The 144,179-nt window shown below is 51.3% G+C and overlaps 2 protein-coding genes across 5 annotated transcripts; one reads left to right on the top strand and one right to left on the bottom strand.

Annotated features, from left to right (window-relative positions):
- Nucleotides 1-3,826: 3,826 nt before the first annotated feature.
- TMUB1 (transmembrane and ubiquitin like domain containing 1) lies at nucleotides 3,827-4,373 on the top strand (the record flags this gene model as incomplete). Its single annotated transcript, XM_040355458.1, is given in 1 exon segment — nucleotides 3,827-4,373. A coding segment is annotated over 1 exon segment (336 nt), but the record flags the coding sequence as incomplete, so codon positions are not given.
- Nucleotides 4,374-23,703: 19,330 nt separating this feature from the next.
- LOC120941772 (anion exchange protein 2-like) lies at nucleotides 23,704-140,921 on the bottom strand. 4 transcript variants are annotated; one of them, XM_040355449.1, is made up of 23 exons: nucleotides 140,826-140,921; nucleotides 112,641-112,827; nucleotides 60,890-61,049; nucleotides 58,444-58,664; nucleotides 58,271-58,365; nucleotides 52,336-52,547; nucleotides 48,909-49,042; nucleotides 48,640-48,820; nucleotides 45,935-46,070; nucleotides 45,583-45,760; nucleotides 45,386-45,494; nucleotides 43,691-43,875; nucleotides 42,276-42,489; nucleotides 39,653-39,868; nucleotides 39,311-39,459; nucleotides 38,395-38,589; nucleotides 37,961-38,182; nucleotides 31,062-31,151; nucleotides 30,799-30,965; nucleotides 30,386-30,639; nucleotides 27,339-27,508; nucleotides 26,906-27,079; nucleotides 23,704-24,185 (listed from the first exon to the last, which is right to left on the bottom strand). In XM_040355449.1, exons 2-23 carry the CDS (start codon nucleotides 112,698-112,700, stop codon nucleotides 24,105-24,107), a joined length of 3,603 nt encoding a protein of 1,200 aa, XP_040211383.1. In that variant the 5' UTR covers nucleotides 112,701-112,827; nucleotides 140,826-140,921; the 3' UTR covers nucleotides 23,704-24,104. The 4 variants fall into 4 exon arrangements, with proteins under 4 accessions (XP_040211383.1, XP_040211382.1, XP_040211384.1 ...); XM_040355448.1 differs by lacking the exon at nucleotides 140,826-140,921 and adding an exon at nucleotides 117,375-117,474; XM_040355450.1 differs by lacking the exons at nucleotides 112,641-112,827; nucleotides 140,826-140,921 and adding an exon at nucleotides 109,004-109,097.
- Nucleotides 140,922-144,179: the final 3,258 nt, after the last annotated feature.

Here is a 144,179-nt window from a genome sequence, read left to right as displayed (position 1 = left end):
GGTCCACGTTGGGTATTGGAGGGGTGTATTATGTGGTGTACCCGGGAATCATTGGGGTGATAGTCCACGTTGGGTATTGGAGGGGTGTATTGCGTGGTGTACCCGGGAATCATTGGGGTGATAGTCCACGTTGGGTATTGGAGGGGTGTATTGCGTGGTGTACCCGGGAATCATTGGGGTAATTAATGGTCCACGTTGGGTATTAGAGGGGTGTATTACGTGGTGTACCCGGGAATCATTGGGGTGATAGTCCACGTTGGGTATTGGAGGGGTGTATTGCGTGGTGTACCCGGGAATCATTGGGGTGATAGTCCACGTTGGGTATTGGAGGGGTGTATTGCGTGGTGTACCCGGGAATCAATGGGGTGATAGTCCACGTTGGGTATTGGAGGGGTGTATTGCGTGGTGTACCCGGGAATCATTGGGGTGATAGTCCATGTTGGGTATTGGAGGGGTGTATTGCGTGGTGTACCCGGGAATCAATGGGGTGATAGTCCACGTTGGGTATTGGAGGGGTGTATTGCGTGCTGTACCCGGGAATCATTGGGGTGATAGTCCACGTTGGGTATTGGAGGGGTGTATTGCGTGGTGTACCCGGGAATCATTGGGGTGATAGTCCACGTTGGGTATTGGAGGGGTGTATTGCGTGGTGCACCCGGGAATCATTGGGGTGATAGTCCACGTTGGGTATTGGAGGGGTGTATTGCGTGGTGTACCCGGGAATCATTGGGGTGATAGTCCACGTTGGGTATTGGAGGGGTGTATTGCGCGGTGTACCCAGGAATCATTGGGGTGATAGTCCACGTTGGGTATTGGAGGGGTGTATTGCGTGGTGTACCCGGGAATCATTGGGGGGATTAATGGTCCACGTTGGGTATTGGAGGGGTGTATTGCGTGGTGTTCCCGGGAATCATTGGGGTGATAGTCCACGTTGGGTATTGGAGGGGTGTATTGCGTGGTGTACCCGGGAATCATTGGGGTGATAGTCCACGTTGGGTATTGGAGGGGTGTATTGCGTGGTGTACCCGGGAATCATTGGGGGGATAGTCCACGTTGGGTATTGGAGAGGTGTATTGCGTGGTGTACCCGTGAATCATTGGGGTGATGGTCCACGTTGGGTATTGGAGGGGTGTATTGCGTGGTGTACCCGGGAATCATTGGGGGGATTAATGGTCCACGTTGGGTATTGGAGGGGTGTATTGCGTGGTGTACCCGGGAATCATTGGGGTGATAGTCCACGTTGGGTATTGGAGGGGTGTATTGCGTGGTGTACCCGGGAATCATTGGGGTGATTAATGGTCCACGTTAGGTATTAGAGGGGTGTATTACGTGGTGTACCCGGGAATCATTGGGGTGATAGTCCACGTTGGGTATTGGAGGGGTGTGTTGCGTGGTGTACCCGTGAATCATTGGGGTGATAGTCCACGTTGGGTATTGGAGGGGTGTATTACGTGGTGTACCCGGGAATCATTGGGGTGATAGTCCACGTTGGGTATTGGAGGGGTGTATTGCGTGGTGTACCCGGGAATCATTGGGGTGATAGTCCACGTTGGGTATTGGAGGGGTGTATTGCGTGGTGTACCCGGGAATCATTGGGGTGATAGTCCACGTTGGGTATTGGAGGGGTGTATTGCGTGGTGTACCCGGGAATCATTGGGGTGATAGTCCACGTTGGGTATTGGAGGGGTGTATTGCGTGGTGTACCCGGGAATGATTGGGGTGATAGTCCACGTTGGGTATTGGAGGGGTGTATTGCGTGGTGTACCCGGGAATCATTGGGGTGATAGTCCACGTTGGGTATTGGAGGGGTGTATTGCGTGGTGTACCCGGGAATCATTGGGGTGATAGTCCACGTTGGGTATTGGAGAGGTGTATTGCGTGGTGTACCTGGGAATCATTGGGGTGATAGTCCACGTTGGGTATTGGAGAGGTGTATTGCGTGGTGTACCCAGGAATCATTGGGGGGATTAATGGTCCACGTTGGGTATTGGAGGGGTGTATTGCGTGGTGTACCCGGGAATCATTGGGGTGATAGTCCACGTTGGGTATTAGAGGGGTGTATTGCGTGGTGTACCCGGGAATCATTGGGGTGATAGTCCACGTTGGGTATTGGAGAGGTGTATTGCGTGGTGTACCTGGGAATCATTGGGGTGATAGTCCACGTTGGGTATTGGAGAGGTGTATTGCGTGGTGTACCCAGGAATCATTGGGGGGATTAATGGTCCACGTTGGGTATTGGAGGGGTGTATTGCGTGGTGTACCCGGGAATCATTGGGGTGATAGTCCACGTTGGGTATTGGAGGGGTGTATTATGTGGTGCACCCGGGAATCATTGGGGTGATGGTCCACGTTGGGTATTGGAGGGGTGTATTACGTGGTGTACCCGGGAATCATTGGGGTGATAGTCCACGTTGGGTATTGGAGGGGTGTATTACGTGGTGTACCCGGGAATCATTGGGGTGATAGTCCACGTTGGGTATTGGAGGGGTGTATTACGTGGTGTACCCGGGAATCATTGGGGTGATAGTCCACGTTGGGTATTGGAGGGGTGTATTGCGCGGTGTACCCAGGAATCATTGGGGTGATAGTCCACGTTGGGTATTGGAGGGGTGTATTGCGTGGTGTACCCGTGAATCATTGGGGTGATAGTCCACGTTGGGTATTGGAGGGGTGTATTGCGTGGTGTACCCAGGAATCATTGGGGTGATAGTCCACGTTGGGTATTGGAGGGGTGTATTGCGTGGTGTACCCGTGAATCATTGGGGTGATAGTCCACGTTGGGTATTGGAGGGGTGTATTGCGTGGTGTACCCAGGAATCATTGGGGGGATTAATGGTCCACATTGGGTATTGGAAGGGGTGTATTACGTGGTCTACCCGGGAATCATTGGGGTGATAGTCCACGTTGGGTATTGGAGGGGTGTATTGCGTGGTGTACCCGGGAATCATTGGGGTGATAGTCCACGTTGGGTATTGGAGCGGTGTATTGCGTGGTGTACCCGGGAATCATTTGGGTGATAGTCCACGTTGGGTATTGGAGGGGTGTATTGCGTGGTGTACCCGGGAATCATTGGGGTGATAGTCCATGTTGGGTATTGGAGGGGTGTATTGCGTGGTGGACCCGGGAATCATTGGGGGGATAGTCCACGTTGGGTATTGGAGGGGTGTATTGCGTGGTGTACCCGGGAATCATTGGGGTGATAGTCCACGTTGGGTATTGGAGGGGTGTATTGCGTGGTGTACCCGGGAATCATTGGGGGATTAATGGTCCACGTTGGGTATTGGAGGGGTGTATTGCGTGGTGTACCCGGGAATCATTGGGGTGATAGTCCACGTTGGGTATTGGAGGGGTGTATTGCGTGGTGTACCCGGGAATCATTGGGGTGATAGTCCACGTTGGGTATTGGAGGGGTGTATTGCGTGGTGTACCCAGGAATCATTGGGGTGATAGTCCACGTTGGGTATTGGAGGGGTGTGTTGCGTGGTGTACCCGGGAATCATTGGGGTGATAGTCCACGTTGGGTATTGGAGAGGTGTATTGCATGGTGTACCCGGGAATCATTGGGGGGATAGTCCACGTTGGGTATTGGAGGGGTGTATTGCGTGGTGTACCCGGGAATCATTGGGGTGATAGTCCACGTTGGGTATTGGAGGGGTGTATTACGTGGTGTACCTGGGAATGATTGGGGTGATAGTCCACGTTGGGTATTGGAGGGGTGTAATGCGTGGTGTACCTGGGAATCATTGGGGTGATAGTCCACGTTGGGTGTACCCGGGCATTTTGTGGGTGACTGATCATTTGTTCCTTTTCTTCTTCCAGGACACAGTTTCCCGGGCAGGAGGGCCACGTCCGTCTCATCTATCAGGGGCAGCTTCTTCGGGATGATTCACGGACTGTGGCGTCTCTTCAGCTGACGGACGGCTGTGTGGTGCATTGTCACATCTCCCAGCATGCCGCTTCCCCCGGACAGAGCAGTGGGGACCTTCCCGTGGTTCCTCTGAACATTGGCACCTTCCTGGTTCCTTTATTAGTCTTCATTTTAGCCTTATTGTGGTACTGCCAGTTCCAGTACCCTGATATATTCACTGCCACAGCCACTGTGTGCCTGGGAGCCATCACTCTGCTGGTCATCGTCATAACGTTTGCCACGTCCCGAGGATAGGAGACCTTCCTTCTCACTTGTGCCACGCGTGTCCTTCCACGGGGATTAGACTTACCTTCCCCTAGCAGGGTGACCACGTCCCGAGGATAGGAGGTTCAATGACTGAAAAAACCTTCTCACTTGTGCCACGCGTGTCCTTCCCCCAGCAGGGTGACCACGTCTCGTGAGATCTGTGGCTTCTTCACGTCAATAAACATCTGTCAGTTCCTGAGCCGCTGTGTGTGATGAGTTCACTCTAAAAGTGCAGAATTTTCTTAGGTTATTATGGTCCGGCCTACGGAGGCTGACCATGTCCGGCCTACGGAGGCTGACCATGTCCGGCCTACGGAGGCTTACCATGTCCGGGTGTCATGTCTCTTCAATGCTACAATAATAGAATTGAGACCATCCAGATCCACTGACCCAGGGTTCTCCCGAGACCATCCAGATCCACTGACCCAGGGTTCTCCCGTGACCATCCAGATCTACTGACCTAGGGTTCTCCCGAGACCATCCAGATCCACTGACCCAGGGTTCTCCCGAGACCATCCAGATCCACTGACCCAGGGTTCTCCCGTGACCATCCAGATCCACTGACCTAGGGTTCTCCCGAGACCATCCAGATCCACTGACCCAGGGTTCTCCTGAGACCCTCCAGATTCACTGACCCAGGGTTCTCCCGAGACCCTCCAGATCCACTGCCCCAGGGTTCTCCCGTGACCATCCAGATCCACTGACCCAGGGTTCTCCCGAGACCGTCCAGATCCACTGACCCAGGGTTCTCCTGAGACCATCCAGATCCACTGACCCAGGGTTCTCCCGAGACCCTCCAGATCCACTGACCCAGGGTTCCCCCGAGACCATCCAGATCCACTGACCCAGGGTTCTCCCGAGACCATCCAGATCCACTGACCCAGGGTTCTCCCGAGACCATCCAGATCCATTGACCCAGGGTTCTCCCGAGACCATCCAGATCCACTGACCCAGGGTTCTCCCGAGACCATCCAGGTCCACTGACCCAGGGTTCCCCCGAGACCATCCAGATCCACTGACCCAGGGTTCTCCCAAGACCATCCAGATCCACTGACCCAGGGTTTCCCCCGAGACCGTTCTGATCCACTGACCCAGGGTTCTCCTGAGACCATCCAGATCCACTGACCCAGGGTTCTCCCAAGACCATCCAGATCCACTGACCCAGGGTTTCCCCCGAGACCGTTCTGATCCACTGACCCAGGGTTCTCCTGAGACCATCCAGATCCACTGACCCAGGGTTCTCCCGAGACCATCCAGATCCACTGACCCAGGGTTTTCCCCCGAGACCATCCAGATCCACTGACCCAGAGACCATCCAGATCCACTGACCCAGGGTTCTCCCGAGACCATCCAGATCCACTGACCCAGGGTTTTCCCCCGAGACCATCCAGATCCACTGACCCAGAGACCATCCAGATCCACTGACCCAGGGTTCTCCCGAGACCGTTCTGATCCACTGACCCAGGGTTCTCCTGAGACCATCCAGATCCACCGACCCAGGGTTCTCCCGAGACCATCCAGATCCACTGACCCAGAGACCATCCAGATCCACTGACCCAGGGTTCTCTCGAGACCGTTCTGATCCACTGACCCAGGGTTCTCCCGAGACCGTCCAGATGCATTGACCCAGGGTTCTCCCGAGACCGTCCAGATCCACTGACCCAGGGTTCTCCCGAGACCGTCCAGATCCACTGACCCAGGGTTCTCCCAAAACCATCCAGATCCACTGACCCAGATCCACTGACCCAGGGTTCTCCCAAAACCATCCAGATCCACTGACCCAGGGTTCTCCCGAGACCATCCAGATCAACTGACCCAGGGTTCTTCCATGACCATCCAGATCCACTGCCCCAGGGTTCTCCCAAGACCGTTCTGATCCACTGACCCAGGGTTCTCCCGAGACCATCCAGATCCACTGACCCAGGGTTCTCCCGAGACCATCCAGATCCACTGACCCAGGGTTCTCCCGAGACCGTCCAGATCCACTGACCCAGGGTTCTCCCGAGACCGTCCAGATCCACTGACCCAGGGTTCTCCCGAGGCCGTCCAGATCCACTGACCCAGGGTTCTCCCGAGACCATCCAGATCCACTGACCCAGGGTTCTCCCGAGACCCTCCAGATCCACTGACCCAGGGTTCTCCCGAGACCGTCCAGATCCACTGACCCAGGGTTCTCCCGAGACCATCCAGATCCACTGACCCAGGGTTCTCCCGAGACCATCCAGATCCACTGACCCAGGGTTCTCCTGAGACCGTCCAGATCCACTGACCCAGGGTTCTCCCGAGACCGTCCAGATCCACTGACCCAGGGTTCTCCCGAGACCATCCAGATCCACTGACCCAGGGTTCTCCCGAGACCGTCCAGATCCACTGACCCAGGGTTCTCCCGAGACCATCCAGATCCACTAACCCCATGACCATCCAGATCCACTGACCCAGGGTACTCTGGAGACTATCAGGTCCACTTGCCCCATGTCACCCATAAACTATTCATATTGACATATTTCCAGTGGTCACGGCATTCCTCCCGAGCGTCCCGATGTCTGACCTCCTCCCTGAGCATCCCGTATCTGACCTCCTCCGCGAGCGTCCCGAAGTCTGACCTCCTCCGCGAGCGTCCCGAAGTCTGACCTCCTCCGCGAGCGTCCCGAAGTCTGACCTCCTCCGCGAGCGTCCCGAAGTCTGACCTCCTCCCCGAGCGTCCCGAAGTCTGACCTCCTCCCAGAGCGTCCCGTGTAGGACCTCCTTCCCGAGCGTCCCGATGTCTGACCTCCTCCCTGAGCGTCCCGATGTCTGACCTCCTCCCCGAGCGTCCTGATGTCTGACCTCCCTGAGCGTCCCGATGTCTGACCTCCTCCCCGAGCGTCCCGATGTCTGACCTCCCCGAGCGTCCCGATGTCTGACCTCCTCCCTGAGCGTCCCGATGTCTGACCTCCTCCCCGAGCGTCCCGATGTCTGACCTCCTCCCCGAGCGTCCCGATGTCTGACCTCCTCCCCGAGCGTCCCGATGTCTGACCTCCTCCCCGAGCGTCCCGATGTCTGACCTCCCCGAGCGTCCCGATGTCTGACCTCTTCCCCGAGCGTCCCGATGTCTGACCTCCTCCCTGAGCGTCCCGTGTAGGACCTCCTTCCCGAGCGTCCCGATGTCTGACCTCCCTGAGCGTCCCGATGTCTGACCTCCCCGAGCGTCCCGATGTCTGACCTTCTCTCCGAGCGTCCCGATGTCTGACCTCCTCCTGAGTGTCCCGATGTCTGACCTCTTTCCCGAGCGTCCCGTGTCTGACCTCCTCCCCAAGCGTCCCGTGTCTGACCTCTTCCCCAAGGGTCCCGATGTCTGACCTCCCCGAGCGTCCCGATGTCTGACCTCCTCCCCGAGGGTCCCGATGTCTGAACTCTTCCGCGAGGGTCCCGATGTCTGACCTCCTCCTGAGTGTCCCGATGTCTGACCTCCTCCCCGAGCATCCCGATGTCTGACCTCCCCCCCGAGGGTCCCGATGTCTGACCTCCTCCCCGAGGGTCCCGATGTCTGACCTCCTCCCCGAGCGCCCCGATGTCTGATCTCCTCCCCGAGCGCCCCGATGTCTGACCTCCTCCCCAAACGTCCCGATGTCTGACCTCCTCCCCGAGCGTCCCGATGTCTGACCTCTTCCCCGAGCGTCCCGTGTCTGACCTCCTCCCCGAGCGTCCCATGTCTGACCTCCTCCCCGAGCGTCCCGATGTCTGACCTCCTCCCCGAGGGTCCCGATGTCTGACCTCCTCCCCGAGCGTCCTGTGTCTGACCTCCTCCCCGAGGGTCCCGATGTCTGACCTCCTCCCCGAGGGTCCCGATGTCTGACCTCCTCCCCGAGCATCCCGATGTCTGACCTCCCCCCCGAGGGTCCCGATGTCTGACCTCCTCCCTAAGCGTCCCGTGTCTGACCTCCTCCCCGAGGGTCCCGATGTCTGACCTCCCCGAGCCTCCCGATGCCTGACCTCCTCCCCGAGCGTCCCGTGTCTGAACTCCTCCCCGAGGGTCCCGTGTCTGACCTCCTCCCCGAGGGTCCCGATGTCTGACCTCCTCCCCGAGCGTCCCGTGTCTGACCTCCTTCCCGAGGGTCCCGATGTCTGACCTCCTCCCCGAGGGTCCCGATGTCAGACCTCCTCCCCGAGGGTCCCGATGTCCGACCTCCTTCCCGAGGGTCCCGATGTCTGACCTCCTCCCCGAGCGTCCCGATGTCTGACCTCCTCCCCGAGCGTCCCGTGTCTGACCTCCTCCCCAGCGTCCCGTGTCTGACCTCCCCGAGGGTCCCGATGTCTGACCTCTTCCCCGAGCGTCCCGTGTCTGACCTCCTCCCCAGCGTCCCGTGTCTGACCTCCTCCCCAGCGTCCCGTGTCTGACCTCCTCCCCGAGGGTCCCGCTGTCTGACCTCCTCCCCGAGGGTCCCGCTGTCTGACCTCCTCCCCGAGCGTCCCGCTGTCTGACCTCCTCCCCGAGCGTCCCGATGTCTGACCTCCCCGAGCGTCCCGTGTCTGACCTCCTCCCCAGCGTCCCGTGTCTGACCTCCTCCCCGATGGTCTCGATGTCTGACCTCCTCCCCGAGGGTCCCGATGTCTGACCTCCTCCCCGAGGGTCCCGATGTCAGACCTCCTCACCGCGAGGGTCCCGATGTCCGACCTCCTCCCCGAGGGTCCCGATGTCCGACCTCCTTCCCGAGGGTCCCGATGTCCGACCTCCTTCCCGAGGGTCCCGATGTCTGACCTCCTCCCCGAGGGTCCCGATGTCTGACCTCTTCCCCGAGCGTCCCGATGTCTGACCTCCTCCCCGAGCGTCCCGATGTCTGACCTCCTCCCCGAGCGTCCCGATGTCTGACCTCCTCCCCGAGCGTCCCGATGTCTGACCTCCTCCCCGAGCGTCCCGATGTCTGACCTCCTCCCCGAGCGTCCCGATGTCTGACCTCCCCGAGCGTCCCGATGTCTGACCTCCTCCCCGAGCGTCCCGATGTCTGACCTCCTCCCCGAGCGTCCCGATGTCTGACCTCCTCCCCGAGCGTCCCGATGTCTGACCTCCTCCCCGAGCGTCCCGATGTCTGACCTCCTCCCCGAGCGTCCCGATGTCTGACCTCCTCCCCGAGGGTCCCGATGTCTGACCTCCTCCCCGAGGGTCCCGATGTCTGACCTCCTCCCCGATGGCCCCGATGTCTGACCTCCTCCCCGATGGTCCCGATGTCTGACCTCCTCCCCGAGGGTCCCGATGTCTGACCTCCTCCCCGAGGGTCCCGTTTCTGACCTCCCCGAGCGTCCCGATGTCTGACCTCCTCCCCGAGCATCCCGATGTCTGACCTCCTCCCCGAGGGTCCCGATGTCTGACCTCCCCGAGCGTCCCGATGTCTGACCTCCTCCCCGAGGGTCCCGTGTCTGACCTCCTCCCCGAGCGTCCCGATGTCTGACCTCCCCGAGCGTCCCGATGTCTGACCTCCTCCCCGAGCATCCCGATGTCTGACCTCCTCCCCGAGGGTCCCGATGTCTGACCTCCCCGAGCGTCCCGATGTCTGACCTCCTCCCCGAGGGTCCCGTGTCTGACCTCCTCCCCGAGCGTCCCGATGTCTGACCTCCCCGAGGGTCCCGATGTCTGACCTCCTCCCCGAGGGTCCCGATGTCTGACCTCCTCCCCGAGGGTCCCGATGTCTGACCTCCTCCCCGATGGCCCCGATGTCTGACCTCCTCCCCGATGGTCCCGATGTCTGACCTCCTCCCCGAGGGTCCCGATGTCTGACCTCCTCCCCGAGGGTCCCGTTTCTGACCTCCCCGAGCGTCCCGATGTCTGACCTCCTCCCCGAGCATCCCGATGTCTGACCTCCTCCCCGAGGGTCCTGATGTCTGACCTCCCCGAGCGTCCCGATGTCTGACCTCCTCCCCGAGGGTCCCGTGTCTGACCTCCTCCCCGAGCGTCCCGTGTCTGACCTCCTCCCCGAGCGTCCCCTGTCTGACCTCCTCCCCGAGCGTCCCGATGTCTGACCTCCTCCCCGAGCGTCCCGCTGTCTGACCTCCTCCCCGAGCGTCCCGATGTCTGACCTCCTCCCCGAGCGTCCCGATGTCTGACCTCCTCCCCGAGCGTCCCGATGTCTGACCTCCTCCCCGAGCGTCCCGATGTCTGACCTCCTCCCCGAGAGTCCCGTTTCTGACCTCCCCGAGCGTCCCGATGTCTGACCTCCTCCCCGAGCATCCCGATGTCTGACCTCCTCCCCGAGGGTCCCGTGTCTGACCTCCTCCCCGAGCGTCCCGATGTCTGACCTCCCCGAGCGTCCCGTGTCTGACCTCCTCCCCGAGCGTCCCGTTTCTGACCTCCTCCCCGAGTGTCCTGCGTCTGACCTCCTCCCTCTGTAGTGGAGTACGTGGCTCCCCTCCTCAGTGTAAATAACAGACACAGTTTTTGAAGTTCTTTATTTAAATGAGGCTCCTGCCGTGTTTATCTGTTGGCATTCACGATGGCCACCAACCCGCCAAAAAAAAAGAAACCTCCTGACACGCGTCCCTTCCTGGTACTTCATTTCCATTGGATGACAGGAAAGGGGCGGGGGTCTCCTGGGTGACCATATATGGTAATGTCTAATGATGTCACCTGGGAGACCCCGCCCATTTGTTTATAACAGCTGTCGTTCAGTGGCAGTGAAATGCCCTTCCCCCCCTGGTCTGCATGCTTGGATAAGGGTCTGGTATGGCCCTCCCCCAAACCATTTTTTTGTGTGCGGGTGTTCCCCGATTAAAGCAGACCCTCATCCAGGATAAGGTGGTATAGAGGAATGGAATGAAGAGGTCGGGAACGCTCATTTACTGGCAGACATACTTTGTAGATGTCACTGCTGTTTGGTGTATTGGTCCACAGGTGGGGGCAGGGTCCCCCCATGGGTCACACCACAGGTGGGGCCAGGGTCCCCCCATGGGTCACTCCACAGGCGGGGGCAGGGTCCCCCCATGGGTCACACCACAGGTGGGGGCAGGGTCCTCCCATGGGTCACTCCACAGGTGGGGGCAGGGTCCCCCCCATGGGTCACTCCACAGGCGGGGGCAGTGTCCCCCCATGGGTCACTCCACAGGCGGGGGCAGGGTCCCCCCATGGGTCACACCACAGGTGGGGGCAGTGTCCCCCCATGGGTCACTCCACAGGCGGGGGCAGTGTCCCCCCATGGGTCACTCCACAGGCGGGGGCAGTGTCCCCCCATGGGTCACTCCACAGGCGGGGGCAGGGTCCCCCCATGGGTCACACCACAGGTGGGGGCAGTGTCCCCCCATGGGTCACTCCACAGGCGGGGGCAGTGTCCCCCCATGGGTCACTCCACAGGCGGGGGCAGTGTCCCCCCATGGGTCACTCCACAGGCGGGGGCAGGGTCCCCCCATGGGTCACTCCACAGGCGGGGGCAGTGTCCCCCCATGGGTCACTCCACAGGCGGGGGCAGGGTCCCCCCATGGGTCACACCACAGGCGGGGGCAGGGTCCTCCCATGGGTCACTCCACAGGCGGGGGCAGGGTCCCCCCATGGGTCACACCACAGGTGGGGGCAGTGTCCCCCCATGGGTCACTCCACAGGCGGGGGCAGTGTCCCCCCATGGGTCACTCCACAGGCGGGGGCAGTGTCCCCCCATGGGTCACTCCACAGGCGGGGGCAGTGTCCCCCCATGGGTCACTCCACAGGCGGGGGCAGGGTCCCCCCATGGGTCACTCCACAGGCGGGGGCAGGGTCCCCCCATGGGTCACTCCACAGGCGGGGGGCAGTGTCCCCCCATGGGTCACTCCACAGGCGGGGGCAGGGTCCCCCCATGGGTCACACCACAGGCGGGGGCAGGGTCCTCCCATGGGTCACTCCACAGGTGGGGGCAGGGTCACGCCACAGGTGGGGGCAGGGTCCCCCCATGGGTCACTCCACAGGTGGGGGCAGGGTCCCCCCATGGGTCACTCCACAGGCGGGGGCAGGGTCCTCCCATGGGTCACTCCACAGGTGGGGGCAGGGTCCCCCCATGGGTCACTCCACAGGTGGGGGCAGGGTCCCCCCATGGGTCACTCCACAGGTGGGGGCAGGGTCCCCCCATGGGTCACTCCACAGGCGGGGGCAGGGTCCTCCCATGGGTTTTATATTTTTAATGTTTCACTTTAAGCTTTATTAAAATCTCGTCTCTCTGCCAACTAGAATTGGAAAATAAATGTTTTGGTACATCTCTGCTCTCCTTTCCCCTCTGCTCTCCTTTCCCCTCTCTGCTCTCCTTTCCCCTCTCTGCTCTCCTTTCCCCTCTCTGCTCTCCTTTCCCCTCTCTGCTCTCCTTTCCCCTCTCTGCTCTCCTCCCCCTCTCTGCTCTCCTTTCCCCTCTCTGCTCTCCTTTCCCCTCTCTGCTCTCCTCCCCCTCTCTGCTCTCCTTTCCCCTCTCTGCTCTCCTCCCCCTCTCTGCTCTCCTCTCCCCTCTGCTCTCCTCTCCCCTCTCTGCTCTCCTCCCCCCTCTCTGCTCTCCTTCCCCCTCTCTGCTCTCCTTCCCCCTCTCTGCTCTCCTCTCCCTCTCTGCTCTCCTCTCCCCTCTCTGCTCTCCTCTCCCCTCTCTGCTCTCCTCCCCCCTCTCTGCTCTCCTTTCCCCTCTCTGCTCTCCCTTCCCCCTCTGCTCCCCTTTCCCCTCTCTGCTCCCCTTTCCCCTCTCTGCTCCCCTTTCCCCTCTCTGCTCCCCTTTCCCCTCTCTGCTCTCCTTTCCCCTCTCTGCTCTCCTTTCCCCTCTCTGCTCTCCCTTCCCCCTCTGCTCTCCTTTCCCCTCTCTGCTCTCCCTCCCCCCCTGCTCTCCCTTCCCCTCTCTGCTCTCCTTTTCCCCTCTCTGCTCTCCCTTCCCCTCTCTGCTCTCCTTTCCCCTCTCTGCTCTCCTTTCCCCTCTCTGCTCTCCTTTTCCCCTCTCTGCTCTCCTTTTCGCCTCTCTGCTCTCCTTTTCGCCTCTCTGCTCTCCTTTTCGCCTCTCTGCTCTCCTTTTCCCCTCTTTGCTCTCCTTTCCCCTCTCTGCTCTCCTTTTCCCCTCTCTGCTCTCCTTTTCCCCTCTCTGCTCTCCTCTCCCTGCTCTCCTCTCCCCTCTCTGCTCTCCTTTTCCCCTCTCTGCTCCCCTTTCCCCTCTCTGCTCCCCTTTCCCCTCTCTGCTCCCCTTTCCCCCTCTCTGCTCCCCTTTCCCCCTCTCTGCTCCCCTTTCCCCCTCTCTGCTCTCCTCTCCCCTCTCTTCTCTCCTTTCCCCTCTCTGCTCTCCTCTCCCCTCTCTGCTCTCCCTTTCCCCTCTCTGCTCCCCTTTCGTTTCCCCCTCTCTGCTCGCCTTTACCCTCTCTTCTCTCCCTTTCCCCTCTCTTCTCTCCCTTCCCCCTCTCTGCTCTCCTTTGCCCTCTCTGCTCTCCTTTGCCCTCTCTGCTCTCCTTTGCCCTCTCTGCTCTCCTTTCCCCTCTCTGCTCTCCCTTTCCCCTCTCTGCTCTCCCTTTCCCCTCTCTGCTCTCCTTTCCCCTCTCTGCTCTCCTCCCCCTCTCTGCTCTCCTTTCCCCCTCTCTTCTCTCCCTTTCCCCCTCTCTGCTCTCCTTTTCACTCTCTGCTCTCCTTTGCCCTCTCTGCTCTCCTTTGCCCTCTCTGCTCTCCTTTCCCCTCTCTGCTCTCCCTTTCCCCTCTCTGCTCTCCTCCCCCCTCTCTGCTCTCCTCCCCCCTCTCTGCTCTCCTTTCCCCCTCTCTTCTCTCCCTTTCCCCCTCTCTGCTCTCCTTTTCACTCTCTGCTCTCCTTTTCACTCTCTGCTCTCCTTTTCGCTCTCTGCTCTCCTTTCCCCTCTCTGCTCTCCTTTTCGCTCTCTGCTCTCCTTTCCCCTCTCTGCTCTCCTTTCCCCTCTCTGCTCTCCTTTTCCCCCTCTCTGCTCTCCTTTTCACTCTCTGCTCTCCTTTTCACTCTCTGCTCTCCTTTTCACTCTCTGCTCTCCTTTTCGCTCTCTGCTCTCCTTTCCCCTCTCTGCTCTCCTTTCCCCTCTCTGCTCTCCTTTTCCCCTCTCTGCTCTCCTTTTCACTCTCTGCTCTCCTTTTCGCTCTCTGCTCTCCTTTTCGCTCTCTGCTCTCCTTTTCGCTCTCTGCTCTCCTTTCCCCTCTCTGCTCTCCTTTTCACTCTCTGCTCTCCTTTTCCCCCTCTCTGCTCTCCTTTTCCCCCTCTCTGCTCTCCTTTTCACTCTCTGCTCTCCTTTCCCCCTCTCTGCTCTCCTTTTCACTCTCTGCTCTCCTTCCCCCTCTCTGCTCTCCTTTCCCCCCTCTCTGCTCTCCTTTTCACTCTCTGCTCTCCTTTTCACTCTCTGCTCTCCTCTCCCCTCTCTTCTCTCCTTTCCCCTCTCTGCTCTCCTCTCCCCTCTCTGCTCTCCCCTCCCCTCTCTGCTCTCCCTTTCCCCTCTCTGCTCCCCTTTCGTTTCCCCCTCTCTGCTCTCCTTTTCCCCTCTCTGCTCTCTTTTCCCCTCTCTGCTCTCCCTTTCCCCTCTCTGCTCTCCCTTTCCCCTCTCTGCTCTCCCTTTCCCCTCCTCTCTGCTCTCCCTTTCCCCTCTCTGCTCTCCCTTTCCCCTCTCTGCTCTCCTTTCCCCTCTCTGCTCTCCTCCCTCCTCTCTGCTCTCCTTTCCCCTCTCTGCTCTCCTCCCTCCTCTCTGCTCTCCTCCCTCCTCTCTGCTCTCCTTTCCCCTCTCTGCTCTCCTCCCTCCTCTCTGCTCTTCTCCCTCCTCTCTGCTGTCACCATATTGTAGGATGTCCTGTCATTGGATGGATTCCCACAGGTGAAGGTCGGGGTTCTCCAAACTTTCTAAATAAAGGGCCAGTTTAATGTTCTTCAGACTTCAGGGGGCCGAACTGTGCCCATCGGGAGTGGGAGGGACTGTGCCCATCGGAAGTGGGAGGGACTGTGCCCATCGGGAGTGGGAGGGACTGTGCCCATCGGGAGTGGGAGGGACTGTGCCCATCGGGAGTGGGAGGGACTGTGCCCATCGGGAGTGGGAGGGACTGTGCCCTTCGGGAGTGGGAGGGACTGTGCCCATCGGGAGTGGGAGGGAGTGTGCCCATCGGGAGTGGGAGGGAGTGTGCCCATCGGGAGTGGGAGGGACTGAGCCCATCGGGAGTGGGAGGGACTGTGCCCATCGGGAGTGGGAGGGACTGAGCCCATCGGGAGTGGGAGGGACTGTGCCCATCGGGAGTGGGAGGGACTGTGCCCATCGGGAGTGGGAGGGACTGTGCCCATCGGGAGTGGGAGGGACTGTGCCCTTTGGGAGTGGGAGGGACTGTGCCCTTCGGGAGTGGGAGGGACTGTCCCCATCGGGAGTGGGAGGGAGTGTGCCCATCGGGAGTGGGAGGGACTGAGCCCATCGGGAGTGGGAGGGACTGTGCCCATCGGGAGTGGGAGGGACTGAGCCCCATTGTTGTCATTGGGAGGAATGGTGCCCCATGGGTTGGATAAAAGCAAGCAGAGGGCCGCCTCCGGCCCCTGGGCCACAGTTTGGCATCCCTAGATCAGTGACCTCCATACAATTAGGGGTTCACCCTTCAGGGGTATATGGACGGAGGTCATCCCTGGCTTTCCTCGGGGTGTCTGTATCAGGAGGCGTGGCCTCGGCACAGCTGTAAGTTCCATATGAAGCCCGGGCCCCGGGGGACTCACAGCTGGGCCAATGAGTGTATAAGGTGGCCGAGGGGAAGGGGTCCCAGTGGGCAGGTGGTGGGAATAGACTGGAGACCCGCGTGTCCCCTCAGGAGCAGGTTGTTACTTTCTCCCAGTAGGTAATGTTGGGCCCCTCAGCCATTAACCCCCGTCCAGTAAAACCAGAGGTGGGGGGCAGTTTGGAAAGGGGCCCCCAGCGGTGCAGACAGTGAGGTGGCTCCCGGTGCAGAGCCCGATGGGCCTACAGGGACAAGGACACCCCCTGAGGGGGTCCCACAGCCCTGGACCCGGAAAGCTCTCTGTGGTCTGCAAGGCACCACAATGCCCAGATGGCCAGGCTAACCCTACACATCCGGTCCAGGGGCTCCAGGGGGTCCGGGTATTCCAGGGGAGTTCGGGTATTCCAGGGGAGTTCGGGTATTCCAGGGGCTCCGGGTATTACAGGGGCTCTAGGTATTACAGGGGGTCCGGGTATTACAGGGCTCCAGGTATTACAGGGGGTCCGGGTATTACAGGGGCTCCGGGTATTCCAGGGGGGTCCGGGTATTACGGGGGGTCCGGGTATTACAGGGGGTCTGGGTATTACAGGGGGTTTGGGTATTCCAGGGGGGTCCGGGTATTACAGGGGCTCCGGGTATTACAGGGGGTTTGGGTATTACAGGGGGGTCCGGGTATTAACGGGGGTCCGGGTATTACAGGGGGTTTGGGTATTCCAGGGGGGTCCGGGTATTACAGGGGGTCCGGGAATTCAAGGGGGTCTGGGTATTCCAGGGGCTCCGGGTATTACAGGGGCTCCGGGTATTACAGGGGCTCCGGGTATTACAGGGGGTCCGGGTATTACAGGGGCTCTGGTTATTCCAGGGGGTTTGGGTATTACAGGGGCTCCGGGTATTACAGGGGCTCCGGGTATTCCAGGGGGTCCGGGTATTCCAGGGGGTCCGGGTATTCCAGGGGGTCCGGGTATTACAGGGGCTCTGGGTATTCCAGGGGGTCCGGGTATTACAGGGGCTCCGGGTATTATAGGGGGGTTTAGGTATTACAGGGGGTTTGGGTATTACAGGGGCTCCGGGTATTACAGGGGGGTTTAGGTATTACAGGGGGTCCGGGTATTACAGGGGCTCCGGGTATTCCAGGGGGTCCGGGTATTCCAGGGGGTCCGGGTATTCCAGGGGGTCCGGGTATGACCTCCAAATCCAGGCTGAGGAAGATCTTCATTACAGTGGAGGAAGAAAGGAAAGCCAGAAAAAAATGGATCTTCTGCAGAGCGAATTCCTTCTGTGACACCAGCAAAAAAATGGAGGCGGGTTAGAGGAGGAGTTATATGGGGCGGGTTAGAGGAGGAGTTATATGGGGCGGGTTAGAGGAGGAGTTATATGGGGGCGGGTTAGAGGAGGAGTTATATGGGGCGGGTTAGAGGAGGAGTTATATGGGGCGGGTTAGAGGAGGAGTTATATGGGGGCGGGTTAGAGGAGGAGTTATATGGGGGCGGGTTAGAGGAGGAGTTATATGGGGCGGGTTAGAGGAGGAGTTATATGGGGCGGGTTAGAGGAGGAGTTATATGGAGGCGGGTTAGAGGAGGAGTTATATGGGGCGGGTTAGAGGAGGAGTTATATGGAGGCGGGTTAGAGGAGGAGTTATATGGGGGCGGGTTAGAGGAGGAGTTATATGGGGGCGGGTTAGAGGAGGAGTTATATGGAGGCGGGTTAGAGGAGGAGTTATATGGGGGCGGGTTAGAGGAGGAGTTATATGGGGGCGGGTTAGAGGAGGAGTTATATGGGGGCGGGTTAGAGGAGGAGTTATATGGGGGCGGGTTAGAGGAGGAGTTATATGGGGCGGGTTAGAGGAGGAGTTATATGGGGCGGGTTAGAGGAGGAGTTATATGGAGGCGGGTTAGAGGAGGAGTTATATGGGGGCGGGTTAGAGGAGGAGTTATATGGGGCGGGTTAGAGGAGGAGTTATATGGGGCGGGTTAGAGGAGGAGTTATATGGGGCGGGTTAGAGGAGGAGTTATATGGGGGCGGGTTAGAGGAGGAGTTATATGGGGGCGGGTTAGAGGAGGAGTTATATGGGGCGGGTTAGAGGAGGAGTTATATGGGGGTGGGTTAGAGGAGGAGTTATATGAGGCGGGTTAGAGGAGGAGTTATATGGGGGTGGGTTAGAGGAGGAGTTATATGGGGGCGGGTTAGAGGAGGAGTTATATGGGGCGGGTTAGAGGAGGAGTTATATGGGGGCGGGTTAGAGGAGGAGTTATATGGGGGCGGGTTAGAGGAGGAGTTATATGGGGGCGGGTTAGAGGAGGAGTTATATGGGGCGGGTTAGAGGAGGAGTTATATGGGGCGGGTTAGAGGAGGAGTTATATGGAGGCGGGTTAGAGGAGGAGTTATATGGGGGCGGGTTAGAGGAGGAGTTATATGGGGGCGGGTTAGAGGAGGAGTTATATGGAGGCGGGTTAGAGGAGGAGTTATATGGGGGCGGGTTAGAGGAGGAGTTATATGGGGCGGGTTAGAGGAGGAGTTATATGGGGCGGGTTAGAGGAGGAGTTATATGGGGCGGGTTAGAGGAGGAGTTATATGGGGCGGGTTAGAGGAGGAGTTATATGGGGCGGGTTAGAGGAGGAGTTATATGGGGCGGGTTAGAGGAGGAGTTATATGGGGCGGGTTAGAGGAGGAGTTATATGGGGCGGGTTAGAGGAGGAGTTATATGGGGCGGGTTAGAGGAGGAGTTATATGGGGGCGGGTTAGAGGAGGAGTTATATGGGGCGGGTTAGAGGAGGAGTTATATGGAGGCGGGTTAGAGGAGGAGTTATATGGGGCGGGTTAGAGGAGGAGTTATATGGGGGTGGGTTAGAGGAGGAGTTATATGGGGGCGGGTTAGAGGAGGAGTTATATGGGGGCGGGTTAGAGGAGGAGTTATATGGGGCGGGTTAGAGGAGGAGTTATATGGGGGCGGGTTAGAGGAGGAGTTATATGGGGCGGGTTAGAGGAGGAGTTATATGGGGGCGGGTTAGAGGAGGAGTTATATGGGGGCGGGTTAGAGGAGGAGTTATATGGGGGCGGGTTAGAGGAGGAGTTATATGGGGCGGGTTAGAGGAGGAGTTATATGGGGCGGGTTAGAGGAGGAGTTATATGGAGGCGGGTTAGAGGAGGAGTTATATGGGGGCGGGTTAGAGGAGGAGTTATATGGGGGCGGGTTAGAGGAGGAGTTATATGGAGGCGGGTTAGAGGAGGAGTTATATGGGGGCGGGTTAGAGGAGGAGTTATATGGGGCGGGTTAGAGGAGGAGTTATATGGGGCGGGTTAGAGGAGGAGTTATATGGGGCGGGTTAGAGGAGGAGTTATATGGGGCGGGTTAGAGGAGGAGTTATATGGGGCGGGTTAGAGGAGGAGTTATATGGGGCGGGTTAGAGGAGGAGTTATATGGGGCGGGTTAGAGGAGGAGTTATATGGGGCGGGTTAGAGGAGGAGTTATATGGGGGCGGGTTAGAGGAGGAGTTATATGGGGCGGGTTAGAGGAGGAGTTATATGGAGGCGGGTTAGAGGAGGAGTTATATGGGGCGGGTTAGAGGAGGAGTTATATGGGGGCGGGTTAGAGGAGGAGTTATATGGGGCGGGTTAGAGGAGGAGTTATATGGGGGCGGGTTAGAGGAGGAGTTATATGGGGGCGGGCTTACAGATTTTCCTCCATTTCCTGGAGGCAGCAATATAACCCGACTGTCCGGATTCTTCTCCCTTCATAAGAAATCTTCTCATCCAATCACTTCCTTTCTTCTCTGAATGTGACTCTTATCAGTCACATTGTTGTCACCTCTTCCTCTGAACTACAGAACACCTCCCTCTACATTCAGGAGGAGAGGGGAGATGTTCTGTAGTCTTGCCCCACGGTGATAACCCTGATCCTCCATAGATACAGTGCAGGAAGTGAGCGTTGTCACCCCGGGACAGGAAGTGTGTTACTGGCGGGATCACCACCCTGATCCTCCATAGATACAGTGCAGGAAGTGAGCGTTGTCACCCGAGGACAGGAAGTGTGTTACCGGCGGGATCACCACCCTGATCCTCCATAGATACAGTGCAGGAAGTGAGCGTTGTCACCCTGGGACAGGAAGTGTGTTACTGGCGGGATCACCACCCTGATCCTCCATAGATACAGTGCAGGAAGTGAGCGTTGTCACCCCGGGACAGGAAGTGTGTTACTGGCGGGATCACCACCCTGATCCTCCATAGATACAGTGCAGGAAGTGAGCGTTGTCACCCCGGGACAGGAAGTGTGTTACTGGCGGGATCACCACCCTGATCCTCCATAGATACAGTGCAGGAAGTGAGCGTTGTCACCCCGGGACAGGAAGTGTGTTACTGGCGGGATCACCACCCTGATCCTCCATAGATACAGTGCAGGAAGTGAGCGTTGTCACCCCGAGGACAGGAAGTGTGTTACTGGCGGGATCACCACCCTGATCCTCCATAGATACAGTGCAGGAAGTGAGCGTTGTCACCCCGAGGACAGGAAGTGTGTTACTGGCGGGATCACCACCCTGATCCTCCATAGATACAGTGCAGGAAGTGAGCGTTGTCACCCGAGGACAGGAAGTGTGTTACTGGCGGGATCACCACCCTGATCCTCCATAGATACAGTGCAGGAAGTGAGCGTTGTCACCCGGGGACAGGAAGTGTGTTACTGGCGGGATCACCACCCTGATCCTCCATAGATACAGTGCAGGAAGTGAGCGTTGTCACCCCGGGACAGGAAGTGTGTTACTGGCGGGATCACCACCCTGATCCTCCATAGATACAGTGCAGGAAGTGAGCGTTGTCACCCGAGGACAGGAAGTGTGTTACTGGCGGGATCACCACCCTGATCCTCCATAGATACAGTGCAGGAAGTGAGCGTTGTCACCCCGGGACAGGAAGTGTGTTACTGGCGGGATCACCACCCTGATCCTCCATAGATACAGTGCAGGAAGTGAGCGTTGTCACCCCGGGACAGGAAGTGTGTTACTGGCGGGATCACCACCCTGATCCTCCATAGATACAGTGCAGGAAGTGAGCGTTGTCACCCGAGGACAGGAAGTGTGTTACCGGCGGGATCACCACCCTGATCCTCCATAGATACAGTGCAGGAAGTGAGCGTTGTCACCCCGAGGACAGGAAGTGTGTTACTGGCGGGATCACCACCCTGATCCTCCATAGATACAGTGCAGGAAGTGAGCGTTGTCACCCGAGGACAGGAAGTGTGTTACTGGCGGGATCACCACCCTGATCCTCCATAGATACAGTGCAGGAAGTGAGCGTTGTCACCCCGGGACAGGAAGTGTGTTACTGGCGGGATCACCACCCTGATCCTCCATAGATACAGTGCAGGAAGTGAGCGTTGTCACCCCGGGACAGGAAGTGTGTTACTGGCGGGATCACCACCCTGATCCTCCATAGATACAGTGCAGGAAGTGAGCGTTGTCACCCGAGGACAGGAAGTGTGTTACCGGCGGGATCACCACCCTGATCCTCCATAGATACAGTGCAGGAAGTGAGCGTTGTCACCCGAGGACAGGAAGTGTGTTACTGGCGGGATCACCACCCTGATCCTCCATAGATACAGTGCAGGAAGTGAGCGTTGTCACCCCGGGACAGGAAGTGTGTTACTGGCGGGATCACCACCCTGATCCTCCATAGATACAGTGCAGGAAGTGAGCGTTGTCACCCCGAGGACAGGAAGTGTGTTACTGGCGGGATCACCACCCTGATCCTCCATAGATACAGTGCAGGAAGTGAGCGTTGTCACCCGAGGACAGGAAGTGTGTTACCGGCGGGATCACCACCCTGATCCTCCATAGATACAGTGCAGGAAGTGAGCGTTGTCACCCCGGGACAGGAAGTGTGTTACTGGCGGGATCACCACCCTGATCCTCCATAGATACAGTGCAGGAAGTGAGCGTTGTCACCCCGGGACAGGAAGTGTGTTACTGGCGGGATCACCACCCTGATCCTCCATAGATACAGTGCAGGAAGTGAGCGTTGTCACCCCGGGACAGGAAGTGTGTTACTGGCGGGATCACCACCCTGATCCTCCATAGATACAGTGCAGGAAGTGAGCGTTGTCACCCCGGGACAGGAAGTGTGCTACTGGCGGGATCACCACCCTGATCCTCCATAGATACAGTGCAGGAAGTGAGCGTTGTCACCCCGGGACAGGAAGTGTGTTACTGGCGGGATCACCACCCTGATCCTCCATAGATACAGTGCAGGAAGTGAGCGTTGTCACCCCGAGGACAGGAAGTGTGTTACTGGCGGGATCACCACCCTGATCCTCCATAGATACAGTGCAGGAAGTGAGCGTTGTCACCCCGGGACAGGAAGTGTGTTACTGGCGGGATCACCACCCTGATCCTCCATAGATACAGTGCAGGAAGTGAGCGTTGTCACCCGAGGACAGGAAGTGTGTTACTGGCGGGATCACCACCCTGATCCTCCATAGATACAGTGCAGGAAGTGAGCGTTGTCACCCCGGGACAGGAAGTGTGTTACTGGCGGGATCACCACCCTGATCCTCCATAGATACAGTGCAGGAAGTGAGCGTTGTCACCCGAAGACAGGAAGTGTGTTACTGGCGGGATCACCACCCTGATCCTCCATAGATACAGTGCAGGAAGTGAGCGTTGTCACCCGAGGACAGGAAGTGTGTTACTGGCGGGATCACCACCCTGATCCTCCATAGATACAGTGCAGGAAGTGAGCGTTGTCACCCCGAGGACAGGAAGTGTGTTACTGGCGGGATCACCACCCTGATCCTCCATAGATACAGTGCAGGAAGTGAGCGTTGTCACCCCGAGGACAGGAAGTGTGTTACTGGCGGGATCACCACCCTGATCCTCCATAGATACAGTGCAGGAAGTGAGCGTTGTCACCCCGGGACAGGAAGTGTGTTACTGGCGGGATCACCACCCTGATCCTCCATAGATACAGTGCAGGAAGTGAGCGTTGTCACCCCGGGACAGGAAGTGTGTTACTGGCGGGATCACCACCCTGATCCTCCATAGATACAGTGCAGGAAGTGAGCGTTGTCACCCGAGGACAGGAAGTGTGTTACTGGCGGGATCACCACCCTGATCCTCCATAGATACAGTGCAGGAAGTGAGCGTTGTCACCCCGGGACAGGAAGTGTGTTACTGGCGGGATCACCACCCTGATCCTCCATAGATACAGTGCAGGAAGTGAGCGTTGTCACCCGAGGACAGGAAGTGTGTTACTGGCGGGATCACCACCCTGATCCTCCATAGATACAGTGCAGGAAGTGAGCGTTGTCACCCGAGGACAGGAAGTGTGTTACTGGCGGGATCACCACCCTGATCCTCCATAGATACAGTGCAGGAAGTGAGCGTTGTCACCCGGGGACAGGAAGTGTGTTACTGGCGGGATCACCACCCTGATCCTCCATAGATACAGTGCAGGAAGTGAGCGTTGTCACCCGAGGACAGGAAGTGTGTTACTGGCGGGATCACCACCCTGATCCTCCATAGATACAGTGCAGGAAGTGAGCGTTGTCACCCCGGGACAGGAAGTGTGTTACTGGCGGGATCACCACCCTGATCCTCCATAGATACAGTGCAGGAAGTGAGCGTTGTCACCCGAGGACAGGAAGTGTGTTACTGGCGGGATCACCACCCTGATCCTCCATAGATACAGTGCAGGAAGTGAGCGTTGTCACCCCGAGGACAGGAAGTGTGTTACTGGCGGGATCACCACCCTGATCCTCCATAGATACAGTGCAGGAAGTGAGCGTTGTCACCCCGAGGACAGGAAGTGTGTTACTGGCGGGATCACCAACAAATGAGGCCGGGATTGAGCCCCTCCCCCCGAGCAGTATATAAGGTTGGGATAATAATCACACGGACACTTCTACTCATTGATATATTAACACTATTACACATAATACATCATCTGACCAATAAGAATACTCTATAAATATACTGCGGGCCCCGTGATTGCCCGTCATCCGTCTTGGTAGATTTCGGCACCCTCACCGTCCTCTTCCCTGGGGGGGGAGGGGCTTGTCCCGGGATTTGGCACGGCTATCATGATTGTAATCTGCACCTCGGGGGCAGCTGCAGATATTGTCTGTCCTTCATCTATAATGATTACTAGGAAGTCCCACCCCTGAACAGCAAAGCCCCACCCCCGAGCAGTGCGCTCTGCCTCTTCTACAGCAGCTTCTATGCGGGATTGCGGGGGAAGGGATCACAGGGAATCTTAGGGGTCTCCAGAAGTTCTGCCCAAGGCACAAGGAAGGATTTGGTATCACACCGGCATCGGCATTTCATTGTATTCATCCACACCCTCCTGTTCATCGAAGATCGGCTGCACCTCGTCCGCGTCCAACTGGAGGGACACAAAGAGAAGAAGAGTCTGACTGCGGGAAACCATAGCCATAGAGATGGGTGGAGTCATAGAGATGGGTGGAGTCATAGAGATGGGTGGAGTCATAGAGATCGGTGGAGTCAAAGAGATGGGTGGAGTCATAGAGATCGGTGGAGCCACATAGGGTGGAGGAAGCCATAGAGATGTATAGAGTCATAGAGATGGGTGGAGTCATAGAGATGGGTGGAGCTACATAGGGTGGAGGAAGCCATAGAGATGGGTGGAGCCATAGAGGTCGGTGGAGTCATAGAGATGGGTGGAGTCATAGAGATGGGTGGAGTCATAGAGATGGGTGGAGCCACATAGGGTGGAAGAAGCCATAGAGATGGGTGGAGTCATAGAGATGGGTGGAGTCAAAAAGATGTGTGGAGCTACATAGGGTGGAAGAAGCCATAGAGATGTATAGAGTCGTAGAGATGGGTGGAGTCATAGAGGTGGGTGGCGCCATATAGATGGGTGGAGCCACATAGGGTAAAAGAAGCCAAAGAGATGGGTGGAGTCGTAGAGATGGGTGGAGTCGTAGAGATGGGTGGAGTCATGGAGATAGGTGGAGTCAGAGGTGGGTGGAGACATATAGATGGGTGGAGCCACATAGGGTAGAAGAAGCCATAGAGATGGGTGGAGTCGTAGAGGTCAGTGGAGTCATATAGATGGGTGGAGCCACATAGGGTGGAAGAAGCCATAGAGATGGGTGGAGTCGTAGAGGTCAGTGGAGTCATATAGATGGGTGGAGTAATGAAGGTGGAGGAAGCCATAGAGATGGGTGGAGTCGTAGAGATGGGTGGAGTCATAGAGATGGGTGGAGTCATAGAGGTCAGTGGAGTCATATAGATGGGTGGAGCCACATAGGGTGGAAGAAGCCATATAGGTGGGTGGAGTCATGAAGGTGGAGGAAGCCATAGAGATGGGTGGAGTTGTAGAGATGGGTGGAGTCGTAGAGGTCAGTGGAGTCATATAGATGGGTGGAAGAAGCCATATAGGTGGGTGGAGCCATGAAGGTGGAGGAAGCCATAGAGATGGATGGAGTCGTAGAGATGGGTGGAGTTATAGAGGTCAGTGGAGTCATATGGATGGGTGGAGCCACATAGGGTGGAAGAAGCCATAAAGGTGGGTGGAGTCGTAGAGATGGGTGGAGTCGTAGAGGTCAGTGGAGTCATATAGATGGGTGGAGTCATGAAGGTGGAGGAAGCCATAGAGATGGGTGGAGTCGTAGAGATAGGTGGAGTCGTAGAGATGGGTGGAGTCGTAGAGGTCAGTGGAGTCATATGGATGGGTGGAGCCACATAGGGTGGAAGAAGCCATATAGGTGGGTGGAGTCATGAAGGTGGAGGAAGCCATAGAGATGGGTGGAGTCATGAAGGTGGAGGAAGCCATAGAGATGGGTGGAGTCGTAGAGGTCAGTGGAGTCATATAGATGGGTGGAGTCGTAGAGATGGGTAGAGTCGTAGAGATGGGTGGAGTCAGAGGTGGGTGGAGACATATAGATGGGTGGAGCCACATAGGGTGGAAGAAGCCATAGAGATGGGTGGAGTCGTAGAGGTCAGTGGAGTCATATAGATGGGTGGAGTAATGAAGGTGGAGGAAGCCATAGAGATGGGTGGAGTCGTAGAGATGGGTGGAGTCATAGAGGTCAGTGGAGTCATATAGATGGGTGGAGCCACATAGGGTGGAAGAAGCCATATAGGTGGGTGGAGTCATGAAGGTGGAGGAAGCCATAGAGATGGGTGGAGTCGTAGAGATGGGTGGAGTCGTAGAGGTCAGTGGAGTCATATGGATGGGTGGAGCCACATAGGGTGGAAGAAGCCATATAGGTGGGTGGAGTCGTAGAGATGGGTGGAGTCGTAGAGGTCAGTGGAGTCATATGGATGGGTGGAGCCACATAGGGTGGAAGAAGCCATATAGGTGGGTGGAGTCGTGAAGGTGGAGGAAGCCATAGAGATGGGTGGACTCGTAGAGATGGGTGGAGTCGTAGAGGTCAGTGGAGTCATATGGATGGGTGGAGCCACATAGGGTGGAAGAAGCCATATAGGTGGGTGGAGTCATGAAGGTGGAGGAAGCCATAGAGATGGGTGGAGTTGTAGAGATGGGTGGAGTCGTAGAGGTCAGTGGAGTCATATAGATGGGTGGAGCCACATAGGGTAGAAGAAGCCATATAGGTGGGTGGAGTCGTGAAGGTGGAGGAAGCCATAGAGATGGGTGGACTCGTAGAGATGGGTGGAGTCGTAGAGATGGGTGGAGTCATGGAGGTCAGTGGAGTCATATAGATGGGTGGAGCCACATATAGATGGGTGGAGTCATGAAGGTGGAGGAAGCCATAGAGATGGGTGGAGTCATAGAGATGGGTGGAGTCATAGAGGTCAGTGGAGTCATATAGATGGGTGGAGCCACATAGGGTGGAAGAAGCCATATAGGTGGGTGGAGTCATGAAGGTGGAGGAAGCCATAGAGATGGGTGGAGTCGTAGAGATGGGTGGAGTCAGAGGTGGGTGGAGTCATATAGATGGGTGGAGCCACATAGGGTAGAAGAAGCCATAGAGATGGGTGGAGTCGTAGAGGTCAGTGGAGTCATATAGATGGGTGGAGCCATATAGGTGGGTGGAGTCATGAAGGTGGAGGAAGCCATAGAGATGGGTGGAGTGGTAGAGGTGGGTGGAGCCAGAGTGATGGGCGGAGGAAACTTACGCATTTCAGCTCTCGCTCAGTGAATATCCTCCGCAGAATGAAGAGGCGCAGCGGGACGGTCAGGATCAGGACGAAGGGAAAGGCCAGAGACGCCGCTGTGGACATGACGACCCAGAGCACCGCCAGACAGATGAGCTGCAGCGCGGTGAAGAGATGCATCCGGAGCGTGCGCACCTGAGAGGAGGAAGAAGAGGAGGACAACCATGACAACCAACACAGGAAAATCCCCAACCTCGGCTCCGGGCACATTGAAGGGGCGTGATCGGGGTGAAGGAAAGACAGCCAGCCAATAGGATTATCAGAAGTAGAAGCCCCCCCCCCCCCGTGTGGTGGGACAGGGGCACTGCGTGTAGTTCCTCCTTCCATGTCACAGGGCGGCGCTCTCTCCCATGAACTGGGCCATAGGGGGATGACGTCATTGTTCTGCACTCACCTTCTTCACATAAATGACGTCTGGGTGGTGCTTTGGGGGCTTCAGTAGCATCTGGAATCTCTCATAGAACTGGATTCCATTGAGAGACGTCACCCCCATGTACAGGAAGATTCCAAACAGCACGGCCAGCGGGATCTGACGGAGAACATCGCTGATAACGATGGACAGACCTGTGAGGAACCACAAACCCACAATGAGAAGAATATACCACCGAGGACGTATCTCTATGATACAGACACCCCGTCCTGATCCCAGAGGACGTATCTCTATGATACAGACACCCCGTCCTGATCCCAGAGGACGTATCTCTATGATACAGACACCCCGTCCTGATCCCAGAGGACGTATCTCTATGATACAGACACCCCGTCCTGATCCCAGAGGGGGTATCTCTATGATACAGACACCCCGTCCTGATCCCAGAGGAGGAATCTCTATGATACAGACACCCCGTCCTGATCCCAGAGGAGGAATCTCTATGATATAGACACCCCGACCTGATCCCAGAGGAGGAATCTCTATGATATAGACACCCCGTCCTGATCCCAGAGGAGGAATCTGTAGGATACAGACACCCCGTCCTGATCCCAGAGGACGTATCTCTATGATACAGACACCCCGTCCTGATCCCAGAGGACGTATTTCTATGATATAGACACCCCGTCCTGATCCCAGAGGACGTATCTCTATGATACAGACACCCCGTCCTGATCCCAGAGGAGGTATCTCTATGATACAGACACCCCGTCCTGATCCCAGAGGACGTATCTCTATGATACAGACACCCCGTCCTGATCCCAGAGGACGTATCTCTATGATACAGACACCCCGTCCTGATCCCAGAGGAGGAATCTCTATGATACAGACACCCCGACCTGATCCCAGAGGACGTATCTCTATGATATAGACACCCCGTCCTGATCCCAGAGGACGTATCTCTATGATATAGACACCCCGTCCTGATCCCAGAGGACGTATCTCTATGATACAGACACCCCGTCCTGATCCCAGAGGACGTATCTCTAAGATACAGACACCCTGTCCTGATCCCAGAGGACGTATCTCTATGATACAGACACCCTGTCCTGATCCCAGAGGACGTATCTCTATGATACAGACACCCCGTCCTGATCCCAGAGGACGTATCTCTATGATACAGACACCCCGTCCTGATCCCAGAGGATGTATCTCTATGATATAGACACCCCATCCTGATCCCAGAGGACGTATCTCTATGATATAGACACCCCGTCCTGATCCCAGAGGACGTATCTCTATGATACAGACACCCCGTCCTGATCCCAGAGGAGGAATCTCTATGATATAGACACCCCATCCTGATCCCAGAGGACGTATCTCTATGATACAGACACCCCGTCCTGATCCCAGAGGAGGAATCTCTATGATACAGACACCCCGTCCTGATCCCAGAGGACGTATCTCTATGATACAGACACCCCATCCTGATCCCAGAGGACGTATCTCTATGATACAGACACCCCGTCCTGATCCCAGAGGACGTATCTCTCTGATATAAACACCCCGTCCTGATCCCAGAGGAGGAATCTCTATGATACAGACACCCCGTCCTGATCCCAGAGGAGGAATCTCTATGATACAGACACCCCATCCTGATCCCAGAGGACGTATCTCTATGATACAGACACCCCGTCCTGATCCCAGAGGACGTATCTCTATGATACAGACAACCCGTCCTGATCCCAGAGGAGGAATCTCTATGATACAGACACCCCGTCCTGATCCCAGAGGAGGAATCTCTATGATACAGACACCCCATCCTGATCCCAGAGGACGTATCTCTATGATACAGACACCCCGTCCTGATCCCAGAGGACGTATCTCTATGATATAAACACCCCGTCCTGATCCCAGAGGACGTATCTCTATGATACAGACACCCCGTCCTGATCCCAGAGGAGGAATCTCTATGATATAGACACCCCGTCCTGATCCCAGAGGACGTATCTCTATGATATAGACACCCTGTCCTAAACCCAGAGGACGTATCTCTATGATACAGACACCCCGTCCTGATCCCAGAGGACGTATCTCTATGATACAGACACCCCGTCCTGATCCCAGAGGACGTATCTCTATGATACAGACACCCCGTCCTGATCCCAGAGGAGGAATCTCTATGATACAGACACCCCGTCCTGATCCCAGAGGAGGAATCTCTATGATACAGACACCCCGTCTTGATCCCAGAGGACGTATCTCTATGATACAGACACCCGTCCTGATCCCAGAGGACGTATCTCTATGATACAGACACCCCGTCCTGATCCCAGAGGACGTATCTGTATGATACAGACACCCCGTCCTGATCCCAGAGGATGTATCTCTATGATATAGACACCCCGTCCTGATCCCAGAGGACGTATCTCTATGATATAGACACCCCGTCCTGATCCCAGAGGACGTATCTCTATGATACAGACACCCCGTCCTGATCCCAGAGGAGGAATCTCTATGATACAGACACCCCGTCCTGATCCCAGAGGACGTATCTCTAGGATATAGACACCCCGTCCTGATCCCAGAGGACGTATCTCTATGATACAGACACCCCGTCCTGATCCCAGAGGACATATCTGTAGGATATAGACACCCCGTCCTGATCCCAGAGGAGGTATCTGTAAGATATAGACACCCCGTCCTGATCCCAGAGGACGTATCTCTATGATACAGACACCCCGTCCTGATCCCAGAGGGGGTATCTGTATGATATAGACACCCCGTCCTGATCCCAGAGGAGGTATCTGTAGGATATATACACCCCGTCCTGATCCCAGAGGAGGTATCTGTACGATATAGACACCCCGTCCTGATCCCAGAGGACGTATCTGTAGGACATCCCAGGGGATTGGTTACTCCCGCTGATGCTGGGAACGTTTTGTACTCCCACTGGCCACAGTCCGGCCCCCCTAAAGTCTGAAGGACAGTAAACTGGCACTAGACTGTGTGTGGTGCTTCCTTCAATTAATGGCTGAATTTGGACCCAGGATAGGAGAAGTGGTACTCACCAACCATTATGGCAACCAGCAGGCCAGTGACTCTCTGCTCCATCACCTCCTGGATTTTCGGTTTATCTCCGGGGGCCACGGCTTTACTCATAACGGTTAATGCGTTGGCATGGGTGACTGAGCGGACAGTTGTAGCGGCCAACCATGGCAACCCAAAAAGGGCGCAAATCCCACCCATGGTGACAATCAGCAGCAAGTCCAAGTGAAATCCGGAGCCCTTCACCAGCATCCTTTCCTTTTTACTAATGATTAACCTGTCAGAAGATACAAGTTAGAGAATCTATCCAATGAAATCTTTTTATGGCAAGAATAAGAGAAACAAATTGGAAATATTCCGTTACTCTATAAACTCTTCATCATCCAGACACCAAAATACTGGGCGGGGTGATTGTGTGACATCACAGCGGACTTACGTGGTGATCTGTGTCTCCATGAAGATTAAAATGTAGACTAGAATCGCAGGAAGGACGCTCGCAAACATCATCCAAACCGGAAAAGGCTCCACAGATCCCAGAGGGTTCATCACCCAACCTCGCTTGTCCGGAGAGGTCACCTTGAACCCACTGGGGACGCTGAGTTTCTGCAGGTAGAGAAATTGCGGAGTGGGTGAGATAAGGAGATCTGATTGATCAGGAAGGAAGTCACGTGAAAACCTTTCAATGGCCAAATCTCTCACCTGAGTGTAAGTGTCGGTGATACTGAAGTCCATAAGCACCATGAGAAGAATGGCAATAGGAACCCCAAAATCTCCAATGATACGACGCACCTAAGGCAAGGGAATCATCAGAGAATAGTCAGACATCTAAGAATCGGACTTGAAGAGTAGATGGGTGGATAGAAAGAGGTGGGAATGTAGGGAGAAGAGTTAGCGAGTAGAGAATTGGATCAGAAGAAGGTAAACCATACAGAGAAGGGTTGAGGAGTAGAGCAGGGATGAGCAGAAATGGGCAATCATAGGGTGAAGGGTCAGAGAGTACTGGGATGGACAGGAAGAAGTGGGGATACATGGAGAAGAGAGCAATGCATAGGAAGAGGTGAAATCATACAGTGGAACATTGGAGAGGAAAGCGATGGACAAAAAGGTATGTAGTCATATGGGGAAGAGTAGAGTAATGGACATAAAGGGGTGGAGTTATACAGAAAAGATATGGAGAGTACATGAATGGACAGAAAGGGGATGGAGACATAGAGAAGAGCTAAAGAGAAGAGGAATGGACTTGAAGATGTCAAATCATATAGAGAAGAGATGGAAAGTAGAGGGGAAAATGGGAAGAGTTGGGTCATACAGAGAAGAATTGAAGACTAAAATAATGAACAGGAAGTGGTAAAGACATACAGTACAGAGAAGAGTTGGAGATAGAGGGATGGATGGGAGGAGGTGGGGGTCATACATAGAAGAGTTGGAGAGTAGAGGGATGGATAGGAAGAGGTGGGGTCATACAGAGAAGAGTTGGAGAGTAGAGGGATGGATAGGAAGAGGTGGGGTCATACAGAGAAGAGTTGGAGATAGAGGAATGGATAGGAAGAGGTGGGGTCATACAGAGAGAAGAGTTGGAGAGTAGAGGGATGGATGGGAAGAGGTGGGGTCATACAGAGAGAAGAGTTGGAGAGTAGAGGGATGGATGGGAAGAGGTGGAGTCTCACAGAGAAGAGTTGGAGAGTAGAGGGATGGATGGGAAGAGGTGGAGTCTCACAGAGAAGAGTTGGAGAGTAGAGGGATGATAGGAAGAGGTGGGGTCATACAGAGAAGAGTTGGAGAGTAGAGGGATGGATAGGAAGAGGTGGGGTCATACAGAGATGAGTTGGAGATAGAGGGATGGATGGGAAGAGGTGGAGTCTCACAGAGAAGAGTTGGAGATAGAGGGATGGATAGGATGAGGTGGAGTCTCACAGAGAAGAGTTGGAGAGTAGAGGGATGGATAGGAAGAGGTGGGGTCATACAGAGAAGAGTTGGAGATAGAGGGATGGATGGGAAGAGGTGGAGTCTCACAGAGAAGAGTTGGAGATAGAGGGATGGATAGGAAGAGGTGGGGTCATACAGAGAAGAGTTGGAGAGTAGAGGGATCAATAAGAAGAGGTGGGGTCATACAGAGGAAAGTTGGAGATAGAGGGATGGATAGGAAGAGGTGGGGTCATACAGAGAAGAGTTGGAGAATAGAGGGATGGATAGGAAGAGGTGGGGACATACAGAGAAGAGTTGGAGAGTAGAAGGATGGATGATAGGTAGAGGTGGGGTCATATAGAGCAGAGTTGGGGAGTAAAAGTATAGATAGGAAGAGGTTGGGTCATGTAGAGAAGAGTTGGGGAGTAGAGGGATGGATAGGAAGAGGTGGGGTCATGTAGAGAAGAGTTGGAGAATAGAGGGATGGATAGGAAGAGGTGGGGACATACAGAGAAGAGTTGGAGAGTAGAGGGATCAATAAGAAGAGGTGGGGTCATACAGAGGAGAGTTGGAGATAGAGGGATGGATAGGAAGAGGTGGGGTCATACAGAGAATAATTTAAGTGTAGAGGGATGGATAGGAAGAGGTGGGGACATACAGAGAAGAGTTGGGGAGTAGAGGGATGGATAGGAAGAGGTGGGGACATACAGAGAAGAGTTGGAGAGTAGAGGGATGGATGGGAAGAGGTGGGGTCATACAGAGAGAAGAGTTGGAGAGTAGAGGGATGGATAGGAAGAGGTGGGGTCATACAGAGAAGAGTTGGAGAGTAGAGGGATGGATGGGAAGAGGTGGAGTCTCACAGAGAAGCGTTGGAGAGTAGAGGGATGGATAGGAAGAGGTGGGGGTCATACAGAGAAGAGTTGGAGAGTAGAGGGATGGATGGGAAGAGGTGGGGTCTCACAGAGAAGAGTTGGAGATAGAGGGATGGATAGGAAGAGGTGGGGTCTCACAGAGAAGAGTTGAAGATAGAGGGATGGATAGGAAGAGGTGGGGTCATACAGAGAAGAGTTGGAGAGTAGAGGGATGGATAGGAAAAGGTGGGGTGATACAGAGAAGAGTTGGAGAGTAGAGGGATGGATGGGAAGAGGTGGAGTCTCACAGAGAAGCGTTGGAGAGTAGAGGGATGGATAGGAAGAGGTGGAGTCTCACAGAGAAGAGTTGGAGATAGAGGGATGGATAGGAAGAGGTGGGGGTCATACATAGAAGAGTTGGAGAGTAGAGGGATGGATAGGAAGAGGTGGGGTCATACAGAGAAGAGTTGGAGAGTAAAGAGACCGATAGGAAGAGGTGGAGTCTCACAGAGAAGAGTTGGAGATAGAGGGATGGATAGGAAGAGGTGGGGTCATACAGAGAAGAGTTGAAGAGTAGAGGGATGGATAGGAAGAGGTGGGGTCATACAGAGAAGAGTTGGGGAATAGAGGGATCAATAAGAAGAGGTGGGGTCATACAGAGAAGAGTTGGAGAGTAGAGGGATGGATAGGAAGAGGTGGGGTCATACAGAGATGAGTTGGAGATAGAGGGATGGATAGGATGATGTGGGGTCATACAGAGAAGAGTTGGAGAGTAGAGGGATGGATGGGAAGAGGTGGGGTCATACAGAGAAGAGTTGGAGAGTAGAGGGATGGATAGGAAGAGGTGGGGTCATACAGAGAAGAGTTGGAGAGTAGAGGGATGGATGGGAAGAGGTGGAGTCTCACAGAGAAGAGTTGGAGATAGAGGGATGGATAGGAAGAGGTGGGGGTCATACATAGAACAGTTAGAGAGTAGAGGGATGGATGGGAAGAGGTGGGGTCATACAGAGAGAAGAGTTGGAGAGTAGAGGGATGGATAGGAAAAGGTGGGGTGATACAGAGAAGAGTTGGAGAGTAGAGGGATGGATGGGAAGAGGTGGAGTCTCACAGAGAAGCGTTGGAGAGTAGAGGGATGGATAGGAAGAGGTGGAGTCTCACAGAGAAGAGTTGGAGATAGAGGGATGGATAGGAAGAGGTGGGGGTCATACATAGAAGAGTTGGAGAGTAGAGGGATGGATAGGAAGAGGTGGGGTCATACAGAGAAGAGTTGGAGAGTAGAGGGATGGATAGGAAGAGGTGGAGTCTCACAGAGAAGAGTTGGAGAGTAGAGGGATGGATAGGAAGAGGTGGGGTCATACATAGAAGAGTTGGAGAGTAGAGGGATGGATAGGAAGAGGTGGAGTCTCACAGAGAAGCGTTGGAGAGTAGAGGGATGGATGGGAAGAGGTGGAGTCTCACAGAGAAGCGTTGGAGAGTAGAGGGATGGATGGGAAGAGGTGGAGTCTCACAGAGAAGCGTTGGAGAGTAGAGGGATGGATGGGATGAGGTGGGGGTCATACAGAGGAGAGTTGGAGAGTAGAGGGATGGGCAGGGAGTGGTAAATAATGGTGAAGTAATTAAATTATGGAAATAATGAAATGGTCACTCTTATGCCACGTACACACGACCAGAATTTCCGATGGAAAAAGCCAGACTGAATTTTTTCATCGGATATTCCAAACATGTGAATGCCCCATCTGAGTTTTTCCTTCGGAAATTCCAACGGACTTAGAAAGAGAACATGTTCTCCTCTTTTTGGAAATTCTGTTCGTCTGTGTGGAACTCCAACAAACAAAAAAACACTCATGCTCAGAATCAAATCGACGCATGCTCGGAAAGCATTGAACTCGGCTTGTCGTAGTTTTGTACAACAACACATTTTTAACGGTCGGAATTTGCTGTGACAGTGTGTATGCAAGACAGCTTGAATGGAATTCCCTCGGACTTTATTCCGATGGAAAATCCGATCGTGTGTACAAGGCATTAGATGTTACGAGAATGAGGCTGATGCCGCGTACACACGATAATTTTTTGGCTTGTAAAAAACGAAGTTTTTCAGCCTCTAGAAAAAACAACTTTTTTTCCAACTTCATCATTAAAACGGCATTGCCCACACACGATCGTTAAAAAAAATGCTCTAGCAAAGCGCGGTGACGTACAACAAGGACGACGGCACTATAAAGGGGAAGTTCCATGCGGATGGCGCCACCCTTGGGGCTGCTTTAGCTGATTTTGTGTTAGTAAAAGACGATTCGCGCTTTTCTGTCTGTTTTAGCGTATTGAATGTGCGATCTCCATTACGAGCGCTAGTTTTACCAGAACGAGCGCTCCCGTCTCATAACTTGCTTCTGAGCATGCGCTGGGTTTTCGCGACGTTTAAGCCCACACACGATCGTTTTTTACAACCCGAAAAACGACATCGTTTAAAGTGTCGTTAAAAAATGCAGCGTGTTCAAATTTTTTTTTGTCGTTTTTCATGCCGCGCACACACGATCATTTTTCGGCATTAAAGAAAACTTTATTTTTCAGCATGTCCAAAAAACAACGTTTTTCCAAAAATGATGAACAAAGCGCGGTGACGTACAACACGTACGACGGCACTCTGAAGGGGAAGTTTTATTCGCCTTTGGGCTGCTTTTAGCTGATTCCGTGTTAGTAAAAGACGATTTGCGCTTTTCTGTCTGTTACAGCGTGATGAATGTGCGATCTCCATTATGAATGGTAGTTTTACCAGAACGAGTGCTCCCGTCTCATAACTCGCTTCTGGGCATGCGCGGGTTTAAAACGTCGTTTTAGCCCACACACGATCATTTTTTACAACCCGAAAAACTACATTTTTTAAAACGACGTTAAAAAATGCAGCATGTTCGAATTTTTTTGGGTCGTTTTTCAGAAGCCAAAAAACGATGTGAAGCCCACACATGATGATTTTAAATTACATTTTTAAAAACATCGTTTTTTTTCATGCCGAAAAATGATCGTGTGTACGCGGCAGGAGAAGTAATTTGAAGAAAAAAGACGTGGACTATGGAGATCTGTGGGGACAGAAGTAGCCACTGTGCTCTGGAAAAGGACTCAGGAAGAAGGGAGCTGCTTAATTTATCCAGAAAAATGTTTGGAGATTGGGAATAGAAAAATAAGAAGAGATCAGGAAAGCCCTAGCTGATATTTTCTATGCGCTAACTTGGTTTATTTTTTGGTGATATTTTATGGCACGTTTGATAGACCTACAGTATAATGAACTTATCAATGAGAGGTTAGGGTTGTGCATTAGGTTATGGGTCAGGTTTAATGTTTAGGTTTAGAGGTGTTGATTGAGGTTTAGGATTGTAGGTATTGAAGTCTAGGTTTGTAGTTGTTGAGGTTTGTAGGTATTGAGGTTTAGGTTTGTAGGTATGGAGGTTTGTAGGTATTGAGGTTTAGGTTTGTAGGTGTTGAGGTTTAGGGTTAGGGTGTGAGGCTCGTAGGTGTTAAGGGTTAGGTTTGAAGGTCTTGAGGTTTAGGTTTGTCGGTGTTGCGGTTTAGGATTGTAGGTATTGAAGTCTAGGTTTATAGTTGTTGAGGTTTGTAGGGCTTGAGGTTTAGGTTTGTAGGGCTTGAGGTTTAGGTTTGTAGGTGTTGAAGTCTAGGTTTGTAGGTGTTGAGGTTTGTAGGTATTGAGGTTTAGGTTTGTAGGTGTTGCGGTTTAGGTTTGTAGGTGTTGAGGTTTAGGGTTAGGGTTAGGGTGTGAGGCTCGTAGGTGTTAAGGTTTAGGTTTGTAGGTGTTGAGGTTTGTAGGTATTGAGGTTTAGGTTTGTAGGTATTGAGGTTTGTGGGTATTGAGGTTTAGGATTGTAGGTGTTGCGGTTAAGGTTTGTAGGTGTTGCGGTTAAGGTTTGTAGGGCTTGAGGTTTAGGATTGTAGGTGTTGAGGTTTAGGTTTGTAGGTGTTGAGGTTTAGGTTTGTAGGTGTTGCGGTTTAGGTTTGTAGGTGTTGAGGTTTAGGGTTAGGGTTAGGGTGTGAGGCTCGTAGGTGTTAAGGTTTAGGTTTGTAGGTGTTGAGGTTTAGGTTTGTAGGTGTTGAGGTTTAGGTTTGTAGGTGTTGAGGTTTAGGTTTGTAGGTGTTGCGGTTTAGGTTTGTAGGTGTTGAGGTTTAGGGTTAGGGTTAGGGTGTGAGGCTCGTAGGTGTTAAGGTTTAGGTTTGTAGGTGTTGAGGTTTAGGTTTGTAGGTGTTGAGGTTTAGGTTTGTAGATGTTGAGGTTTAGGGTTAGGGTGTGAGGCTCGTAGGTGTTAAGGTTTAGGTTTGTAGGTGTTGAGGTTTGTAGGTATTGAGGTTTAGGATTGTAGGTGTTGCGGTTAAGGTTTGTAGGTGTTGAGGTTTAGGTTTGTAGGTGTTGCGGTTTAGGTTTGTAGGTGTTGAGGTTTAGGGTTAGGGTGTGAGGCTCGTAGGTGTTAAGGTTTAGGTTTGTAGGTATTGAAGTCTAGGTTTGTAGTTGTCGAGGTTTGTGGGTATTGAGGTTTAGGTTTGTAGGTGTTGAGGTTTAGGGTTAGGGTGTGAGGCTCATAGGCTTGAGGTTTAGGTTTGTAGTTGTTGAGGTTTGTAGGGCTTGAGGTTTAGGATTGTAGGTATTGAAGTCTAGGTTTGTAGTTGTTGAGGTTTAGGTTGGGTGAGTCGGATTGAGGTTTCTGAGAATGATTTTGAAAACATAAGCGTTAGAGCCAATACCAAGGTTAGGGTGAGGATGACACTTTGCAGACACTGATGAGTATTAATACTGCACTGTTCCCCAATATGAACTAGCACAGCCATTCAGCAGCCACTCACCCTTCCAGGGAAAAAGTTACTATTCTTCAGTTTACGCAAAAAGAAAGCTATAAAAAAAGTGCCGGCCATGAGTACTAGAGAGAGGAGCGCCGTGTTGGGCTGTCCCAGGACGCGGGTCGGCACTGCGGTGCTGTTCTGTAGTGAGAAGCCGGTCACATTCACATCCTCTGGCTCTGTCAGGTTTTTGGTATCGCAGTTTGTAAGAGGATGCTCCTGAAAAACCTGAAACAGAAAAGACGAAAATCTGCGTGTAAAAAACAATAGAAAGTTACATTTCTATGCCGGGTGAAAGAAGAAAAATACAGCCAAAGAGGTCAGGCCACAGGTGAGGAGCAGATAGTGGGGGGATGGGTGGTGGGACTTCTAGTTTGGAATCGTCTGTCATGGCTTTAGGAAAAAGAAGAAGAAGATGGAAGAGGGATTGAAAGTCTTACCTTGAACAGCTTGTAGAAGGTCTCATAGATGAAGATGAGGGAAATAAGAATGGAGAAAATTTCCTGTGTAAAACGTGAGACAAAGCGGACCAGGAAGCTTCCTTCGAAGGCCACAGTGGCCACCACGATGATAATAAGCCAAACGCCAATCCACACACGGGCAACCAAGTATTCCAGACCATTTGCAGAGCAGAACTGTTCATGAAAGAGGATTGTTCATTAGAATGTCCACCAACTGGCAATATCCACAAAACAAGTCTCCATCTCTTTCTACCTTCTGCATTTTCGGTTACATTGTAAAGATGATCCAAATTCAGCCCAATATCAACCACCAAATTCCAGAATCACCCTATTGCACACTTATGCCGCGTACACACGATCGGAAAATCCAACAAGAAAACCATGGATTTTTTTCCCGATGGAATGTTGGCTCAAACTTGTCTTGCATACATGCGATCAAACCAAATTCCGACCGTCAAGAACGCAGTGATGTACAACACTACAACGAGCCGAGAAAAATGAAGTTAAATGTTTCCGAGCATGCGTCGACTTGATTCAGAGCATGCGTGGTTTTTGGCTCGTCGGAATTGCATACACACGATCAGAATTTCCTCCAGGAACTTTTCTTGTCGGAAAATTTGAGAACCAGCTCTCAAATTTGGTTGGAATTTCCGACCAAAAGTTCACATCAGACTCTTGTTGACGGAATTTCCGATCATGTGTATGTGGCATTACAGGTTCCCCTTGTCATTTATCCATATTACTCGGCTTCTATCTTTTTTCTGGACTCCACACCACACAGGTCCTGGTGTCTACTATGCATTGGTGCTGATTTTCTTCCTTCCCCAAGGTTTCCCAGGTACACTCTCCTTACCTAATTAGCATTTGCTTGGATTACCTTTTATGCAAACCTCACCGTGTAAAAAGCTTCTTCAAACACCAATAAGGGTCCCGAAAATCCAACGACAAGTAGCGGCTGGGCCCCCAGGAGGCAGAATATTACTCCCTGTAAGCAGGTTCCAATGATAAGTTCTGATACCCCAAGCAAACCTTTTGTCTTCTCACCTGAGGAGGAAACATTGGAAAGTGTAGGGTCCAGCAGACACGGCGGGGAGACACGGCGGGGAGGTGGAGCAAATGATGGATAGATATGTGACATGGGGGTGATGGAGAGACACAAAACGTTTGATGGAGAAGAGTATGAAAAGACATTTAGGTGAACAGAGATTGAGATCATCGCATAGAACAAATTACTTACCCAGAAGTCCCCCAAAAGTAATGGCAGGGGACAGTGCCGCAAAATAAATGAAGATGACAGCCGCCATGCATTGTGGACTGAGTGCATCCCGGAAATCACTTAGATATTTGGGATAACGTCTTTGGATATCTCTTATGAGGCCCCCAAATGGTCTGCCAGTCCTCCGTAGGGGATCATCTTCCCCTTCGCCTGACACAGCAACTTTGGTGAGGAGATCTGAAGACAGAAAGGAAATAAGGAGCTCAGAACATGCTGGAAGGTACATTTCCTCCCATATGGTATAAAAGAGCTTCCATCATGATGTCCACATCCCAGGTATGAAGCTTAGGCTTGGCCCACAAAACAAGTTTAAATCTAAGTCATGCCGGCCTTCCTTCACAATGTTGGGAAATCTCGATCTCATTGGATCATAGCACTCCATTTCACAGTAGGATCCCTAGTATATGATGCCCGCAGCTGAGAGACCCCTTCCCCCAATTACCGCTTTACCATAGACAGCATATCCTGAGGCTTTCTGCGAGAGAAATTCACCTGAGACCACACTCTGGATCAAGTTTAGAAGTTTTCTTTATTGACTCGTACAAGGAGACAAGTTACAACAATAGGACAGATATCTGTCTATTGGTTCTGACCGCCTGCCACCCGTGCAATAGGGCTGCATAGACAGTCAGCCTGATGGACACCTATCTGAACAGATAATTGCCCACTGGTTCTGACCTCTATGACACGTGCAATAGGGCAGAATACACAAAGTTCAGCCTTATGAGCTCCTATCTGACTTGTCTGTCTAACAAATGTAAAACTTGAATTTATATACCTTTACACATGTCGGATCTTCTGTCTATCTATGAGAAACTGATTCTGTGGATCAGTTCCAAAGATAGAAACAGGGATACGCAGGCTGAACAGCAGATCCGCCTGCGTATCTCTTTTGAGGATCTGGCCCTATGTGTTCTATGTAACAGTTTTAATGAGGGCACAAGTAGACCTTTGTTTGACCTTGTCATCAAGGCTGTATCCTGGCCTAGACCAACAAGGCCCAGGCCTAGGGCAGCACTTTGCAGGGGGGCAGCACAAAAAGAGTCCCCGCCGGCTTGCACTACACTGTTAGGCAAATTAGTCTAGCGCCCCCATAAAGCGGCTGGTCTGCTTCCGCCCCGGCATTCCGCAACTGTGTGTCGGGGGGGGGGGGGGGTGCTTCTAATTTTGACTGTCCTATCATCCTGGAGCACAAACCTTCCTCACTGTGCTATGTTTCTGTTGCACCATTGGCATGGTTATATTTTCTTAGTCCTCTCAATAAAATTATCAGTCATTTGTGCTTAAAGTAGAACCTTTAATCAACATTTTTTTTTTCATTTTGGATGGAGTGAGGGAGGGTTATAGCCCCTGTCAGTTTATTCTTTACCATCCCTGTCCAATTGGGGAGATTTCCCTTCACTTCCTGGTCCATAGCCAAATAGGAAGTGAGAGAAAAACTATGCAAATTATGGGAATCCATTGCCCACCCCAAAGGCCCTCAGAACTAGTGTCCCGCCCCCCCCCCCCGGAAAATTTCAGGGCGGGTCTTAAAAAACAGGGTGTGGCCTTGACAGGAAGGGGTGGGTCATATTTAAATTAGGAGGTGCAGAAGTTTAGTTTATTTTAAACCCCCCTGTATCACTTATCCTTGAAGACACTTATCTTATCTCTGTGATTTATATGCATTTCAACTGTGGTTAAAATCTTCCTTTTCTAATTAGTGAACTTAAAATGAACGATCTTAAGGCCCCTTTCACACCTGCGGACTGTATGTCCGCTTTTTCATCCATCCGTGTGCGGATGAGCGGATGAGCGGGTGTGCGGATGAAAAAGGGACATACATTGGTCCCTATGAGATCAGGTGTCAGCGCCGCTGACACCCGATCTCGCCCGCTTCCACATTCCTCCGATTCTGCAGACGGAGGAAAACCCTATTTTCCAATCCCCCCATAGAGGAGAGCGTAGAAAAAACAGGGCGGTCCCTGCGCAGTGTGCGGGGACTGCCCGATCATCCGCCGGCTCAGCGGGGATCAACGGAGCGATCCCCGCTGAGCAAGTGGAGGTTCACGGGGCGGATCATTACTGATCCGCCCCGTGTGAAAGGGCCCTAATACATTTTCAAGAACACCTGTGTGACCTTGTCATGAAGAAGAGGGGTCATCTAAAGTTCTACACTTAAAAATGAAGACTTTCTTTAAATCTTTGAAATAATTCTACAGTACTTCTTCTGAGCAATCTTTTGCAAGAATTCATAGATGATTATAAAATAAGCATCTAATTTCTCTAACACTTTCCTCTGAAAAGTCGAATGCCCCGTACACACCATCGGGGTTCCCAATGGGAAAACTGCGAGGAGAGCTTTTGGCCGGGAATCCGTCAGTTTTTGGCATTTTTTTCATCAGATGGAGCGTACACACCGCCGGGATTCCCGGGCCAAAAGCTCTCATCTGAGTTTTCCTGTCGGAATACCCGCTCGTGTGTACGGGAGAGCAGCTTCTTGATTTTCCCATCAGGATTTCCAACGGACTTTGACCCGTCGGGGATCACGACCATGTGTACAGCGTCCCCCTGTATGGTGTAGGAGTGGGTAAGGCGGACTCACCTTTATCTTTGGTAGTGCTGACTTCTTCTGCCACCTTCTTCTCTTGGCCGTGCCGTCTTCGGAGCATCTCTCTCTGGAAGAGGGCCACCGATCTCAGAAGCTCCTCGCCCATCACCTCAGAGGGTGGCAGCACAACGCTGCAGTCTAAAAACTCATTTATGGCGGTCAGAAGATCCTGGCGATCATCAGCGAGGTAGGCGGCCTCGTGGAAACACTGGGGGGGGGATATACATGGGGAGGGTCACATAGGTGCACAGCAAGGAGAGGATAGACTTGGAAAATCAGGACAACTCAGAGGCCTAACGGGAAAGGAGTAAGGATGGGCACAGGAAAAAGAGAGCGGAGGAGACGGAGCAAAGGCAGGCGCAAAGTTAAAAGAAATACTAAAAATGAATAACGGCTATTGAAATGAATGAAAAGGCAGTATAGAGTATATACAGTACAGTATATATTACAAGGCCGCAATGAGACAACTGATTTCCATTCATTGTGTGACCTCAGGAACACATGGACCCTAAGCTGGAGCTTTATGTATAGTAGAAACATGTAAATCCAGGAGAAGGTTGCCCTTGTGCAAGTTTGGCCTTTGGGCACTTCATAAAGTAGGACCTAAATGTGAAGAGCAACAAGGCTGGGACTTCCAATCCCCATCTGTATTTACATGTTTCTCAAAATGAAATAATAGATTTAATTCTAGCCTCTTCATCTCCCTGGGAAAAGAGAATATGGAAGCCTTCTTTGGAAGGAACCAAGGACCTTCTACTGCTAGGAAGAGTGTTTGGTCATGGAAACCTTCTTTGGAAGGAACCGGGGACCTTGCACTGCTAGGACAAGTGTATGGTAATGGAAACCTTCTTTCCTTGGAACTAACTGGGGAAGTCTGGTAATGGAAGTCTTATTTGGAGGGAACCGGGGACTTTCTACTGCTAGGAAGAGTCTGGTAATGTAAGCCTTCTTAGGAAGGAATCGGGAACCTTCTCCTGCTAGGAAAAGTGTATGGTAATAGAAGCCTTCTTTCCTTGGAACTAACTGGGGAAGTCTTATTTGGAAGGAACCGGGGACCCTCTACTGCTAGGAAGAGTGCCTGGTAATAGAAACCTTCTTTGGAAGGAACCGGAGACCTTCTAATGCTAGGAAGACTGTCTGGTAATGGAAGTAATGGAAGCCTTCTTTGGAAGTTACTGAAGACCTTCTAATGCTAGGAAGACTGTCTGGTAATGGAAGCCTTTTTTGGAAGGAACCGGAGACCTTCTAATGCTAGGAAGACTGTCTGATAATGGAAGTAATGGAAGCCTTCTTTGGAAGTTACTGAAGACCTTCTACTGCTAGGAAGAATATCTGGTAATGGAAGCCATTTTTGGAAGGAACCGGGGACCTTCTACTGCTGGACTTCTGGGAAGAGTGCCTGGACTCACCTTATCTGACATGAGGGTGGAGATGGACCTTCCAATTTCATGATAGTCCATATTGACTGTGCTGGGTCCCAGAAGAACAAAAAGAAAACGCACTGGGATAGAAACTTCCAACACAGAGTCCAGCTCCACCGCCTCCTGGAGCCGCACGAATGCCATGGTAGGCTGATCAAGGAACTCCACACAGCCTGGTGGGACACAGCAAAGAAAATGTCACTCATTAGTGGGCCAGCTTGGTCCATGTACTGTACATGTATTTAAAGCTGTATTTAGGGAGCTGGTATTTGATTCTCATATACTGTATAATCTGAAACCTCCACAGTGGTGACTTATTAGATGGAAATCAGACCAAAAATCCAGCAATCCATTTATTCTTTCTGAACTTAACCCAACATCTACAGTATTGGGAATGAGTATGGATCAGAACTTCAACAATATGACCCAACAAACCATCCATATTCTCCTGTTGTGGCAAATAACCCAACAATCAACATGCTTCTCTGTGCCGGTCAGGTCTGTGGGTAACACCAGCCTGGTCTATGGGTAACGCCGGCCTGGTCTGTGGGTAATGCCGGTCTGGTCTGTGGGTAACGCCGTTCTGGTCTGTGGGTAACGCGGGTCTGGTCTGTGGGTGACACCGGCCTGGTCTGTGGGTAACACTGGCCTGGTCTGTGGGTGACACCGGCCTGGTCTATGGGTAACACCGGCCTGGTCTGTGGGTGACACCGGCCTGGTCTGTGGGTGACACCGGCCTGGTCTGTGGGTAACACCGGCCTGGTCTGTGGGTAATGCCGGTCTGGTCTGTGGGTAACATCGGCCTGGTCTATGGGTAACGCCGGCCTGGTCTGTGGGTAACACCGGCCTGGTCTGTGGGTGACACCGGCCTGGTCTGTGGGTGACACCGGCCTGGTCTGTGGGTAACACCGGCCTGGTCTGTGGGTAACACAGTCCTGGTCTGTGGGTAACGCCGGTCTGTGGGTAACGCCGGTTTGGTCTGTGGGTAACGCTGGCCTGGTCTGTGGGTAACACCGGCCTGGTCTGTGGGTAACACAGTCCTGGTCTGTGGTTGACACCGGTCTGGTCAGTTGGTAACGCCGGCCTGGTCTGTGGGTGACACCGGCCTGGTCTGTGGGTAACACCAGTCTGGTCTGTGGGTAACACCGGCCTGGTCTGTGGGTGACACCGGCCTGGTCTGTGGGTAACGCTGGCCTGGTCTGTGGGTAACGCTGCTCTAGTCTGTGGGTGACACCGGCCTGGTCAGTGGGTAACACCGGCCTGGTCTGTGGGTAACACTGGCCTGGTCTGTGGGTAACACCGGCCTGGTCTGTGGGTAACACTGGCCTGGTCTGTGAGTAACGCCGGCCTAGTCTGTGGGTAACGCCGGTCTGGTCTGTGGGTAACGCTGGCCTAGTCTGTGAGTAACACCGGCCTGGTCTGTGGGTAACGCTGCTCTAGTCTGTGGGTGACACCGGCCTGGTCAGTGGGTAACACCGGCCTGGTCAGTGGGTAACACCGGCCTGGTCTGTGGGTAACACTGGCCTGGTCTGTGGGTAACACCGGCCTGGTCTGTGGGTAACACTGGCCTGGTCTGTGAGTAACACCGACCTGATGAGGGCGATCATTTCCTGAACCCGAGATTCATTGATACCTTTGTATTTTCCCACCACATCTATATCAGAAGTTTCCAAAGACACTCACCAACAAGCACCACACTGGCCTCGGCATTCTCGGGGATCTTCTCCAAGAGTTTTAGTTCATGTTTGGACTTGGAGCGTTGGATTGTAGGTAGAGACGGAAGGGATTCTCTCTGAGGAGACACATTGCTCAGGTTATAATGACAGCCAAGCATTGCCCACCCCTCCCCCCCATTCCATATCCCCATGTACACATCTCACCTCCCGGTCTATATCAATTTTTGTCTCCTGATCTGATGGATCTCCACCCATTAAAGGGTCTGTTAGGTTGGGTTCACTGTTCTGAGAGATGTGATTGGTGCTGTGATGTCCAAGCAGAGAACCCAGACTGGCAGTCGAAATATTATGAGGAAATGTGTCCTTCTCATCGCTTGGGTGACTGAAATACATGAAATGCCCATCAGTAAGAAAATCACCCACAGCCAGTCCCTGCTTGTAGAGGTGTACCTACCTGTCTGCATGGGTGTACCTACCCACACAGAGCCCTTAATGTGTACATACAGGCTTTCTATACATAGACTGTATGTAATATAATTCATGTATGTCCATCTACCTGTGTTTTAGGAGTAAAGCTCTCAGTACGTTCGCTCGATCCTCCGCTCTTATCTGGTCACTAATGATCATCTGCTCCACCACTTGATGAGCAATTCCAGGGAGAGTTCTCTGATCCAGATCTAGAAGAACAGCACCTGGCAGGAAACATCATTCACCGTGTCCAATATCAACAGTCTGCACAGGATTGCACCCTACTCTTCCCCCCGTACCCCCATATCTTTCACCCAAACACTCCCTACAGCAACCACCATAACTCCGACCACCCGTCTCCTACACTCTCTACACCTTTCTACATAACACACAGCCTCAACCTCATCCTCTTATCCTACATCTCCCACCAAGACTGTGACCCCCCCCCCGTCCTACCCCTCTCATCATAACCCCAACCTCCTCCTCCTATCCTACATCTCCCACCAAGACTGTGACCCCCCCCCCCCTCGTCCTACCCCTCTCATCATAGCCCCAACCTCCTCCTCCTATCCTACATCTCCCACCAAGACTCTGACCCCCCTCGTCCTACCCCTCTCATCATAACCCCAACCCCCTCCTCCTATCCTACATCTCCCACCAAGACTGTGACCCCCCTCGTCCTACCCCTCTTAACATAGCCCCAACCTCCTCCTCCTATCCTACATCTCCCACCAAGACTCTGACCCCCCTCGTCCTACCCCTCTCATCATAACCCCAACCTCCTCCTCCTATCCTACATCTCCCACCAAGACTCTGACCCCCCTCGTCCTACCCCTCTCAACATAGCCCCAACCTCCTCCTCTTATCCCACATCTCCCACCATGACTCCGACTTCCTTCGTCCTACCCCTCTCAACATAACCCCAACCTCCCCTTTCCTACATCTCCCACCAAGACTGTGACCCCCCTCATCCTACCCCTCTTAACATAACCCCAACCTCCTCCTCCTATCCTACATCTCCCACCAAAACTCGGACTTCCTTCGTCCTACCCCTCTCAACCTAACCCCAACCTCCTCCTATATTCCCTACATCTCCCACCAAGACTGTGACCCCCCTCACCCTACCCCTCTCAACATAACCTCAACCTCCTCCTATATTCCCTACATCTCCCACCAAGACTGTGACCCCCCTCACCCTACCCCTCTCATAATAACCCCAATCTCCTCCTATACTCCCTACATCTCCCACCATGACTCTGACCCCCCTCACCCTACCCCTCTCATCATAACCCCAATCTCCTCCTCCTATCCTACATCCCCCACCATGACGATGACCCCCCTTGTCCTACCCCTCTCAACATAACCCAAACTCTGCCTCCTATACTCTCTACACATCCCACTATAACGCCAACTTCCCGCCTCCTACACCTCCCACCATAACTCCAACCTCCTCCTCCTATCCTACATCTCCCACAATAACTCTGACCCCCCTCACCTCCTACAATTTTCAACACAACTCCATCCTTCTCCTCCTACACTTTTCTTCATACACCAGCACCCTCTTCCTCCCTACACCTATTTTCCTAAATCTAATCTCCTCCTCCTACATTCCCTACACCTCCCACTGTAACTCTGACCCCCCACCTCCTACACCTCTCAACATAATCCCAACCTCCTCCTCCTTGATTCCCTACATCTCCCACCTAACTCTGATCTCCCTCGTCCTACTCCTCTATGCATAATCCAACCTCTGCCTTCTATACTGCCTACACCTCCCACCATAACCCTGACCTCCCGTCTCCTACACTCCCTACTCCTCCCACCATGACTCTGACCTCCCACCTCCTACACTCCCTACACCTTTCAACATAACCCCAACCTCCTCCTCCTATCCTACATCTCCCACCATGACTCCGACTTCCTTCGTCCTACCCCTCTCATCATAACCCCTACCTCCCCTTTCCTACGCTCCCTACAATTTTCAACATAACCCCAACCTCCTTCTATATTCCCTACACCTCCCACCATGACCCTGACCTCCCGCCTCCTACACTCCCTACACCTCCCACCATAACTCTGACCTCCCGCCTCCTACACTCCCTACACCTCCCACCATGACCCTGACCTCCCGCCTCCTACACTCCCTACACCTCCCACCATAACTCTGACCTCCCGCCTCCTACACTCCCTACACCTCCCACCATGACCCTGACCTCCTGTCTCCTACACTCCCTACACCTTTCAACATAACCCCAACCTCCTCCTCCTATCCTACATCTCCCACCATGACTCGGACTTCCTTCGTCCTACCCCTCTCAACATAACCCCAACCTCCTCCTATCCTACATCTCCCACCATAACTCTGACCTCCCGCCTCCTACACTCCCTACACCTCCCACCATGACCCTGACCTCCTGTCTCCTACACTCCCTACAACTTTCAACATAACCCAACCTCCTCCTCCTATCCTACATCTCCCACCATGACTCTGGTCTCCCTCGACTTCCCTCTCTCAACATAACTCCTACCTCCCCTTTCCTACACTCCCTACAACTTTCAACATAACCCCAACCCTCCTATTTTCCCTCCACCTCCTACACTCCTTACACCATTTAACATAACCCATAATCCCAACCTCCCCCCTTTTATTCCCTACACCTCCCACCATGACTCCGAGTTTCTAAGGTTTCCATACATCCAGTCTCACACAAATATCCCATAATATTTAGAGATTCCTCCATTGCCTAGCCACCCAACTCACCGGATCCCCACATCTTAAGCAGATCTAGTTACCATGTGACAGCGTTCGTCTTAGTTCCAGGAGACTGCGGAAACTGAGAGAAGCCACGTGTGGTTTTCCCCATTGGTCCGTCTCTACTTCAACGTCCTCCTCAAACTTTATCCAGCGAGCCGTCTCCTTCCATTGTAATTCCTGGTGCTTGTCCAACACCAACTCGTTCAGCTCCACAAACACCTGGTGGGTTTTATCAACCATTGAGGGTCGTAAAACAAGATGTTGTGTGGTTCATGAGAAAGATACAATACACACAAGCTGTACTTACCTCGTGGGGTTGGAGGGTGACACTTTTCCTGTGAGGTTGTCTCTCTTTGTGGTCTTTGTTGATGTGAACCACTTGCCCTTTGCTCTTCCGTACAAGATGTCTACGCACCGCAGGTAGGTCCTCAAATCTGTGACCTAAGATATGGAGAGCCGTTAGGGACAGAATGTAGCAGAATCTGATCTTCCTATCGTTCTGCCCCTGAGGTCTCTAGACACAAGAGGAGGAGCTACACTGGATGGATAACAACCTTCTGAATGTTCCGAGATTGGAAAAACAATGGATGGGGGTTTAATGGTCAATGGGCACTGTGACGGGAGGGCCCCTGGAACCCAGAATCCCTTGTTTCAGCCCCCCATCTACCTCTTATGTCTAAGTCATCCTGGAGTCGTGGATGGGGTATTAGTAGTCCAGAAGGGCAGTGGATGGGGTATTAGTAATCCAGAAGGTCAGTGGATGGGGTATTAGTAGTCTAGAGAAGGAGTGGATGGGGTACTAGTAATCCAGAAAGGCAGTGGATGGGGTATTAGTAGTCCAGAGAGGGAGTGGATGAGGTATTAGTAGTCCAGAGAGGGAGTGGATGAGGTATTAGTAGTCCAGAGAGGGAGTGGGCGGGGTATTAGTAATCCAGAAAGGCAGTGGATGGGGTATTAGTAGTCCAGAAGGGCAGTGGATGGGGTATTAGTAGACCAGAGAAGGAGTGGATGGGATATTAGTAGGACAGAGAGGGAGTGGATGGGGTATTAGTAGACCAGAGAAGGAGTGGATGGGGTATTAGTAGTCCAGAGAAGGAGTGGATGGGGTATTAGTAGTCCAGAGAGGGAGTGGATGGGGTATTAGTAGGACAGAAGGGTAGTGGATGGGGTATTAGTAGGACAGAAGGGTAGTGGATGGGGTATTAGTAGGACAGAAGGGTAGTGGATGGGGTATTAGTAGGACAGAAGGGCAGTGGATGGGGTATTAGTAGTCCAGAAGGGTAGTGGATGGGGTATTAGTAGTTCAGAGAGGGAGTGGATGGGGTATTAGTAATTCAGAAGGGCAGTGGATGAGGTATTAGAAGTCCAGAGAAGGAGTGGATGGGGTATTAGTAGTCCAGAGAAGGAGTGGATGGGGTATTGGTAGTCCAGAGAAGGAGTGGACGTGGTATTAGTAGTCCAGAAGGGCAGTGGATGGGGTATTAGTAGTCCAGAAGGGCAGTGGATGGGGTATTAGTAATTCAGAAGGGCAGTGGATGGGGTATTAGTGGTCCAGAGAGGGAGTGGATGGGGTATTAGTAGTCCAGAGAGGGAGTGGATGGGGTATTAGTAGTCCAGAGAGGGAGTAGATGTGGTATTAGTAGTCCAGAGAGGCAGTGGATGGGGTATTAGTAGTCCAGAGAAGCAATGGATGGGGTATTAGTAGTCCAGAGAGGAAGTGGATGGGGTATTAGTAGTCCAGAGAAGGAGTAGATAGGGTATTAGTAGTCCAGAGAGGGAGTAGATGTGGTATTAGTAGTCCAGAGAAGGAGTGGATGGGGTATTAGTAGTCCAGAAGGGCAGTGGATGGGGTATTAGTAGTCCAGAGAAGCAATGGATGGGGTATTAGTAGTCCAGAGAGGAAGTGGATGGGGTATTAGTAGTCCAGAGAGGGAGTAGATGTGGTATTAGTAGTCCAGAGAGGGAGTGGATGGGGTATTAGTAGGACAGAAGGGTAGTGGATGGGGTATTAGTATTCCAGAGAGGGAGTGGATGGGGTATTAGTAGTCCAGAGAGGGAGTGGATGGGGTATTAGTAGACCAGAGAAGGAGTGGATGGGATATTAGTAGGACAGAGAGGGAGTGGATGGGGTATTAGTAGACCAGAGAAGGAGTGGATGGGGTATTAGTAGTCCAGAGAAGGAGTGGATGGGGTATTAGTAGTCCAGAGAGGGAGTGGATGGGGTATTAGTAGGACAGAAGGGTAGTGGATGGGGTATTAGTAGGACAGAAGGATAGTGGATGGGGTATTAGTAGGACAGAAGGGTAGTGGATGGGGTATTAGTAGGACAGAAGGGCAGTGGATGGGGTATTAGTAGTCCAGAAGGGTAGTGGATGGGGTATTAGTAGTTCAGAGAGGGAGTGGATGGGGTATTAGTAATTCAGAAGGGCAGTGGATGAGGTATTAGAAGTCCAGAGAAGGAGTGGATGGGGTATTAGTAGTCCAGAGAAGGAGTGGATGGGGTATTGGTAGTCCAGAGAAGGAGTGGACGTGGTATTAGTAGTCCAGAAGGGCAGTGGATGGGGTATTAGTAGTCCAGAAGGGCAGTGGATGGGGTATTAGTAGGACAGAAGGGTAGTGGATGGGGTATTAGTAGTCCAGAAGGGTAGTGGATGGGGTATTAGTAGGACAGAAGGGTAGTGGATGGGGTATTAGTAGGACAGAAGGGTAGTGGATGGGGTATTAGTAGGACAGAAGGGTAGTGGATGGGGTATTAGTAGGACAGAAGGGTAGTGGATGGGGTATTAGTAGGACAGAAGGGTAGTGGATGGGGTATTAGTAGGACAGAAGGGTAGTGGATGGGGTATTAGTAGGACAGAAGGGTAGTGGATGGGGTATTAGTAGGACAGAAGGGTAGTGGATGGGGTATTAGTAGTCCAGAAAGGGAGTGGGTGGGGTATTAGTAGTCCAGAAGGGCAGTGGATGGGGTATTAGAAGTCCAGAGAAGGAGTGGGTGGGGTATTAGTAGTCCAGAAGGGCAGTGGATGGGGTATTAGAAGTCCAAAGAGGAAGTGGATGGGGTATTAGTAGTCCAGAGAAGGAGTGGATGGGGTATTAGTAGTCCAGAAGGGCAGTGGATGGGGTATTAGTGGTCCAGAAGGGCAGTGGATGGGGTATTAGTAACAAAATTCAAAAAATGATGGGGTATTAGTAGTCCAGAGAAGGAATGGATGGGGTATTAGTAGACCAGAGAGGGAGTGGATGGGGTATTAGTAGTCCAGAGAGGAAGTGGATGGGGTATTAGTAGTCCTGAGAGGGAGTAGATGGGGTATTAGTAGTCCTGAGAGGGAGTAGATGGGGTATTAGTAGACCAGAGAAGGAGTGGATGGGGTATTAGTAGACCAGAGAAGGAGTGGATGGGGTATTAGTAGTCCAGAGAAGGAGTGGATGGGGTATTAGTAGTCCAGAGAGGGAGTGGATGGGGTATTAGTAGTCCAGAAGGGTAGTGGTGGGGTATAAACAGTCTGAAGGCACTACCAAGGTCAGGTCTATAGTAGTTTGAGGCCCAAGCATGAGGAGATAAGACCACACACATAGGAGGTCTTCTGCTGATCTCGGGGGGTACATTTGGGTGGAACATGGAAGGGGGCAGAATAATGGGGCACTTGTCTTTCTGGGTCTGGACCCCATTCTGTGATTACTAGTCTTGGTGGAAGAACCTCTTGCCTCTTCCAGCCCACTGTGACATCACTTACTTTTCATGTAGTCGAGGTCAGCTGATGCGAGAGTCTGAGCTTCGGTCTCATCGGTGGGCACAAGGTGATAGTGGGCATCCTCGGGGTGGGTCATACTACCAATTCTCCGACGTTCTGTAAGGCTGTAGCTACGATGAGGAGGTTGTCGATGAGGGGGGCGTGAGGTGCTAGCTACCTCGGCCACTGGAGAGCTGCATGTTTTCTGGTCTTCCCTGTGAACACACACAAGTACAGTACAATGTGTATGAACTACGAGTCATGGAGTGTCCGGGTCATGCAGTGTCCGGGTCATGGAGTGTCGGGGTCATGGAGTGTACGGGTCATGGAGTGTCCGGGTCATGGAGTGTACAAGTCATGGAGTGTCCGGGTCATGGAGTGTCCGGGTCATGGAGTGTCCGGGTCATGGAGTGTACAGGTCATGGAGTGTCCGGGTCATGGAGTGTCCGGGTCATGGAGTGTCCGGGTCATGGAGTGTACGGATCATGGAGTGTCCGGGTCATGGAGTGTCCGGGTCATGGAGTGTACAGGTCATGGAGTGTCCGGGTCATGGAGTGTCCGGGTCATGGAGTGTCCGGGTCATGGAGTGTAGAGGTCATGGAGTGTCCGGGTCATGGAGTGTCCGGGTCATGGAGTGTACGGGTGAAGGAGTGTCCGGGTCATGGAGTGTCCGGGTCATGGAGTGTCCGGGTCATGGAGTGTCCGGGTCATGGAGTGTAGAGGTCATGGAGTGTCCGGGTCATGGAGTGTCCGGGTCATGGAGTGTCCGGGTCATGGATTGTACGGGTCATGGAGTGTCCGGGTCATGGAGTGTAGGGGTCATGGAGTGTCCGGGTCATGGAGTGTCCGGGTCATGGAGTGTAGGGGTCATGGAGTGTCCGGGTCATGGAGTGTCCAGGTCATGGAGTGTACGGGTCATGGAGTGTCCAGGTCATGGAGTGTCCGAGTCATGGAGTGTCCGGGTCAAGGAGTGTTCGGGTCAAGGAGTGTATTGGTCATGGAGTGTCTGGGTCATGGAGTGTACGGGTCATGGAGTGTCCGGGTCATGGAGTGTCCAGGTCATGGAGTGTCCGAGTCATGGAGTGTCCGGGTCAAGGAGTGTCCGGGTCAAGGAGTGTATTGGTCATGGAGTGTCTGGGTCATGGAGTGTACGGGTCATGGAGTGTCCGGGTCATGGAGTGTAGGGGTCATGGAGTGTACAGGTCATGGAGTGTCTGGGTCATGGAGTGTCCGGGTCATGGAGTGTACGGGTCATGGAGTGTACGGGTCATGGAGTGTCCGGGTCATGGAGTGTAGGGGTCATGGAGTGTACAGGTCATGGAGTGTCTGGGTCATGGAGTGTCCGGGTCATGGAGTGTACGGGTCATGGAGTGTACGGGTCATGGAGTGTCTGGGTCATGGAGTGTCCAGGTCATGGAGTGTACGGGTCATGGAGTGTATGGGTCATGGAGTGTCCGGGTCATGGAGTGTAGGGGTCATGGAGTGTCCGGGTCATGGAGTGTCCGGGTCATGGAGTGTACGGGTCATAGAGTGTCCGGGTCATGGAGTGTCCGGGTCATGGAGTGTCCGGGTCATGGAGTGTCCGGGTCATGGAGAGTCCGGGTCATGAAGTGTCCGGGTCATGGAGTGTCCGGGTCATGGAGTGTCCGGGTCATGGAGTGTACGGGTCATGGAGTGTACGGGTCATAGAGTGTAGGGGTCATGGAGTGTACGGGTCATGGAGTGTCCGGGTCATGGAGTGTACGGGTCATGGAGTGTCCGGGTCATGGAGTGTCCGGGTCATGGAGTGTCCGGGTCATGGAGTGTCCGGGTCATGGAGAGTCCGGGTCATGAAGTGTCCGGGTCATGGAGTGTCCGGGTCATGGAGTGTCCGGGTCATGGAGTGTACGGGTCATGGAGTGTACGGGTCATAGAGTGTAGGGGTCATGGAGTGTACGGGTCATGGAGTGTCCGGGTCATGGAGTGTACGGGTCATGGAGTGTCCGGGTCATGGAGTGTACGGGTCATGGAGTGTACGGGTCATGGAGTGTACGGGTCATAGAGTGTAGGGGTGATGGAGTGTACGGGTCATAGAGTGTAGGGGTCATGGAGTGTACGGGTCATGGAGTGTAGGGGTCATGGAGTGTCCGGGTCATGGAGTGTAGGGGTCATGGAGTGTCCGGGTCATGGAGTGTCCGGGTCATGGAGTGTCCGGGTCATGGAGTGTAGGGGTCATGGAGTGTAGGGGTCATAGAGTGTCCTGGTCATAGAGTGTCCGGGTCATGGAGTGTCCGGGTCATGGAGTGTAGGGGTCATGGAGTGTCCGGGTCATGGAGTGTCCGGGTCATGGAGTGTCCGGGTCATGGAGTGTACAGGTCATGGAGTGTCCGGGTCATGGAGTGTCCGGGTCATGGAGTGTCCGGGTCATGGAGTGTACGGGTCATGGAGTGTCCGGGTCATGGAGTGTACAAGTCATGGAGTGTCCGGGTCATGGAGTGTCCGGGTCATGGAGTGTCCGGGTCATGGAGTGTACAGGTCATGGAGTGTCCGGGTCATGGAGTGTCCGGGTCATGGAGTGTCCGGGTCATGGAGTGTACGGGTCATGGAGTGTCCGGGTCATGGAGTGTACAAGTCATGGAGTGTCCGGGTCATGGAGTGTCCGGGTCATGGAGTGTCCGGGTCATGGAGTGTACAGGTCATGGAGTGTCCGGGTCATGGAGTGTCCGGGTCATGGAGTGTCCGGGTCATGGAGTGTACGGGTCATGGAGTGTCCGGGTCATGGAGTGTCCGGGTCATGGAGTGTACAGGTCATGGAGTGTCCGGGTCATGGAGTGTCCGGGTCATGGAGTGTCCGGGTCATGGAGTGTAGAGGTCATGGAGTGTCCGGGTCATGGAGTGTCCGGGTCATGGAGTGTACGGGTGAAGGAGTGTCCGGGTCATGGAGTGTCCGGGTCATGGAGTGTCCGGGTCATGGAGTGTCCGGGTCATGGAGTGTAGAGGTCATGGAGTGTCCGGGTCATGGAGTGTCCGGGTCATGGAGTGTCCGGGTCATGGATTGTACGGGTCATGGAGTGTCCGGGTCATGGAGTGTAGGGGTCATGGAGTGTCCGGGTCATGGAGTGTCCGGGTCATGGAGTGTAGGGGTCATGGAGTGTCCGGGTCATGGAGTGTCCAGGTCATGGAGTGTCCGAGTCATGGAGTGTCCGGGTCAAGGAGTGTTCGGGTCAAGGAGTGTATTGGTCATGGAGTGTCTGGGTCATGGAGTGTACGGGTCATGGAGTGTCCGGGTCATGGAGTGTCCGGGTCATGGAGTGTCCGGGTCATGGAGTGTCCAGGTCATGGAGTGTCCGAGTCATGGAGTGTCCGGGTCAAGGAGTGTCCGGGTCAAGGAGTGTATTGGTCATGGAGTGTCCGGGTCATGGAGTGTCGGGGTCATGGAGTGTCCGGGTCATGGAGTGTACAGGTCATGGAGTGTCCGGGTCAAGGAGTGTATTGGTCATGGAGTGTCTGGGTCATGGAGTGTACGGGTCATGGAGTGTCCGGGTCATGGAGTGTAGGGGTCATGGAGTGTACAGGTCATGGAGTGTCTGGGTCATGGAGTGTCCGGGTCATGGAGTGTACGGGTCATGGAGTGTACGGGTCATGGAGTGTCCGGGTCATGGAGTGTAGGGGTCATGGAGTGTACAGGTCATGGAGTGTCTGGGTCATGGAGTGTCCGGGTCATGGAGTGTACGGGTCATGGAGTGTACGGGTCATGGAGTGTCTGGGTCATGGAGTGTCCGGGTCATGGAGTGTACGGGTCATGGAGTGTCCGGGTCATGGAGTGTAGGGGTCATGGAGTGTACGGGTCATGGAGTGTAGGGGTCATGGAGTGTCCGGGTCATGGAGTGTCCGGGTCATGGAGTGTACGGGTCATAGAGTGTCCGGGTCATGGAGTGTCCGGGTCATGGAGTGTCCGGGTCATGGAGTGTCCGGGTCATGGAGAGTCCGGGTCATGAAGTGTCCGGGTCATGGAGTGTACGGGTCATGGAGTGTCCGGGTCATGGAGTGTCCGGGTCATGGAGTGTACGGGTCATGGAGTGTACGGGTCATAGAGTGTAGGGGTCATGGAGTGTACGGGTCATGGAGTGTCCGGGTCATGGAGTGTACGGGTCATGGAGTGTCCGGGTCATGGAGTGTCCGGGTCATGGAGTGTAGGGGTCATGGAGTGTCCGGGTCATGGAGTGTCCGGGTCATGGAGTGTAGGGGTCATGGAGTGTACGGGTCATAGAGTGTAGGGGTCATGGAGTGTACGGGTCATGGAGTGTAGGGGTCATGGAGTGTACGGGTCATAGAGTGTCCGGGTCATGGAGTGTACGGGTCATGGAGTGTCCGGGTCATGGAGTGTAGGGGTCATGGAGTGTACAGGTCATGGAGTGTAGGGGTCATAGAGTGTCCGGGTCATGGAGTGTCCGGGTCATGGAGTGTCCGGGTCATGGAGTGTCCGGGTCATGGAGAGTCCGGGTCATGAAGTGTCCGGGTCATGGAGTGTACGGGTCATGGAGTGTCCGGGTCATGGAGTGTAGGGGTCATGGAGTGTCCGGGTCATGGAGTGTAGGGGTCATAGAGTGTCCGGGTCATGGAGTGTCCGGGTCATGGAGTGTCCGGGTCATGGAGTGTCCGGGTCATGGAGTGTACGGGTCATGGAGTGTACGGGTCATGGAGTGTCCGGGTCATGGAGTGTAGGGGTCATGGAGTGTACAGGTCATGGAGTGTCTGGGTCATGGAGTGTACGGGTCATAGAGTGTCCGGGTCATGGAGTGTCCGGGTCATGGAGTGTCCGGGTCATGGAGAGTCCGGGTCATGAAGTGTCCGGGTCATGGAGTGTCCGGGTCATGGAGTGTCTGGGTCATGGAGTGTCCGGGTCATGGAGTGTCCGGGTCATGGAGTGTCCGGGTCATGGAGAGTCCGGGTCATGAAGTGTCCGGGTCATGGAGTGTCCGGGTCATGGAGTGTCCGGGTCATGGAATGTAGGGGTCATGGAGTGTACGGGTCATGGAGTGTCCGGGTCATGGAGTGTACGGGTCATGGAGTGTCCGGGTCATGGAGTGTCCGGGTCATGGAGTGTAGGGGTCATGGAGTGTCCGGGTCATGGAGTGTACGGGTCATGGAGTGTACGGGTCATAGAGTGTAGGGGTCATGGAGTGTACGGGTCATAGAGTGTAGGGGTCATGGAGTGTAGGGGTCATGGAGTGTCCGGGTCATGGAGTGTCCGGGTCATGGAGTGTCCGGGTCATGGAGTGTAGGGGTCATGGAGTGTAGGGGTCATAGAGTGTCCTGGTCATAGAGTGTCCGGGTCATGGAGTGTCCGGGTCATGGAGTGTAGGGGTCATGGAGTGTCCGGGTCATGGAGTGTCCGGGTCATGGAGTGTCCGGGTCATGGAGTGTCCGGGTCATGGAGTGTCCGGGTCATGGAGTGTAGGGGTCATGGAGTGTAGGGGTCATAGAGTGTCCTGGTCATAGAGTGTCCGGGTCATGGAGTGTCCGGGTCATGGAGTGTAGGGGTCATGGAGTGTCCGGGTCATGGAGTGTCCGGGTCATGGAGTGTCCGGGTCATGGAGAGTCCGGGTCATGGAGTGTCCGGGTCATGGAGTGTCCGGGTCATGGAGTGTCCGGGTCATGGAGTGTCCGGGTCATGGAGAGTCCGGGTCATGGAGTGTCCGGGTCATGGAGTGTCCGGGTCATGGAGTGTCCGGGTCATGGAGTGTCCGGGTCATGGAGTGTAGGGGTCATGGAGTGTCCGGGTCATGGAGTGTCTGGGTCATGGAGTGTCCAGGTCATGGAGTGTCCGGGTCATGGAGTGTCCGGGTCATGGAGAGTCCGGGTCATGGAGTGTCCGGGTCATGGAGTGTCCGGGTCATGGAGTGTACGGGTCATGGAGTGTCCGGGTCATGGAGTCATATAAAGACCATCTACTTACCCTGAGGGCTCCACCTTCTGCTCCCTGACCCCAGAGTCTGCAGGTGAAGCCAGGAGGACCAATCCCGAGCTTCTCTCGTCCTCCACCGGGAAGAACTGGAAGGAGAAGAAGGAAGAATGTGATTGGCCGTTTCCTTCCATGGGATGAAGTACGGAGCCCCTCCCAGGACTCACCTGTAGGTCGGAGGATTCTGTTCCTTCATCAGGAGTTTTCTCTTCATCGGTTTCCTCTTCCTCCTCCTCGTCCCTTTCCTGGATGGTCCCCGGGGTGTCTCCAGGGACTGAGGCCCGCCTCCTCTTCTTCTTCTTCTTGTGCTTCCGAGGATCCCGATTGGAGTCCGAAGGGAGGTGAGAGGAGAGGGGGGGGTGGATGTGATGAGACGACTGACGGTGGTCTGCAAGAGACGTCACAACTCTCAGTCCCAGCAACAGTCCCAGCAACAGTCCCAGACCAGCTACAGTCCCAGCAACAGTCCCAGCAACAGTCCCTGACCAGCTACAGTCCCACATTCCCAGACCAGCAACAGTCCCAGCAACAGTCCCAGCAACAGTCCCAGCAACAGTCCCTGACCAGCTACAGTCCCACATTCCCAGACCAGCAACAGTCCCAGCAACAGTCCCAGCAACAGTCCCAGCAACAGTCCCAGACCAGCTACAGTCCCTGACCAGCAACAGTCCCAGACCAGCAACAGTCCCTGACCAGCTACAGTCCCAGACCAGCAACAGTCCCAGACCAGCTACAGTCCCAGACCAGCAACAGTCCCAGCAACAGTCCCAGACCAGCTACAGTCCCTGACCAGCAACAGTCCCAGACCAGCAACAGTCCCTGACCAGCTACAGTCCCAGACCAGCAACAGTCCCAGACCAGCTACAGTCCCAGACCAGCAACAGTCCCAGCAACAGTCCCAGACCAGCAACAGTCCCACTCCCAGACCAGCAACAGTCCCAGCAACAGTCCCAGCAACAGTCCCAGACCAGCAACAGTCCCAGCAACAGTCCCAGCAACAGTCCCAGCAACAGTCCCAGACCAGCAACAGTCCCTGACCAGCAACAGTCCCAGACCAGCAACAGTCCCAGACCAGCTACAGTCCCAGACCAGCTACAGTCCCAGACCAGCAACAGTCCCAGACCAGCTACAGTCCCTGACCAGCAACAGTCCCAGACCAGCAACAGTCCCTGACCAGCTACAGTCCCAGACCAGCAACAGTCCCAGACCAGCTACAGTCCCAGACCAGCAACAGTCCCAGCAACAGTCCCAGACCAGCAACAGTCCCACTCCCAGACCAGCAACAGTCCCAGCAACAGTCCCAGCAACAGTCCCAGACCAGCAACAGTCCCAGCAACAGTCCCAGCAACAGTCCCAGCAACAGTCCCAGACCAGCAACAGTCCCTGACCAGCAACAGTCCCAGACCAGCAACAGTCCCAGACCAGCTACAGTCCCAGACCAGCTACAGTCCCAGACCAGCAACAGTCCCAGACCAGCTACAGTCCCAGACCAGCAACAGTCCCAGCAACAGTCCCTGACCAGCAACAGTCCCACATTTCCAGACCAGCAACAGTCCCTGACCAGCAACAGTCCCAGACCAGCAACAGTCCCAGACCAGCAACAGTCCCTGACCAGCTACAGTCCCACATTTCCAGACCAGCAACAGTCCCAGACCAGCTACAGTCCCAGACCAGCAACAGTCCCAGACCAGCTACAGTCCCAGACCAGCAACAGTCCCAGCAACAGTCCCTGACCAGCAACAGTCCCACATTTCCAGACCAGCAACAGTCCCAGACCAGCAACAGTCCCAGACCACCAACAGTCCCAGACCAGCAACAGTCCCAGACCACCAACAGTCCCAGACCAGCAACAGTCCCAGACCAGCTACAGTCCCAGACCAGCTACAGTCCCAGACCAGCTACAGTCCCACAATCCCAGACCAGCAACAGTCCCAGCAACAGTCCCTGACCAGCAACAGTCCCACATTTCCAGACCAGCAACAGTCCCAGACCAGCTACAGTCCCAGACCAGCAACAGTCCCAGACCAGCAACAGTCCCTGACCAGCTACAGTCCCAGACCAGCAACAGTCCCTGACCAGCTACAGTCCCAGACCAGCTACAGTCCCAGACCAGCTACAGTCCCAGCAACAGTCCCTGACCAGCTACAGTCCCAGACCAGCTACAGTCCCACAATCCCAGACCAGCAACAGTCCCACAATCCCAGACCAGCAACAGTCTCTGACCAGCAACAGTCCCACATTTCCAGACCAGCAACAGTCCCTGACCAGCAACAGTCCCAGACCAGCAACAGTCCCAGACCAGCAACAGTCCCTGACCAGCTACAGTCCCACATTTACAAACCAGCAACAGTCCCTGACCAGCAACAGTCCCAGACCAGCAACAGTCCCAAACCAGCAACAGTCCCAGACCAGCAACAGTCCCTGACCAGCTACAGTCCCACATTTCCAGACCAGCAACAGTCCCTGACCAGCAACAGTCCCAGACCAGCAACAGTCCCAGACCAGCAACAGTCCCAGTCAGACCAGCAACAGTCCCACATTCCCAGACCAGCTACAGTCCCATCACACATGGTTCTCCCCCCACACTCTCTATATATGGAAGGTTCCTCTTACACTGGAAGTCCTCCTCGCTGTAGCTCTTCCCGAGCTCGGTGGGACTCCGAGGATGAGCATCTTGCAGGATATCTTCAAATCTCTCCACAACCAGGGCCGTGATGACGTCGCCTTCCTCTTCATACTGGAGGGACGTCTGAGGGGAGAGTTCCGGAGGCGGCTGGAGGGACACAAATGTTGGGATTAATCTCCGGATATCGGAAGGACCTCCCGGGGGGCTCAGGACTTTCCTGCTCTTAGTTATTGGTCATCCCACCAGGGCTGCTCCTCTGGTCCTCCCCCTGCTCCTCTGGTCCCCCCCTGCTCCTCTGGACCTCCCCTTGCTCCTCTGGTCCTCCCCCTGCTCCTCTGGTCCTCCCCCTGCTCCTCCCCCTGCTCCTCTGGTCCCCCCCTGCTCCTCTGGTCCTCCCCCTGCTCCTCTGGACCTCCCGGGGGGCTCAGGACTTTCCTGCTCTTAGTTATTGGTCATCCCACCAGGGCTGCTCCTCTGGTCCTCCCCCTGCTCCTCTGGTCCTCCCCCTGCTCCTCTGGTCCTCCCCCTGCTCCTCTGGTCCTCATCCTGCTCCTCTGCTCCCCCTGCTCCTCTGGACCTCCCCCTGCTCCTCTGGTCCTCCCCCTGCTCCTCTGGACCTCCCCCTGCTCCTCTGGTCCTCCCCCTGCTCCTCTGGTCCTCCCCCTGTTCCTCTGGTCCTCCCCCTGCTCCTCTGGTCCTCACCCTGCTCCTCTGGTCCTCACCCTGCTCCTCTGCTCCCCCTGCTCCTCTGGACCTCCCCCTGCTCCTCTGGTCCTCCCCCTGCTCCTCTGGACCTCCCCCTGCTCCTCTGGTCCTCCCCCTGCTCCTCTGGTCCTCCCCCTGTTCCTCTGGTCCTCCCCCTGCTCCTCTGGTCCTCACCCTGCTCCTCTGGACCTCCCCCTGCTCCTCTGGTCCTCCCCCTGCTCCTCTGGACCTCCCCCTGCTCCTCTGGACCTCCCCCTGCTCCTCTGGTCCTCCCCCTGTTCCTCTGGTCCTCCCCCTGCTCCTCTGGTCCTCCCCCTGCTCCTCTGCTCCCCCTGCTCCTCTGGACCTCCCGGGGGGCTCAGGACTTTCCTGCTCTTAGTTATTGGTGATCCACACACAGCGCACAGATCCCCCAAACCTTCCCTCAGACCCTTACATGGGCGTGCTTAGAGGATAGATATGATGGCGCACATGGGCGTGTTTAGAGGATAGATATGATGGCGCACATGGGCGTGTTTAGAGGATAGATATGATGGCGCACATGGGCGTGTTTAGAGGATAGATATGATGGCGCACATGGGCGTGCTTAGAGGATAGATATGATGGCGCACATGGGCGTGCTTAGAGGATAGATATGATGGCGCACATGGGCGTGTTTAGAGGATAGATATGATGGCGCACATGGGCGTGTTTAGAGGATAGATATGATGGCGCACATGGGCGTGTTTAGAGGATAGATATGATGGCGCACATGGGCGTGTTTAGAGGATAGATATGATGGCGCACATGGGCGTGCTTAGAGGATAGATATGATGGCGCACATGGGCGTGTTTAGAGGATAGATATGATGGCGCACATGGGCGTGTTTAGAGGATAGATATGATGGCGCACATGGGCGTGTTTAGAGGATAGATATGATGGCGCACATGGGCGTGTTTAGAGGATAGATATGATGGCGCACATGGGCGTGCTTAGAGGATAGATATGATGGCGCACACTGAAATATTTCGCTTCGGAATTTCATATTCCTTTCCGAAAAATACATTTATTTTGTTACGCCCAAAATTTGTTTTTATTCATTTTGTTTCGTTAAAAAACGCCGTTATCCGAAAATCCGAATGAATTGCGGTGGAATCTGAAGGCTCATGGCGTCTGTCGGACGTTCTAAGAAGATTGGAAGAAGCAGCTACGACGCCGCGATTGTACATTTCCCATCGAATGCTCCGCCCACATATAGTAGAATTCTAATGACGAGTAATAATTATATTTATTAGTTAATCACCCGACATCAGAATTCTTCTATAGCCTGTGGGGGCGGGGCATTCGTCCGGAAATGTACGATTGCAGGGATCGTAAGTTTTTAGCGGCTTTGTGGAATCTTCATGTCGCTATAACGTCGAATCTTCGATCCGCATCGAACTGTTGTCACAGCGAAATGAAAATAAAGCATTTTTTATGTCGGATCGTTCGCATTTCGGATTCGTTATCGTTTGTTAAAACGAATGTAAAAAATCTCCAAAATTCGGACGAAAACGAATGGACATGTCTATTAGAGGGGGAGGGGTCCGCTCCTAGTCTGGAATCTCCCCGTCATTCTCTATATTGTAATATGGAACGCTGCAACCCGGAACCTAGAACCCGGGTACTTGGAACCCGGAACCCGGGAACCCGGAACCTGGAACCTGGAACCCGGAACCCGGGAACCCGAAAACTGGAACCTGGAACCCGGAACCTGGAACCCGGAACCCGAAATCTGGAACCTGGAATCCGGAACCCGGGAACCCGGAACCCGGAACCCGGAACCTGGATCCCGGCCTCGTCTTTAGAGGTCCATCTCATATCTCAGTGCAGGAAACACGGGGCCATTCCTAGGGATGCTCATTCCATGCAAATGTGCAGGGGAGGGGGGCAGCAGTGGCGTCTCCAGCTTTCATATTTAAGGGGGGCACATGGGGGGACAGGGACAAAAGTAGGGGGGCCAACTATAAAATGCAATTATATATATATATATATATCTCTCCTGGGGCCCTTTCACATGTTCTGCAGTGAGCTCCCTTCCTACTATCCTGGGGCCCCCCAGGAGATATATGTCACCAGCACACCAATAAAATATAAGGGTCCAAAGCAGTGGGAGAACTCTCAGGGTTGCAAAGGTTGTCTTGCCACCGGGCCCTGGTGTTCTGCCACAGTGGGGATCCCCAGTTGTCCTGTCCCTGCTATTTACAGCGCTGGTCTGGCGTCTGTCTCCTTGGCAGCGGCGGCAGTCTATTAGTACCTAGTGCTGGTGACATTATGGGGGCATGCAGGGGAAGGCTGGCACTATTGGTTATAGAGAGCTGAGCCCCCAGCTGGTCACCTAGCAGCAGTAATGCTGTATAACCTTCTCTGATATGCTGATCGGCATGTGATCCAGGTGATGCGCCCAGTCAGATCTAATAAACACAGTGGGCTGGATTCAGGTAGAATTGCGCTATTTTTACGGAGGCGCAGAGCAACGATTTTGCCCTGCGCCCCCGCAAAATTACTGCGCTGCCCTTGATTCACGGAGCAGTAGCTCCGTAAATTGCGCGGGCGCGCAATTTAAATGATCCCATAGGGGGCGGGAATCATTTAAATTAGGCGCGTTCCAGCGCCGAGCGTAGAGCGCATGCTCCGTCGGGAAACTTTCCCGACGTGCATTGTGGCAAATGACGTCGCAAGGACGTCATTTGCTTCAAAGTGAACGTGAATGGCGTCCAGCGCCATTCACGATTCACTTACGCAAACGACGTAACTTTCAAATTTCGCGACACGGGAACGACGGGTATACGAAAACCGCCGTACGGAAACGACGTAAATTGCGTAGGCAGGGCACGCAAAACGTTGTGAATCGGTGTTAGTATGCAATTTGCATACTATACACTGAGCACAATGGGAACGCCCCCTAGCGGCCTGCGCAAGAATGCAGCCTAAGATATGCGGGCATAAGAGCCTTATGCCGCGCATATCTTAGGCTGCAGTCGGCGTAACGAGGTTCCTGAATCAGGAGCACTCGTTACGCCGGGGCAAGTAAGCAATTGCGCTGCGTAACTTATGGTTACGCAGACGCAATTGCTTCTTGAATGCAGGCCATTATTTATTAGCATCAAGAGTACAACCACATAAATATAATCAACCGTATGATCAGCAGTCATGTGGGCTCTATGCCTGTAAAGTGTGGGTTCTATGCCTGTAAAGTGTGGGCTCTGTGCCTGTAAAGTGTGGGCTCTATGCCTGTAAAGTGTGGGCTCTATGCCTGTAAAGTGTGGGCTCTATGCCTGTAAAGTGTGGGCTCTATGCCTGTAAAGTGTGGGTTCTATGCCTGTAAAGTGTGGGCTCTGTGCCTGTAAAGTGTGGGCTCTATGCCTGTAAAGTGTGGGCTCTATGCCTGTAAAGTGTGGGCTCTATGCCTGTAAAGTGTGGGCTCTAACGCCCCTAATTTAAATGATTCCCGCCCCTTCGGGATCATTTAAATTGCGCGCGCTTACGCCGGCATTTTGCCGGCGCACCTGCGCAATTTACGGAGCTACTGCTCCGTGAATCAAGGGCAGCGCAGTAATTTTGCGGGGGCGCAGGGCAAAATCGTTGCTCTGCGCCTCCGTAAAAATAGCGCAATTCTACCTGAATCCAGCCCACTGTGTTTATTACATCTGACTAAGAGCATCACCTGGATCCCGATCAGCATGTCAGAGAAGCGCCACTGCTGCTAAGCAACCTGCAGGGAGCTCAACTGTCTACAACCAATAGAGATGGGCTCGGGGGTGTTTGAAATCCCACATGCCCGATCCCGCCAGGAAGCCGACACTCCGCAGTGCTAATCAATGTATGGGCTGCCTAAGAGCTAAGACCAGCCATAGACAGTTTAAATCTCAGCTGGTTCAGCAGAAACTGGCTGAGATTGGAACCATTAATGAGCAGATTCTCTTATAATTATCACTAGTGGTTGCTGTATAGTCACTGGTGATAATCACTGTGTGTCGGGAGAATATAATCGCTGGGCAGGAGGGATATTCCCGTCACCAGGGGCCCGGATTCAGAAAGCTCGTTACGCCGACTGCAGCCTAAGATATGCGCGGCATAAGGCTCTTATGCCGTCGTATCGTAGGCTGCATTCTTACGATGGCCGCTAGGTGGCGTTCCGGTAGTGGTCAGCGTATAATATGCAAATTGCATACTAACGCCGATTCACTACCCTACGCGAGCCCTGCGTACGCAGTTTACGTTGTTTGCGTACGGCGTTTTTCGCGTAAGGCTGCCCCTGCTATTAGCAGGGGCAGCCAATGCTAAAGTATACCCGTCGTTCCCGCGTCGCGAAATTTGAAATTTACGTCGTTTGCGTAAGTGAATCGTGAATGGCGCTGGACGCCATTCACGTTCACTTTGAAGCAAATGACGTCCTTGCGACGTCATTTGCCGCAATGCACGTCGGGAAAGTTTCCCGACGGAGCATGCGCACTACGCTCGGCGCGGGAACGCGCCTAATTTAAATGATTCCCGCCCCCTACGGGATCATTTAAATTGCGCACGCTTACGCCGGCTATTTTGCCGGAGCGCCCACACAATTTACGGAGCTACTGCTCAGTGAATCGCGGGTAGCGCAGAAAATTTGCGGGGGTGCAGGGCAAAAACGGTGCCCTGCGCCTACGTAAAAAAAGGGCAAATGTACCTGAATCTACCCCACTGTCTGTTGATGGGGGAATCATGCAAGTTTCTTTCCTGCAATCTGTGGATGAAGGAAAGAAATTTGCACCATATATTATCTGCCTAACTGAAAGTGAAAGTGAATTGTGAATGTTTTGAAAGAACAGGAGAGGGGGAGGGAGACAGATGGGGGAGAGAAGGGATGGAGATAATGTAGTTCAGTGAGCAGTGCAGTCTGCAGTGCTCACACTTAAACACGGCCCAGGCTAGAATATCTGGTTGTGTGAGCGCTCGCATTATGCAGTGTCGGCGAGCAGAGGGAGGGGGGGGGAATCCCCCGCAGAGCTGACTGGGGACGCTCTCCCTCTCGGGGACCAAAATACAAAAATTGCAAAAAAATATATATATTTTTTGGCATGGTGGGGCACAGCATGATGTTGGGGGGGGGGGGGGTCAGGGCCCCCTCTGGCCCCCCCTAGGGACGCCTCTGGGGGGGCAGGGCTGCTGTTAGAAACCATGGGGCCCCCGTACAGCCTACCTGGAAGGGCCCCTCAGCCCCCTCCCCCGAAATATAGCAAAAAAATATTTTCATGAAAAATACACTACAATCGTTATTAGTGGAAACGAACATAATAACAGAGAGAGACCTTCCTGTGAATTCCTCCTTTTTTTAAATCTTTTTTTTACAATCTTTTAACTTTTTTTTATAATAATTTTTTTTTTTTTTTTTTTATTATTTTATTTTACAATTAAATTTAATTAATTTTATTTTTAACTTTTTTTTTTATTTTATTTTACAATTAAATGAAATAAAAATATTTTTTTTACATTTTTTTTTTACAATTTGTTATTTTAGTATGACACAGGTAAGCCAGCAGCGCCATGGGAGGGGGAGGGGCAGTGACACGCAGGGGGGGATAAGAAGCAGGCAGAACAGGGGGGGGGGGGGTGACACGCAGGGGGGATAAGAAGCAGGCAGAACAGGGAGGGGGGGGCAGTGACACGCAGGGGGGATAAGAAGCAGGCAGAACAGGGAGGGGGGGGCAGTGACACAGGGGGGGATAAGAAGCAGGCAGAACAGGGAGGGGGGGCAGTGACACGCAGGGGGGATAAGAAGCAGGCAGAACAGGGAGGGGGGGGGCAGTGACACGCAGGGGGGGATAAGAAGCAGGCAGAACAGGGAGGGGGGGGGGCAGTGACACGCAGGGGGATAAGAAGCAGGCAGAACAGGGAGGGGGGGGGCAGTGACACGCAGGGGGGGATAAGAAGCAGGCAGAACAGGGGGGGGGGGGGGTGACACGCAGGGGGGATAAGAAGCAGGCAGAACAGGGAGGGGGGGGGCAGTGACACGCAGGGGGGATAAGAAGCAGGCAGATCAGGGAGGGGGGGGCAGTGACACAGGGGGGGATAAGAAGCAGGCAGAACAGGGAGGGGGGGCAGTGACACGCAGGGGGGATAAGAAGCAGGCAGAACAGGGAGGGGGGGGGCAGTGACACGCAGGGGGGGATAAGAAGCAGGCAGAACAGGGAGGGGGGGGCAGTGACACGCAGGGGGGGATAAGAAGCAGGCAGAACAGGGAGGGGGGGCAGTGACACGCAGGGGGGGATAAGAAGCAGGCAGAACAGGGAGGGGGGGCAGTGATACGCAGGGGGGGATAAGAAGCAGGCAGAACAGGGAGGGGGGGGCAGTGACACAGGGGGGGATAAGAAGCAGGCAGAACAGGGAGGGGGGGGCAGTGACACGCAGGGGGGATAAGAAGCAGGCAGAACAGGGAGGGGGGGGCAGTGACACGCAGGGGGGATAAGAAGCAGGCAGAACAGGGGGAGGGGGGGCAGTGACACGCAGGGGGGATAAGAAGCAGGCAGAACAGGGAGGGGGGGGCAGTGACACGCAGGGGGGATAAGAAGCAGGCAGAACAGGGAGGGGGCAGTGACACAGGGGGGGATAAGAAGCAGGCAGAACAGGGAGGGGGGGGCAGTGACACGCAGGGGGGATAAGAAGCAGGCAGAACAGGGAGGGGGGGGCAGTGACACAGGGGGGGATAAGAAGCAGGCAGAACAGGGAGGGGGGGGGCAGTGACACGCAGGGGGGGTAAGAAGCAGGCAGAACAGGGGGGGGCAGTGACACAGGGGGGATAAGAAGCAGGCAGAACAGGGAGGGGGGGCAGTGACACGCAGGGGGGGTAAGAAGCAGGCAGAACAGGGGGGGGGGCAGTGACACAGGGGGGATAAGAAGCAGGCAGAACAGGGAGGGGGGGCAGTGACACGCAGGGGGGGTAAGAAGCAGGCAGAACAGGGGGGGGGCAGTGACACAGGGGGGATAAGAAGCAGGCAGAACAGGGAGGGGGGGCAGTGACACGCAGGGGGGGATAAGAAGCAGGCAGAACAGGGAGGGGGGGCAGTGACACAGGGGGAGATAAGAAGCAGGCAGAACAGGGAGGGGGGGCAGTGACACGCAGGGGGGGATAAGAAGCAGGCAGAACAGGGAGGGGGGGGCAGTGACACGCAGGGGGGGATAAGAAGCAGGCAGAACAGGGAGGGGGGGGCAGTGACACGGGGGGGGGGATAAGAAGCAGGCAGAACAGGGAGGGGGGGGCAGTGACACGGGGGGGGGGATAAGAAGCAGGCAGAACAGGGAGGGGGGGCAGTGACACGGGGGGGGGGATAAGAAGCAGGCAGAACAGGGGGAGGGGGGGCAGTGACACGCAGGGGGGCATAAGAAGCAGGCAGAACAGGGGAGGGGGGGCAGTGACACGCAGGGGGGGATAAGAAGCAGGCAGAACAGGGAGGGGGGGCAGTGACACGCAGGGGGGGATAAGAAGCAGGCAGAACAGGGAGGGGGGGGCAGTGACACAGGGGGGGATAAGAAGCAGGCAGAACAGGGAGGGGGGGGCAGTGACACAGGGGGGGATAAGAAGCAGGCAGAACAGGGGGAGGGGGGGCAGTGACACGCAGGGGGGCATAAGAAGCAGGCAGAACAGGGGAGGGGGGGCAGTGACACGCAGGGGGGGATAAGAAGCAGGCAGAACAGGGAGGGGGGGCAGTGACACGCAGGGGGGGATAAGAAGCAGGCAGAACAGGGAGGGGGGGCAGTGACACAGGGGGGGATAAGAAGCAGGCAGAACAGGGAGGGGGGGGGCAGTGACACAGGGGGGGATAAGAAGCAGGCAGAACAGGGGGAGGGGGGGCAGTGACACGCAGGGGGGGATAAGAAGCAGGCAGAACAGGGAGGGGGGGGCAGTGACACGCAGGGGGGATAAGAAGCAGGCAGAACAGGGAGGGGGGGGCAGTGACACAGGGGGGGGATAAGAAGCAGGCAGAACAGGGAGAGGGGGGCAGTGACACAGGGGGGGATAAGAAGCAGGCAGAACAGGGAGGGGGGGGCAGTGACACGCAGGGGGGATAAGAAGCAGGCAGAACAGGGGGAGGGGGGGCAGTGACACGCAGGGGGGGATAAGAAGCAGGCAGAACAGGGGGAGGGGGGGCAGTGACACGCAGGGGGGGATAAGAAGCAGGCAGAACAGGGAGGGGGGGGGCAGTGACACAGGGGGGGATAAGAAGCAGGCAGAACAGGGAGGGGGGGGGGCAGTGACACAGGGGGGGATAAGAAGCAGGCAGAACAGGGGGAGGGGGGGCAGTGACACGCAGGGGGGGATAAGAAGCAGGCAGAACAGGGAGGGGGGGGGCAGTGACACAGGGGGGGATAAGAAGCAGGCAGAACAGGGAGGGGGGGGGCAGTGACACAGGGGGGGATAAGAAGCAGGCAGAACAGGGGGAGGGGGGGCAGTGACACGCAGGGGGGGATAAGAAGCAGGCAGAACAGGGAGGGGGGGGCAGTGACACGCAGGGGGGATAAGAAGCAGGCAGAACAGGGAGGGGGATCGGTGTCGGGGAAGCAATCACAAGAACAATTCCCTGTGTCTGTGTCTCTCCCTGCAGCAGCTGAAAGCGGGCGGGAGGGAGAGAAGCCGACTTTCAGCTGCTGCAGAGAACCACACAGGGCATCCTTCTGTAATTGCCACTCTGCCCAAGCGCACCAATTCCCTCTGCTGTCTGGGCCCCCCCCCTGTGTACCTGGGCCCCCTACAGGAGAACTGGTGCCCCCCCCTATCAGCGGCCCCGGGGACAAGCATGTGCTAGGGAAGACCTCTACACCCTCAGTACGGTTGCCATGGTTGCAAGGATGAGAAATGTGACTTTGTTGTTCTCCGGAGTGTAAGATTCCAGGACAAGAACTTTCTGAGACGGGAATGAGGGACACCTACCACCAAAGGTATGCAGGCCTAGGACACACCCCTTGCCACGCCCCCGGGACACCTACCACCAAAGGTATGCAGGCATAGGACACACCCCTTGCCACGCCCCCGGGACACCTACCACCAAAGGTATGCAGGCCTAGGACACACCCCATTGCCACGCCCCCGGGACACCTACCACCAAAGGTATGCAGGCACAGGACACACCCCTTGCCACGCCCCCGGGACACCTACCACCAAAGGTATGCAGGCCTAGGACACACCCCTTGCCACGCCCCCTTCAAGGAGAATTGTACAAAAAAAATAAGGATTGGCTAAACCCCCAAGTGCTTTTCTCACCACTAATATTCCTTTATATCGGCTTTTGGAATTTACAAAAAATCTGATGAAAGGTTTAGCGCCGGAAACACTTTATGATCGATAAAAAGTGCATTTTATATACAAATATATGGATCAGACCAACATGAGGAGGAATGAGGGACAGAGGGACATTGCTCCAAATCAGGGACAGTGCCTCGAAATCCGGGACAGTGCCTCGAAATCCGGGACAATCCCTCGAAATCTGGGACAGTCCCTCGAAATCTGAGACAGTGCCTCGAAATCCGGGACAGTCCCTCGAAATCCGGGACAGTGCTTCGAAATCAGGGACAGTCCCTCGAAATCCAGGACAGTGCCTCGAAATCCGGGACAATCCCTCGAAATCTGGGACAGTCCCTCGAAATCCGGGACAGTCCCTCGAAATCTGAGACAGTGCCTCGAAATCCGGGACAGTCCCTCGAAATCTGAGACAGTGCCTCGAAATCCGGGACAGTCCCTCGAAATCCGGGACAGTCCCTCGAAATCCGGGACAGTCCCTCGAAATCCGGGACAGTCCCTCGAAATCCGGGACAGTCCCTGGAAATCTGGGACAGTCCCTCGAAATCCGGGACAGTCCCTCGAAATCCGGGACAGTGCCTCGAAATCTGGGACAGTCCCTCGAAATCCAGGAGAGTCCCTCGAAATCCGGGACAATCCCTCGAAATCCGGGACAGTCCCTCGAAATCCGGGACAGTCCCTCGAAATCCGGGACAGTCTGGAGCTCTGCAAGAAGCACCACAAGCGGTGGCCAGACAAGGGCCGGCCTTCCACATGGATCAGCAACCAGCCACAGATGGAATAAACTGACCTGTTGCCACGGGAGACGGCATCGCTCTCAGCCCACGGGCACCTTTACCGGGACACAGCACAGGACACACTCAGGGTCAGGTGACGGGGACCCTTCGTCCCAGATTGGAAGGATGGAACCGGGACAGCGAAAGGCAGGAAATTCAATGGTTGGTTGGGTGGCCCCAATTGGTGGATCACTTACCTTCTCCATGACCAGCAGTGAGGTTCAGCAGAGAGAGGAGAATGAAGTGAGGCTGGAAGGAGGACATATGGGGGAAGGGCTGACATTGTGGGGACAAAACCTCCCCTTCCACCTTATCAGCATCCAGTATGAGATTGGAGAGCGACCCAAGGGCACGGGGACGCAAATTTCTTCCACATCAAATATTGACAATCCAACAATGCCGAGAATAATTCATGTGAAGATCGGGAGCTTCCGTTCCGGGAACCCAACTGGATGGACAACCCCCCAAACCCAACTGGATGGACAACCCCCAATCCCAACTGTAAGGACAACCCCCAATCCCAACTGTAAGGACAACCCCCCAATCCCAACTGTATGGACAACCCCCCAATCCCAACTGTAAGGACAACCCCCCAATCCCAACTGGATGGACAACCCCCCAATCCCAACTGTAAGGACAACCCCCAATCCCAACTGTATGGACAACCCCCAAACCCAACTGGATGGACAACCCCCAATCCCAACTGTAAGGACAACCCCCAATCCCAACTGTAAGGACAACCCCCCAATCCCAACTGGATGGACAACCCCCCAATCCCAACTGTAAGGACAACCCCCAATCCCAACTGTATGGACAACCCCCCAATCCCAACTGTAAGGAGAACCCCCCAATCCCAACTGTAAGGACAACCCCCAATCCCGACTGGATGGACAACCCCCAATCCCAACTGTCTGGACAACCCCCAATACCAACTGTAAGGACAACCCCCAATCCCAACTGTAAGGACAACCCCCCAATCCCAACTGTAAGGACAACCCCCCAATCCCAACTGTAAGGACAACCCCCCAATCCCAACTGTAAGGACAACCCCCAATCCCAACTGTAAGGACAACCCCCCAATCCCAACTGTATGGACAACCCCCAATCCCAACTGTAAGGACAACCCCCCAATCCCAACTGTAAGGACAACCCCCCAATCCCAACTGTATGGACAACCCCCAATCCCAACTGTAAGGACAACCCCCCAATCCCAACTGTAAGGACAACCCCCCAATCCCAACTGTAAGGACAACCCCCAATCCCAACTGTAAGGACAACCCCCCAATCCCAACTGTATGGACAACCCCCAATCCCAACTGTAAGGACAACCCCCCAATCCCAACTGTAAGGACAACCCCCCAATCCCAACTGTATGGACAACCCCCCAATCCCAACTGGATGGACAACCCCCAATCCCAACTGTAAGGACAACCCCCAATCCCAACTGTAAGGACAACCCCCCAATCCCAACTGTAAGGACAACCCCCCAATCCCAACTGTAAGGACAACCCCCCAATCCCAACTGTAAGGACAACCCCCAATCCCAACTGTAAGGACAACCCCCCAATCCCAACTGTATGGACAACCCCCAATCCCAACTGTAAGGACAACCCCCCAATCCCAACTGTAAGGACAACCCCCCAATCCCAACTGTATGGACAACCCCCCAATCCCAACTGGATGGACAACCCCCAATCCCAACTGTAAGGACAACCCCCAATCCCAACTGTAAGGACAACCCCCCAATCCCAACTAGATGGACAACCCCCAATCCCAACTGGATGGACAACCCCCAATCCCAACTGGATGGACAACCCCCCAATCCCAACTGGATGGACAACCCCCCAATCCCAACTGTAAGGACAACCCCCAATCCCAACTGGATGGACAACCCCCCAATCCCAACTGGATGGACAACCCCCAATCCCAACTGTATGGACAACCCCCCAATCCCAACTGTAAGGACAACCCCCCAATCCCAACTGTCTGGACAACCCCCAATCCCAACTGTCTGGACAACCCCCAATCCCAACTGTAAGGACAACCCCCCAATCCCAACTGTCTGGACAACCCCCCAATCCCAACTGGATGGACAACCCCCCAATCCCAACTGTCTGGACAACCCCCCAATCCCAACTGGATGGACAACCCCCAATCCCAACTGGATGGACAACCCCCCAATCCCAACTGTCTGGACAACCCCCCAATCCCAACTGGATGGACAACCCCCCAATCCCAACTGTCTGGACAACCCCCCAATCCCAACTGTAAGGACAACCCCCAATCCCAACTGTATGGACAACCCCCCAATCCCAACTGTATGGACAACCCCCCAATCCCAACTGTATGGACAACCCCCAATCCCAACTGTCTGGACAACCCCCAATCCCAACTGTATGGACAACCCCCAATCCCAACCGTAAGGACAACCCCCAATCCCAACTGTATGGACAACCCCCCAATCCCAACTGTCTGGACAACCCCCAATCCCAACTGTCTGTGTGTAGAACATTCCATACCTCCTATGGTACACAGTAGGGATGAGCCAAACACCCCCCAGTTCGGTTTGCAACAGAACCTTCGAAGGGACCGAAAGTTCACGTGAACTTTAGAATCCCATTAAAGTCTATGGCACTCGAACGTTCAAAATCAAAAGTACTCATTTTAAAGGCTAATATGCAAGTTATTGTCCTAAAAAGTGTTTGGGGACCCGGGTCCTGTCCCAGGGAGAGTGTTTGGGGACCCGGGTCCTGCCCCAGGGGAGTGTTTGGGGACCCGGGTCCTGTCCCAGGGGAGTGTTTGGGGACCCGGGTCTTGCCCCAGGGGAGTGTTTGGGGACCCGGGTCCTGCCCCAGGGGAGTGTTTGGGGCCCCGGGTCCTGCCCCAGGGGAGTGTTTGGGGACCCGGGTCCTGCCCCAGGGGAGTGTTTGGGGACCCGGGTCCTGCCCCAGGGGAGTGTTTGGGGACCCGGGTCCTGCCCCAGGGGAGTGTTTGGGGACCCAGGTCCTGTCCCAGGGGAGTGTTTGGGGACCCGGGTCCTGCCCCAGGGGGAGTGTTTGAGGACCCGGGTCCTGCCCCAGGGGAGTGTTTGAGGACCCGGGTCTTTCCCCAGGGGAGTGTTTGGAGACCCGGGTCCTGCCCCAGGGGAGTGTTTGGGGACCCGAGTCCTGCCCCAGGGGAGTGTTTGGGGACCCGGGTTCTGCCCCAGGGGAGTGTTTGGGGACCCGGGTCCTGCCCCAGGGGAGTGTTTGGGGACCCGGGTCCTGCCCCAGGGGACATGTATAAATGCAATAAAAGTTTTAAAAACTGCAATTTTTTTGGGGAGCAGTGATTTAATAATGCTTAAAGTGAAAAAATAAAAGTGAAATATTCCTTTAAATTTCGTACCCTGGGGTTGTCTATAGTATGCCTGTGAAGTGGCGCATGTTTCCCGTGTTTAGAACTGTCCCTGCGCAAAGTGTCATTTCTAAAGGGAAAAATTACATTTAAAACTACTTGCGGCTGCAATGTAATGTCGGGTCCCGGCAATATAGGTGAAAATTATTGAGAAAAAAGGCATGGGTACCCCCCCCCCCCCCCAGTTCATTACCAGCCCTTTTGGGTCTTGTATGGATATTAAGGGGAACCCCGCACCCAAATAAAAAAAGGAAAGGTGTGGGGCCCCCAGGCCCTATATACTTTGTACACGAGTATACAGGCGGTGCAAACAAGACAGGGACAGGTAGGTTTGTTGTTAAGCGGAGGTTCACCCAAAATAACAACTCTATCGGGTCACATTCCTTGCTGTATGGTTCAATAGCCACATCATTATTATTTTTATGTTGTAATTACCGTAGTAAAGGCGCGTTGAATTGCGACTTCCGGATTTTCACTCCCGCGGGAGTAGGCGTTGCTACTCCTTTTCCCCGGCGCCGCAATGTGATCTGGGAGTTCTGGGAGCACCGCGTCATTCCCACATCGCTCTACGCCGTCCAGCGAAATACCATCGCAACGGGGAGTGAACCATCAATGACGCCGCCCGTTGTGATGGCAACAAGGAAGTTGACGGCGCTACTCGTAACACCGCGCATGCGTGAATAACAGTGGTGAATGCTTCCAGGAAGTCATTGCTTGTGGGCTTCACAATGCCCACAAGCAAAATGGAAACTGCCAAACGGGGATTTTAAAAGGTCACGTTTTACACGAAAACGGACAGGGGACATTTGAAATCACCAAACAGGTAATACTTTCTATTGGGAAACAACATTGAATGCTCAAAAAAAAGTTTGCCGCGGAAACCTCCGCTTTAAGTAGAATCTGTTTGTAATTTGGAACTGGTACTTCTTTAAAGTGGAGCTCCAGCCAAAAAATCTACTTTTAAGCTTTTTGGAAAACATAGGGAAGGGTTATCACCCCTTGTTCTGCCCATATTGGGGCAGATTCAGGTACCGCTGCGCACTTCTTACGGAGGCGCAGCGTCCCATTTTTGCCCTGCGCCCCCGCAAATTATTTGCGCTACGCTTCATTCACGAAGCAGTAGCCACGTAATTTGCGTGGGCACTCCTCAAAAATGCCCGGCGTAAGGGCGCGTAATTTAAATGATCCCGTAGGGGGCGTGGATCATTTAAATTAGGCGCGTTCCCGCGCCGTACATAGTGCGCATGCTCCGTCTGGAAACTTTCCCGACGTGCATTGCGGCAAATGACGTCGCAAGGACGTCATTTGCTTCAAAGTGAACGTGAATGGCGTCCATCGCCATTCACGATTCACTTACGCAAACGACGTCAAATTTAAACTTCGCGACGCGGGAACGACGGGTATACGTAGCATTGGCTGCCCCTGCTAATAGCAGGAGCAGCCTTACGCGAAACCCGACGTACGCAAACGACGTAAACTGCGTACGCAGGGCTTGCGTAGGGTAGTGAATTGGCGTTAGTATGCAATTTGCATACTATATGCTGACCACTACGGGAACGCCCCCTAGCGGCCATCGTAAGAATGCAGCCTACGATATGACTGGCATACGAGCCTTATGCTAGTCATATCTTAGGCTGCAGTCGGCGTATCGAGGTTCCTGAATCAGGAGCATTTGAAACGCCGGCGCAAGTAAGCAATTGCGCTGCGTAACTATGGTTACGCAGACGCAATTGCTTCTTGAATCTGGGCCATTATTCATAGCAAATATGTGCAATGGTAGTTTGACGTTGATGCCATCTAGTGGCCAGAGTTAGTTATCATTTTGCCAAAAGCTTACAGGAAGCCGTATTCTCCTCAGAAAGGCCGTAACCTTTAACCTGGAACTGTATTTCCTCCATTTCATGCCTGCTTTTGGATCTAACAGACTCATGTATGAGAGGCTCCTAAAACATTCCTGGACTAGTAATTGTCTGTGAGTACTCTTACTGATGGACTGAGGCTGCGGTGTAATGTTCTGACACATATGTTATCTTTATGCTTTTGTTGTAGTTTTACAAAGTTATCCAGAAAAAAGAATACCTACAGATCTGATGTCTCACGTTTCTTGACTTCTGAATTATACTTAAAGCGGGGGTTCACCCAAAAATCTATTTTTAACATTACATTCAGTCGAGTTGTCCTAATGAAAATCGGCTGTTCCCCCCCCCCCCCCCCCCCCCCCGTACATACCTTATTTCACCGCCGCTTCCGGGTATGTCTTCTCCGGGACTGGGCGTTCCTATCTGATTGACAGGCTTCCGACCGTCGCATACTACGCGTCACGAGTTGCCGAAAGAAGCCGAAACGTCGGTGCGGCTCTATACGGCGCATGCGCACCGATGTTCGGCTTCTTTTGGCAACCCGTGACGCGCAGTATGCGACGGTCAATCAGATAGGAACGCCCAGTCCCGCAGAAGACATACCCGGAAGCGGCGGTGAAAATAAGGTATGTACGAAAAAAAAAAAAAAACAGCCAATTGTCATTAGGACAACTCGGCTGAATGTAATGTTAAAACATTTTTTTGGGGTGAACCTCCACTTTAAGCTGACTAGTGTTATACAACAGTCCAATAATGCGAAGCAGAACACCCCGGTAACATTTGTTTTGCTGTCTGTGCCCCTGTTCAGAAGATTTCACCTCACTTTCTGTCCCAATGACAAATGGATGTTGAAAATTCGTTTTTTTTTTTTTTAGGGAAACAAGGATTGGTGATAAAGCATCAGTGGAGAGGAGACACTTTTTCCCCATATTCACTCTTAGGCCCCGTACACACGGACAGACAATCCACTGAAAACGGTCCGCGGGACCATTTTCAGCGGACATGTCCGCCCAGAGATTTCTGTCTGATGGTTATACACACCATCAGACAGAAATCCGCGCGTAAACAATATGCGGGGCGTGGTCGCGCCGTCGCCGATGACGTGGCGACGTGGGCGGCCTTGAAGTTCAAAGCTTCCACGCATGCGTCGAATCAGTACGACGCATGCGAGGGATGGCGGTTGGTCGGACGTGTCCGGTGAGTCTGTACAGACGACCGAACACGTCCGACGGACAGGTTTCCAGCGGACAGATTTCTTAGTATGCTAAGAAATTTTGATCCGCTGGAAACTGTCCGTTCCCCTGGACAATTGTCCGCTCAGGCCTACACATGACCGGATCTATCCGCTGAAACTGGTCCGTCGGACCAGTTTCAGCGGATCAATCCGGTCGTGTGTACGGGGGCCTCACAGGAGAGAATTTCCCTTCCTAGGGGGAGATTTCCTCTCACTTCCTGTTGTCTCCTTCCGTTTGCAAGTAGGAGTTGTTTGTAAGTCGGATGTTTGAAAGTAGGGGCCTGTCGTATATACTCTGCAGAAATCTAGGCCTTAGGTGTTGGTGGTACTAGAACACTGTAAACCCTCACAGTTAGTCTTGGTGGGCGCAGGAACGGGCCCTGCTGTGAAATATTATATCAAGAATTGTAATTACATGCCCCTGTTAAACAGGGGCAGAAAAATTGGGCCTTAGGCAGTGAGGGTGGTGCCCTGAAACAAAAAATATTCTTAGAAGCTATCAACATTGAGGAGGAATAGGATAGTCACTCAGCATAATAGGATAGTCACTCAGCATAGGCAGTGTTAAAGGAATCCCACATCCATAGAAAAATCAATCAGTTACATCAGCATCAGGTGCTTGGTAGCCGGTGATCCAAGACCGGTTCACATTCATAAAAATGAATCGATCAACAGAGTCGGTGGAGAGGCGCACCCTGTGATCGGTCACAAAGCCTCCAGCAGCACTGAATGTGCGCTCAGAAAGAACGCTGGATGCAGGGCAAGCCAGTAGCTCAATTGCGTACTGTGCAAGCTCTGGCCAGTGATCCATCCTCAAGACCCAGTTACCCAGAGGATTTTCTGTTGGAAAGGTCTCCAAGTCGGATCTTGCCCCTAGGTAATCCCGCACCATGTAATTCAGATGCTGGCGATGGTTGCTGGAACCGGTCATACCTTGGGGCTGCTGACTGAAGAATGGTCTGAAGGCATCGGTCAGACGGCCACCTTCTCCACCACTCCTTCTGTGACTGACCGAATCCTTAGCAACACGTTGTCCAGGACCTGGATTTTGTAACCTCCCAGGCTCTGGAAACGCATTGCACAAACCTTTCTGCAAGGCCTCCTGAATATGTTTCATCTTCTGCTCCCTCTGCGAAGACTGGATAAGTTCTGCAACCTTACCCTCGTAAAGTGGGTCAGAAGGGTTGCCAGCCAGTAATGATCCCTCTCCTTGATACCACGAAGGATCCTTACGCAGGCTTTGCAGGATCAGGGAGGCCATGCATCGTAAGTTTGCTGAGGCATTCAATCCGGAGTCCTCTGGGTCACTGAGGATCACATGATCCGCAAACCACCTCCTCCCAGCCATGTACAAGTCCATGGGTTTCTGGGGAGAGAAAATGATCCCTTGATCACTGCTGCTGATGCTGAGTGTTATGCTCCACCCCCATGCTGACACAATCCTCCTCCTCCTCCTGCATGAGGAAAAAGGACTTTTTTCTACGGTGTCTGTGTGTTTTCCAACTATTTACACTTCCTTCGTGAAATGCTAGGAGTACAATGTACCCCATTACCAATTCACATGGGGGGGGGGGCAGGATCTGGGGGTCCCCTTTGTTAAAGGGGTCTTCCAGATTCTGATAAGCCCCCCGCCCGCAGACCCCCACAACCACCGGGCAAGGGTTGTGGGGATGAGGCCCTTGTCCCCATCAACATAAAGACATCCTCCCCATGTTGAGGGCATGTGGCCTGGTACGGTTCAGGAGAGGGGGGGCCGCACTCTGTCCCCCCCCTCTTTTCTGCAGCCGGCCAGGTCAACGTGCTCGGATAAGGGTCTGGTGTGAATTTTTGGGGGAACGCCACACCATTTTTTTTTTTTTTTTTGGGGTGGAGTTCCCCTTAAAATCCTGAAGGGTCTGGAATGGATATTTGGGGGAACCCCACATCATTTTTTTTTTAAATTGACGGCGGGTTCCCCTTAATATCTATTCCAGACCTGAAGGGCCTGGTAATTTAATTTGGGGAGACCCCCACGCTATTTATTTATTTTTTTTATGAATGAATTCTCTCTGAATTGCCGGAGCCGACAATTCATTAGAGCCGCAAGTCCGGTTTTAAATGCCTTTTTTTCTTTCAGAAATGACACTTTGTGCAGGGACAGTTCTATGTACGGGAAACATGCGATATTTTACATGCTGACTTTACACCCCCCCTAGGTACGAAATTTAAAGGAATATTACACTTTTATTGTTTCACTTTTAGCATTATTAAATTCACTGCTCCAGAAAAAACGGACGTTTTTAAAACTTTTTTTTGCATTGATACATGTCCCCTGGTACAGGACCCGAGTCCCCAAACACTCCCCTGGGGCAGGACCCGGGTCCCCAAACACTCCCCCTGGGGCGGGACCCGGGTCCCCAAACACTCCCCTGGGGCAGGACCCGGGTCCCCAAACACTCCCCTGGGGCAGGACCCGGGTCCCCAAACACTCCCCTGGGGCAGGACCCGGGTCCCCAAACACTCCCCTGGGGCAGGACCCGGGTCCCCAAACACTCCCCTGGGGCAGGACCCGGGGTCCCCAAACACTCCCTTGGGACAGGACCCGGGTCCCCAAACACTCCCTTGGGACAGGACCCGGGTCCCCAAACACTCCCCTGGGGCAGGACCCGGGTCCCCAAACACTCCCCTGGTGCAGGACCCGGGTCCCCAAACACTCCCCTGGGACAGGACCCGGGTCCCCAAACACTCCCCCTGGGGCAGGACCCGGGTCCCCAAACACTCCCCTGGCGCAGGACCCGGGTCCCCAAACACTCCCCTGGGACAGGACCCGGGTCCCCAAACACTCCCCTGGGACAGGACCCGGGTCCCCAAACACTCCCCTGGGGCAGGACCCAGGTCCCCAAACACTCCCCTGGGGCAGGACCCGGGTCTCCAAACACTTTTTAGGACAATAAATTACATATTAGCCTTTAAAATTAGCACTTTAGATTTCAAATGTTTGAGTCCCATAGACTTTAACGGGCTTCTAAAGTTCACACGAACGTTTGGTGTGTTCGCAAGTTCTGGTGCGAACCGAACAGGGGGGTGTTCGGCTCATCCCTAGCCACTACCAGTATTTTGGAGGCGTGGTGGCGGAACAAGCTCCAACACTACTGCACCTTGTGCTGCATCCTTCCCAGCAGAGTCACCCAGTGTGCCGTGAAAGAGAGGTAACGTCCCTGTCCATGCTTGTTGGACCATGAGTCAGTGGTAATATGCACCTTACCACTGACCGCCCTGTCCAGCGAGGCATGGACATTGCCTTCCACATGCCGGTAGAGAGCCGGAATCGCCTTCCGTAAAAAGAAATGGCATTTGGGAATCTGCCACTGAGGTACCGCACATTCAACAAACTCACAGAAGGGGGCAGAATCTACCAACTAAAAAGGCAGCAGTTGAAGTGCTAGCAATTTAGCCAAGCTAGCATTCAACCGCTGGGCATGTGGATGGCTGGGAGAGAACTTCTTTCGGCGGTTTAGCAACTGGGGCAGGGAAATTTTCCTGCTACAATCGGATGTTGGTGTACTGCTAGCAGATTGCCCGCAAGTACTTGCCACACCTAATTCTACACCTTCATTCCTCTCAGTGCAGGTTTCAGAGAGGACTGAGGGTCTAGTGGGGTTGGAGATCCCAGCTGATGAGGAGCAAGGAGAGGTTCGCTTTGTTCTTTGGTGTGGGTCTTTTAAGTGCTGGTACAAACATACTGCATGGCAGGTCGACATATGTCTGGTCAAGCATGTGGTGCCCAAGCGGGTGATGTTTTGGACACGCGAGATACGCTTGAGACATATGTTGCAAATAGCAGGGGTGCGATATGATGCACTCGTCTCAAAAAAAGGCCCACACCAAAGAACTTTTCAAAATACGCTGAGTCAGCAGTGCCCTGCACAGGCGTAGCTCTGCGTTGTGATGCAGTCGGTGTGCTGCCCTTAAGCTGGCCCCTGGAGGGCATCCTGCCTCTTTGGAGATGTGCCTCTTCCTCCTCCTCCTCTTCTTCCTCCTCCTCCTCCTCCTCCTCCTCCTCCTCCTCTTCCTCCTCTTCCTCCCCCCTCTCCTTCCTCCCCCCTCCCCCCTCCTCCCTCCTCCCTCCTCCTCCTCCTCTTCCTCTTCCTCCTTCCTCTTCTTCCTCCTTCCTCTTCTTCCTCCTTCCTCTTCTTCCTCCTCCCTCCTCCCTCCTTCCTCCTCCTCCTCCTCTTCCTCTTCCTCCTTCCTCTTCTTCCTCCTTCCTCTTCTTCCTCCTCCCTCCTTCCTCCTCCTCCTCTTCCTCCTCTCCCTCCTCCTCCTCCTCTTCCTCCTCTCCCTCCTCCCTCTTTCCTCCTTCCTCTTTTTCCTCCTCCTCCTCTTCCTCCTCCTCCTCCTCCTCCTCCTCCTCTTCCTCCTCTTCCTCCTCCTCCTCCTCCTCCTCCTCTTCCTCCTCCTCCTCCTCCTCCTCCTCCTCTTCCTCTTCCTCTTCCTCCTCCTCCTCCTCTTCCTCTTCCTCTTCCTCTTCCTCTTCTTCCTCCTCTTCCTCTTCCTCTTCCTCTTCCTCTTCCTCTTCCTCTTCTTCCTCTTCCTCTTCCTCTTCCTCCTCCTCTTCCTCTTCAACCTCCTCCTATCAGGCACTCACGTAGAGTCAGTGACCTCATCATCCCCTCCCTCCTCATCGCTGTAGAAAACCTGGCAGTATGCTCCAGCTGGGGGATCATGACTCTCAGATTGCTGCCCCTCTCTCTGGGCTCACATCAATGCCTTCCTCTATCAGTGTTCCGTCATCGGAGCCTCCAAAACGCTGCGCATCCTCATGCAGCATGTACCCAACACTGTGGTCAAACAGTTCGGGGGACTCACTCCACCCGTCCATTGCCTGGCCTGACGGGCTGTCTGCTCCAGATAAAGGTCTGGTATGGATTTTGGGGGGGCCCCACGCCGTTTTATCTGTAATTTTGGAGTGGGGTTCCCCTCAAAATCCATACCAGACCCAAAAGCAATATTTCTTTTTATACATTCAGCTGACGACTCATTGGTTGTTATATGTGGAGACCCGCCCCCTAACAACCAGCAATTCGCAGTTTGCTAAAGCGGGAAAAAAACACAAAACAAATGAAAACTTCAGGCAAAAAAAACATCAAAAACAAGAATTAAAAAATGCGAAACATTCCGGAGAAATGTGAACCCAGGAAGTGCAGAACCGAGAAAATCAACCGACATTTATCTCTAGAGACCGTTCCGGAACTTTCTACAACCGCCATGTTTTCTCAAATCTCAATGTGATCCGAACACAGAGAGGAAGAGTCAGATCCAGACAAACAAACAATGGGAGAGAGTCAGATCCAGAATACAATGTCAGGGAAGAGTCAGATCCAGAATACAATGTCAGAGAAGAGTCAGATCCAGAATACAATGTCAGGGAACAGTCAGATCCGGAATACAATGTCAGAGAAGAGTCAGATCCAGAATACAATGTCAGGGAAAAGTCAGATCCAGAATACAATGTCAGGGAAGAGTCCGATCCAGAATACAATGTCAGAGAACAGTCCGATCCGGAATACAATGGGAGAGAGTCAGATCCGGAATACAATGTCAGAGAAGAGTCAGATCCGGAATACAATGTCAGAGAAGAGTCAGATCCAGAATACAATGTCAGAGAACAGTCAGATCCGGAATACAATGTCAGGGAAGAGTCGGATCCGGAATACAATGTCAGAGAAGAGTCAGATCCAGAATACAATGTCAGGGAAGAGTCAGATCCAGAATACAATGTCAGAGAACAGTCAGATCCGGAATACAATGTCAGAGAAGAGTCAGATCCAGAATACAATGTCAGGGAAGAGTCAGATCCAGAATACAATGTCAGAGAAGAGTCAGATCCAGAATACAATGTCAGAGAACAGTCAGATCCAGAATACAATGTCAGAGAAGAGTCAGATCCAGAATACAATGTCAGGGAAGAGTCAGATCCAGAATACAATGTCAGGGAAAAGTCAGATCCAGAATACAATGTCAGGGAACAGTCAGATCCAGAATACAATGTCAGAGAAGAGTCAGATCCAGAATACAATGTCAGAGAAGAGTCAGATCCAGAATACAATGTCAGAGAAGAGTCAGATCCGGAATACAATGTCAGGGAAGAGTCAGATCCAGAATACAATGTCAGGGAAGAGTCAGATCCAGAATACAATGTCAGGGAAGAGTCAGATCCAGAATACAATGTCAGAGAAGAGTCAGATCCAGAATACAATGTCAGGGAAGAGTCCGATCCAGAATACAATGTCAGAGAACAGTCCGATCCGGAATACAATGGGAGAGAGTCAGATCCGGAATACAATGTCAGAGAAGAGTCAGATCCGGAATACAATGTCAGAGAAGAGTCAGATCCAGAATACAATGTCAGAGAACAGTCAGATCCGGAATACAATGTCAGGGAAGAGTCGGATCCGGAATACAATGTCAGAGAAGAGTCAGATCCAGAATACAATGTCAGGGAAGAGTCAGATCCAGAATACAATGTCAGAGAACAGTCAGATCCGGAATACAATGTCAGAGAAGAGTCAGATCCAGAATACAATGTCAGGGAAGAGTCAGATCCAGAATACAATGTCAGAGAAGAGTCAGATCCAGAATACAATGTCAGAGAACAGTCAGATCCAGAATACAATGTCAGAGAAGAGTCAGATCCAGAATACAATGTCAGGGAAGAGTCAGATCCAGAATACAATGTCAGGGAAAAGTCAGATCCAGAATACAATGTCAGGGAACAGTCAGATCCAGAATACAATGTCAGAGAAGAGTCAGATCCAGAATACAATGTCAGAGAAGAGTCAGATCCAGAATACAATGTCAGAGAAGAGTCAGATCCGGAATACAATGTCAGGGAAGAGTCAGATCCAGAATACAATGTCAGGGAAGAGTCAGATCCAGAATACAATGTCAGGGAAGAGTCAGATCCAGAATACAATGTCAGGGAACAGTCAGATCCAGAATACAATGTCAGAGAAGAGTCAGATCCAGAATACAATGTCAGGGAAGAGTCAGATCCAGAATACAATGTCAGAGAACAGTCAGATCCAGAATACAATGTCAGGGAACAGTCAGATCCAGAATACAATGTCAGGGAAGAGTCAGATCCAGAATACAATGTCAGGGAACAGTCCGATCCAGAATACAATGTCAGAGAAGAGTCAGATCCAGAATACAATGTCAGAGAAGAGTCAGATCCAGAATACAATGTCAGGGAACAGTCAGATCCAGAATACAATGGGAGAGAGTCAGATCCAGAATACAATGTCAGAGAAGAGTCAGATCCAGAATACAATGTCAGAGAACAGTCAGATCCAGAATACAATGTCAGGGAAGAGTCAGATCCAGAATACAATGTCAGGGAAGAGTCAGATCCAGAATACAATGTCAGAGAAGAGTCAGATCCAGAATACAATGTCAGGGAAGAGTCAGATCCAGAATACAATGTCAGAGAACAGTCAGATCCAGAATACAATGTCAGGGAACAGTCAGATCCAGAATACAATGTCAGGGAACAGTCAGATCCAGAATACAATGTCAGGGAACAGTCAGATCCAGAATACAATGTCAGAGAAGAGTCAGATCCAGAATACAATGTCAGGGAACAGTCAGATCCAGAATACAATGTCAGAGAACAGTCAGATCCAGAATACAATGTCAGAGAAGAGTCAGATCCAGAATACAATGTCAGAGAAGAGTCAGATCCAGAATACAATGTCAGAGAAGAGTCAGATCCAGAATACAATGTCAGAGAAGAGTCAGATCCAGAATACAATGTCAGAGAACAGTCAGATCCAGAATACAATGTCAGTGAAGAGTCAGATCCAGAATACAATGTCAGGGAACAGTCAGATCCAGAATACAATGTCAGGGAACAGTCAGATCCAGAATACAATGTCAGGGAAGAGTCAGATCCAGAATACAATGTCAGAGAAGAGTCAGATCCAGAATACAATGTCAGAGAACAGTCAGATCCAGAATACAATGTCAGTGAAGAGTCAGATCCAGAATACAATGTCAGGGAACAGTCAGATCCAGAATACAATGTCAGGGAAGAGTCAGATCCAGAATACAATGTCAGGGAAGAGTCAGATCCAGAATACAATGTCAGTGAAGAGTCAGATCCAGAATACAATGTCAGAGAACAGTCAGATCCAGAATACAATGTCAGAGAAGAGTCAGATCCAGAATACAATGTCAGAGAAGAGTCAGATCTGGAATACAATGTCAGAGAAGAGTCAGATCCAGAATACAATGTCAGAGAAGAGTCAGATCCAGAATACAATGTCAGAGAAGAGTCAGATCCAGAATACAATGTCAGAGAACAGTCAGATCCAGAATACAATGTCAGGGAACAGTCAGATCCAGAATACAATGTCAGAGAAGAGTCAGATCCAGAATACAATGTCAGAGAAGAGTCACATCCAGAATACAATGTCAGAGAACAGTCAGATCCAGAATACAATGTCAGTGAAGAGTCAGATCCAGAATACAATGTCAGAGAACAGTCAGATCCAGAATACAATGTCAGAGAAGAGTCAGATCCAGAATACAATGTCAGAGAAGAGTCAGATCTGGAATACAATGTCAGAGAAGAGTCAGATCCAGAATACAATGTCAGAGAAGAGTCAGATCCAGAATACAATGTCAGAGAAGAGTCAGATCCAGAATACAATGTCAGAGAACAGTCAGATCCAGAATACAATGTCAGGGAACAGTCAGATCCAGAATACAATGTCAGAGAAGAGTCAGATCCAGAATACAATGTCAGAGAAGAGTCAGATCCAGAATACAATGTCAGAGAACAGTCAGATCCAGAATACAATGTCAGGGAACAGTCAGATCCAGAATACAATGTCAGTGAAGAGTCAGATCCAGAATACAATGTCAGAGAACAGTCAGATCCAGAATACAATGTCAGGGAACAGTCAGATCCAGAATACAATGTCAGTGAAGAGTCAGATCCAGAATACAATGTCAGGGAACAGTCAGATCCAGAATACAATGTCAGAGAAGAGTCAGATCCAGAATACAATGTCAGAGAAGAGTCAGATCTGGAATACAATGTCAGAGAAGAGTCAGATCCAGAATACAATGTCAGAGAAGAGTCAGATCCAGAATACAATGTCAGAGAAGAGTCAGATCCAGAATACAATGTCAGAGAAGAGTCAGATCCAGAATACAATGTCAGAGAACAGTCAGATCCAGAATACAATGTCAGGGAACAGTCAGATCCAGAATACAATGTCAGAGAAGAGTCAGATCCAGAATACAATGTCAGAGAAGAGTCAGATCCAGAATACAATGTCAGAGAAGAGTCAGATCCAGAATACAATGTCAGAGAAGAGTCAGATCCAGAATACAATGTCAGGGAACAGTCAGATCCAGAATACAATGTCAGGGAACAGTCAGATCCAGAATACAATGTCAGAGAAGAGTCAGATCCAGAATACAATGTCAGAGAAGAGTCAGATCCGGAATACAATGTCAGGGAACAGTCAGATCCAGAATACAATGTCAGGGAACAGTCAGATCCAGAATACAATGTCAGAGAAGAGTCAGATCCAGAATACAATGTCAGAGAAGAGTCAGATCCGGAATACAATGTCAGGGAACAGTCAGATCCAGAATACAATGTCAGGGAAGAGTCAGATCCAGAATACAATGTCAGGGAAGAGTCAGATTCAGAATACAATGTCAGGGAAGAGTCAGATCTGGAATACAATGTCAGGGAACAGTCAGATCCAGAATACAATGTCAGAGAAGAGTCAGATCCAGAATACAATGTCAGAGAACAGTCAGATCCAGAATACAATGTCAGGGAACAGTCAGATCCAGAATACAATGTCAGAGAAGAGTCAGATCCAGAATACAATGTCAGAGAAGAGTCAGATCCAGAATACAATGTCAGGGAAGAGTCAGATCCAGAATAAAATGTCAGAGAAGAGTCAGATCCAGAATACAATGTCAGGGAAGAGTCAGATCCGGAATACAATGTCAGAGAACAGTCAGATCCAGAATACAATGTCGGGGAACAGTCAGATCCAGAATACAATGTCAGGGAAGAGTCAGATCCAGAATACAATGTCAGGAAAGAGTCAGATCCAGAATACAATGTCAGAGAAGAGTCAGATCCAGAATACAATGTCAGGGAAGAGTCAGATCCAGAATACAATGTCAGGGAAGAGTCAGATCCAGAATACAATGTCAGGGAACAGTCCGATCCAGAATACAATGTCAGAGAAGAGTCAGATCCAGAATACAATGTCAGAGAAGAGTCAGATCCAGAATACAATGTCAGAGAAGAGTCAGATCCGGAATACAATGTCAGAGAAGAGTCAGATCCAGAATACAATGTCAGGGAAGAGTCAGATCCGGAATACAATGTCAGAGAAGAGTCAGATCCAGAATACAATGTCAGGGAAGAGTCAGATCCAGAATACAATGTCAGGGAAGAGTCAGATCCAGAATACAATGTCAGGGAACAGTCCGATCCAGAATACAATGTCAGAGAAGAGTCAGATCCAGAATACAATGTCAGAGAAGAGTCAGATCCAGAATACAATGTCAGAGAAGAGTCAGATCCGGAATACAATGTCAGAGAAGAGTCAGATCCGGAATACAATGTCAGGGAAGAGTCAGATCCAGAATACAATGTCAGGGAAGAGTCAGATCCAGAATACAATGTCAGAGAAGAGTCAGATCCAGAATACAATGTCAGAGAAGAGTCAGATCCGGAATACAATGTCAGAGAAGAGTCAGATCCGGAATACAATGTCAGGGAAGAGTCAGATCCAGAATACAATGTCAGGGAAGAGTCAGATCCAGAATACAATGTCAGGGAACAGTCAGATCCAGAATACAATGTCAGAGAAGAGTCAGATCCAGAATACAATGTCAGGGAAGAGTCAGATCCAGAATACAATGTCAGAGAACAGTCAGATCCAGAATACAATGTCAGAGAACAGTCAGATCCAGAATACAATGTCAGATCCGGAATACAATGTCAGGGAACAGTCAGATCCAGAATACAATGTCAGAGAACAGTCAGATCCAGAATACAATGTCAGAGAAGAGTCATATCCGGAATACAATGTCAGAGAAGAGTCAGATCCAGAATACAATGTCAGAGAAGAGTCAGATCCAGAATACAATGTCAGGGAAGAGTCAGATCCAGAATACAATGTCAGAGAACAGTCAGATCCAGAATACAATGTCAGAGAAGAGTCAGATCCAGAATACAATGTCAGAGAAGAGTCAGATCTGGAATACAATGTCAGAGAAGAGTCAGATCCAGAATACAATGTCAGAGAAGAGTCAGATCCAGAATACAATGTCAGAGAAGAGTCAGATCTGGAATACAATGTCAGAGAAGAGTCAGATCCAGAATACAATGTCAGGGAAGAGTCAGAGCCGGAATACAATGTCAGAGAAGAGTCAGATCCAGAATACAATGTCAGAGAAGAGTCAGATCCAGAATACAATGTCAGGGAAGAGTCAGATCCAGAATACAATGTCAGAGAACAGTCAGATCCAGAATACAATGTCAGGGAAGAGTCAGATCCAGAATACAATGTCAGGGAACAGTCAGATCCAGAATACAATGTCAGGGAAGAGTCAGATCCAGAATACAATGTCAGTGAAGAGTCAGACCCAGAATACAATGTCAGAGAACAGTCAGATCCAGAATACAATGTCAGGGAACAGTCTGATCCAGAATACAATGTCAGGGAAGAGTCAGATCCAGAATAAAATGTCAGAGAACAGTCAGATCCAGAATACAATGTCAGGGAACAGTCAGATCCAGAATACAATGTCAGAGAAGAGTCTGATCCAGAATACAATGTCAGGGAAGAGTCAGATCCAGAATACAATGTCAGGGAAGAGTCAGATCCAGAATACAATGTCAGAGAAGAGTCAGATCCAGAATACAATGTCAGGGAAGAGTCAGATCCGGAATACAATGTCAGGGAAGAGTCAGATCCAGAATACAATGTCAGGGAAGAGTCAGATCCAGAATACAATGTCAGAGAACAGTCAGATCCAGAATACAATGTCAGGGAAGAGTCAGATCCAGAATACAATGTCAGAGAAGAGTCAGATCCAGAATACAATGTCAGGGAAGAGTCAGATCCAGAATACAATGTCAGGGAACAGTCCGATCCAGAATACAATGTCAGAGAAGAGTCAGATGCAGAATACAATGTCAGAGAAGAGTCAGATCTGGAATACAATGTCAGAGAAGAGTCAGATCCAGAATACAATGTCAGAGAAGAGTCAGATCCAGAATACAATGTCAGAGAAGAGTCAGATCCAGAATACAATGTCAGGGAACAGTCAGATCCAGAATACAATGTCAGAGAAGAGTCAGATCCAGAATACAATGTCAGAGAAGAGTCAGATCCAGAATACAATGTCAGGGAAGAGTCAGATCCAGAATAAAATGTCAGAGAAGAGTCAGATCCAGAATACAATGTCAGGGAAGAGTCAGATCCGGAATACAATGTCAGGGAAGAGTCAGATCCAGAATACAATGTCAGGGAAGAGTCAGATCCAGAATACAATGTCAGAGAACAGTCAGATCCAGAATACAATGTCAGGGAAGAGTCAGATCCAGAATACAATGTCAGGGAACAGTCCGATCCAGAATACAATGTCAGAGAAGAGTCAGATCCAGAATACAATGTCAGATCCAGAATACAATGTCAGAGAAGAGTCAGATCCGGAATACAATGTCAGAGAACAGTCAGATCCAGAATACAATGTCAGGGAACAGTCAGATCCAGAATACAATGTCAGATCCAGAATACAATGTCAGAGAAGAGTCAGATCCAGAATACAATGTCAGAGAAGAGTCAGATCCGGAATACAATGTCAGGGAAGAGTCAGATCCAGAATACAATGTCAGAGAAGAGTCAGATCCAGAATACAATGTCAGGGAACAGTCGGATCCAGAATACAATGTCAGGGAACAGTCGGATCCAGAATACAATGTCAGGGAACAGTCGGATCCAGAATACAATGTCAGATCCAGAATACAATGTCAGGGAAGAGTCAGATCTGGAATACAATGTCAGAGAAGAGTCAGATCCAGAATACAATGTCAGATCCAGAATACAATGTCAGGGAAGAGTCAGATCCAGAATACAATGTCAGAGAAGAGTCAGATCCGGAATACAATGTCAGGGAAGAGTCAGATCCAGAATACAATGTCAGAGAAGAGTCAGATCCGGAATACAATGTCAGAGAAGAGTCAGATCCAGAATACAATGTCAGGGAACAGTCAGATCCGGAATACAATGTCAAGGAACAGTCAGATCCGGAATACAATGTCAGAGAAGAGTCAGATCCAGAATACAATGTCAGAGAAGAGTCAGATCCAGAATACAATGTCAGGGAAGAGTCAGATCCAGAATACAATGTCAGAGAAGAGTCAGATCCAGAATACAATGTCAGGGAAGAGTCACATCCAGAATACAATGTCAGGGAACAGTCAGATCCAGAATACAATGTCAGGGAAGAGTCAGATCCAGAATACAATGTCAGTGAAGAGTCAGATCCGGAATACAATGTCAGATCCAGAATACAATGTCAGAGAAGAGTCACATCCAGAATACAATGTCAGGGAACAGTCAGATCCAGAATACAATGTCAGATCCAGAATACAATGTCAGAGAAGAGTCAGATCCAGAATACAATGTCAGAGAAGAGTCAGATCCAGAATACAATGTCAGGGAACAGTCGGATCCAGAATACAATGTCAGAGAAGAGTCAGATCCAGAATACAATGTCAGAGAAGAGTCAGATCCAGAATACAATGTCAGGGAAGAGTCAGATCCAGAATACAATGTCAGGGAAGAGTCAGATCCAGAATACAATGTCAGAGAAGAGTCAGATCCAGAATACAATGTCAGGGAAGAGTCAGATCCAGAATACAATGTCAGATCCAGAATACAATGTCAGAGAAGAGTCAGATCCAGAATACAATGTCAGAGAACAGTCAGATCCAGAATACAATGTCAGAGAAGAGTCAGATCCAGAATACAATGTCAGGGAACAGTCAGATCCAGAATACAATGTCAGGGAAGAGTCAGATCCAGAATACAATGTCAGGGAAGAGTCAGATCCAGAATACAATGTCAGGGAAGAGTCAGATCCAGAATACAATGTCAGGGAAGAGTCAGATCCAGAATACAATGTCAGGGAAGAGTCAGATCCAGAATACAATGTCAGAGAACAGTCAGATCCGGAATACAATGTCAGGGAACAGTCAGATCCAGAATACAATGTCAGGGAAGAGTCAGATCCAGAATACAATGTCAGATCCAGAATACAATGTCAGAGAAGAGTCAGATCCAGAATACAATGTCAGAGAACAGTCAGATCCAGAATACAATGTCAGAGAAGAGTCAGATCCAGAATACAATGTCAGGGAAGAGTCAGATCCAGAATACAATGTCAGAGAAAAGTCAGATCCAGAATACAATGTCAGAGAACAGTCAGATCCGGAATACAATGTCAGGGAAGAGTCAGATCCAGAATACAATGTCAGAGAAGAGTCAGATCCGGAATACAATGTCAGGGAACAGTCAGATCCAGAATACAATGTCAGAGAAGAGTCAGATCCAGAATACAATGTCAGAGAACAGTCAGATCCAGAATACAATGTCAGGGAACAGTCAGATCCAGAATACAATGTCAGAGAAGAGTCAGATCCAGAATACAATGTCAGAGAAGAGTCAGATCCAGAATACAATGTCAGAGAACAGTCAGATCCAGAATACAATGTCAGGGAAGAGTCAGATCCAGAATACAATGTCAGGGAACAGTCAGATCCAGAATACAATGTCAGGGAAGAGTCAGATCCAGAATACAATGTCAGAGAACAGTCAGATCCGGAATACAATGTCAGGGAAGAGTCAGATCCAGAATACAATGTCAGAGAAGAGTCAGATCCAGAATACAATGTCAGAGAAGAGTCAGATCCAGAATACAATGTCAGGGAACAGTCGGATCCAGAATACAATGTCAAGGAACAGTCAGATCCAGAATACAATGTCAGAGAAGAGTCAGATCCGGAATACAATGTCAGGGAGCAGTCAGATCCAGAATACAATGTCAGAGAAGAGTCAGATCCAGAATACAATGTCAGAGAAGAGTCAGATCCAGAATACAATGTCAGAGAAGAGTCAGATCCGGAATACAATGTCAGGGAACAGTCAGATCCAGAATACAATGTCAGGGAAGAGTCAGATCCAGAATACAATGTCAGGGAAAAGTCAGATCCAGAATACAATGTCAGAGAAGAGTCAGATCCAGAATACAATGTCAGAGAAGAGTCAGATCCAGAATACAATGTCAGGGAAGAGTCAGATCCAGAATACAATGTCAGGGAAGAGTCAGATCCAGAATACAATGTCAGGGAAGAGTCAGATCCGGAATACAATGTCAAGGAACAGTCAGATCCGGAATACAATGTCAGAGAAGAGTCAGATCCAGAATACAATGTCAGGGAAGAGTCAGATCCAGAATACAATGTCAGAGAAGAGTCAGATCCAGTATACAATGTCAGGGAACAGTCAGATCCAGAATACAATGTCAGATCCAGAATACAATGTCAGAGAAGAGTCAGATCCAGAATACAATGTCAGAGAACAGTCAGATCCAGAATACAATGTCAGAGAACAGTCAGATCCAGAATACAATGTCAGAGAAGAGTCAGATCCAGAATACAATGTCAGGGAAGAGTCACATCCAGAATACAATGTCAGGGAACAGTCAGATCCAGAATACAATGTCAGAGAAGAGTCAGATCCAGAATACAATGTCAGGGAAGAGTCAGATCCAGAATACAATGTCAGTGAAGAGTCAGATCCAGAATACAATGTCAGGAAAGAGTCAGATCCAGAATACAATGTCAGGGAACAGTCGGATCCAGAATACAATGTCAGAGAAGAGTCAGATCCAGAATACAATGTCAGGGAAGAGTCAGATCCAGAATACAATGTCAGGGAAGAGTCAGATCCAGAATACAATGTCAGGGAAGAGTCAGATCCAGAATACAATGTCAGAGAACAGTCAGATCCAGAATACAATGTCAGAGAAGAGTCAGATCCAGAATACAATGTCAGAGAAGAGTCAGATCCAGAATACAATGTCAGGGAAGAGTCAGATCCAGAATACAATGTCAGGGAACAGTCAGATCCAGAATACAATGTCAGAGAACAGTCAGATCCAGAATACAATGTCAGGGAAGAGTCAGATCTGGAATACAATGTCAGGGAACAGTCAGATCCAGAATACAATGTCAGGGAAGAGTCAGATCTGGAATACAATGTCAGGGAACAGTCAGATCCAGAATACAATGTCAGAGAAGAGTCAGATCCAGAATACAATGTCAGAGAAGAGTCAGATCCAGAATACAATGTCAGGGAAGAGTCAGATCCAGAATACAATGTCAGGGAAGAGTCAGATCCAGAATACAATGTCAGGGAAGAGTCAGATCCAGAATACAATGTCAGGGAAGAGTCAGATCCAGAATACAATGTCAGGGAACAGTCAGATCCAGAATACAATGTCAGAGAAGAGTCAGATCCAGAATACAATGTCAGGGAAGAGTCAGATCCAGAATACAATGTCAGGGAACAGTCAGATCCAGAATACAATGTCAGAGAACAGTCAGATCCAGAATACAATGTCAGGGAAGAGTCAGATCCAGAATACAATGTCAGGGAAGAGTCAGATCTGGAATACAATGTCAGGGAACAGTCAGATCCAGAATACAATGTCAGAGAAGAGTCAGATCCAGAATACAATGTCAGAGAAGAGTCAGATCCAGAATACAATGTCAGGGAAGAGTCAGATCCAGAATACAATGTCAGGGAAGAGTCAGATCCAGAATACAATGTCAGGGAAGAGTCAGATCCAGAATACAATGTCAGGGAAGAGTCAGATCCAGAATACAATGTCAGGGAACAGTCAGATCCAGAATACAATGTCAGGGAACAGTCAGATCCAGAATACAATGTCAGGGAAGAGTCAGATCCGGAATACAATGTCAGGGAAGAGTCAGATCCAGAATACAATGTCAGAGAAGAGTCAGATCCAGAATACAATGTCAGAGAAGAGTCAGATCCAGAATACAATGTCAGGGAACAGTCGGATCCAGAATACAATGTCAGGGAAGAGTCAGATCCAGAATACAATGTCAGAGAAGAGTCAGATCCAGAATACAATGTCAGGGAACAGTCAGATCCAGAATACAATGTCAGGGAACAGTCAGATCCAGAATACAATGTCAGGGAAGAGTCAGATCCGGAATACAATGTCAGGGAACAGTCAGATCCAGAATACAATGTCAGAGAAGAGTCAGATCCAGAATACAATGTCAGGGAAGAGTCAGATCCAGAATTCGGTGTCAGAGAAGAGTCAGATCCAGAATACAATGTCAGAGAAGAGTCAGATCCAGAATACAATGTCAGGGAACAGTCAGATCCAGAATACAATGTCAGGGAACAGTCGGATCCAGAATACAATGTCAGAGAAGAGTCAGATCCAGAATACAATGTCAGAGAAGAGTCAGATCCAGAATACAATGTCAGGGAAGAGTCGGATCCGGAATACAATGTCAAGGAACAGTCAGATCCAGAATACAATGTCAGAGAAGAGTCAGATCCGGAATACAATGTCAGGGAACAGTCAGATCCAGAATACAATGTCAGGGAAGAGTCAGATCCAGAATACAATGTCAGGGAAGAGTCAGATCCAGAATACAATGTCAGGGAAGAGTCAGATCCAGAATACAATGTCAGGGAAGAGTCAGATCCAGAATACAATGTCAGAGAAGAGTCAGATCCAGAATACAATGTCAGGGAACAGTCAGATCCAGAATACAATGTCAGGGAACAGTCAGATCCAGAATACAATGTCAGGGAAGAGTCAGATCCAGAATACAATGTCAGAGAAGAGTCAGATCCAGAATACAATGTCAGAGAAGAGTCAGATCCAGAATACAATGTCAAGGAACAGTCAGATCCAGAATACAATGTCAGAGAAGAGTCAGATCCAGAATACAATGTCAGGGAGCAGTCAGATCCAGAATACAATGTCAGGGAAGAGTCAGATCCAGAATACAATGTCAGGGAACAGTCAGATCCAGAATACAATGTCAGGGAACAGTCAGATCCAGAATACAATGTCAGAGAAGAGTCAGATCCAGAATACAATGTCAGGGAACAGTCAGATCCAGAATACAATGTCAGGGAACAGTCAGATCCAGAATACAATGTCAGGGAACAGTCAGATCCGAAATACAATGTCAGGGAAGAGTCAGATCCAGAATACAATGGGAGAGAGTCAGATCCAGAATACAATGTCAGGGAACAGTCAGATCCAGAATACAATGTCAGGGAACAGTCAGATCCGAAATACAATGTCAGAGAACAGTCAGATCCAGAATACAATGTCAGAGAAGAGTCAGATCCAGAATACAATGTCAGGGAACAGTCAGATCCAGAATACAATGTCAGGGAACAGTCAGATCCAGAATACAATGTCAGGGAAGAGTCTGATCCGGAATACAATGTCAGAGAACAGTCAGATCCAGAATACAATGTCAGAGAAGAGTCAGATCCAGAATACAATGTCAGAGAAGAGTCAGATCCAGAATACAATGTCAGAGAAGAGTCAGATCCAGAATACAATGTCAGGGAGCAGTCAGATCCAGAATACAATGTCAGGGAAGAGTCAGATCCAGAATACAATGTCAGGGAACAGTCAGATCCAGAATACAATGTCAGGGAACAGTCAGATCCAGAATACAATGTCAGATCCAGAATACAATGTCAGAGAAGAGTCAGATCCAGAATACAATGTCAGAGAAGAGTCAGATCCAGAATACAATGTCAGGGAAGAGTCAGATCCAGAATACAATGTCAGGGAACAGTCAGATCCAGAATACAATGTCAGGGAAGAGTCAGATCCAGAATACAATGTCAGATCCAGAATACAATGTCAGAGAAGAGTCAGATCCAGAATACAATGTCAGAGAAGAGTCAGACCCAGAATACAATGTCAGGGAAGAGTCAGATCCAGAATACAATGTCAGAGAAGAGTCAGATCCAGAATACAATGTCAGGGAACAGTCAGATCCAGAATACAATGTCAGGGAACAGTCAGATCCAGAATACAATGTCAGATCCAGAATACAATGTCAGAGAAGAGCCAGATCCAGAATACAATGTCAGAGAAGAGTCAGATCCAGAATACAATGTCAGGGAAGAGTCAGATCCAGAATACAATGTCAGGGAACAGTCAGATCCAGAATACAATGTCAGGGAACAGTCAGATCCAGAATACAATGTCAGATCCAGAATACAATGTCAGAGAAGAGTCAGATCCAGAATACAATGTCAGAGAAGAGTCAGATCCAGAATACAATGTCAGGGAACAGTCAGATCCAGAATACAATGTCAGGGAACAGTCAGATCCAGAATACAATGTCAGGGAAGAGTCAGATCCAGAATACAATGTCAGGGAACAGTCGGATCCGGAATACAATGTCAAGGAACAGTCAGATCCAGAATACAATGTCAGAGAAGAGTCAGATCCGGAATACAATGTCAGAGAACAGTCAGATCCAGAATACAATGTCAGAGAAGAGTCAGATCCAGAATACAATGTCAGAGAAGAGTCAGATCCAGAATACAATGTCAGGGAAGAGTCAGATCCAGAATACAATGTCAGGGAACAGTCGGATCCAGAATACAATGTCAGGGAAGAGTCAGATCCAGAATACAATGTCAGAGAAGAGTCAGATCCAGAATACAATGTCAGGGAACAGTCAGATCCAGAATACAATGTCAGAGAAGAGTCAGATCCAGAATACAATGTCAGGGAACAGTCAGATCCAGAATACAATGTCAGGGAACAGTCAGATCCAGAATACAATGTCAGAGAAGAGTCAGATCCGGAATACAATGTCAGAGAACAGTCAGATCCAGAATACAATGTCAGAGAAGAGTCAGATCCAGAATACAATGTCAGTGAAGAGTCAGATCCGGAATACAATGTCAGAGAAGAGTCAGATCCAGAATTCGGTGTCAGAGAACAGTCAGATCCAGAATACAATGTCAGAGAACAGTCAGATCCAGAATACAATGTCAGGGAACAGTCGGATCCAGAATACAATGTCAGGGAACAGTCAGATCCAGAATACAATGTCAGAGAAGAGTCAGATCCAGAATACAATGTCAGGGAAGAGTCAGATCCAGAATACAATGTCAGGGAACAGTCAGATCCAGAATACAATGTCAGAGAAGAGTCAGAGCCGGAATACAATGTCAGATCCAGAATACAATGTCAGGGAAGAGTCAGATCCAGAATACAATGTCAGAGAAGAGTCAGATCCAGAATACAATGTCAGGGAACAGTCAGATCCAGAATACAATGTCAGGGAACAGTCAGATCCAGAATACAATGTCAGAGAAGAGTCAGATCCAGAATACAATGTCAGAGAAGAGTCAGATCCAGAATACAATGTCAGAGAAGAGTCAGATCCAGAATACAATGTCAGGGAAGAGTCAGATCCGGAATACAATGTCAGGGAAGAGTCAGATCCAGAATACAATGTCAGAGAAGAGTCAGATCCAGAATACAATGTCAGAGAACAGTCAGATCCAGAATACAATGTCAGAGAAGAGTCAGATCCAGAATACAATGTCAGGGAACAGTCAGATCCAGAATACAATGTCAGTGAAGAGTCAGATCCGGAATACAATGTCAGGGAACAGTCAGATCCAGAATACAATGTCAGAGAAGAGTCAGATCCAGAATACAATGTCAGGGAACAGTCAGATCCAGAATACAATGTCAGGGAACAGTCAGATCCAGAATACAATGTCAGGGAAGAGTCTGATCCGGAATACAATGTCAGAGAAGAGTCAGATCCAGAATACAATGTCAGAGAAGAGTCAGATCCAGAATACAATGTCAGAGAAGAGTCAGATCCAGAATACAATGTCAGAGAAGAGTCAGATCCAGAATACAATGTCAGAGAAGAGTCAGATCCAGAATACAATGTCAGGGAACAATCAGATCCAGAATACAATGTCAGATCCAGAATACAATGTCAGAGAAGAGTCAGATCCAGAATACAATGTCAGGGAACAGTCAGATCCGGAATACAATGTCAGGAAACAGTCAGATCCAGAATACAATGTCAGGGAAGAGTCAGATCCAGAATACAATGTCAGAGAAGAGTCAGATCCAGAATACAATGTCAGAGAAGAGTCAGATCCAGAATACAATGTCAGAGAACAGTCAGATCCAGAATACAATGTCAGGGAACAGTCAGATCCAGAATACAATGTCAGAGAAGAGTCAGATCCAGAATACAATGTCAGAGAAGAGTCAGATCCAGAATACAATGTCAGAGAAGAGTCAGATCCAGAATACAATGTCAGGGAGCAGTCAGATCCAGAATACAATGTCAGGGAAGAGTCAGATCCAGAATACAATGTCAGGGAACAGTCAGATCCAGAATACAATGTCAGGGAACAGTCAGATCCGGAATACAATGTCAGGGAAGAGTCAGATCCAGAATACAATGTCAGAGAAGAGTCAGATCCAGAATACAATGTCAGGGAGCAGTCAGATCCAGAATACAATGTCAGGGAAGAGTCAGATCCAGAATACAATGTCAGGGAACAGTCAGATCCAGAATACAATGTCAGGGAACAGTCAGATCCGGAATACAATGTCAGGGAACAGTCAGATCCAGAATACAATGTCAGATCCAGAATACAATGTCAGAGAAGAGTCAGATCCGGAATACAATGTCAGAGAACAGTCAGATCCAGAATACAATGTCAGAGAACAGTCAGATCCAGAATACAATGTCAGAGAAGAGTCAGATCCAGAATACAATGTCAGAGAACAGTCAGATCCAGAATACAATGTCAGGGAAGAGTCAGATCCGGAATACAATGTCAGAGAAGAGTCAGATCCAGAATACAATGTCAGAGAACAGTCAGATCCAGAATACAATGTCAGGGAAGAGTCAGATCCGGAATACAATGTCAGAGAACAGTCAGATCCAGAATACAATGTCAGAGAACAGTCAGATCCAGAATACAATGTCAGAGAAGAGTCAGATCCAGAATACAATGTCAGAGAACAGTCAGATCCAGAATACAATGTCAGGGAACAGTCAGATCCAGAATACAATGTCGGGGAACAGTCAGATCCAGAATACAATGTCAGGGAAGAGTCTGATCCGGAATACAATGTCAGAGAACAGTCAGATCCAGAATACAATGTCAGTGAAGAGTCAGATCCAGAATACAATGTCAGAGAAGAGTCAGATCCAGAATACAATGTCAGGGAACAGTCAGATCCAGAATACAATGTCAGGGAACAGTCAGATCCAGAATACAATGTCAGGGAAGAGTCAGATCCAGAATACAATGTCAGAGAAGAGTCAGATCCAGAATACAATGTCAGAGAAGAGTCAGATCCAGAATACAATGTCAGAGAAGAGTCAGATCCAGAATACAATGTCAGAGAAGAGTCAGATCCAGAATACAATGTCAGGGAACAATCAGATCCAGAATACAATGTCAGATCCAGAATACAATGTCAGAGAAGAGTCAGATCCAGAATACAATGTCAGAGAACAGTCAGATCCAGAATACAATGTCAGGGAAGAGTCAGATCCGGAATACAATGTCAGGGAACAGTCAGATCCAGAATACAATGTCAGGGAAGAGTCAGATCCAGAATACAATGTCAGGGAACAGTCAGATCCAGAATACAATGTCAGAGAACAGTCAGATCCAGAATACAATGTCAGAGAAGAGTCAGATCCAGAATACAATGTCAGAGAACAGTCAGATCCAGAATACAATGTCAGAGAACAGTCAGATCCAGAATACAATGTCAGGGAACAGTCAGATCCAGAATACAATGTCAGGGAACAGTCAGATCCAGAATACAATGTCAGTGAAGAGTCAGATCCGGAATACAATGTCAGAGAAGAGTCAGATCCAGAATACAATGTCAGAGAAGAGTCAGATCCAGAATACAATGTCAGAGAAGAGTCAGATCCAGAATACAATGTCAGGAAAGAGTCAGATCCAGAATACAATGTCAGGGAAGAGTCAGATCCGGAATACAATGTCAGGGAACAGTCAGATCCAGAATACAATGTCAGAGAAGAGTCAGATCCAGAATACAATGTCAGAGAAGCGTCAGATCCGGAATACAATGTCAGGGAACAGTCAGATCCAGAATACAATGTCAGAGAAGAGTCAGATCCAGAATTCGGTGTCAGAGAACAGTCAGATCCAGAATACAATGTCAGAGAACAGTCAGATCCAGAATACAATGTCAGGGAACAGTCGGATCCAGAATACAATGTCAGGGAACAGTCAGATCCAGAATACAATGTCAGGGAAGAGTCAGATCCAGAATACAATGTCAGGGAACAGTCAGATCCAGAATACAATGTCAGAGAAGAGTCAGATCCAGAATACAATGTCAGGGAGCAGTCAGATCCAGAATACAATGTCAGGGAACAGTCAGATCCAGAATACAATGTCAGGGAAGAGTCAGATCCAGAATACAATGTCAGGGAACAGTCAGATCCGGAATACAATGTCAGAGAACAGTCAGATCCAGAATACAATGTCAGGGAAGAGTCAGATCCAGAATACAATGTCAGATCCAGAATACAATGTCAGAGAAGAGTCAGATCCAGAATACAATGTCAGGGAGCAGTCAGATCCAGAATACAATGTCAGGGAACAGTCAGATCCAGAATACAATGTCAGGGAAGAGTCAGATCCAGAATACAATGTCAGGGAAGAGTCAGATCCAGAATACAATGTCAGGGAACAGTCAGATCCGGAATACAATGTCAGAGAACAGTCAGATCCAGAATACAATGTCAGGGAAGAGTCAGATCCAGAATACAATGTCAGGGAAGAGTCAGATCCAGAATACAATGTCAGGGAAGAGTCAGATCCAGAATACAATGTCAGAGAACAGTCAGATCCAGAATACAATGTCAGAGAAGCGTCAGATCCGGAATACAATGTCAGGGAACAGTCAGATCCAGAATACAATGTCAGAGAAGAGTCAGATCCAGAACTCGGTGTCAGAGAACAGTCAGATCCAGAATACAATGTCAGAGAACAGTCAGATCCAGAATACAATGTCAGGGAACAGTCAGATCCAGAATACAATGTCAGGGAAGAGTCAGATCCAGAATACAATGTCAGGGAACAGTCAGATCCAGAATACAATGTCAGGGAAGAGTCAGATCCAGAATACAATGTCAGGGAAGAGTCAGATCCAGAATACAATGTCAGAGAAGAGTCAGATCCAGAATACAATGTCAGAGAAGAGTCAGATCCAGAATACAATGTCAGGGAACAGTCAGATCCAGAATACAATGTCAGAGAAGAGTCAGATCCAGAATACAATGTCAGAGAAGAGTCAGATCCGGAATACAATGTCAGAGAAGAGTCAGATCCAGAATACAATGTCAGAGAAGAGTCAGATCCAGAATACAATGTCAGGGAAGAGTCAGATCCAGAATACAATGTCAGAGAACAGTCAGATCCAGAATACAATGTCAGAGAAGAGTCAGATCCGGAATACAATGTCAGGGAACAGTCAGATCCAGAATACAATGTCAGAGAAGAGTCAGATCCAGAATTCGGTGTCAGAGAACAGTCAGATCCAGAATACAATGTCAGAGAACAGTCAGATCCAGAATACAATGTCAGGGAACAGTCAGATCCAGAATACAATGTCAGGGAAGAGTCAGATCCAGAATACAATGTCAGGGAACAGTCAGATTCGGAATACAATGTCAGAGAAGAGTCAGATCCAGAATACAATGTCAGGGAAGAGTCAGATCCGGAATACAATGTCAGAGAACAGTCAGATCCAGAATACAATGTCAGAGAACAGTCAGATCCAGAATACAATGTCAGAGAAGAGTCAGATCCAGAATACAATGTCAGAGAAGAGTCAGATCCGGAATACAATGTCAGGGAACAGTCAGATCCAGAATACAATGTCAGAGAAGAGTCAGATCCAGAATTCGGTGTCAGAGAACAGTCAGATCCAGAATACAATGTCAGAGAACAGTCAGATCCAGAATACAATGTCAGAGAAGAGTCAGATCCAGAATACAATGTCAGGGAACAGTCAGATCCAGAATACAATGTCAGTGAAGAGTCAGATCCGGAATACAATGTCAGAGAACAGTCAGATCCAGAATACAATGTCAGAGAACAGTCAGATCCAGAATACAATGTCAGAGAAGAGTCAGATCCAGAATACAATGTCAGGGAACAGTCAGATCCAGAATACAATGTCAGTGAAGAGTCAGATCCGGAATACAATGTCAGGGAACAGTCAGATCCGGAATACAATGTCAGGGAACAGTCAGATCCAGAATACAATGTCAGAGAAGAGTCAGATCCAGAATACAATGTCAGAGAAGAGTCAGATCCGGAATACAATGTCAGGGAACAGTCAGATCCAGAATACAATGTCAGAGAAGAGTCAGATCCAGAATTCGGTGTCAGAGAACAGTCAGATCCAGAATACAATGTCAGGGAACAGTCGGATCCAGAATACAATGTCAGGGAAGAGTCAGATCCAGAATACAATGTCAGGGAACAGTCAGATCCAGAATACAATGTCAGAGAAGAGTCAGAGCCGGAATACAATGTCAGATCCAGAATACAATGTCAGGGAAGAGTCAGATCCAGAATACAATGTCAGGGAACAGTCAGATCCGGAATACAATGTCAGGGAAGAGTCAGATCCGGAATACAATGTCAGGAAACGGTCATATCCGGAATACAATGTCAGAGAAGAGTCAGATCCAGAATACAATGTCAGGGAACAGTCAGATCCAGAATACAATGTCAGGGAACAGTCAGATCCAGAATACAATGTCAGAGAAGAGTCAGATCCAGAATACAATGTCAGAGAACAGTCAGATCCAGAATACAATGTCAGGGAAGAGTCAGATCCGGAATACAATGTCAGAGAACAGTCAGATCCAGAATACAATGTCAGAGAACAGTCAGATCCAGAATACAATGTCAGAGAAGAGTCAGATCCAGAATACAATGTCAGAGAACAGTCAGATCCAGAATACAATGTCAGGGAACAGTCAGATCCAGAATACAATGTCGGGGAACAGTCAGATCCAGAATACAATGTCAGGGAAGAGTCTGATCCGGAATACAATGTCAGAGAACAGTCAGATCCAGAATACAATGTCAGTGAAGAGTCAGATCCAGAATACAATGTCAGAGAAGAGTCAGATCCAGAATACAATGTCAGGGAACAGTCAGATCCAGAATACAATGTCAGGGAACAGTCAGATCCAGAATACAATGTCAGGGAAGAGTCAGATCCAGAATACAATGTCAGAGAAGAGTCAGATCCAGAATACAATGTCAGAGAAGAGTCAGATCCAGAATACAATGTCAGAGAAGAGTCAGATCCAGAATACAATGTCAGAGAAGAGTCAGATCCAGAATACAATGTCAGGGAACAATCAGATCCAGAATACAATGTCAGATCCAGAATACAATGTCAGAGAAGAGTCAGATCCAGAATACAATGTCAGAGAACAGTCAGATCCAGAATACAATGTCAGGGAAGAGTCAGATCCGGAATACAATGTCAGGGAACAGTCAGATCCAGAATACAATGTCAGGGAAGAGTCAGATCCAGAATACAATGTCAGGGAACAGTCAGATCCAGAATACAATGTCAGAGAACAGTCAGATCCAGAATACAATGTCAGAGAAGAGTCAGATCCAGAATACAATGTCAGAGAACAGTCAGATCCAGAATACAATGTCAGAGAACAGTCAGATCCAGAATACAATGTCAGGGAACAGTCAGATCCAGAATACAATGTCAGGGAACAGTCAGATCCAGAATACAATGTCAGTGAAGAGTCAGATCCGGAATACAATGTCAGAGAAGAGTCAGATCCAGAATACAATGTCAGAGAAGAGTCAGATCCAGAATACAATGTCAGAGAAGAGTCAGATCCAGAATACAATGTCAGGAAAGAGTCAGATCCAGAATACAATGTCAGGGAAGAGTCAGATCCAGAATACAATGTCAGAGAACAGTCAGATCCGGAATACAATGTCAGGGAACAGTCAGATCCAGAATACAATGTCAGAGAAGAGTCAGATCCAGAATACAATGTCAGAGAAGCGTCAGATCCGGAATACAATGTCAGGGAACAGTCAGATCCAGAATACAATGTCAGAGAAGAGTCAGATCCAGAATTCGGTGTCAGAGAACAGTCAGATCCAGAATACAATGTCAGAGAACAGTCAGATCCAGAATACAATGTCAGGGAACAGTCGGATCCAGAATACAATGTCAGGGAACAGTCAGATCCAGAATACAATGTCAGGGAAGAGTCAGATCCAGAATACAATGTCAGGGAACAGTCAGATCCAGAATACAATGTCAGAGAAGAGTCAGATCCAGAATACAATGTCAGGGAGCAGTCAGATCCAGAATACAATGTCAGGGAACAGTCAGATCCAGAATACAATGTCAGGGAAGAGTCAGATCCAGAATACAATGTCAGGGAACAGTCAGATCCGGAATACAATGTCAGAGAACAGTCAGATCCAGAATACAATGTCAGGGAAGAGTCAGATCCAGAATACAATGTCAGATCCAGAATACAATGTCAGAGAAGAGTCAGATCCAGAATACAATGTCAGGGAGCAGTCAGATCCAGAATACAATGTCAGGGAACAGTCAGATCCAGAATACAATGTCAGGGAAGAGTCAGATCCAGAATACAATGTCAGGGAAGAGTCAGATCCAGAATACAATGTCAGGGAACAGTCAGATCCGGAATACAATGTCAGAGAACAGTCAGATCCAGAATACAATGTCAGGGAAGAGTCAGATCCAGAATACAATGTCAGGGAAGAGTCAGATCCAGAATACAATGTCAGGGAAGAGTCAGATCCAGAATACAATGTCAGAGAACAGTCAGATCCAGAATACAATGTCAGAGAAGCGTCAGATCCGGAATACAATGTCAGGGAACAGTCAGATCCAGAATACAATGTCAGAGAAGAGTCAGATCCAGAACTCGGTGTCAGAGAACAGTCAGATCCAGAATACAATGTCAGAGAACAGTCAGATCCAGAATACAATGTCAGGGAACAGTCAGATCCAGAATACAATGTCAGGGAAGAGTCAGATCCAGAATACAATGTCAGGGAACAGTCAGATCCAGAATACAATGTCAGGGAAGAGTCAGATCCAGAATACAATGTCAGGGAAGAGTCAGATCCAGAATACAATGTCAGAGAAGAGTCAGATCCAGAATACAATGTCAGAGAAGAGTCAGATCCAGAATACAATGTCAGGGAACAGTCAGATCCAGAATACAATGTCAGAGAAGAGTCAGATCCAGAATACAATGTCAGAGAAGAGTCAGATCCGGAATACAATGTCAGAGAAGAGTCAGATCCAGAATACAATGTCAGAGAAGAGTCAGATCCAGAATACAATGTCAGGGAAGAGTCAGATCCAGAATACAATGTCAGAGAACAGTCAGATCCAGAATACAATGTCAGAGAAGCGTCAGATCCGGAATACAATGTCAGGGAACAGTCAGATCCAGAATACAATGTCAGAGAAGAGTCAGATCCAGAATTCGGTGTCAGAGAACAGTCAGATCCAGAATACAATGTCAGAGAACAGTCAGATCCAGAATACAATGTCAGGGAACAGTCAGATCCAGAATACAATGTCAGGGAAGAGTCAGATCCAGAATACAATGTCAGGGAACAGTCAGATTCGGAATACAATGTCAGAGAAGAGTCAGATCCAGAATACAATGTCAGGGAAGAGTCAGATCCGGAATACAATGTCAGAGAACAGTCAGATCCAGAATACAATGTCAGAGAACAGTCAGATCCAGAATACAATGTCAGAGAAGAGTCAGATCCAGAATACAATGTCAGAGAAGAGTCAGATCCGGAATACAATGTCAGGGAACAGTCAGATCCAGAATACAATGTCAGAGAAGAGTCAGATCCAGAATTCGGTGTCAGAGAACAGTCAGATCCAGAATACAATGTCAGAGAACAGTCAGATCCAGAATACAATGTCAGAGAAGAGTCAGATCCAGAATACAATGTCAGGGAACAGTCAGATCCAGAATACAATGTCAGTGAAGAGTCAGATCCGGAATACAATGTCAGAGAACAGTCAGATCCAGAATACAATGTCAGAGAACAGTCAGATCCAGAATACAATGTCAGAGAAGAGTCAGATCCAGAATACAATGTCAGGGAACAGTCAGATCCAGAATACAATGTCAGTGAAGAGTCAGATCCGGAATACAATGTCAGGGAACAGTCAGATCCGGAATACAATGTCAGGGAACAGTCAGATCCAGAATACAATGTCAGAGAAGAGTCAGATCCAGAATACAATGTCAGAGAAGAGTCAGATCCGGAATACAATGTCAGGGAACAGTCAGATCCAGAATACAATGTCAGAGAAGAGTCAGATCCAGAATTCGGTGTCAGAGAACAGTCAGATCCAGAATACAATGTCAGGGAACAGTCGGATCCAGAATACAATGTCAGGGAAGAGTCAGATCCAGAATACAATGTCAGGGAACAGTCAGATCCAGAATACAATGTCAGAGAAGAGTCAGAGCCGGAATACAATGTCAGATCCAGAATACAATGTCAGGGAAGAGTCAGATCCAGAATACAATGTCAGGGAACAGTCAGATCCGGAATACAATGTCAGGGAAGAGTCAGATCCGGAATACAATGTCAGGAAACGGTCATATCCGGAATACAATGTCAGAGAAGAGTCAGATCCAGAATACAATGTCAGGGAACAGTCAGATCCAGAATACAATGTCAGGGAACAGTCAGATCCAGAATACAATGTCAGGGAAGAGTCAGATCCAGAATACAATGTCAGAGAAGAGTCAGATCCAGAATACAATGTCAGGGAAGAGTCAGATCCGGAATACAATGTCAGAGAAGAGTCGGATCCAGAATACAATGTCAGAGAACAGTCAGATCCAGAATACAATGTCAGAGAAGAGTCAGATCCAGAATACAATGTCAGAGAAGAGTCAGATCCAGAATACAATGTCAGAGAAGAGTCAGATCCAGAATACAATGTCAGGGAAGAGTCAGATCCAGAATACAATGTCAGAGAAGAGTCAGATCCAGAATACAATGTCAGGGAACAGTAAGATCCAGAATACAATGTCAGGGAACAGTCAGATCCAGAATTCGGTGTCAGAGAATTTGTAGATAAAGGGAACAGATAAAAACAGAATACAATGTTAAGGGACATTCAGAGAGACGTTCAGGTTGCTAAGGAACACACAGAGAGACGTTCAGGTTGCTAAGGAGCACACAGAGAGACGTTCAGGTTGCTAAGGAGCACACAGAGAGACGTTCAGGTTGCTAAGGAGCACACAGATAGACGTTCAGGTTGCTAAGGAACACACAGAGAGACGTTCAGGTTGCTAAGGAACACACAGAGAGACGTTCAGGTTGCTAAGGAACACACAGAGAGACGTTCAGGTTGCTAAGGAACACACAGAGAGACGTTCAGGTTGCTAAGGAGCACACAGAGAGACGTTCAGGTTGCTAAGGAACATTCAGAAACAGAGGACAGTGTCAGGGAGACAAGTGATGGATACAGAAAACGGTGTACAGGGGTCACTGGAGCCGGTTTTAGGAGTTCATCTTCTCATGAAGGCATCTCACCTGGTTCAGAAGGAAGTCCATAGAAGGTGTCAGTCAGAGGGGTCCAGACACAAGCAGTGAAGGCCTGGGCTCCCGTTGTAAGGTGAGGGTCCAGACACAAGCAGTAGAGGCCTGGGCCCCGGTTGTAAGGTGAGGGTCCAGACACAAGCAGTGAAGGCCTGGGCTCCCGTTGTAAGGTGAGGGTCCAGACACAAGCAGTAGAGGCCTGGGCCCCGGTTGTAAGGTAAGGGTCCAGACCCAGACACAAGCAGTGAAGGCCTGGGCCCCGGTTGTAAGGTGAGGGTCCAGACCCAGACACAAGCAGTAGAGGCCTGGGCTCCGGTTGTAATGTGAGGGTCCAGACCCAGACACAAGCAGTAGAGGCCTGGGCTCCGGTTGTAAGGTAAGGGTCCAGACCCAGACACAAGCAGTAGAGGCCTGGGCTCTGGTTGTAAGCTAAGGGTCCAGACCCAGACACAAGCAGTAGAGGCCTGGGCTCCGGTTGTAAGGTAAGGGTCCAGACCCAGACACAAGCAGTAGAGGCCTGGGCCCCAGTTGTAAGATGAGGGTCCAGACCCAGACACAAGCAGTGAAGGCCCGGGCCCCGGTTGTAAAGTAAGGGTCCAGACCCAGACACAAGCAGTAGAGGCCTGGGCCCCGGTTGTAAGGTGAGGGTCCAGACACAAGCAGTAGAGGCCTGGGCCCCGGTTGTAAGGTGAGGGTCCAGACCCAGACACAAGCAGTAGAGGCCCGGGCTCCAGTTGTAAGGTAGGGGTCCAGACCCAGACACAAGCAGTAGAGGCCTGGGAACTGTCACGTGTAGGTCTGGAGGAGGACACAGGACCCCATTTAACCCTTCAGATGTCAGGTTGACCCTTTCCCATCAGGCCGTGCCCTGCTGAGGATGCGGAATCTCTCAGAGACCCTCAGAATTAACCAACTCCCATCCAGAGATCTGATGTGTGCAGGTGAGGCATCGGTTACTGATTAACTGCAGAGTAAACACTTGCAATCAGACAGACGGAGATTGGCTTCTGTGTCAGGCAGGAAACAACTAATAAAACATGAGAACCTGCCAGTCATATTGGTGATGGTCCATCGAGTTACCCTAACGGACACGTGCGTGTGTGCGAATCTCCTCCATCGCCTCCCCCTTCTGGACGCAGAAGACAATTCACAATACAATGACAATCTGACTTTCTGTTGAATAGGAATGGAAGTGTCCATCCGGGTCCCCCCCCCCCCCCTCCTGGAAGGTGCAGCATCTCCAATCTCTTTTCATGGAGTGCCTTCTTCTTACCATCACCCCAAATGTTCTACAAATGAAGGACTAAACCTGATCTGCACCAGCCACAGACATGAATTGCCAGAAGATCTGAATCTGAAGGGGATCTGGTCGTGTATAGGGAGTTCTGGTCGTGTATAGGGAGTTCTGGTCGTGTATAGGGAGTTCTGGTCGTGTATAGGGAGTTTTGGTTATGTATAGGGAGTTTTGGTTATGTAGAGGGAGTTCTGGTCGTGTATAGGAAGTTTTGGTTATGTATAGGAGTTCTGGTCGTGAATGGGGGTTCTGGCCGTGTATAAGAGGTTCTGGTCATGTATAGGGGGTTCTGGAAACTCGAAGAAAAGAAGGGCTGGGACAGCCGCACTCCAAAAAAGTTCCTTTAATAAAAATTGGTCACAAAATTACATGCCACGGCCAAAAGAATCAGGACAAAAAGCTGACGCGTTTCGCACTGTATCTCAGTGCTTATTCATAGCTAGGTAGGGGGTTCTGGTCGTGTATAGGGGGTTCTGGTTGTGTATGGGAGTTCTGGTCGTGTATGGGAGTTCTGGTCGTGTATGGGAGTTCTGGTCGTGTATGGGAGTTCTGGTCATGTATAGGGAGTTCTGGTCGTGTATAGGGTTTCTGGTCGTGTATAGGGTTTCTGGTCGTGTATAGGGAGTTCTGGTCGTGTATAGGGAGTTCTGGTCATGTATAGGGGGTTCTGGTTGTGTATAGGAGTTCTGGTCGTGTATAGGGGGTTTTGGTCGTGTATAGGAGTTCTGGTCGTGTATAGGGGGGTTCTGGTCGTGTATAGGGGGGTTCTGGTCGTGTATAGAGGGTTCTGGTCGTGTATAGGGGGTTCTGGTCGTGTATAGGGAGTTCTGGTCGTGTATATGGGGTTCTGGTCGTGTATAGGAGTTCTGGTCGTGTATGGGAGTTCTGGTCGTGTATAGGGGGTTCTGGTCGTGTATAGGGAGTTCTGGTCGTGTATAGGGAGTTCTGGTCATGTATAGGGAGTTCTGGTCGTGTATAGGGTTTCTGGTCGTGTATAGGGAGTTCTGGTCGTGTATAGGGGTTATGGTCGTATATAGGGAGTTCTGGTCGTGGATAGGAGTTCTGGTCGTGTATAGGAGTTCTGGTCGTGAATAGGGGTTCTGGTCATGTATAGGGGGTTCTGGTCATGTATAGGGGGTTCTGGTCGTGTATAGGGGGTTCTGGTCGTGTATAAAAGTTCTGGTCGTGTATAGGAGTTCTGGTTGTGTATAGGGAGTTCTGGTTGTGTATAGGGAGTTCTGGTTGTGTATAGGGAGTTCTGGTTGTGTATAGGGAGTTCTGGTTGTGTATAGGGAGTTCTGGTCGTGTATAGGGGTTATCTGGTCGTGTATAGGGAGTTCTGGTCGTGTATAGGGAGTTCTGGTCGTGTATAGGGAGTTCTGGTTGTGTATAGAGAGTACTGGTCATGTATAGGAGTACTGGTCGTGTATAGGAGTACTGGTCGTGTATAGGAGTACTGGTCATGTATAGGGGTTCTGGTCGTGTATAGGGGTTCTGGTCGTGTATTGGAGTACTGGTCGTGTATAGGGGTTCTGGTCGTGTATTGGAGTAATGGTTGTGTATAGGAGTTCTGGTCGTGTATAGGGGTTCTGGTCGTGTATAGGGGTTCTGGTCGTGTATAGGGGTTCTGGTCGTGTATAGGAATACTGGTCGTGTATAGGAGTACTGGTCGTGTATAGGGAGTTCTGGTCGTGTATAGGGGGTTCTGGTCGTGTATAGGGGTTCTGGTCGTGTATAGGAGTTCTGGTCGTGTATAGGGGGGTTCTGGTCATGTATAGGGGGGTTCTGGTCGTGTATAGGGGGGTTCTGGCCAAGTATAGGGGGTTCTGGTCGTGTATAGGGAGTTCTGGTCGTGTATATGGGGTTCTGGTCGTGTATAGGAGTTCTGGTCGTGTATAGGAGTTATGGTTGTGTATAGGGGTTCTGGTCGAGTATAGGAGATCTGGTCGAGTATAGGAGATCTGGTCGTGTATAGGGGTTCTGGTCGTGTATAGGGGTTCTGGTCATGTATAGGAGTTCTGGTCGTGTATAGGGGGTTCTGGTCGTGTATAGGAGTTATGGTTGTGTATAGGGGGTTCTGGTCGAGTATAGGAGATCTGGTCGAGTATAGGAGATCTGGTCGTGTATAGGGGTTCTGGTCGTGTATAGTGGTTCTGGTCGTGTATAGAGGGTTCTGTTCGTGTATAGGGGGGTTCTGGTTGTGTATAGAGGGTTCTGTTTGTGTATAGGGGGGTTCTGGTTGTGGCGGTACCCACACTCTGTAAGTAGGAGTGACCCTGGAAGGGGCAGTACTTATTTTCTGCACATAGGAGGGGCCACAGAGGGGGCGGTACTTACATTGCGGATGACAGATGAGACGATCTCATGAATCTCAGAGGAGACCTGGTTGCTGCTCATGGCAGAGGTGAAGGACGGGGATGACGGTTGGTTGGTGGTTGGAGACCTCAGGATGACTATGGGGGGCCCTCTGTCAGCCCTTCTCCTTATCGCACTGTCGCTGCGGGGGGCTTCCGGGCATCATAACCTGCCAGAGAGAGAGAGAGTGACATCATAGAGGAGGAGAGAGTGACATCACCCGTCTGATAGTGACATCATAGAGGAGGAGAGAGTGACATCATAGAGGAGGAGAGAGTGACATCACCCGTCTGATAGTGACATCATAGAGGAGGAGAGAGTGACATCACCCGTCTGATAGTGACATCATAGAGGAGGAGAGAGTGACATCATCGGTCTGATAGTGACATGCAGAGCAGTGATGTCATAGGGGACCTGCGCTCTGATTGAAGACATTTCTGTGCAGGAAATCACAGGGAGTCGCTGGCACTCCCCTCCCCCGATGGGACACTCTGGTGTCACCGTGCCCATGGTGATAATAACAGACACCCGGGGGCAGAACATACGGTGAGACTAATGATGTGTCCAGTAGAGGAACATCTCTGCATGGGCTGACACCTGCTGGTGGGGACCCGTATTGCACTGACAGAAATCACACTTCACAAGACATCCAAAGAAGATAATCAGCACTCTGCTCTCCCCTCCTGTGCCCTCCCCCCTGTGTCTCCCCCTCCTGTGCCCTCCCCCTGTGCTCTCCTCTCTTGTACCATCCCCTCCTGTGCCCTCCCCTCCTGTAAGTCACTTCTGGGAGGGGGAACAGGGAGAGGTGAGTCACTGCTGGGAGGGGGAGCAGGGGGACTGTTGGGAGGGGGAGGTGAGTCACTGCTGGGAGGGGGAGCAGGGGGAGTTGAGTCACTGCTGGGAGGTGTTAATGATCAGAGAACCCCAGCAGAGGAGGGGTTAATGAATGGAGGAACCCGGCAGAGGAGGGGTTAATGTTTGGAGGACCCCTGGCAGAAGAGGGGTTAATGAATGGAGGACCCCGGCAGAGGAGGGGTTAATGATTGGAGGACCCCGGCAGAGGAGGGTTTAATGAATGGAGGACCCCGGCAGAGGAGGGGTTAATGAATGGAGGACCCCGGCAGAGGAGGGGTTAATGATTGGAGGCTCCTGGCAGAGGAGGGGTTAATGATTGGAGGACCCCGGCAGAGGAGGGGTTAATGAATAGAGGACCTCGGCAGAGGAGGGGTTAATGATTGAAGGACCCCCGGCAGAAGAGGGGTTAATGAATGGAGGAACCGGGCAGAGGAGGGGTTAATGTTTGGAGGACCCCTGGCAGAAGAGGGGTTAATGAATGGAGGAACCCGGCAGAGGAGGGGTTAATGAATGGAGGACCCCAGGAGAGGAGGGGTTAATGATTGAAGGACCCCCGGCAGAGGAGGGGTTAATGTTTGGAGGACCCCAGGAGAGGAGGGGTTAATGATTGGAGGAACCCGGCAGAGGAGGGGTTAATGATTGAAGGACCCCCGGCAGAGGAGGGGTTAATGATTGGAGGACCCCAGGAGAGGAGGGGTTAATGATTGGAGGACCCCGGCAGAGGAGGGGTTAATGAATGGAGGACCCCGGCAGAGGAGGGGTTAATGATTGGAGGATCCCGGCAGAGGAGGGGTCAATGATTGGAGGACCCCGGCAGAGGAGGGGTTAATGATTGGAGGACCCCGGCAGAGGAGGGGTTAATGATTGGAGGACCCCCGGCAGAGGAGGGGTTAATGATTAGAGAACCCCGGCAGAGGAGGGGTTAATGAATGGAGGACCCCGGCAGAGGAGGGGTTAATGATTGGAGGACCCCGGCAGAGGAGGGGTTAATGAATGGAGGACCTCGGCAGAGGAGGGGTTAATGATTGGAGGACCCCGGCAGAGGAGGGGTTAATGAATGGAGGACCCCGGCAGAGGAGGGGTTAATGATTGGAGGACCCCGGCAGAGGAGGGGTTAATGATTGGAGGATCCCGGCAGAGGAGGGGTTAATGAATGGAGGACCCCGGCAGAGGAGGGGTTAATGAATGGAGGACCTCGGCAGAGGAGGGGTTAATGATTGGAGAACCCCGGCAGAGGAGGGGTTAATGAATGGAGGAACCCGGCAGAGGAGGGGTTAATGAATAGAGGACCTCGGCAGAGGAGGGGTTAATGATTGAAGGACCCCCGGCAGAGGAGGGGTTAATGATTGGAGGACCCCAGGAGAGGAGGGGTTAATGATTGGAGGACCCCGGCAGAGGAGGGGTTAATGAATGGAGGGGTTAATGATTGGAGGACCCCGGCAGAGGAGGGGTTAATGATTGGAGGATCCCGGCAGAGGAGGGGTTAATGAATGGAGGACCCCGGCAGAGGAGGGGTTAATGAATGGAGGACCTCGGCAGAGGAGGGGTTAATGATTGGAGAACCCCGGCAGAGGAGGGGTTAATGAATGGAGGAACCCGGCAGAGGAGGGGTTAATGAATAGAGGACCTCGGCAGAGGAGGGGTTAATGATTGAAGGACCCCCGGCAGAGGAGGGGTTAATGATTGGAGGACCCCAGGAGAGGAGGGGTTAATGATTGGAGGCTCCTGGCAGAGGAGGGGTTAATGATTGGAGGACCCCCGGCAGAGGAGGGGTTAATGATTGGAGGACCCCGGCAGAGGAGGGGTTAATGATTGGAGGACCCCGGCAGAGGAGGGGTTAATGATTGGAGGACCCCGGCAGAGGAGGGGTTAATGAAAGGAGGACCCCGGCAGAGGAGGGGTTAATGATTGGAGGACCCCGGCAGAGGAGGGGTTAATGATTGGAGGACCCCGGCAGAGGAGGGGTTAATGATTGGAGGACCCCGGCAGAGGAGGGGTTAATGATTGGAGGACCCCCCGGCAGAGGAGGGGTTAATGATTGGAGGACCCCCGGCAGAGGAGGGGTTAATGATTGGAGAACCCCGGCAGAGGAGGGGTTAATGAATGGAGGACCCCGGCAGAGGAGGGGTTAATGAATGGAGGACCTCGGCAGAGGAGGGGTTAATGATTGGAGAACCCCGGCAGAGGAGGGGTTAATGAATGGAGGAACCCGGCAGAGGAGGGGTTAATGAATAGAGGACCTCGGCAGAGGAGGGGTTAATGATTGAAGGACCCCCGGCAGGGGAGGGGTTAATGATTGGAGGACCCCAGGAGAGGAGGGGTTAATGATTGGAGGACCCCGGCAGAGGAGGGGTTAATGAATGGAGGGGTTAATGATTGGAGGACCCCGGCAGAGGAGGGGTTAATGATTGGAGGATCCCGGCAGAGGAGGGGTTAATGAATGGAGGACCCCGGCAGAGGAGGGGTTAATGAATGGAGGACCTCGGCAGAGGAGGGGTTAATGAATAGAGGACCTCGGCAGAGGAGGGGTTAATGATTGAAGGACCCCCGGCAGAGGAGGGGTTAATGATTGGAGGCTCCTGGCAGAGGAGGGGTTAATGATTGGAGGGGTTAATGATTGGAGGACCCCGGCAGAGGAGGGGTTAATGATTGGAGGACCCCGGCAGAGGAGGGGTTAATGAATGGAGGACCCCGGCAGAGGAGGGGTTAATGATTGGAGGACCCCGGCAGAGGAGGGGTTAATGATTGGAGGACCCCGGCAGAGGAGGGGTTAATGATTGGAGGACCCCGGCAGAGGAGGGGTTAATGATTGGAGGACCCCCCGGCAGAGGAGGGGTTAATGATTGGAGGACCCCCGGCAGAGGAGGGGTTAATGATTGGAGAACCCCGGCAGAGGAGGGGTTAATGATTGGAGAACCCCGGCAGAGGAGGGGTTAATGATTGGAGGACCCCCGGCAGAGGAGGGGTTAATGATTGGAGGACCCCCGGCAGAGGAGGGGTTAATGATTGGAGGACCCCCGGCAGAGGAGGGGTTAATGATTGGAGAACCCCGGCAGAGGAGGGGTTAATGAATGGAGGACCCCGGCAGAGGAGGGGTTAATGATTGGAGGACCCCAGGAGAGGAGGGGTTAATGAATGGAGGACCCCCGGCAGAGGAGGGGTTAATGATTTGAGGACCCCCGGCAGAGGAGGGGTTAATGATTTGAGGACCCCCGGCAGAGGAGGGGTTAATGAATGGATGACCCCCGGCAGAGGCAGGGTTAATGAATGGAGGACCCCGGCAGAGGAGGGGTTAATGATCCCTGGCAGAGGAGGGGTTAATGAATGGAGGACCCCGGCAGAGGAGGGGTTAATGAATGGAGGACCCCCGGCAGAGGAGGGGTTAATGAATGGAGGACCCCCGGCAGAGGCAGGGTTAATAAATGGAGGACCCCGGCAGAGGAGGGGTTAATGATCCCTGGCAGAGGAGGGGTTAATGAATGGAGGACCCCGGCAGAGGAGGGGTTAATGATTGGAGGACCCCGGCAGAGGAGGGGTTAATGATCCCTGGCAGAGGAGGGGTTAATGATCCCTGGCAGAGGAGGGGTTAATGAATGGAGGACCCCGGCAGAGGAGGGGTTAATGAATGGAGGACCCCCGGCAGAGGAGGGGTTAATGATTGGAGGACCCCGGCAGAGGAGGGGTTAATGATTGGAGGAACCCCGGCAGAGGAGGGGTTAATGATTGGAGGACCCCGGCAGAGGAGGGGTTAATGATTGGAGGACCCCCGGCAGAGGAGGGGTTAATGATTGGAGGACCCCGGCAGAGGAGGGGTTAATGATTGGATGAGCGGCAGTGAAGAGGTTAATGGGGAGCGCTCACCTCGGGGTGTTTTGGTCATCAGAGGAGACAGGGAGGTCAGGTGACTGAAGATGACAGACAGTCACATGACCAGCCCCCATCCCCCCGATCCTACGGCTATGAATTCTGGGAAACGTCCTGCTGAGCCCCCCTCCCCCCCCTTTATCACCGGACACCCAGAATACATCAGGAGCGAGCGTTCATCTCCACCGAAGGATGGAGGGAGGGGTGAATGGAAGGATGGAGGGGTGAATAGAAGGGTGGAGGGGTGAATGGAAGGATGGAGGGGTGAATGAAGAGAGGGAGGGGTGAATGGAGAGAGGGAGGGGTGAATGGCGACGTGGAGGGGTGAATGGCGACGTGGAGGGGTGGAGGGAGGGATGGAGGGGTGAATTGAATGATGGAGGGGTGAATGGAAGGATGGAGGGGTGAATGGAGAGAGGGAGGGGTGAATGGAAGGATGGAGGGGTGAATGGAGGGGTGGAGGGGTGAATGGAGAGAGGGAGGGGTGAATGGAGAGAGGGAGGGTGAATGGAGACGTGGAGGGGTGAATGGAGAGATGGAGGGGTGAATGGAAGGATGGAGGGGTAAATGGAAGGATAGAGGGGTGAATGAAGAGAGGGAGGGTGAATGAAGAGAGGGAGGGTGAATGGAGGGATGGAGGGGTGAATGGAAGGATGGAGGGGTGAATGGAGAGGTGGAGGGGTGAATGGAGAGGTGGAGGGGTGAATGGAGAGGTGGAGGGGTGAATGGAGGGATGGAGGGGTGAATGGAAGGATGGAGGGGTGAATGGAAGGGTGGAGGGAGGGATGGAGGGGTGAATGGAGAGGTGGAGGGGTGAATGGAGGGATGGAGGGGTGAATGGAAGGATGGAGGGGTGAATGGAAGGATGGAGGGGTGAATGAAGGGGTGGAGTGGTGAATGGAGAGAGGGAGGGGTGAATGGAGAGAGGGAGGGGTGAATGGAAAGAGGGAGGGGTGAATTGAATGATGGAGGGGTGAATTGAATGATGGAGGGGTGAATGGAAGGATGGAGGGGTGAATGGAGAGGTGGAGGGGTGAATGGAGAGGTGGAGGGGTGAATGGAGAGGTGGAGGGGTGAATGGAGGGATGGAGGGGTGAATGGAAGGATGGAGGGGTGAATGGAAGGGTGGAGGGAGGGAGGGAGGGATGGAGGGGTGAATGGAGAGGTGGAGGGGTGAATGGAAGGATGGAGGGGTGAATGGAGGGGTGGAGTGGTGAATGGAGAGAGGGAGGGGTGAATGGAGAGAGGGAGGGGTGAATGGAAGGATGGAGGGGTGAATGGAGAGAGGGAGGGGTGAATGGAAGGATGGAGGGGTGAATGGAGAGAGGGAGGGGTAAATGGAAGGATGGAGGGGTGAATGGAAGGATGGAGGGGTGAATGGAGAGAGGGAGGGGTGAATGGAGAGAGGGAGGGGTGAATGGAAGGATGGAGGGGTGAATGGAGAGAGGGAGGGGTGAATGGAAGGATGGAGGGGTGAATGGAAGGATGGAGGGGTGAATGGAAGGATGGAGGGGTGAATGGAAGGATGGAGGGGTGAATGGAGAGAGGGAGGGGTGAATGGAAGGATGGAGGGGTGAATGGAAGGATGGAGGGGTGAATGGAGAGAGGGAGGGGTGAATGGAAGGATGGAGGGGTGAATGGAAGGATGGAGGGGTGAATGGAGAGAGGGAGGGGTGAATGGAGAGAGGGAGGGGTGAATGGAAGGATGGAGGGGTGAATGGAAGGATGGAGGGGTGAATGGAAGGATGGAGGGGTGAATGGAAGGATGGAGGGGTGAATGGAAGGATGGAGTGGTGAATGGAATGGATGGAGGGGTGAAGGGAATGATGGAGGGGTGAATGGAAGGATGAAGGGGTGAATGGAGAGAGGGAGGGGTGAATGGAAGGATGGAGGGGTGAATGGAAGGATGGAGGGGTGAATGGAAGGATGGAAGGATGGAGGGGTGGATGGTGAATGTGACAGACTCACCTGGGACAGTGGCTTTTGGAGGGGCCAGAATGCTCGCCTCTTGTCTTGTGATCATGGGCCCTGGCCTTGGGGGAGGGGTGCTCTGTATGCCGGGGCCCCTGTATATGTCATTAGAGTGACTCATTCATGCTATTAGATACTAATGCCGTCACCTCCGGCCACCTGTCTTTTCTCTGTGATAATTGACCCTGCTATTGTGTGAAGATGTCCTGTGTTTACACTTATGATAACGTGTATTGTATAGCAGGTGAGCGAGGAGACGCGACGTCTACCCTGAAAGGTCATATCTCGGAGTCGCCTCGTCTGGGTAAATGGTTAGTTAATTAGCTCATGGTAATTTATGTTCTGGTTTCCTCCTCTGTATTCTTGGTTCTCCATGTTCAGCAGACAAGTCTCGTCTCGTCTCGTGTGCTGAGAGCAGCTGGAATATCTGATATCCAGACTGGGGGAGGGGTTATATTGGGGAGGGGTTATATGGGGGAGGGGCTATATGACGGAAACACTCCAGCGGAGAGAGGGGGACGTTCCGGACACTTTCCGCCTCTGGTGTATAAATACCCCAATACACAGTGAGTGGAAAATAGTATTTGATCGGCGGCTGATTCTGTGAGAAAGAAACGATCGGTCTCTATCATTTTATTGGTCGGTTTATTATAACAGGGAGAGAAAAACAACAAAAATATCCAGAAAAACACATTTCATAAAAGTTATAATTGATTTGCATTTTAATGAGTGGAAGCCATCACAGCCTTGCCTACTAATGTCATGGCTGTGATTGGCCAGTGCAGCATGTGACCCAGCATGTGACCAGCCTCTATATCAGATCGAGGCACACAGCACAGCTCGTCACTTTGCTTTAGCTAGTGTAGGGACAGGCTGCTGCTGATTGAGGGAGAGTGTTAGATAGGATTATCCTGCTTGAGAAATCTACACCAGCACTGTTTATTTCTGTGAGATCTGCATCTTATCGTTTAGGGACAGGTTCCTGCTATTTCCTATAGGGACAGCAATCTATAGGTGACTCTCTGCATATTTCTCCAGCACTGCACCTGTCACCTCTGATATACTGTGCATGCAGTACATTGTTTAGGGACAGGTTCCAGCTATTTCCTATAGGAACAGCAATAAATAGGTGACTCTGCATATTTCTCCAGCACTGCACCTGTCACCTGTGATATACTGTCTGTGCAGTACATTGTTTAGGGAGAGGTTCCAGCTGTTTGCTATAGGGACAGCAATATATAGGTGACTCTCTGCATATTTCTCCAGCACTGCACCTGTCCCCTGTGATATACTGTGCATGCAGTACATTGTTTAGGGACAGGTTCCAGCTATTTCCTATAGGGACAGCAATCTATAGGTGACTCTCTGCATATTTCACCAGCACTGCACCTGTCACCTGTGATATACTGTGCATGCAGTACATTGTTTAGGGAGAGGTTCCAGCTATTTCCTATAGGGACAGCAATATATAGGTGACTCCCTGCATATTTCTCCAGCACTGCACCTGTCCCCTGTGATATACTGTGCATGCAGTACATTGTTTAGGGAGAGGTTCCAGCTATTTCCTATAGGGACAGCAATCTATAGGTGACTCTCTGTATATTTCACCAGCACTTCACCTGTCCCCTGTGATATACTGTGCATGCAGTACATTGTTTAGGGACAGGTTCCAGCTATTTGCTATAGGGACAGCAATCTATAGGTGACTCTCTGCCTATTTCTCTAGCACTGCACCTGTCCCCTGTGATATACTGTGTATGCAGTACATTGTTTAGGGAGAGGTTCCAGCTATTTCCTATAGGGACAGCAATATATAGGTGACTCTCTGCATATTTCTCCAGCACTGCACCTGTCCCCTGTGATATACTGTGCATGCAGTACATTGTTTAGGGAGAGGTTCCAGCTATTTCCTATAGGGACAGCAATCTATAGGTGACTCTCTGTATATTTCACCAGCACTTCACCTGTCCCCTGTGATATACTGTGCATGCAGTACATTGTTTAGGGACAGGTTCCAGCTATTTGCTATAGGGACAGCAATCTATAGGTGACTCTCTGCCTATTTCTCTAGCACTGCACCTGTCCCCTGTGATATACTGTGTATGCAGTTCATTGTTTAGGGACAGGTTCCTGCTTCTTGCTATAGGGAAATAATTATATAGGTGACTCTCTGCCTATTTCACCAGCACTGCACCTGTCACCTCTGATATACTGTGCATGCAGTACATTGTTTAGGGACAGGTTCCAGCTATTTCCTATAGGGACAGCAATATATAGGTGACTCTCTGCCTATTTCACCAGCACTGCACCTGTCACCTGTGATATACCGTGCATGCAGTACATTGTTTAGGGACAGGTTCCAGCTATTTCCTATAGGGACAGCAATATATAGGTGACTCTCTGCCTATTTCTCCAGCACTGCACCTGTCCCCTGTGATATACTGTGCATGCAGTACATTGTTTAGGGACAGGTTCCAGCTATTTGCTATAGGGACAGCAATCTATAGGTGACTCTCTGCCTATTTCTCCAGCACTGCACCTGTCCCCTGTGATATACTGTGCATGCAGTACATTGTTTAGGGACAGGTTCCAGCTATTTCCTATAGGGACAGCAATATATAGGTGACTCTCTGCCTATTTCTCCAGCACTGCACCTGTCCCATGTGATATACTGTGCATGCAGTACATTGTTTAGGGAGAGGTTCCAGCTATTTCCTATAGGGACAGCAATATATAGGTGACTCTCTGCCTATTTCACCAGCACTGCACCTGTCCCCTGTGATATACTGTGCATGCAGTACATTGTTTAGGGACAGGTTCCTGATATTTCCTATAGGGACAGCAATCTATAGGTGACTCTCTGCCTATTTCTCCAGCACTGCACCTGTCCCCTGTGATATACTGTGCATGCAGTACATTGTTTAGGGACAGGTTCCTGCTTCTTGCTATAGGGAAAGAATTATATAGGTGAATCTCTGCATATTTCACCAGCACTTCGTGCACCAACAAAGGCCAGGTACACAATTGTCCAGCAAGGGCACAGTTCTGGAGGATGACGCGGTGGAGGAGGAGGAAGACATGGAGGAGGAGGAGGAGGAACCATGTTCACAGCAGGATGGCATCCAGACCAGCTCATGGCCATGGTGCGTGGCTGGGGGGATACAGAGGACACAGATGATACACCTACCACAGAGGACAGCTTTTCGTTGCCTCTGGGCAGCCTGGCACACATGAGCAATTACATGCTGCAGTGTCTCCGCAACAACCGGCGTGTTTCGCACATTATGACAGGTGCTGATTACTGGGAGGCCAGGCTGCTGGATCCCCGTTACAAGGACAATGTACCGTCCTTAATCCCCTCACTGGAGCGTGAACGCAAGATGCGCGAGTACAAGCGCACGCTGGTAGACGCGCTGCTGGTGCAATTCCCACCTGGCAGCGGGGGCACAGTGGAGGCAGAGGAAAAGGAGGAGGAAGAGGTCGCCAACGCAGCAGGGGCACCGCCAGCACCTCAGAAGGCAGGGTTAGCATGGCCGAAATGTGGAAAAGCTTTGTCAGCACGCCACAACAAACGGCACCCACCAGCTGATATGGAACGTTTTAGCAGGAGGCAGCATTTCAGCAACATGGTGGAGCAGTATGTGAGCACACCCCAACACGTACTGAATGACCGCTATGCCCCCTTAAACTAACCCTAACCCCTTATCGACATTAAATTAGCCCCAGAACCTGTGTAATTACTCTGTGTTCAGGTTTAAAGGGAGGAGGTAGCAACTAGGGTTGAGCGAACCCGAACTGTAAAGTTCGGGTTCGGTACAGACTTTGGGTTTTTCCCGAACCCGAATAATTGAAAAAAGTTTGGGTCCGGGATCGGAGTTCGGGAAAAAAAAATGCGCGGAGGTCCCCGCAAATTCAATAACCAGACCCTTCAGGTCTGGTATGGATATTAAGGGGAACCCCGCCATCAATTTAAAACAAAAATGACGTGCGGTTCCCCCCAAAAATCCACACCAGACCCCTTATCCGAGCATGTTGACCTGGCCGGCCGCAGAAAAGAGGGGGGACAGAGTGCGGCCCCCCCTCTCCTGAACTGTACCAGGCCACATGCCCTCAACATGGGGAGGATGTCTCTATGTTGATGGGGACAAGGGTCTCATCCCCACAACCCTTGCCCGGTGGTTGTGGGGGTCTGCGGGCGGGGGGCTTATCAGAATCTGGAAGACCCCTTTAACAAAGGGGACCCCCAGATCCTGACCCCCCCCCCTGTGTGAAATGGTAATGGGGTACACTGTACCTCTACCATTTCACAAAGGAAGTGTAAATTCTTGTAAAAAAAAACACACAGACACCATAGAATAAAGACATGTTCCCGGCTTCCTGCTCCAACATTGTCCCGATCTTTACACTTCCTTTGTGAAATGGTAGGGGTACAGTGTACCCCATTACCATTTCACATAGGGGGGGGGCAGGATCTGGGGGTCCCCTTTGTTAAAGGGGTCTTCTAGATTCTGATAAACCTCCCGCCCGCAGACCCCCACAACCACCGGGCAAGGGTTTTGGGGATGAGGCCCTTGTCCCCATCAACATAAAGACATCCTCCCCATGTTGAGGGCATGTGGCCTGGTGCGGTTCAGGAGAGGGGGGGGCCGCACTCTGTCCCCCCCTCTTTTCTGCGGCCGGCCAGGTCAACGTGCTCGGATAAGGGGTCTGGTGTGGATTTTTGGGGGGAACCGCACGTCATTTTTGTTTTAAATTGACGGCGGGGTTCCCCTTAATATCCATACCAGACCTGAAGGGTCTGGTTATTGAATTTGCGGGGACCTCCGCGCATTTTTTTTTCTCTAAAAGTCCGTGTCCCATTGACTACAATGGGGTTCGGGTTCCCGAACCCGAACTTTTTTTTTAAAGTTCGGGTTCGAACCCGAACCCAAACATCCAGGTGTCAACTCTAGTAGCAACCCTAGATCTTTCTCACTCTTTTGGGGTTTACCCTAATTTAAAAAATACATATATTAAAAACCAAAACCTGCTGTGTTGGCTACCTCCTCCTCCTCCTCCTCCTCCTCCTCCACCGCCGCTTCCACCTCAACCTCCTAATACATATGGACCTCCTCCTCCTCCTCCTCCTCCTCCTCCTCCTCCTCCACCGCCGCTTCCACCTACACCGCCACATCCACCTCAACCTCCTAATACATATGGACCTCCTCCTCCTCCTCCACCGCCGCTTCCACCTACACCGCCACATCCACCTCAACCTCCTAATACATATGGACCTCCTCCTCCTCCACCGCCGCTTCCACCTACACCGCCACATCCACCTCAACCTCCTAATACATATGGACCTCCTCCTCCTCCACCGCCGCTTCCACCTACACCGCCACATCCACCTCAACCTCCTAATACATATGGACCTCCTCCTCCACCGCCGCTTCCACCTACACCGCCACATCCACCTCAACCTCCTAATACATATGGACCTCCTCCTCCACCGCCGCTTCCACCTACACCGCCACATCCACCTCAACCTCCTAATACATATGGACCTCCTCCTCCTCCTCCACCGCCGCTTCCACCTACACCGCCACATCCACCTCAACCTCCTAATACATATGGACCTCCTCCTCCACCGCCGCTTCCACCTACACCGCCACATCCACCTCAACCTCCTAATACATATGGACCTCCTCCTCCTCCTCCTCCTCCTCCTCCTCCTCCTCCACCGCCGCTTCCACCTACACCGCCACATCCACCTCAACCTCCTAATACATATGGACCTCCTCCTCCTCCTCCACCGCCGCTTCCACCTACACCGCCACATCCACCTCAACCTCCTAATACATATGGACCTCCTCCTCCTCCACCGCCGCTTCCACCTACACCGCCACATCCACCTCAACCTCCTAATACATATGGACCTCCTCCTCCTCCACCGCCCCTTCCACCTACACCGCCACATCCACCTCAACCTCCTAATACATATGGACCTCCTCCTCCACCGCCGCTTCCACCTACACCGCCACATCCACCTCAACCTCCTAATACATATGGACCTCCTCCTCCACCGCCGCTTCCACCTACACCGCCACATCCACCTCAACCTCCTAATACATATGGACCTCCTCCTCCTCCTCCACCGCCGCTTCCACCTACACCGCCACATCCACCTCAACCTCCTAATACATATGGACCTCCTCCTCCACCGCCGCTTCCACCTACACCGCCACATCCACCTCAACCTCCTAATACATATGGACCTCCTCCTCCTCCACCGCCGCTTCCACCATCATCCCAACATCCACCTCAACCTCCTAATACATATGGACCTCCTCCTCCACCGCCGCTTCCACCTACACCGCCACATCCACCTCAACCTCCTAATACATATGGACCTCCTCCTCCACCGCCGCTTCCACCTACACCGCCACATCCACCTCAACCTCCTAATACATATGGACCTCCTCTTCCTCCTCCTCCACCGCCGCTTCCACCTCAACCTCCTAATACATATGGACCTCCTCCTCCTCCACCGCCGCTTCCACCTACACCGCCACATCCACCTCAACCTCCTAATACATATGGACCTCCTCCTCCTCCTCCACCGCCGCTTCCACCTACACCGCCACATCCACCTCAACCTCCTAATACATATGGACCTCCTCCACCGCCGCTTCCACCTACACCGCCGCTTCCACCTCAACCTCCTAATACATATGGACCTCCTCCTCCACCGCCGCTTCCACCTACACCGCCACATCCACCTCAACCTCCTAATACATATGGACCTCCTCCTCCACCGCCGCTTCCACCTACACCGCCACATCCACCTCAACCTCCTAATACATATGGACCTCCTCCTCCACCGCCGCTTCCACCTACACCGCCACATCCACCTCAACCTCCTAATACATATGGACCTCCTCCTCCTCCACCGCCGCTTCCACCTACACCGCCACATCCACCTCAACCTCCTAATACATATGGACCTCCTCCTCCACCGCCGCTTCCACCTACACCGCCACATCCACCTCAACCTCCTAATACATATGGACCTCCTCCTCCTCCACCGCCGCTTCCACCATCATCCCAACATCCACCTCAACCTCCTAATACATATGGACCTCCTCCTCCACCGCCGCTTCCACCTACACCGCCACATCCACCTCAACCTCCTAATACATATGGACCTCCTCCTCCACCGCCGCTTCCACCTACACCGCCACATCCACCTCAACCTCCTAATACATATGGACCTCCTCCTCCTCCTCCACCGCCGCTTCCACCTACACCGCCACATCCACCTCAACCTCCTAATACATATGGACCTCCTCCACCGCCGCTTCCACCTACACCGCCACATCCACCTCAACCTCCTAATACATATGGACCTCCTCCTCCTCCGCCGCTTCCACCTACACCGCCACATCCACCTCAACCTCCTAATACATATGGACCTCCTCCTCCTCCTCCACCGCCGCTTCCACCTACACACCGCCACATCCACCTCAACCTCCTAATACATATGGACCTCCTCCTCCTCCGCCGCTTCCACCTACACCGCCACATCCACCTCAACCTCCTAATACATATGGACCTCCTCCTCCTCCTCCTCCTCCACCGCCACATCCACCTCAACCTCCTAATACATATGGACCTCCTCCTCCTCCTCCACCGCCGCTTCCACCTACACACCGCCACATCCACCTCAACCTCCTAATACATATGGACCTCCTCCTCCTCCACCGCTTCCACCTACACCGCCACATCCACCTCAACCTCCTGTAGCCCTGTTGTGATTTTCAGCCATTTAAGAGGATGTAGATATATATATATATATTGCAGCAGGTGGAGCCAGAGAGCACAGATTTGGAAAACTGCATTTCCCAGGAGGCTGTGAGACAGGAAGTTCCAGGAGAGAGGTGGGTCAGGAGGAAGTAGTGAGGAGAGGGAGTCTGGAACAGTGACCAGGGAACACAGATCTGCATCACAGAGTGATTTAAGACAGCTTGTGTCAGAGCTGTGTGTTTGCCACTGAGACACAGGCTCTATGCAATAGTTTTTGGAGAGACTGATGTTCGTCTACTGAAACAGAGAGAGACTGTGTTTTGAGCGATCGAACTGAGGCCTGGTCGCAGGGCCGATCCAGCCACCGGAGTAATCCAGCCTGCCCGACTGAGTGAGTACAGCTGACAGAGGTTATTGCCAGATTCCCCAGACGGCCCCTAGACGATCTGAGATGTCCTGCCGGAGGCTTTAAAAGACTGCATCCATTTCACAGAAGTCGGTCTGAGGAGAGAGGGACACTCGCTTCCGCAGACAACCATCCTCCTTCCCCAAAGAGACATTGGAAATGGTGAGCGGCCTTTGGCCATTGCAACAAGTGTATTTCCTACATCTGTCATACATCCAGGGCCCCAACGTTGGCTAGCCTAGGACAGTACTACTGGCCAGTAGTTTAGGGTGGGGTCGATACTGCTAAGTATATAGATATATTACTGTTCATCGCATTCAATCTAAACGTATTATCTCATTCTGTTATTAGTTGTATTATATTAGAGTGGGGAGACATTAAGGGCTTTTGCTCTATCCCACAGTCATTAAATCTGTTATAAAACTTCACAAGGTGTGCTGGTGTGCTGTGGATTCATTGTTTGTGGTGTGTCACAGAGGTGAGACAGAAGACCCGATAATTCAGCGGCTCCTTCGGGGGTGAGCGCTACACGTGGGGTGCTCGTCCGGGATTTCTTCTGATACCTCTCGCAAAGTGATAACCGCACAAACGAGCCAGCAATGGATCCAAACACCGCAGCAGAGTGGTGCAAAGAACAAAATGGCCAATTAGGGCTGAGTATAGTAATGGACATTCCTGGTGACAAATGGACAGAGGAACAGATCCGTCAAGCAGTAACTACACTAGCACCTGACCAGAAAGTGTTTGTAATAGACACGAAAATAGATCAAAAAGTCTCCCATACCTATGCCCTACTAGAATGGAAGAAAGGAGTCCCAACCTGCTTCCAGGGTGATAGCATCCAGCTAGCCGGAGAAGTTAAAGCACGGTTATTCCCTCTACTCACCTCAGCAAGTTGTCTGGAGGGACCAAGCCAGACCATGTCAGACACAGTGGAAGTAACTACCACTTCTGTACCAACCACTAACTACCCCCCAGCTTCCTTCTTCATGGACATAGGAAAACTGGTAGAGAGCGTTAGAAAAATGTCCTCGCCATCTGTGAACTATGGCTACAGGAAGTTGAGAATTTTTTCTGGAGTGCAGCCTGTACCTCCGGGAGAAGAAGAGTATGAAACCTGGATGGAACAGGCTATGCAAGCACTGGAAGAATGGGATGTTCCAGAGGCTCAAAAGAAACAACGCATTACTGAAAGTCTGAAAGGCGTTGCAGCAGAAGCCATCCGAAATTTGAAATTCAGTCAGGAGTCTTGTACAGCATATGACTATCTTCGCATGCTACAAGATGAGTTTGGGCGCACAGAGAAAGCTACAGATCTAATCTTCCTATTTGAACACATGTTTCAACGGGAAAATGAGCAGCTTTCCGAGTATATTCGACGACTAAACAAAATGCTATACCAGATTGTACTAAAGAAAGGAATAGAAGCCAGGGATATGGATCAAGTTAGAATGAAACAGATCCTGAGAGGCGCTCTGAGTTCCGATCCTATCTGGATCCAGTTGAAGACCTTACAAGGGGGTACCTCTTTGCGATACTCTGATCTCATTAAGATGGTAAGGGAGGAAGAGGCTATCCTAGAGGAGAAAAAGAAGGGCTCAGGATTTTCATTTCCTGCTGAGGTTCGAACGCTCAATGTGTCGAATGGGAATTCAGAAGTGGAGCAATTAAAGGCTCAAGTTTCCCAGCTGATGCAAATGCTAACCCTATTGTCTGCAGGTGTCAAGTCGCCCCTTGAAAAAGTCACTTCAGAACCAGTTCCTGAATCTACTACTCAGGTGGTGCCTATCAAGAAACCGTCAAACATCTGCTATAATTGCGGAGGAGTGGGTCATTACCGAAATACCTGTCCGAGCCCATCGAATTCAAGAGGAAGTTATCGACCGGCGGGAAACTACAGAGGGCCCCAGTGAGGGAGCAAACTGGGTGCCCAACTACTGAAGACTGCTCTGATTCCCAGGATACCAATAAGAGGCCCAAGTCTTTACCCAGAGCCTCACCTGCTACGACAAAAAGATCCCCTCCCCTGGCGTCTGGTCCTGTGTCAGAGGGAGGCAAGGCACACCCACAACCTAAACACCCGAAAGGGGGAAGAAAACAACCACCACAAGCGAGGAAGAGGGCTAGAGTGCAGCCGACTGGGTCTATGCCTTCTACTACTCCGAAGAAGTTCCCTGACCAGTTGATAGGCCCTTCACCCATTATCCCAGTTCAAGTAGAAGGGGTTTACACAAAGGCTCTCCTCGATTCAGGTGCTCAAGTAACACTGATTTACAGGGACTTCTACCAGAAGCATTTGAAGCATCTACCCCTGATGGAGTTAGAGGATCTCGAAATCTGGGGTATCGGGACTCAGAAGCTTCCATATGATGGATGTCTACAAGTGAAGCTGGAGTTCAGTTCGGCAACTGTTGGACAACCAGGGGTCTGTGACGCCTTAGCCATTGTATGTCCTCGCCCACCAGGAGCTAATCGAAGTTCTATGATTGTGGGAACAAATACTGACTTGGTGAGACGCCTTATAACTCCATTAGTGACGGAAGAGAGTTCTACTTCAGAGGAGATGCACCCGATGTTGCGGCCAATCTACCAGCGGATTATTCAAGAACAGAGGGCCCCTGCAGAAGTGGGACGGCTTTGGAGATTAGAAAGAGCAGAGAAGGTCTTACAGCCAGGAGAAATGACTAGTTTCCGGGCCTCAGTCAAGTTGAATTGGTCACAACCAGGCCCCTATGTGGTCCTGGAAACTGATCCCAGAAATATGAAGAGATCTGGAGTGGGATTGGTGCCTGAGATAATATCCACCAGAGCTCTACAGCGGGCCCGTGGGAGAGTCTCTGTAAGTGTATGCAATGTGTCAGACTCCCCAGTGACCTTGAAGGCACGGATGCCGATTGGACAAGTGGCCACTGCCACACCCCTCTCACCCACTGAGTTGATAGAGGGAGTAGACAGAGAGATCCCAGCTGAACGATTCTATCCTAAAGATGCCCCTATCTCCCCTGAGTGGAAGAAGCGAATTCAGTCTCAGCTCCTCAAGTGGCAAGATTTATTCTCCAAGGATGAGTTTGATGTGGGGTGTGCTAGGAGCACTCAGCACCGCGTTCGCCTCCAAGATGACAAGCCCTTTCGAGAAAGGTCACGGCGAGTCCCATTGGGAGATCTAGATGACCTAAGGGAACAGCTGGCTGAATTGAAAAGGACCAGGATAATCCAAGAATCCAGGAGTCCTTATGCCTCACCCATCGTGGTAGTTCGCAAGAAAAACGGTTCCATCCGTTTGTGCATAGACTACCGCACACTCAACCAAAGAACCATTCCCGACCAATACACTACTCCTCGAATAGAAGATGCCTTACAGTGTCTGTCCGGAGCAAAGTGGTTTAGTGTACTTGACCTGCGAAGTGGATATCACCAGATACCCATGCATCCTGAAGATAAAGAGAAGACTGCTTTCATCTGTCCACTGGGATTCTTTGAGTTTAATAGAATGCCCCAAGGCCTCACAGGAGCCCCAGCAACTTTCCAACGACTAATGGAAAAGACGGTGGGAGACATGCACCTGATCGAGGTACTAGTGTATCTGGATGACCTAATAGTCTTCGGAAGAACACTGGAAGAACATGGGCAGCGGTTGGAAAAGGTCTTGAAGCGGTTGCATGAAGAAGGATTGAAACTTTCCTTAGAGAAGTGTCAGTTCTGTCTGCCTTCAGTCACGTACCTGGGACATGTTGTTTCAGCAGAAGGCATATCAACTGACCCTAAGAAGTTGGAAGCTGTGGCTTCATGGCCGAGACCTCGTAATATTACTGAACTCCGGTCCTTCCTAGGATTCTGCTCATACTATAGGAGGTTCGTAGAGGGGTTTGCCAAGATAGCTCAGCCTCTGAACACGCTTCTAAGAATGGAAGGAGCAGAAGATGAATCAATGCCCTTTGAGCCGGGTTCATCAGCCCACGGAATTAGGAAGCCTCGTGAATCAATCCAGGAGGAATGGACCGACCAATGTGAAAGAGCTTTCCTCCAATTGAAAGGAAGTCTAACACAGGCTCCTGTCCTTGCCTACACTGATCCTGCCAAGCCTTATGAACTACATGTGGATGCTAGCAGAGAAGGGCTAGGAGGAGTACTATACCAGGAATATGATGGCCTCCTGAGACCGGTGGCATATGTGAGTCGGGGTCTCACCCCTTCTGAGAAGAATTACCCCACTCACAAGTTGGAGTTCCTGGCCTTGAAGTGGACAGTGGTGGACAAACTAAAAGACTACCTGTACGGGGCCAATTTCGTGGTCAGAACTGACAACAACCCACTCACTTACATTCTCACTACGGCCAAACTGGATGCCACTGGGCACCGGTGGTTGGCTGCCCTGTCAGGATTCCGCTTCAGCCTCAAATATCGCCCTGGGGTCAATAACCAAGACGCGGATGCCTTATCCAGGAGACCCTATAGCACAGGGGTCCCAGAAACAGAGTGGACTCATTTGACTCCAGATGGAGTTCAAGCCCTATGCCAAGGGGTGGAGTGCCGAACCAAAGGAATGATTGGAGCAGAGGCCATAGGAGTCATGGCTGCCGGTGTCCCTAAAATGTATTGTAACCCTACACAGCTGAGGAGTGAGGGCCTGCCTACTTTCACGAAGAAGGACCTGAGAGTAGATCAGGCTGAAGATCCTTTGATCGGGTTAACTCTGAGAGCAATGAAAGCGGGTCAAAGAGGGCTCCTACTAACTGATTCACCAAAAGAGGCTCGTCTGGTCCACAAAGAGTGGGAACGGTTGAAACTGCTAGACGGGGTGGTCTACCGAAGGGGCCCCTCGGATGACTTAGAAGAAAAGCAGCAGTTGTTCCTCCCAGAGAAGCATAGAGAAAATGTGCTGAAAGCTTTGCATGATGACCATGGTCACTTAGGAGCAGAGAGAACTTTTAAACTGGTCCGAGACAGATTCTATTGGCCCTGCATGAGAACCGAAGTTGAAAGCTACTGCCATTCCTGTCTAAGATGTATCCAGAGGAAAACTTTACCTTCTAGGACTGCTCCAATGAGCCATCTACAGAGTCAAGGGCCTATGGACCTGGTGTGTATTGACTTCCTGTGCTTAGAGCCTGACACTAGTGGACAGGGAAATATCCTAGTGGTGACAGACCACTTTACCCGTTATGCTCAAGCTTTTCCAACCAAAGATCAACGTGCTCCTACTGTAGCCAAAGTCCTAGTAGAAAAGTTCTTTGTTCATTATGGTCTACCTCAGAGGATCCATTCTGATCAAGGCAGAGACTTTGAAAGTCGACTCATCAGGCAGCTCTTGGATCTATTGGGGATTCAGAAGTCAAGAACCTCCCCCTATCACCCCCAGGGTGATGCACAACCGGAGAGATTCAATCGGACTCTGCTCAATATGTTGGGAACACTGTCGATCAGGGAGAAACAGCACTGGAGTCGGCATATCTCTACCATTGTGCATGCTTACAATAGCACAGAAAGTGATGTTACAGGATACTCACCGTACCGCCTCATGTTTGGAAGAGAAGCCCGATTACCAGTAGATTTAGCTTTTGGCCTCTCCCTTGACCAGACGTCTATTGCCTCTCACCAGGGTTATGTGGATAGACTGAGGAGAAACCTGGCTTCTGCATTTGAGAAGGCCCGTTTGACATCCGGGAGTAGAGAACAAAGAAACAAACGGAACTATGACTTGAGGGTTCGGGTACAGGATTTACAGCCAGGTGATCGAGTTCTATTGAGAAATTTGGGTGCTTCGGCCAGGCACAAACTAGCTGATAGATGGAGCTCTCAGATCTATATCGTCTGTAAACAATTGCCTGGCCTGCCAGTGTACCAGATTCGACCAGAGGGAAAGACCGGGCCACTGAAGAATTGGCATCGGAATCATCTCCTACCTCTGAATGAAGCTGTGCGGGTACCAGATAGAGATGAGTCTCCTTCACCCATTCCATCCACTTCCCGTCAAGCGCCTGTTACTCGGTCCCAACAGCCACCTTCTACAAGAGAAAGTGAGGACGACAGCGATGAGGAAGATGTGTGTCCGAGTTGGATGTGGCCATCTGAACCTATGGATGTTCATCCAACTATTATGACTCCTGAGCCGGATTTGAGCAATTTGAGACCAGATGCCCCTGAATTTGTGCCTCAAGCAAACGAGGATAATTCTGTACCCTCTCAAGTGGAAAGTCTCTTGCCGGAAACCTCAGTGCTAGAAGATGCCCCTGTTCAGCCAGTTGAAAAGGATACTGAACAGTTAACACAGCAAGTAGAAGAGGACTCAGCAGATGAAGGCCCATCCGGGTTTTTAGAATCAAGGTCCAAACGACTGGTGCGACCTCCTCAGAGACTCACTTATGACTCACCAGGGAACAGCACAGAGGAAGCTATCACTACTGTATGCAGATCACCCAAAGTGTCCACCCTAACCACAGAGGTATCAAAGGACTTGTGTCCAATCCCGACCATCAGCACACCTTGGTGGAGTGTTCCTCTGCCCCCTCCACTTGCTAGACGTTGTCTGCATCTATCTATGCGCAGTAAAAGTATTCAGATGGTCTAGTATAAACTTTATATGTGCCTTTTATACTGTATATATTGTCTGTAGAACTTACAAATACAGTTTACCCTTTGGGGGGGACCCCAAAGACTTTAAGTAGGGGGAGAATGTAGCCCTGTTGTGATTTTCAGCCATTTAAGAGGATGTAGATATATATATATATATATTGCAGCAGGTGGAGCCAGAGAGCACAGATTTGGAAAACTGCATTTCCCAGGAGGCTGTGAGACAGGAAGTTCCAGGAGAGAGGGGGGTCAGGAGGAAGTAGTGAGGAGAGGGAGTCTGGAACAGTGACCAGGGAACACAGATCTGCATCACAGAGTGATTTAAGACAGCTTGTGTCAGAGCTGTGTGTTTGCCACTGAGACACAGGCTCTATGCAATAGTTTTTGGAGAGACTGATGTTCGTCTACTGAAACAGAGAGAGACTGTGTTTTGAGCGATCGAACTGAGGCCTGGTCGCAGGGCCGATCCAGCCACCGGAGTAATCCAGCCTGCCCAATTGAGTGAGTGAAGCTGACAGAGGTTATTGCCAGATTCCCCAGACGGCCCCTAGACGATCTGAGATGTCCTGCCGGAGGCTTTAAAAGACTGCATCCATTTCACAGAAGTCGGTCTGAGGAGAGAGGGACACTCGCTTCCGCAGACAACCATCCTCCTTCCCCAAAGAGACATTGGAAATGGTGAGCGGCCTTTGGCCATTGCAACAAGTGTATTTCCTACATCTGTCATACATCCAGGGCCCCAACGTTGGCTAGCCTAGGACAGTACTACTGGCCAGTAGTTTAGGGTGGGGTCGATACTGCTAAGTATATAGATATATTACTGTTCATCGCATTCAATCTAAATGTATTATCTCATTCTGTTATTAGTTGTATTATATTAGAGTGGGGAGACATTAAGGGCTTTTGCTCTATCCCACAGTCATTAAATCTGTTATAAAACTTCACAAGGTGTGCTGGTGTGCTGTGGATTCATTGTTTGTGGTGTGTCACAGAGGTGAGACAGAAGACCCGATAATTCAGCGGCTCCTTCGGGGGTGAGCGCTACACTCCTAATACATATGGACCTCCTCCTCCTCCTCCTCCACCGCCGCTTCCACCTCAACCTCCTAATACATATGGACCTCCTCCTCCTCCACCGCCGCTTCCACCTACACCGCCACATCCACCTCAACCTCCTAATACATATGGACCTCCTCCTCCTCCTCCTCCACCGCCGCTTCCACCTACACCGCCACATCCACCTCAACCTCCTAATACATATGGACCTCCTCCTCCTCCACCGCCGCTTCCACCTACACCGCCACATCCACCTCAACCTCCTAATACATATGGACCTCCTCCTCCTCCTCCACCGCCGCTTCCACCTACACCGCCACATCCACCTCAACCTCCTAATACATATGGACCTCCTCCTCCTCCTCCACCGCCGCTTCCACCTACACCGCCACATCCACCTCAACCTCCTAATACATATGGACCTCCTCCTCCTCCTCCACCGCCGCTTCCACCTACACCGCCACATCCACCTCAACCTCCTAATACATATGGACCTCCTCCTCCTCCTCCACCGCCGCTTCCACCTACACCGCCACATCCACCTCAACCTCCTAATACATATGGACCTCCTCCTCCTCCTCCTCCACCGCCGCTTCCACCTACACCGCCGCTTCCACCTCAACCTCCTACTACATATGGACCTCGTCCTCCTAGGTCAAAATGATTTTATTTTTTTATTTTTTATGTTATTTTAAGTTATTTCCCTATCCACATTTATTTGCAGAGTACTTGCCATGCTCTTCTCGACATTTTGCTGCCATTTGCAGCCCTCCAGCCCTTTTCCTTAGTTTTTTAGAGACATTTTAGTAGTCAAAAGTCCGGGTCTCCATTGACTTCTATGGGGTTCGGGTCAAAGTTCGGGTTCGGGTCCGAACCCGAACATCCAGGTGTCCGCTCAACTCTAGTAATGAGCTGAGATGAGGAGAACTCTCCCTCTCTTATACGGAGCACTCTCCTAATCTCAGCTTGTTACCTGTATAGAAGACACCTGTCCACAGAATCAACCAATCAGACTCCAATCTCTCCTCCATGGGAAGACCCCGACGTCCTCCGACAGATCTTTGGAGAAGATCGGAGATCTACACAAGGCTGGAATGGGCTACAAGACCCTCGCCAAGCAGCTTGGTGGGAGGAGACAACAGCTGGTGGGAGGAGACAACAGCTAGTGGGACGAGACAACAGCTGGGGGGATTATTCACAAATGGAGGAAACACAAAATAACGGTCACTCACGTACACACCATCCGAATATTGTACGAAAAATGTCACCCGAGGAAGAATCGTCCGATAATCGGATCGTTAGTACAGGGCTTCCGTGAGCCGATCATGACAGTTCATCCCATATTATTTTATCGGACATGCATGAAGATTTTCCTCGTACGACACCGGATCATACGATTTTTGTTTGGTCAGTACAGTTGTCGTCAGAAAATACAACACATGACATCACTTCCGATTTTTTTTTTTTCTGTCTGATTTTCGGATCGTGTGTACGCGGCATTAGGGTCACCACCTCATTCCTATAAACCCGATCACATATGAAGTACACGGGTTCTGAGGATTTAATGCAGATGAGGCACCAAGTGAGTTTAATCTCCACCTTTATCAGCCTCAGAACCTGTGTACTTCCTGGCTACATTCTCCCCCCACTTCAATTCTTTGGTCCCCAAAGAGGTGAGGATATTGAACTAACCAAACATTAATGAAGATAAAGAGGTGATCAGGTTTAAAGGGATGAGGTGACAACCCTACTCAGTCTGGGGCTCCATACAAGATCTCCCCTCGTGGAGGTTCAATGATCATGAGAACGGTGAGGAATCCGCCCAGAACTACACGGGAGAATCTTCACTGATCTCAGCCGGGACCATCGTCACCAAGGAAACAATCAGTAACACACTACACCGGGAGGGACTGAAATCCTGCAGCCCCCGCAAGGTCCCCCTGATCAGGAAATCACATGTACAGCCCGTCTGATGTCTGATAATGAAGATCTGAATGATTCAGAGGAGAACTGGGGGAGGGGTTGTGGTCAGAGGAGACCAAAATCGAGATCTTTGGCATCAACTCAACGTGTTTGGAGGAGGAGGAGCCCATGACCCCAAGAACACCATCCCCCACCTTCATACATGGAGAACACCATCCCCCACCGTCATCCGTGGAGAACACCATCCCCCCACCGTTATCCATGGAGAACACCATCCCCCACCGTCATCCATGGAGAACACTGTCCCCCACCGTCATCCATGGAGAACACCATCCCCCACCGTCATCCATGGAGAACACCACCCCCCACCGTCATCCGTGGAGAACACCATCCCCCACTGTCATCTGTGGAGAACACCATCCCCCACCGTCATACATGGAGAACACCATCCCCCACCGTCATCAGTGGAGAACACCATCCCCCACCGTCATCTGTGGAGAACACCATCCCCCACCGTCATACATGGAGAACACCATCCCCCCCACCGTCATCCATGGAGAACACCACCCCCCACCGTCATCCGTGGAGAACACCATCCCCCCACCGTCATCCATGGAGAACACCATCCCCCACCGTCATACATGGAGAACTCCATCCCCCACCGTCATCAGTGGAGAACACCATCCCCCACCGTCATCTGTGGAGAACACCATCCCCCACCGTCATACATGGAGAACACCATCCCCCCACCGTCATCCATGGAGAACACCACCCCCCACCGTCATCCGTGGAGAACACCGTCCCCCACCATCATACACGGAGAACACCATCCCCCACCGTCATCCATGGAGAACACCATCCCCCACCGTCATACATGGAGAACACCATCCCCCACCGTCACACATGGAGAACACCATCCCCCACCGTCATACATGGAGAACACCATCCCCCACCGTCATACATGGAGAACACCATCCCCCCACCGTCATCCATGGAGAACACCATCCCCCACCGTCATCCATGGAGAACACCATCCCCCACCATCATCCATAGAGAACACCATCCCCCACGTCATCCATGGAGAACACCATCCCCCCATGGGCGGGGCCATGTACCATCAAATCTTGGGTGAGAACCTCCTTCCCTCAGACAGAACACTAAAGATGGGTCATGGACGGGTCTTCCAGCATGACAATGACCCAACACACACGGCCAAGGCAACAAAGGAGGGGCTCAAGAAAAAGCACAAGGTCCTGGAGTGGCCTAGCCAGTCTCCAGACCTTAATCCCATAGAAAATATGTGGAGGAGCTGAAGGTTCGAGTGACCAAACGTCATCCTGGAAACCTTCATGACTTGGAGAGGAGAAAATCCCTCCTGAGATGTGAGAACCTGGAGGCCAACTCCAAGAAACGTCTGACCTCTGTGACCCCCAACAAGGAACCTCCCCCAACTACTAAGGAACCTCCCCCAACTCCAAGAAACGTCTGACCTCTGTGACCCCCAACAAGGAACCTCCCCCAACTACTAAGGAACCTCCCCCAACTACTAAGGAACCTCCCCCAACTCCAAGAAACGTCTGACCTCTGTGACCCCTGACAAGGAACCTCCCCCAACTACTAAGGAACCTCCCCCAACTCCAAGAAACGTCTGACCTCTGTGACCCCCGACAAGGAACCTCCCCCAACTACTAAGGAACCTCCCCCAACTCCAAGAAACGTCTGACCTCTGTGACCCCCAACAAGGAACCTCCCCCAACTACTAAGGAACCTCCCCCAACTCCAAGAAACGTCTGACCTCTGTGACCCCCAACAAGGGATTCTCCACCAATCACTGAGTCATGTTCTGTGAGGGGTTCACTTACTTATTCCACTCATTAAATGAAAATCAAATTATAACTTTTATGAAATGTGTTTTTCTCTCCCTGATATAAAAATCCGACCAATAAAATGATAGAGACCGATCGTTTCTTTCTCACAGAATCAGCCGCCGATCAAATACTTCTTTCCACTCACAGTACACTGACATCGTAATACACTGACACCATAATACACTGACACCGTAATACACTGACACTATAATACACTGACACCATAATACACTGACACCGTAATACACTGACACTATAATACACTGACACCGCAATACACTGACATCGTAATACACTGACACTATAATACACTGACACCGCAATACACTGACATCGTAATACACTGACACTATAATACACTGACACCGTAATACACTGACACTATAATACACTGACACCGCAATACACTGACATCGTAATACACTGACACTATAATACACTGACACCGCAATACACTGACATCGTAATACACTGACACTATAATACACTGACATCGTAATACACTGACACTATAATACACTGACATCGTAATACACTGACACCGCAATACACTGACACCGTAATACACTGACACTATAATACACTGACATCGTAATACACTGACACCGCAATACACTGACACCGCAATACACTGACACTATAATACACTGACACCGTAATACACTGACACTATAATACACTGAACACTGAGACTATAATACACTGACACCGTAATACACTGACACTATAATACACTGACACTATAATACACTGACACTATAATACACTGACACTATAATACACTGACACTATAATACACTGACACTATAATACACTGACACCATAATACACTGACACTATAATACACTGACACCATAATACACTGACACCATAATACACTGACACTATAATACACTGACACTGTAATACACTGACACTGTAATACACTGACACCATAATACACTGACACTATAATACACTGACACTATAATACACTGACACTATAATACACTGACACCGCAAGGCACTGACACCATAATACACTGACACTATAATACACTGACACTATAATACACTGACACCATAATACACTGACACCATAATACACTGACACTATAATACACTGACACTATAATACACTGACACCATAATACACTGACACCGTAATACACTGACACTATAATACACTGACACTATAATACACTGACACTGTAATACACTGACACTATAATACACTGACACTATAATACACTGACACTGTAATACACTGACACTATAATACACTGACACCATAATACACTGACACCATAATACACTGACACTATAATACACTGACACTATAATACACTGACACCGCAATGCACTGACACCATAATACACTGACACTATAATACACTGACACTATAATACACTGACACCATAATACACTGACACTATAATACACTGACACCATAATACACTGACACCATAATACACTGACACTATAATACACTGACACTATAATACACTGACACTATAATACACTGACACTGTAATACACTGACACCATAATACACTGACACTATAATACACTGACACTATAATACACTGACACCATAATACACTGACACCGTAATACACTGACACTATAATACACTGACACCATAATACACTGACACTATAATACACTGACACTATAATACACTGACACCATAATACACTGACACCGTAATACACTGACACTATAATACACTGACACTATAATACACTGACACTATAATACACTGACACTATAATACACTGACACTACAATACACTGACACTATAATACACTGACATCGTAATACACTGACAAACTCCTGAACATGAAATCACATTCCAGAAGTAACAAGAAATTCCCTCTGACAGACTCACCTCATACCGACCAACTTCCTCACTGACTGATCCTCACTAATCACTGACACACTGCCAGTACCTCCTCCACTGATCACTGCCCCTTCTACACAGAACTGCCCCTTCTACACAGAACTGCCCCACAGTCTACTCATCACTGCCCCTTCTACACAGAACTGCCCCACAGTCTACTCATCACTGCCCCTTCTACACAGAACTGCCCCCCAGTCTACTCATAACTGCCCCTTCTACACAGAACTGCCCCTTCTACACAGAACTGCCCCACAGTCTACTCATCACTGCCCCTTCTACACAGAACTGCCCCACAGTCTACTCATCACTGCCCCTTCTACACAGAACTGCCCCACAGTCTACTCATCACTGCCCCTTCTACACAGAACTGCCCCACAGTCTACTCATCACTGCCCCTTCTACACAGAACTGCCCCACAGTCTACTCATCACTGCCCCTTCTACACAGAACTGCCCCCAGTCTACTCATCACTGCCCCTTCTACACAGAACTGCCCCACAGTCTACTCATCACTGCCCCTTCTACACAGAACTGCCCCACAGTCTACTCATCACTGCCCCTTCTACACAGAACTGCCCCACAGTCTACTCATCACTGCCCCTTCTACACAGAACTGCCCCCCAGTCTACTCATCACTGCCCCTTCTACACAGAACTGCCCCACAGTCTACTCATCACTGCCCCTTCTACACAGAACTGCCCCACAGTCTACTCATCACTGCCCCTTCTACACAGAACTGCCCCACAGTCTACTCATCACTGCCCCTTCTATACAGAACTGCCCCTTCTACACAGAACTGCCCCACAGTCAACTCATCACTGCCCCTTCTACACAGAACTGCCCCACAATCTACTCATCACTGCCCCTTCTACACAGAACTGCCCCCCAGTCTACTCATCACTGCCCCTTCTACACAGAACTGCCCCACAGTCTACTCATCACTGCCCCTTCTACACAGAACTGCCCCACAATCTACTCATCACTGCCCCTTCTACACAGAACTGCCCCCCAGTCTACTCATCACTGCCCCTTCTACACAGAACTGCCCCACAGTCTACTCATCACTGCCCCTTCTACACAGAACTGCCCCACAGTCTACTCATCACTGCCCCTTCTACACAGAACTGCCCCCCAGTCTACTCATCACTGCCCCTTCTACACAGAACTGCCCCACAGTCTACTCATCACTGCCCCTTCTATACAGAACTGCCCCACAGTCTACTCATCACTGCCCCTTCTACACAGAACTGCCCCACAATCTACTCATCACTGCCCCTTCTACACAGAACTGCCCCCCAGTCTACTCATCACTGCCCCTTCTACACAGAACTGCCCCACAGTCTACTCATCACTGCCCCTTCTACACAGAACTGCCCCACAATCTACTCATCACTGCCCCTTCTACACAGAACTGCCCCCCAGTCTACTCATCACTGCCCCTTCTACACAGAACTGCCCCACAGTCTACTCATCACTGCCCCTTCTACACAGAACTGCCCCACAGTCTACTCATCACTGCCCCTTCTACACAGAACTGCCCCCCAGTCTACTCATCACTGCCCCTTCTACACAGAACTGCCCCACAGTCTACTCATCACTGCCCCTTCTATACAGAACTGCCCCACAGTCTACTCATCACTGCCCCTTCTACACAGAACTGCCCCACAGTCTACTCATCACTGCCCCTTCTACACAGAACTGCCCCTTCTACACAGAACTGCCCCCCAGTCTACTCATCACTGCCCCTTCTACTCATCACTGCCCCTTCTACACAGAACTGCCCCACAGTCTACTCATCACTGCCCCTTCTACACAGAACTGCCCCTTCTACACAGAACTGCCCCACAGTCTACTCATCACTGCCCCTTCTATACAGAACTGCCCCTTCTACACAGAACTGCCCCACAGTCTACTCATCACTGCCCCTTCTACACAGTATTGTCCCGTCCGTGTTCATGGCGCTCTACATACATAGTAATGTCCTTCAATTACACAACATAAATTATATCATCTCATTACATCCGATGTATCTCCTCCTCACCATCCAACACCCGATGTATCTCCTCCTCACCATCCAACACCCGATGTATCTCCTCCTCACCATCCAACATCTGATGTATCTCCTCCTCACCATCCAACATCCGATGTATCTCCTCCTCACCATTAGGGATGAGCCGAACCCCCCCCCCCCCGGTTCGGTTCGCGGCAGAACATTCAAACACCATTAAATTCTATGGGACTCGAACGGCAAAAATCAAAAGTGTGAATTTTAAAGGCTAATATGGAAGTTATTGCCCCAAAAAGTGTTCAGGGACCTGGATCCTGCCCCAGGGGACTGTTTGGGGACCCGACTCCTGCCCCAGGGGAGTGTTTGGGGACCCGGGTCCTGCCCCAGAGGAGTGTTTGGGGACCCGGGTCCTGCCCCAGAGGAGTGTTTGGGGACCCAGGTCCTGTCCCAGGGGAGTGTTTGGGGACCCGGGTCCTGCCCCAGGGGAGTGTTTGGGGACCCAGGTCCTGCCCCAGGGGAGTGTTTGGGGACCCGGGTCCTGTCCCAGGGGAGTATTTGGGGACCCGGGTCCTGCCCCAGGGGAGTGTTTGGGGACCCGGGTCCTGCCCCAGAGGAGTGTTTGGGGACCCGGGTCCTGCCCCAGGGGAGTGTTTGGGGACCCGGGTCCTGTCCCTGGGCAGTGTTTGGGGACCCGGGTCCTGCCCCAGGGGAGTGTTTGGGGACCCGGGTCCTGCCCCAGGGGAGTGTTTGGGGACCCGGGTCCTGTCCCTGGGCAGTGTTTGGGGACCCGGGTCCCCAAACACTGTATCAATGCAATAAAAAGTTTTTAGGTGTTGGTAGTACCACAACACTGTAAGTGCTCACAGATACTCTTGGTGGGAGCAAGAACGGGCCCTGCTGTGAAATATTAAATCAAAAATTGTAATTACATGCCCCTGTTAAACAGGGGTAGATAAATTGGGCCTTAGGTGGTGGTGGTGGTAGTGGTGCCACAACACTGCAGTGAAATATTACAGCAAAATTTGTAATTACACGCCCCTGTTGAACACGGGCAAACAAATTGGGCCTTAAGCACTGGTGGTGGTGTTCTGAAACAAAAATGTTCTTAAAAGCTATCAACATGAATGTTGAGGAGGAAGAGGATAGTCACTCAGCATAACAGGATAGTCACTCAACATTAGCATAGGCAGTCTTCAAGGGATCTCATATACATAGAAAATGTAATCGGTTACATCAGCATCAGGTGCTTGGTAGCTGGTGATTCAAGACTAATTCATTTTTATGAAGGTGAGCCGATCAACCGAGTCGGTGGAGAGGCGCACCCTGTGATCGGTC

Source organism: Rana temporaria, chromosome 5, assembly GCF_905171775.1.
Source record: "Rana temporaria chromosome 5, aRanTem1.1, whole genome shotgun sequence".
NCBI lineage: Eukaryota > Metazoa > Chordata > Amphibia > Anura > Ranidae > Rana > Rana temporaria.
Note: the sequence above shows the minus strand (reverse complement) of the source record. Positions and strands in the feature narration are given on the sequence as shown.

What these genes read in the sequence shown, in the direction of transcription:
- LOC120941772 (XM_040355449.1), bottom strand. Translation starts at nt 112,700, where the DNA reads ATGAGCAGCAACCAGGTCTCCTCTGAGATTCATGAGATCGTCTCATCT. An exon ending in AAATTGATATAGACCGGGAG is followed by an intron (nt 45,495 to 45,582) that starts GTGAGATGTGTA and finishes GTGTCTCCTCAG; the next exon opens with AGAGAATCCCTTCCGTCTCT. An exon ending in GGCCAGTGTGGTGCTTGTTG is followed by an intron (nt 43,876 to 45,385) that starts GTGAGTGTCTTT and finishes GTGTCCCACCAG; the next exon opens with GCTGTGTGGAGTTCCTTGAT.